Source organism: Hibiscus syriacus, unplaced genomic scaffold (assembly GCF_006381635.1).
Source record: "Hibiscus syriacus cultivar Baekdansim isolate YM2019G1 unplaced genomic scaffold, ASM638163v2 tig00112488_pilon, whole genome shotgun sequence".
In the NCBI taxonomy this organism is placed as follows: domain Eukaryota; kingdom Viridiplantae; phylum Streptophyta; class Magnoliopsida; order Malvales; family Malvaceae; genus Hibiscus; species Hibiscus syriacus.
In genome coordinates this window covers 948,130-1,083,080 of record NW_024063342.1, presented here as the reverse complement: position 1 = coordinate 1,083,080, position 134,951 = coordinate 948,130, and the positions used below count along the sequence as shown (strand labels likewise).

General features: G+C 34.8%; 1 protein-coding gene and 4 pseudogenes across 1 annotated transcript; 2 read left to right on the top strand and 3 right to left on the bottom strand.

The window, feature by feature from the left end:
- Window positions 1–42,626: 42,626 nt before the first annotated feature.
- LOC120180071 lies at window positions 42,627–49,355 on the bottom strand (annotated as a pseudogene).
- A 7,947-nt stretch (window positions 49,356–57,302) lies between these two features.
- On the bottom strand, window positions 57,303–99,627 carry LOC120180070 (annotated as a pseudogene).
- An 11,897-nt stretch (window positions 99,628–111,524) lies between these two features.
- Window positions 111,525–113,927, top strand: LOC120180068 (cytokinin dehydrogenase 3-like). Its single transcript, XM_039185490.1, has 5 exons — window positions 111,525–112,128; window positions 112,703–112,830; window positions 112,914–113,192; window positions 113,287–113,555; window positions 113,630–113,927. Exons 1-5 carry the CDS (start codon window positions 111,525–111,527, stop codon window positions 113,925–113,927), a joined length of 1,578 nt encoding a protein of 525 aa, XP_039041421.1.
- A 1,885-nt stretch (window positions 113,928–115,812) lies between these two features.
- On the top strand, window positions 115,813–119,269 carry LOC120180067 (annotated as a pseudogene).
- Window positions 119,270–120,085: 816 nt separating this feature from the next.
- Window positions 120,086–121,956, bottom strand: LOC120180056 (annotated as a pseudogene).
- Between the last annotated feature and the right edge of the window lie 12,995 nt (window positions 121,957–134,951).

The window sequence follows — 134,951 nt, the reverse complement described above, 5'->3', positions numbered from 1 at the left end:
CAAACAAATTTTTATTAATTTTAATTAAATTAAGGATAGATTAAGGCTTTTTCTAACTTATAGAGTCAAATTATGAAAATAAAAGAACCTAGAGGCATAAACCTAAAAATGTAGGCTATAATATTAACCTTATTTGATTTTAAACCAATTATTGAATCAAATAACCGAGATGGTCCCTTGAGCATTTATGCAAGGGCCGAATCGAATTACCCCTAAATTTAAACAATTAGATTGAAATCTATCTAAAAGTGGAGGCTCTATTTAACCTATTTAATTATGTCAAAATTAAAATACTAATCGAAGTTCGGGTACTAAAAGGTCAAGATCTAAAAGTATCGATTTCTAAAAGATTTAAAAGTTTAAGACTTAAGTTGATCATTTCTAAAGTTGAGGACTAATTTAGAACCTAATTTATTATCTAAATTATTAAACTTAAAGTTTTAAAAATATTAATTATTAATAAATTAAAAAGTTGAGCAATCGATTTGAGTAATCGGGTATTTTATGCGAAATCTCGACTTGAATTGCTCCCTAATTAAACTAGTATGAAACCCTAATTTCTAAGCATGATTCAAATGTTAATCTAATTTAAAAATTAAATCTAAACCATGAAACAAAGAAATTAATAAACCAATTAAAAAAACTAACAAATAAAAAAAGAGTACAAACATAGAATAAACATAAAATAAGGACTTAATTGCATAAATATTAAATAAAAATAACTAAAATGAAAGAAAATAAAAGTTAGTAGCTAAATCAAAAATAAACAACGGCTAAATTAAAATTTAAAGGCTAATTCAAAATAAAATAAAAATAGATTTAGGGATTAAAATATAAAACATGCTAGAAATTAAAGGGACTAAAAGACAATTAAACCATTTATTTAAGCCTAAAAAATCTGTTAAAATAAAAAGGGAAAATTAAAAAATCAGTCTACAAATTTTAAAAAAAATTAAAAGGTCACTACACATTACCAAAGTTTAAAAACACGCTAAAAGTAGGGGAAAGAGGAAATTATACCAAAAATTTCAAAGCACAAACAGAAAATGGAAAATCACAAAAATGATCCCTGTTAGTGCCCTTTTTTTAAAAAACACGAGTAAGTTAGGTGGACCGAAGTGTAATTTCCCCTAATTTTCTTTATAAATACAATTTTTCTTTTTCTTTTTTTTACAAATTTTCATTTTGCATTTTTTTTGAAAAAAATAAGAGAGAGGCTCTCCCCTCTCTCTAGAATCCGACCATCACCAGCCACCGTCTCCGGTTACCGTTGGTCACCAAAATTCACGGGAAGGCTCGTCTCGGGCTCCTTGTCATGGATCTAGGCTCTATTTCGTACGAAACAACTTCAATCGCCGTAAAAATGGCCGAGACCGTTCGACTTTCTGGGCTTCGGTCACTCCGACGACGACCTAAGGTGAGTTCTGATCTACACTCTTTATATTTTTTTATTTATTTGCTGTAAAAAAATACGGTTTCCTATTGTGGTTGATGTTCAAAAAAAATTATTTATTATTTGATATATATATATTAGCGTTTTGAGAAACTAAAAGCCTCGATTTGATTCGAAAAAAACTTGTTTATTGGGATTTAAAACCAAGAACAGACGCACGAAAGGGGAAAAATAAATAAAGATAGGGGATGCTATTCGAATAACAGAAAATAAAGGATAAAAACCTTGTTTATTACTTTGAGTTGAATAAGTTACACTGTTTTTTTAGAATATGAGAGAGAGCCTTTACATATTTGCATGGGTTTTTTTATACCCATTTTTACATAAAATCAAATTATGGAATTTGGTTTCTTGTATTAGTTTTTGCAGTGGAGTGTTGGAGAGGTTTTACTGAGACTGGTGCAGAGCGGGGATGTCTTTTGGTTGGGGCAACAAATTGTGGATGCTGATTGGGGGTGATGGGCGGTTGGTTAGACAGATCCAGGTCAGGATTGGTTTGGACCCAGTTTGGGTCTCTCTATTTTGGGTTTGGGTTTGAGGCGTGTTGGAAAATAGTGCTTACAGCTGCCTCTCTTTGCTCATTGTTATGAAACAGGAATGAAGCAGAGATAAAATAGTGTTATTTTCTATATTGGTCTCTTCTTGTCAAGTTGCGAACTCTTCGTTGGGAATGTCAATTCATCTCTTTCTGTGAAATTGTCAAGTCTTTGCTGCAAATGATGTCATCTTGCTTCGTTCTTTTTCTTGAGTCTCCATCTTCAATTCTTCAAGCTATAGGTTTTTCTCATCATGTTCTTTTCACTGGAAATGTTGATCCCTCGAGTGATGCGTTGCTGATTCGAAGAGTTGTGTGAATTGAGCAAAAGAAATGTTATCCTCTCTGGTGGGGCATTGCTGATTCGAAGTGTTGTGAATAGAACAATAGGAAATGTTAACCCCTCTGGTGGGGTGTTGTTTGTTTTAAGAAGAACAATCTCAAGTGAGATAAATCTTCCGTTTCGAGTGAAATTATCTCAAGCGAGATAAAATCTTGTTTCGAGTGAAACTATCTCAAGTAAGATAAAATCTTCTGTTTCGAGTGAAACTATCTCAAGCGAGATAAAATCTTCTATTTCGAGTGAAACTATCTAAACTGAGATAAAATCTTCTGTTTCGAGTGAAAATATCTCCAGCGGGATGTTGATCCATCAATTGAGCAGTGCTAATTCGAAGTGTTGTGAATCTAGCAATAGGTCGAACAAGTTCTTCTCATTATGAACTTCTCCTCCCTCTGTCGGATGAGTTCTTCTCATTATGAACTCTTCATTGGAAATTTCAATCTCTCAAGTGAGGCGTCATTGATTCGAAATGTCATGAATCAGTGATAGTTGAACAAGCTCTTCTCATTATGAACTTCTTCTCCCTCTGTCGGATGAGTTCTTCTCATTATGAACTCTCCATTGGAAATTTCAATCCCTCAAGCGAGGCGTCACCAATTCAAAATGCCGTGAATCGAGTGATAGGTTGAACTAACTCTTCTCATTATGATCTTCTTCTCCCTCTGTCGGATGAGTTATTCTCATTATGAACTCTCCACTTGAAAATATTAATCCATCAAGCGAGGAGTAGTTGGTTCTAAGAAAAACATTCTCAAGTGGGATAAATAATCTGTTTTGAGTGAAACTATCTCAAGTGAGATGTTGATCCCTTAGAGGTGTCGCTGATTCAAAATGTCATTAATCGAGCAAAGGAAATGTTGAAAACATCATGCCCGAAGGTCTTATGGATGGCCCGAAGGACTTATCATCTTGCTCGAAAAACTTATAGATGACCCGAAGGATTTAAGCATCATGCTCAAAAGACTTACTGATGGCCCAAAGGACTTACTCATCAAGAAACCCTTGAAAATCAAGCTTAGTTTCTTAAAATCTTTCATTTTCAGTTATCATCAAGAAACCCCTAAAAATTAGGCTTAGCTTCTTAAAAAAATTCTTTGGAAATAATCATCAAGAAACCCTTGAAAATCAAGCTTAGTTTCTAAAAACTCATTTGAAAACATCAAGAAACCCTTAAAAATTAGGATTAGTTTCTTTTAAAAATTCATTAAAAATCATCATCAAGAAACCCCCTAAAAATCAGGCTTAGTTTCTTTAAAAAGTCTTTTGAAAATATCATATTGTTTGGGTAACGTGCCCCCATATCAATATAATGATTCTTCTTGGATTGGGCTCCTCAATTCTTGAGGTTATTCCACTCAGAATATAATTCCCTTCATTCAAGGCTTGCATTCTGTCTTTTCCTTCTCTTTTATTCTTGAAAAATCTGTAAAAATGTAGTTGAATGCAACTATCCTGAATGTCCTCATGAGAAGAGAAACGATCTTTGGAAAAGACTGGATTTCAAGAGAAATTTTAATGGTACCCTCGTGAGAGGGAAAAAATAAAGTTTTCATTGCATAAGATGATGGATGTTTGATGCAAAGATGAAAATTCATGTATGTGCAATACATGTTTTTTCTTGATTAATAGCAGTGAAAAGGTGCTCATCCCATCTTGGTTCTCTTCTTGATCTGTTCGTTTTCATTCTCCTCTCACACCAAGGTGTACCATCGCATTTCTTTGCAAACATTTGTTTTCCTTGCTCTCTAACATTCAAATTCTTTGCCCCAACTTCTGATTCTGAGCCTCTAGGTTTGAGGGACCTCTGTCAATTTCTAGGCTAAACTCTCTAGAGAGATTGTCCTATTTGAAAATATTTTATTTCTTTTTATTTTCAAAATATGGAAAGTTTGTTTAAGAAAATTGTCCTTCTTTTAAGCTCACAATTGAAGGAAATCACAGATTATGAGTTCACTAAATATCAAAAGAATCAATAACTCTTTTAATCTTTCAAAGTTATACCTCTTTGACAAGTGTCAAAATTGATGGGTTGGTTTCAGGTTAGCTCCTTAAAGTTTCTAAGGTTTCATTCATTGAAATGTTATTTCTTTTTCGGTCCTTATGAACCTTACGACATGACGCTCTTCTTTGGCTTGGCATTTTAATCAGATGTGGACAAAATGACGTAACTAACATAATTAATCACTAGACTTTCTAGAACACTTATGTTTCGGTTCTCTGAAATCTTTCATTTGTTCAAGCTTCATAGACTTCCCTTATAAGAGGTAGTGTAGGGACATCAGTCTAAAATATAAAATTTCGGAGTGCTTGTGTGAAGTCGACTATACATGTATTCCTAAACTCCCTTAGTCCATTTTCATCAAAACTCATTATTAGATCAACTTGATTTAATTTGTCATTGTATGGGTAGATGAATTCAACTTTATTGTATATATATTATAATCGCCTTCATTGGGCTAGCTGAAGGGTTCGTCTCATCACAAGATCTTTGAGTTGACAATTACAGTGGAGCAAACACCGAACTGCCGATTACCTGAGTAATGTCATGGTTTGAATGCAATCTATTCATAAATCCAGGGCTTTTGAGTTGCCTCTATAACCAATTGTTTTAGCAGAATAGCTCAGCTTTATAGTATAATCTATAATAATAACTTATTAACCTCTTGAGTATTCAGATTCATAATTTCTTAAGCTCATCGAGAATAACCTGTTATAGTCTAGGTGTCTTTTATAGTAAAAAAATCCCACATTTAGAGCTCAGTTCCCAAACAACTGACCTAAATTAAATTTGTCTATTCCACTATTTGATTAGGATCATCACTGAATGTCTTCAATAGAAGTATAGTATAGGTAGTTTTTCAATGTCATACACAAGAGATGCCCCATGTTATCCGCTCCTATTCATACCTGAATGCCAAGCTTTTTGATCATTTTCTCATGAGAGAAGAAGGCTATAGTGGTCCCTGTAAGAGAAAGGTATAGGGTTTGAATGTATCATCTGTGGTAAGGTCAAGGGTCCTTGTTTTATCAGTTTTCAATCTTGTCATTTTGTCAAATATCTATAACTCTAATTTTTAAAAGAGAATCCAGTGAATACTTAAAGAATTTCGAGTATGAAAATTACTCATTGCTCATAACCTCATAAGGTATCATTTTATTTAAAATGTTCGATTGTCAAGTGACTTACAAACTTTTTAATGAAAATAGAAAGAAAATAAATTCAAACAAGACAATATGCGAGTGCATCAAAAGTCCGTAGTAACTGCAATGATTTTTCTCGGTTTGCATCAGAATACCCCATCATTCATCGAATGTCCATGCCCTTGAATCGATTAAATTCTGAACCTTGCGCTTCAATGCCCCACCATTCTCAATGAGGTGCCTTGATATTTAGATGGTGATAGCATCATGTCCATAGCTCTCAATCCTTTTTTTGGTACGAATGGAGTGACTTCATCTTACCTCAAAACTTTTATCACAAGATTCTCTGCGAGTTACTCTTGGGATCCATAATTAATGCACGTTGAGATGCAATGTATATCATGTAATATAGAATGTATATATGCTACTGCAAGGATGAAAAGTTGAACATAAAAATGCAAAGATACAAAAATGGGAGTGCAAAATGCGATATGCAAATACAACAATGAATTGATCCCAAAAATAACTATTCTTTGGATAATTCTTGAAAAACTGACAATGTCTCGGTACACTGGGAAGTGAAAATCTGGTTCATATGTAAGTTGTCCAGCTCCTGTGAGCATCTGGGTAATGCATTCAAAGCTTCTACTTCGTCTCCTACTTTCAGAAATCTTTCAAGCTGGTTCGTGATCTTCAACTGTCGGCTTCAACAACGAATCTTCTTAAGTCCGCCTTGTTATCTTAGCCGGTAGATGTTTGGCTTGTCTCCTTAGTAGGTAGACTCTCTCTTGGCGCTTCTCAATCTATGTAGAGCATCTTCAAAATTATACCAATCCCAGTGAAAGGCATTGTTGTGGCATTGTTTTTCAAGAACCTTCTAAACGATCATTTTTTTCAGGGATCAATACTTTTGAAGGATATGTCATGTTCATGCAAAAATGCAATAAGACCAGACAAAAGGAAATCAATGTTAGTAGAAACAAGAAAAAAAGAATCAAGTTAGTTGAAATGATTTGTCCAAGAAATGTAATCTTAGCAAAAATAATTAAATACGACTCAAAGTTGAGACTGAAAAACATAGGGAGAAAATTAATAATCCTAACCGCATGTGTTCTAGTTCTACTATGTTATCCACATGGCTCTAGAGGGGTAGGTTTACTAAATTCTCTACATGAGGTTGGGTTCTAGCAATGATTCCCAAGCCATCTTTACAACATGCTAAGGTTAACTCTGATTCTGGCCCATCACAGACTTACGAATCGGATTCTACTTAGGGGGATCACACCGCTAAAAGCGTATCTAGGAATTGATATTCAGATAGGTAACTTAGGATGCTTTCTAGAGATACTTTATCAGACATACACAAGGAAACCCAATGTTCCTCGTGAGGTGTAATGTTTCTCCCTACTTAGGTAAATCGGGTTGGAGCTCGGTTTAGAGCTATGATATGCAATAATCCTAAATATTCATAGAAGTGTAAGTATTAATCAGATAGAATATTTTTCTTTGGAAATAACATAATGAACTATAAATTAAAACAAGATTAAACTCGTAATTTCCCAAAATCCTAAATATAGGGTAACCAACTCGTGGCTTAACTCTTAATTCGTTTAAAAACAAAAGTCCCCAGCGGAGTCGCCAAGCTGTCGACACCGTTTTTCGACTGGGCGGGAAAAGACCGATACCGACTCGGGGTTTTTCTCTTTTGAAATATTTTTTCAAAATGTGAGGAGTCGTCACCAATCATTTAAGGTGCGATTGGGACACCGTGAAAACTGAGTGATTTTAGTAAAACATTTTATTTTTATAAAAATACCAAGTTTCAAGGTCTGCGAAAATCCAAAAATCAGGTTCGAGAGTCAGTTACGCGTGGGGAACGATTAGCACCCCCCACAAGTTCCCAAATATTGGTACCTAGTTGATTACCCTATATTTAAGATCAAAAATTTTGAGTTCGAACTTTATTTAATTTAAAAATCATTACATATGCAAAGTTGAAAAGTATATTCGTTTATTAAAGCTGATAACATTCGCCCCCTAGCATAGATGCGGGAGATCAACTATTGTCCCTAATAACCGGATATTGCCTCGATTTTAAAAATCATGATGCGGTATTTGAAAAGGATATTGACCTATTTCGGGAACCACTAGTAGTCGCCCCTTGAGCATACTTGCAGAAGATATACCGTTAATTCCCGAAAAAGTGAACGTTGCCTTAGATTTTAAAATAAAATGCAATCAAACAATTTTTTATTAATCTTAAATAAATTAAGGATAGATTAAGACTTTTTCTAACTTATAGAGTCAAATTATGAAAATTAAAGAACCTAGAGGCATAAACTTAAAAATGTAGGCTCTAATATTAACCTTATTTGATTTTAAACCAATTATTGAATCGAATAACCGAGATGGTCCCTTGAGTATTTACGCGAGGGCCAACTCGAATTACCCCTAAATTTAAAGAATTAGATTAAAATCTATCTAAAAGTGTAGGCTCTATTTAACCTATTTAATTATGTCAAAATTAAAATACTAATCGAACTTCGGGGACTAAAAGGTCAAGATCTAAAAGTATCGATTTCTAAAAGATTTAAAAGCTTAAAACCTAAATTGATAATTTCTAAAGTTGAGGACTAATTTAAAACCTAATTTATTATCTAAATTATTAAACTTAAAGTTTTAGAAAATATTAATTATTAATAAATTAAAAAGTTGAGCAATCAATTTGAGTAATCGGGTATTTTATGCGAAAACTCGACTCAAATTGCTCCTTAATTAAACTAGTGTAAAACCCTAATTTCTAAGCTTGATTCGAATATTAATCTAATTTAAAAAATTAAATCTAAGAAATTCAACCATGAAACAAAACAATTAATAAACCAAAATTTTAAAAAAAAACTAACAAATAATAAAAAATAATAAAAAGTTAAAACATATAATAAAAATAAACATAAAATATGGACCTAATTGCGTAAATATAAAATAACAATGACTAAAATGCAAGAAAATAAAAGTAGGTAGCTAAATCAGAAAAAAACAGTGGCTAAATTAAAATTTAAAGGCTAATTTGAAATAAAATAAAAAATAGATTTAGGGATTAAAATGTAAAACACGCTGGAAATTAAAGGGACTAAAAGGTAATTAAACATTTATTTAAGCCTAAAAATCTGTTAAAATAAAAAGGGAAAAATTACAAAATCGGTCTGCAAAATTTGAAGAAAAAAATTAAAAGGTCACTACACATAACCAAAGTGTAAAACATGCTAAAAGTAGGGGACTTAAAGGAAATTAGACCAAAAATTTCAAAGGACAAACAAAAAATGGAAAATCATGATAACAGTACCTGCTAGTGACATTTTTCTTAAAACACAGGCAATTTCGGGACCGAAGTGCGATTTCCCCTTTCTTTATAAATACAATTTTCTTTTCCTTTTTTTTTTATAAATTTTCATTTTGTGTTTTTTTTAAAAAAATAAGAGAGAGGCTATCCCCTCTCTCTAGAATCCGGCCGCCGCCACCTTCGGTGGCCGTTGGTCACCAAAATTCAGGGGGAGGCTCGTTTCGGGCTCATCGTCACGGATATGGGCTCGGTTTCGCATCTAAATAAACTCCACCGTAAAAAACGGCCGAGACCGTTCTGCTTTTCAGGCTCCAGTAACTCCTCCGACGACCCAAGGTGAGTTCCGATCTACACTCTTTATATTTTTTTGTTTATTTGCTGTAAAAAATGGTTTCCTATTGTGGTTGATGTTAAAAAAATTATTTATTATTCAATATATATATATATATATATATATATTAGTGTTTTGAGAAACTAAAAGCCTCAATTTTATTCGAAGGAAAAAAAACTTTTTATTGGGATTTAAAACTAAGAACAGATGCACGAAAGGGAAAAAATAAATAAAGATAGAGGATTTTATTCGAATACCAGAAAATAAAGGATAGAAACCTTGTTTATTGCTTTGAGTGAAATCAGTTACACTGGTTCGTTTTTAGAATCCGAGAGAGAGCCTTTACAGATTTGCATGGGTTTTTTTATACCCATTTTTATATAAAACCAAATGATTGAATTTGGTTGCTTGTATTGGTTTCTGCAGTGGAGTGTTAGAGCAGTTTTGTTGAGACTAGTGCAGAGCAGGAGTGGCTTCTGGTTGGGGCAACAAATGGTTTTTGCTGAATGGGGGTGATGGGCGGCTGGTTAGACAGATCCGAGTAGGGTTTGGTTTGGACCCGATTCGGGTCTGTCTCGATTTTAGGTTTGGGCTTGAGGCGTGTTGGAAAATGGTGCTTATAAATAGTCTTAGATATTGCAGTATAAAATTGGAAAATCCCAATAAAATTATACAGGTAAAATCAATGATATATACTAAACAATATATAAATAATTTGTTATTTAAATAAAAGAATTATTAGAAAAAGTATTATTAGAACAAACTGATATTCCACACTCTAGTCCAACATTTATGGTAAGAAACTTTATTGAGATTAAAAGAGGAAAAGTAAGAATGGTCATTAATTATAAAAGATTAAATCAAAATATTATATTTGATGACTATTTTATTCCAGGAAAGGATGTATTAATTAATCAAGCTAAACAAGATATATATTTTAGTAAATTTGATTGTAAGTCAGGATTTTGGCAAATAATGCTAACTAACGAGTCAAAACTATTGACAACTTTGAGTGCACCCAATGGACATTATAAATGGAATGTAATGCCTTTTGAATTATGTAATGCACCACATGTATTCCAAAGATGGATGGATTCAATTTTTAATAAGTTTAAATTTTTTGTCTAGTTTATATAGATGATATTATAGTATTTTCAGAAACACTGGATATACATAGAAAACATTTAAATGTTATTTCACAAGAATTCATAAATCATGGAATAATATTTAGTCATAAGAAAATAGAAATAGAAAAAACAGAAATAGAATTTTTAGGATTAAAATTATCTTCAGATGATCTTAAACTACAAGATCATATTATAATTAAAATAAAAGAAATCTCTAAAAATATTGAAGATAAAAAACAACTTCAACAATTTTTAGGAGTAATTAATTATGGAAGAAACTTCTTTCCAAATTTATCTAAAAAATAGGTATGTTATACAATAAATTAAAAAAATGATGTACCCTTTTCCTGAACTAAACAAGACATGGAAATAATTAGAAAATTAAAATCTGAAATAAAAGATGTTCCAAAAGTTTATCTACTTAAATAAGATGATAAATTAATATTAGAAACAGATGCCTTAGAAAAACATTGAGGATGTGTTTTAAAAGCCAAAACAATGAATGGCCAAGAATTAATATATGGATATGGATTAGGTAAATTTAAATTGAATTAAATTAATTATGCTATTTTTGAAAAAGAATTGTTAGCCATAAAAATGGTATTAAAAAATTTCTTATTTATTTAGCACTAGAGAAATTTATAATAAAAACTAATAATCAAACAATTAAACAATTTCTCACCAATAAAAACTAGAGACAATACCTAGAAGAATTAGATGATATAATTAATTATGCACATTTAATTTAAAGTTTTATATATTAAAGGCACTACCAATGCTATTGTTGGTTTTCTTAGTAGGCCTCATGGATAGAGGTAAAAAGCCTCTAAAAATAGTAGGAGAATAGACAATTGTTCAGAAAAACCCAACAAAGGGATTCCGAGACAACAAAACCATAACAAATGGACAATTGTTCGGAAAAACAGTATGAGAATGGACAATTGTTAGTGTGCGTGCGTGTGTGTGGTTTAACCAATCATAATTTATAAAAATCGAACTAATCAACTTGAATTGTTAATATTAATTTTATTAAATCCAAAAAATAACTTTGATTATTTAACCAATTAATTAAATTAATTGAGTTATAAGTTTTTTTTAATTAAACGAAGATGATTATAAAGTAGTTTTGTTTTAAATACTCTTAATCATTTGACAATGATCGCTCAAGCACTCTGCTACAGGCATTGTTGCTCGAACCCGTGAGCTCTAAGAACAATAACGATTCCTTTAACCGCTGGGGTAAATTGGTTAGTGCATTGAAAACGACTGTTATAACCCAAGAGAATCGTAGAAGAACGAGAATAAAAGAAAATAGAAATAGAGATTGAGAGAAGAGAAGATTTAGAGAAAGAAGAGAGAATTCAAAGAAGAGAGCTTTCATTCAATATTCAGATAAGTTTTCTAAATTCAGTACAAGGTTTTATTTGTTAACATTGTACTATTGGCTAGCTATATTTTTTACAACTGGATGTACTAAATAACTGATTGTGACAGCTTCCTATGCAAGTGGCAACTGAGGGGGGTAGGGGTGTTTAAATCCGAGTACTCGGGTCTTCGGGTACCCGAAGTTCCAGGTACTCGAGTCTTCGCGTAGTTGATTAGCCGACACGTGTCCCAACTCAGATGTTGTTATCAGGACTCAAATTTTGTAGGTGCCCGTAATTCGGATAATCGGGTACCCGATTTTTTTAGAAAAAATAACCTCAGACGAGACGAGACGAGACGGACGGCGGCGGCGGCGGTGCGCGAGAGCCCCCTTGTTCTCTATCACTCAACAAGGAAGTGGGAAAGCCAAGCCTTAAATACCATTCCCAATAGTGTTTCCAATACTATGTGGGATTGAGCATTACCAACACTTGTTTCCAATACAATGTGATTATTCAGGAAACAATTAACAATCATGCACCTTAAAACAACTGCATCAACAACCAATTGCATTAGTGTTATACGATTAAATATGTCATAATTAAAAGTCAATCTACAATCAATCGCGATTATTGCAATTTTAAGCAAAACATTCAAAAATAATATCACTATTTAAGGCTCAATCCCACATAGTATTGGGAACAAGTGTTGGTAATGCTCAATCCCACATAGTATTGGAAACACTATTGGGAATGGTATTTAAGGCTTGGCTTTCCCACTTCCTTGTTGAGTGATAGAGAACAAGGGGGACTCTCGCGCGCCGCCGCCGTCTCGTCTAGTCTCGGGTCGTGGTCGTGGTCGTGGTAATACGTGTCTTCGACACGTCCGCGCGAATACTATATTTTTAGAGAAAATTCTTAAGAAACAAATGCAATACCACCAGTCGTTGCGATTTTGGACTATCGTAACGAATTTGGAATAAATCGCAACGCGAACTTCGACTATCGCAACGAACTTGGAATAAATCGCAACGCGAACTTCGACTATCGCAACGAATTTGGAATAAATCGAAACGCGAACTTCGACTATCGCAACGAACTTGGAATAAATCGCAACGCGAACTTGGACTATCGCAACGAATTTGGAATAAATCGCAACGCGAACTTCGACTATCGCAATGAATTTGGAAAATCGCAACGCGAACTTCGACTATCTCAACGCGAACTTGGACTATCGCAATGCGAATATGTAAATCGCAATGCGATAGTCGAAGTTCGCGTTGCGAATCTGGAAACTGATTTGCGATACCGGAGATCGCGTTGCGAATTATCGATCGCATTGCGATTTAGTTGGTCATTTTGGCAAATCCAAAAAAAGTTGGTTAAAATCGTATATTATAAGACATTTTTGGTCACTGAGGTTATTTTCTCTTTTTTTTAATCATTTTTAAAGTATTAATTTTAAAAAAAATATACAACTTATATTATTAAACAAAATATTATAGTGATTATTAAGCATACATATAGGTGGTTTTTTATTTATTTAATTTTATTAGTTTAATTTAATATATAAAATTATTAATAATTAAATATGTAATATACAAGTAGACAGGGACAGTGCTGGTTTTGTTTATATACGATTTGAGGATGCACAAGGTGCTATCAATACTCAACGGAACCTATATGGGAGATGGTTTGCTAGAAAAATGATCACCGTAACACATTCATGGTGCCATAAACTTACGAAGCAAAGTTTCTAGAAAGTAAAAAATAGTTGAATGATGCTTGCTTAAACTGTGGCTGCTTTTCCTATGTTTGATATACCCACTTATAGAAGGTAGGAGCGTCTTTTTGTTACAACCGGGAATAGTTGTGATAACAATGGAATACTTGTAAGGTCTTTTTGTGTTTAATATAAAGGTTATCATGTCATGTTTTCTAACAAAACAAATATAACAGGGTACTCGGGTAATCGGGTATCCAAAAAAGTGTAATTTTGTGACCAGGGCCTAACTCAGGAAATGTCAGAGTACCCAGTTCGATCGGGTAATTTTTTTTAGATAATTACTCGATTTTTTAGTTCAAGTCGTCAGGTCAACGAGCTGGGTCAACCGTGTCAGGTATTTTTTTAATATCCCTAGAGGTGGGTTCCATATGTCCTGGTTTCACTAAATTATCATTTGGGCCAGTTTCTCTTGTTCATATATCCTCTACATGCTTCTCTGTTGAGTTAATCGATTGATGGAAATGGCCAAGAGGGGGGTGAATTGGCAATTAAAATTTTGGTGGAAGCTTTTGCAGAAAATTGAAAATATTTGCACAACGAATTAGAGTGGTTCGACTTTCTCAACTAAAGTCTACGTCCACTACCTTAGCTATCCACACTAAGGATTTTCCAACAAATTCACTAATTTGTTCTTTCTTTTGAGGACAAAGAGTAACCTTACAACTGTCTCAAGAATTCTCAAATTCTTGAGCACACTCTTTTTCAAAGAGAAATACACAAATTTGCAAACTTACAAGGAAAACCTCACAATGTAAGATGTTTGCACAATTCTAGAACAAGAAAAGAACACTAAAAAATAATTACAAATGAGCACAAATGGTGTTCTTGAAAGTAAAATGAATATTAAAAGGAAAATTGGCTTGATTTGCACAAACTTGGTGTTTGATGCTTTCTCTCTTGTTTGTCTATTATTTCTTATTGATTAAAGGCTTCAGAACTTGTTTAAATACACCTTGAATCACTTCTAAACGTTGAGGATCATTAATGAAGTTATTGGAGCCGTTTAAGTGTGAAAATAATTAATACAACAGCTTGGAGCTTGGGGGGAATCGGTACCCCTCATGGGGAATCGGTTCCCTAAGTGTAAAATTTAAATATTCGACCGTTGAACAGTGGGGGGAATCGATACCCCCTGGGGGGAATCGGTTCCCTCCGAGCATACTGAAATTTCTCAGAGCAAAACCATTCAGGGGGAATCGGTACCCCCTAGGGGGGAATCGGTTCCCTCTAGACATTCTGGAATTTTTGGCTTTGAAACGGTTCGAAATACTTTGTAAAATTATTTTGAAATAATTTTAAGATTAAAACTTAATTTTACACTTGAGTAAGGATTAAAAATGACTTTTGAAAGATTTGGAGTAATATTTTGATATTCGAATAATTATATCGAATATACTTAGAAATTCTTTTTGGAAAATCTTAAAATTCATTTATCTTAATTTGTTATGTCGAAATATCAAAATGTTTTCAACAATCTCCCCCTTTTTGATATAACAAAACATTTTAGTAATTTTAAGATTTTGAAATCAAGTTTTAAAATTACTCCCCTTACTCTAACACTTCTCCCCTTTAAAAACACTTTAATATTTCTCCCCCTTTTTGTTAAATCAAAAAGACCTTTAAAAGATTTTAAACAAGTTTTTGAAAAACAATTAGCCAATTGATAACTTAAATATAGCGTAAGCTGCTAAGATCATAATCAAGAGAAAGATTAGCCATTAGTTCCATAATTCAATATTCATAAACAATGTGAAATGGCAAAAAACAATGGTCATAATGCAACTAATATGTAAATGATACAAAAATAAACATTAAGCTCAAAATGAAAGAGAAAATCAAACCAAATATATAAGCATGTAAGTTCAAATATCCAATTATCCAACAAATTCAAACACCCAAAATAAAACAATCCATGAACATCAAAATGTTTCACAATTAAAAGTTTTGAGTTCGGGACGATAAACCCATTGACCCATTGACCCTAAGACCGAGTTTGATAAACAAATTACTAAGGAAACAACCATAAACCAAGGTTTCTATATTCGTGGAAGGAACAATGTTTATGGAAACTCACTAAAGATGATCTGTGGAAGATTAATCTTCTTTTTATGTTGAATACAATATATCCACCATATATCTATGTTCCTAAGGGAGGAGTACCTACCTCCGGATGGTCTAAACCACTAAGAGATCAAATAATGAAAGAATCTATCACGATGAGTTCTTAGGGTACTCTCATTATCCTTAGACTTATAGGGTGAATCCACAGTATCTTTTTCATTAAACCTGAGTTATCTAGTCCAAAATGGGTAGTGATTGTGCCAGAGTCAATAAAAATGAATTGTCCTAAAAGATAGGATCGAATTCCTATAGTTTCAAATCGGCGCTCGTTTGGGACACATACCACATTGGAATAGAAAAATGTGGACTAATTGATGATAAACCAAAGGTTTGAGTTAAATGAGTTTATAAAACTTATAGGATTTAAGAGTAGGAAGATATTGGAAGTCCATATCTTCTATATCTTGGATCGAAGGGATACGCTCTTCCCAGATTTTGTATGACTCAAAACAAGTATGGTACATATGGTATAGATCTTGTCCACAACCAGGTACGTTGAAACAAGAGTTCATAATGATCATATTTGGGTTATTTGGATTGGGTGGAGGAATAAGAGGTCGATTTTGACTTGAGCTACTAGACAATGTCCTATGTCATTTAGGATTTGACATGGTTTAAGAATCAGAATATAATATGTAACCTGCAAATTTAAACACATGTATGCAATATAATCAAACCCAAAACTCAAATGAGTCCTCAATATTTCAAGGTTCTCTAAACTGAATCCTAAAGGGCAATGTTTTGAAAAACTATTTGGAAAATAATGTTTGAAAATCATCATACGTATAGTTTTTATGAAAACATAATTGAATCAAAAGCATCAATTAAAACAACAATTTTCGATTTTTTTTTATTTCAAAAAAAAAGTTTTGAAAAATTGAGTGTTTTTTACGAAATTGGTTGTAAAATCATCATATAACCAATGACCGATGTAATGTTAATCTTAGAACTAATCAAAACTAGTCCTAAGTTCAAAAATCAATGAAATAGAGGATTTTGAAATATTACCTTGTAAATTTGGATTTTATGAGAATGTGATGTTGTTTGCAAGGATTAGAAGTTGAAGAAAGATCTAATTTCGACTTGTATTTGATGATTTTGGCAAAAATGGAGATTTAGAGAGAAAGAGAGGATGAACGATGTTTAAGAAAGAAGAGAGGGTTTGAGCAAATATTGGGTTCTGCCCGTGTTAAAACCAGAACCCCATGGGGGTATCGATTCCCCTACAGGGGGAATCAGTTCCCTTATGGGGTATCGATTCCCTCTGCCAAATATTTAAAAAATCTGTATTTTAAACATCCAATAATGCTAAAATAATTAATCCTAGTGATATTGGCAACTCATATTTCAAAAATTAACTATGTTCAAACAATCAAATTTATCATTAAAACTACATTTGAACATAAAGTTAATTTTTCATCAAGAATCATAAACTCCCCCTAACTAATAGCAATGAATGTAATCAGAAATTACTATTATAAGCATTTTTCATTTAGTCTTAAAAGTGCTAAAATTATTTTAAACACTAAGTGAATATAGGTCAGTTAAACCTAATTCTCTCTTAAGTGTCCAAAAATGTTCCTTGTCCAAAGGTTTTGTAAAGATATCCGCTAATTGATGCAAAGTATCAACAAATTATAGAACTACATCTTCCTTAGTGACATGGTCTCTAATGAAGTGATGTCTTATTTCAATGTGCTTAGTTCTAGAGTGTTGAATGGGATTTTTAGTGAGACAAATAACACTAGTATTGTCACACTTGATAGGAATGGTACCTATTTCAATTCCATAATCAAAAAGTTGTTGTTTCATCCATAAAACTTGTGCACAACAACTACCAGCTGAAATGTATTCAGCTTCAGTGGTATATAATGCAACACAATTTTGTTTATTTGAAAACCAAGAAATCAACATATTTCCAAGGAATTGGCAAGTACCGGAGGTGCTTTTCCTATCTAATTTGCATCCTCCATAATCCGCATCAGAAAAGGCATGCAAGCTAAAGCTAGAGTCTCTAGGATACCAAAATCCTAAACTATGAGTGTCCTTAAGGTATCTAAAGATTCTCTTAACATCTAGTAAATGTGATTCCTTAGGACATGATTGAAATCTAGCACATAATCAAACACTAAACATAATGTCTGGTCTACTTGCAGTTAGATAGAGCAAAGAACCAATCATTGACCTATATAATTTAACATCCACACATTTACCTCCTTCATCCAAGTTAAGCTTTGTAGAAGAGCTCATTGGAGTGTCATGAGGTTTCCCATTTTCCAGTCCAAACTTCTTGAGCATATCTTTGACGTACTTAGCTTGATTGATGAATATACCATCTTTTCTTTGCTTGATTTGGAGTCCCAAGAAAAAGAGAGCTCCCCCATCATGCTCATTTTGAATTCGCTTTGCATTAGCTTAGAAAATTCTTGGCAAAGAACATCATTAGTAGAACCAAATATTATATCATCAACATAAATTTGAATTACTAATAAATCTTTACCTTTATGCTTCAAGAACAATGTAGTGTCAACCTTTCCTTTTGAAAAACCTTTTTCAATTAAAAAATTTGACAATCTTTCATACCAAGCTCTAGGAGCTTGTTTTAAACCATAAAGTGTTTTTGTCAATTTAAGAACATGATCCAAAAATTTTGAATCTTCAAAACCTGGAGGTTGTTCCACATACACTTCTTCTTTTATAAAACCATTTAAAAATGCACTTATAACATCCATTTGATATAGTTTAAATTCATGAAAAAGGAAAATACTAATAACATTCTAATTGCTTCCATCCTAACTACGGGAGCGTATGTTTCATCATAGTCTATGCCCTCTTCTTGAGTATACCCTTGAGCAACAAGTATATCCTTGTTTCTCACTATATTACCACTCTCATCAAGCTTATTCCTAAATACCCATCTAGTACCTACAGTAGATTTATTACTAGGCCTTTCAACTAATGTCCATACTTTACTTCTCTCAAATTGATTTAATTCTTCTTGCATAGCCATAATCCAATGTTCATCATTTAATGCTTCTTTAATATTCTTAGGCTCTATGCATGAAATAAATGTAACATAATTACAAATATTTCTAAGAGAAGATCGAATTGTTACCCCTTTTGATGGATCACCTATAATCTCACCATCCTTGAAATAGTTGTACTCTCTTGGATAAGATACTTCCCTTTCTTTAATGGTTGGATTCTCAAGAGGATCATGAGTTTCCTCATCTTTTGATTCTTCCTTTGATGATGATTCTCCAACGTCATGTCTAACGTCATTTGTATTTATAATACCTACATCATCATTCAAACAAGAATCTTTCCTCGGAAGGAGATTATCATCGAAAACAACATGTATAGACTCTTCTACAACCAAAGTTCTTTTATTAAATACTCGATAAGCTTTAGAATTTAAGGAATAACCCAAAAAAATTCCTTCATCACTTTTAGCATCAAATTTACCAAGGTTTTCTTTACGGTTGTTTGAAACAAAACATTTACATCCAAAAGAATGAAAATAGCTAATGTTAGGCTTTTTATTTTTGAAAATTTCATATGGAGTTTTCTTTAAAATTGGCCTAATCATTACTCGATTTACAACATAACAAGCGGTATTTGTGACTTTCGCCCAAAAATATTTTGGCAAATTATTTTCACAAAGCATGGTTCTAGCCATTTATTCTAAAGTTTGAATTTTCCTCTCAACAACTCCATTTTGTTGAGGGGTTATAGGTGCTGAAAAATTATGGCTAATACCATTAGAATTACAAAACTCATTGAATCCAAGATTTTCAAATTCAGTGCCATGATCACTTTTAACACTAGTGATAGAGTAACCTTTTTCGTTTTGGATTACTTTTGAAAATGTGATGAAATTTTCTAATGATTCATCTTTAGTACTTAAGAATAGAACCCAAGTATATCTAGAATAGTCATCTACCAAGACAAATGCATATTGTTTTCCACCCAAGCTAGTAGTCCTAGTTGGCCCAAAAAGATCTATATGGATCAATTGTAATACTCTACTAGTTGACACATCATTAATGGATTTAAAAGAAACTGCTTTTGTTTTCCTTTAGCACAAGCATCACAGATTTTATCATTATCAAATTTTATTTTAGGCAGTCCTCGAACCAATTCTCCTTGAACTAACCGTTGCAAAACACTCATACTAGCATGTCCTAGTCTCCTATGCCATAACCAACTATCATGTTCATCCTTAGCAACTAGGCATAAATTAGTCATTTCTATAGAGTCTAAATGCATCATGTATATATCCCTATTTTATGACCAACAAGCATAATCGAAAATAGATGCAATGTCAATCAATTTTGCAATCATTTAAAATAAAACATTGTATCTTTTATCAAATTTATTTTTTCAAAAGATTATGCTTTTAACCCATTCACATATAAAACATTATGCAATGTTGATCATAGAGATTAAGAGCACATGCATAAAGTTTTTGAAAATGTTATGCATTAAAACTTTATAATATTTAAAGAAACATCTATGCATAAACATTAAGAAAAATTTCAGGTCAAAATTTTGCAAAACCAAAGTTCTTGAAAAATCGATATCAATTGTTAAAGAGATATCAATTACATTTTAAAAACAATTTTGACCAAAAAATAATATGATGAACTAGAGTTTATAAAACATTACCAAAAATTACCATGTTCATCATACAATATATTTTTTTAACATACATGAGATAAAACATAATTCAACATTTTAAAACCTCATGCATGCATAAACTAAATGAGCAACCAAATAATAAAAACATTAAGTTTAGAGATTACCCATTCCCTTTTTATGTGTGGCTAGAGCATCTTGAATATCATCATCTTTATCACCATTGCTCTCACACACCTACAAGAGACATTTAAGTAGATTTTGGTATCCAAATTGCTTTGGATCCTTGAACATTAGTTTCAATTCCTCTTGTTCCTTTTGGAACCCACACTTGTCTAATTTTAAATCGTTTTCCTTTCTTTAAAGGACAAGTTTGTTCCTTATGACCATGATAATGACAATGTGAACATATTGTCATTATTGAACTAGATGAATTATTTAGAATGATCTCTTTTTCTCTTGTTAAACATTCAAGTTTATCTTTCAAATTGAAATTTTCTTTTTCAATACTTTCAAATTTCATTTTTGAGAGTTCTAAATCCTTCTTCAAGATTTCATTTTGATTTTCAAAATCCATTTTCATTTCTAGAAGAAGTTTATTTAATTTGAAAATTTCTTTTTCAAAGTTTTCAGATTTTATTTTTGAAAGCTCTAACTCTTTTCTCAACATTTCATTTTGATTTTCCAAGTCTGTTTTAGCTTTCAAAAGAAGATCATTTTTAACAATAAATTTAGAAATTAATTTATTGTATTTGGAGTTCATGGTCTCAAACTCCGAAAATAATTTATCATAAGCATCTTGTAACTCATTAAAAGATTTTGAATTTGATATATTTGAGTTAGAAGATACCTTTGGCTCTGTGAGAGCTAATAGAGACATCACTTTTATTGGTTCTTCTTCTTCCTTGTCTCTATAGATCTCCTCACGCTTGTCCCACATTTCCTTGGCACTTGAACAAGAAGAAACTCCTTTATATACATTAGGATCAATTGCACAACACAACATGTGCATAACCTTTGAGTTTTGTTGAGCTTCCTTCCATTCTTGAACACTCCACTTCTTCCTTCTTAGTAGGAGAGGAATATCATTTCTTGATTATCATCCAAGCTTCCATACCAAATGCTTTGATGAATATCATCATACACCTCTTCCAATGACGATAATTTGTTCCATTGAAGTGTGGAGGCACGTCAATAGGTCTGGATTATTCCATGGAGAATGAACAGGAAGTAGACGCCATCTTTATCGATTTAACTCTTCCCGGATCGACTCAAGAGGTTATTAAACCTTCAAATGAGTGAGGCTCTGATGCCAATTGTTGAGTTAATCGATTGATGGAAATGGCCAAGAGGGGGTGAATTGGTAATTAATATTTTGGTGGAAGCTTTTGCAGAAAATTGAAAATATTTGCACAACGATTTAGAGTGGTTCGACTTTCTCAACCAAAGTCTACGTCCACTACCTTAGCTATCCACACTAAGGATTTTCCAACAAATTCACTAATTTGTTCTTTCTTTTGAGGACAAAGAGTAACCTTACAACTCCCTCAAGAATTATACTCCAAATTCTTGAGCACACTCTTTTTCAAAGAGAAATACACAAATTTGCAAACTTACAAGGAAAACCTCATAAGGTAAGATGTTTGCACAATTCTAGAACAAGAAAAGAACACTAAAAAATAATTACAAATGAGCACAAATGGTGTTCTTGAAAGAAAAATGAATATTGAAAGGAAAATTGGATTGATTTGCACAAACTTGGTGTTTGATGCTTTCTCTCTTATTTCTCTATTATTTCTTATTGATCAAAGGCTTCAGAACTTGTTTAAATACACCTTGAATCACTTTTGAACGTTGGGGATCATTAATTAAGTTATTGGAGCCGTTTAAGTATGAAAACAATTAATACAACAGCTTGGAGCGTGGGGGGAACCCGTACCCCTCATGGGGAATCGGTTCCCTAAGTGTAAAATTCAAATATTCGACCGTTGAACAGTGGGGGGAATCGATACCCCCTGGGGGGAATCGGTTCCCTCCGAGCATACTAAAATTTCTCGGAGCAAAACCATTCAGGGGGGAATCGGTACCCCCTTGGGGGGGAATCGGTTCCCTCTGGACATTCTGAAATTTTTGGCTTTGAAACGGTTCGAAATACTTTGTAAAATTATTTTGAAATAATTTTAAGATTAAAACTTAATTTTACACTTGTGTAAGAATTAAAAATGACTTTTGAAAGATTTGGAGTAATATTTTGATATTCGAATAATTATATCGAATATACTTAGAAAATCTTTTTAGAAAATCTTAAAATTCATTTATCTTAATTTGTTATATCGAAATATCAAAATGTTTTCAACATTCTCACGTGACCCCAATCCTCTAATACACTCTTTGACCCCCAATTCTAAAATTGAAATCCTTAACCATATTTTTTCATTCTCAAAAATCCCCAACTCTTCTTTAATCTCACCTAATTCCCTCGCCTCGAGTTTAAACTCTTCTCTTCTTTTCTCTCTCTCATGCATGACATTACCCCCTCCACAAGTAGATCATTGTCCCAAGGATCAAAATTAGGAAACCGATCTCTGAGAACTGTACAATTTTCCCAAGTATTATGATTGAAGTTAAATTTTTACCATTTCACGATTAGTTGAGGAACTGTGCTGATGCACTTCTTAACTGTAACACCCTAAACTCGATTGGGCCTAAAGTGCCACATTGAGTTACCGAGGTAACCCCTGATTTTTAAACCATTTAATTTCTTTTCATACATGTTGAATGGTATCATAAATAAAAAGATAAACAACTATTATAAAAATAATTTACAAAATCGGAACTCCATGAAACATTATTTAAAATCAAAATAATACGTCTCTGAGTTTAACAAACTGGATACACAAGTAAGGTTCTATGAATACATATGCCAACTAAGCTACGGTACAATACTCTGAAGGATATACTAGGAATCCTACTATGAGGGTGCTTAACGAACTATCCATGCTACAATCCTGCCAACGAAAAACATACGAAGGCTGAGCTTCGAAGCCCAACAATATAATCGCTAATCTATAGCAGCATAAGAATTCATAAACCCAAGCATGCTGAAGACATGGTACTAAGCAGTAGGTACATGTATGATCTAGATTAAGTACTACCTACTTAAGGATTAGTTATTCTATCTCTGAAGTAGGGGTTTCTAACCCTAATGTATGAATCTACTACGTATTATCTATATGCAATATTGGCTCTACTGTGCATTATCTGAATACATTATTGATTCTGCTGTGCATTATCTGAATGCAATACTGACTTTGTTGTGACTCATACACTAGCTAAGGTATGCATCATGGTGTGGCTGAGGGGCTGCACCTCGGAGCTCACGTACCCATCTATCCTACCAGATGCTAATATATGATACACAACAACAAACATAAAGTTGTTGCATGCATCATGGTGCATCAAAAACGTACACTCGCCAACTTACTCTGTTGAGTCTTGGGGCATCTGCACCCAGCTGGAAAAAGAAGTGCCTTGGCACTGACTGTTACTTGTACATATTGACAACAAGATAATAATCCTACTGCTAAAGTAACTCGGGTGTCCTGACTGTTTACCGAGTGTCACACAAATGCTAGTTTTATGACATCATAAATGTAGTAGTTTTTAGCTATTATTGCTATTGTTTCTAATTGTCACTGTTACTATTTTTAGATGTTCTGACTTATTACTAATCTTATTTACTATTCACCATAGATGTTAACTCGCTCGTTCTCTAATCTAGAATGTTATGTGAGGACTTCCTAGTATGTTATTTCCAATAATCTGTATTGTTCTGGTTATACACTACTCAAGGATATTTTAGTCATTGTCTAACTCTAGGAAGTCTCTACGCGTTTCGAGACTTCACGGTGATTACTGTTTTTATTACTTACTAGCTAGAGTTCTGGTTAGCCCGATATCTAACTCGGGTTCAGTTTTGGGTAGCGTTGATCTATTCGCAAATCCTACACTTTCCCTCAATTCATCCTCGAATTAAAGGAATAATTGTGTATCCAACACTCTTGATCTTTCTAGCGGTATACGACACTACTTTCTCATAATCTGATCATTTAGTCGTACCTCTCGTCTGTACACCCTGTGCACTGATCCCCTATCCATGAATATCTGTTACGTGCTTACTGAATATACTTGGACACATTATGCCTACTATCAATACATTGATTGTAACTCGCTCCTATAAGTGTCTCTGGGCCCCTTTGGCCATATATGTCCCTCTCGGACTAAGCTTTATCTTTACAGACCATCCAAATCTCTTATGAACCTTAATCGGGTAAAAATTGATCATTGAAAGAGGTTAGTATCGATACTCTAGGGTCAAGTATCAATACCCTAGGGTCAAGTATCGATACCCCTATGAGTACCGGTACCAAAAATGTATTTTGTTGCGAAAATAAGGCCTTAGTATCGATACTGTTACCCTGAGTATCGGTACTACAAGGAAAATATCGATACTCACCCTGGCAGTATCGACAACCCCTATAAAACCCTAATTTTAGCCCTAATTTAACTAGTATTGATACTGTTCATCCAAGTATCGATACTTAAACCATTAAACTGATATTTCAGGCTCAAGAAAACACCCAAAATAATCCTAAATAACTTGGGTTGGTTTCTAATCTTGTTATAAAGTTTTAGTAAATTGTTTAGGGTCTTATGGTGTCTTAAAAACATATTTTTAACACCTAAAATGTGGCTTAATCATGAAATCAAATATAAACCCTAAATATGCTCCAATATCCAAATCCTAGAAATTTCTTGAAATTTATGGAAACTTAATACTCCAAATGATTAAAAATACACTACTTTGCTGCTTGAATCCCGAAATTGAGCCCCTTTAGCTAGATATCACTATTCTTCATTGAGTGGATGAAAACCCTAGTTTTTCTCTTGTAAACATGGAACCCAAAGCTTGATCTATTACTATGATGTTATTGAGGGGATTAAGTGATGTAAGGTACTCCTACCTTGTTGATTGATTGTGGATCTAGGAAGGAAGCAAAATAACCTATATAAGTGATTGACTCAAATAGATGGTTTGGTGGTAGATGTAAAGGTGAATTGGTAGGCTATTTATGATATGAGAAATGGTAGTGGAAGTATGTTGTTATGACTATGGTTTGGTTGATGAAACAATGGAAGGTTGTGAGGGTAGTATCTTAAAGAAGACTCAAAGAAGAACCAATGTTAAAGAACAAAGACCCAGACTTTATATTGTTTCTTTAAGGGGTGGTAACAAGGACTTGGACCCACTAACTATATGGAGATAGGAACCACAAGTATCAAAGGAAAGGGAATTGACGCCACAAGTAATAAATTACTTGATAAGTTGATAAAAGTCACAAGGACTTAAGCAAAGAGAATAATATCACTTTAATTTATAAGAAAGGTGTGTACAAATGAAATAGAACTAGCCTATTTATAGTTTTTGAAGGGACTTGGCCGAATAGGTACATGGTGTTTTGGCCAGCCCTTGTGTCTTCATATAATGACATAATTTAATTCATAAATAACATGAATAAATAGGTGCTGGTTAGGTTAGAATAGAGGGGCATGTCTCATGGCCGAATAGAACTTGAAGCCCTTTAAGTTGGTGCCAAATTGGAGAGGAAATGATGCTTGGCCGAATGGTTAGGTGATCATTCATCTTAGAGCCCAAATGGAGTCACACGCCTATCACATGGCTTGGCTGGTCACAAGGAATGCACATGGCTCTCTAGGATGCTTGTGGTGCAACCTTATGCATAGGATAAACACCAAGCATAGGCAGTAACCTTGGGCGTGAGTTGAGCTTCCTCCAAGCTTACATGTGCTTTTCTAGCTAACAATGTAAAGGCTAGTGGTGAATGAACTCCTTAGTCATGACCTTCCAAGCTTTATAGCAACACATTATGCTACATTCAGCTACACTTGATGTCACCTTGAGCAACCGATCTTCAAATAGTCCAACTAGTTGAGATTTGCTGACCTTGAGCTCCTCCAACTGAGTTGAGCTTTCCTTAGTGTTCCATGAGCTGCCATGATATTTGTGAGCTGATTGTGAGCTACATATGACTTCTAAACACTCCACCAAACTGTCCCAACGTGTGCCATGCTCCAATGTAGCTGCATGTGCAAAGAAAACAAGGTAATTCAATGGTATTGAGCTTGTATGAGCTAATTACCTTGCTACCGTGCATGATTATGGTCTTGTGAGCTATGAATGCATGACATGAGCTAAGTATATCATAATATACTATATGTGAGCTAATGTATAAGGTTTAGGAGCTAAAATGAATGCATATGAGCTAGTCATATGAATGATAAGTATGTTGCCACTTCATAAAAGTAATGGAACATGAATGTAAGACTATTCTAACATGCTTAACATATTTAAATAACAACGTGGATTTATTGTAAAGATGTATACATGCTAATTTATTCTTTATCTATTAAAACATTATACAACTTAACATTGGATGGTGTCAAGTTGTCAAATGAATCGAAAGCTTCAAGACACTTAGTTAAGAGTACTTCCCTGAATTGTTTGGCCCTTGATCTAGTAATGGGACCTTGAGGCATGACTTCTGGATCCAAAGTGGGTATGATCACATCATCCCCCTTTTTTAAGTGATTTGTCCCCAAATCTTTTCCATCTTCAAAGGATGATAAGTCTGAGATGTTGAATAAAGCACTTACGCCACCAAACTCACTGTGCAACTCTAGTTTATATGCATTGTCATTGATCTTTTCCAAAATTTGAAATGGGCCATCTCCTCGGGGTAATAGTTTGGACTTTCTTTGATTTGGGAACCTTTCTTTTCTAAAGTGTACCCAAACCCAATCACCTACTTCAAAAGTTATCTTCTTCCTTCATTTGTTTGCTTGCTATTCATATTATCTATTTCTTCTTTCAATATTGTCCTTGACTTGTTGATGAAGTCTTTTAACAATTTCTGCCATGTTCTTTCCATCTTTATTCACTATTTGATCACAAGGTAAAGGAAGTAAGTCCAAAGGAGTTAAAGGGTTAAAACCATACACTACCTCAAATGGAGAATATTTGGTTGCTGAATGAATCGTTTGATTTTAACCAAACTCCACATGTGGTAGGTATTCTTCCCAAGTTCTTATGTTCTTCTGGATGATGGATCTAAGTAATGTTGACAAAACTCTATTGACCACTTTAGTTTGTCCATCCATTTGAGGATGTCATGTAGTAGAAAAGAGTAGTTTTGTTCTAATTTTTCTCCATAAAGTCCTCCAAAAGTGGCTTAAGAATTTGACATCTCTATTGACACATTGGTTCGAGGAAGTCCATGTAACCTTACCACCTCTCTAAAGAATAAATTGGCAACATGGATAGCATCATCTGTCTTATTGCATGGTATAAAGTGAGTCATCTTTGAGAATCGATCGACCACCACATATATTGAAACCTTTCCACTCTAGGTATTTGGTAATCCCAAAACAAAGTCCATAGAGATATTTACCCACACTATGGTTGGTATTGGCAAAGGCATATACAATCCATGGGGCATGACTCTTGACTTTGCTTTTCTACATATTAAGCACCTTTCAATATATCTTTCTATCTTTGGCCAAAAGAGGTGTTCTTTCAAGATGCTAAGTGTCTTTTCAACGCCAAAGTGTCTCATAAGTCCCCCTTCATGTGCTTCTTTGGTTAATACTTCTCTCATGGAACCTTGTGGGATACAAAGTCTCCCTTCCTTGAAAATATATCCATTATGCTGATAGTATTTTTCATGAGCACTTATTTCACATAACTTATACCTTTCTCCAAAGTCCAAATCAGTAGCATAATGTTCTTTAATGAATGAAAAACCAAGGAGTTTGGAATCCAAAGTGTTAAGTAAAACATACATGCGTGAAAGAACATCTGCCACAATATTATCTTTTCTTTTCTTATAGTGGATAAAATAGGGAAAAGACTCAAGGAATTTGACCCATTTGGCATGTCTCTTGTTGAGTTTGTGTTGTCCTTTGCTATACTTTAACGACTCATGGTCAGTGTGTATAACAAATTCCATTGGCAATAAGTAGTGCTGCCAAGTCTCCAATGCTCGAATGAGTGCACACATTTCTTTGTCATATATTGGATAGTTCAAGGTTGCACTATTTAGTTTTTCACTAAAGTAAGCGATTGGCTTTCCTTCTTGACTCAAAACAGCACCAATTCCAATTCTCACATTCAACTTCAAATGTCTTTTCAAAGTTTGGCAAGGCTAATAGTAGAGCCTTTGTCAAACAATCCTTGAGTTCATTAAATGCTACATCTTGTTCTTTACCCCAAGAGAAGTTTGAATTCTTCTTAATAATCCATGTTAAGGGGGTGACAATAGAACTAAAGTTTGGTACAAACCTCTTGTAAAAACTGGATAATCCATGGAAACTCCGAACTTGACTGAAATTGATAGGTTTTAGCCATTCTTGAATTACCTTAATCTTCTCTGGGTCCACCGCTAGTCCATGTGAACTTACAATGAAGCCTAAGAAGGTAACTTGGTCAGTACAAAAAGAACACTTATTGAGATTAGCGTATAAGTGCTCTTCTATCAAAGTGCTAAGAATATATCTTAAATGTTCAACATGTTCGCTCAAGGACTTACTGTATATCAAGATATCATCAAAATAAACAACATAAAACTTACCAATGTAAGGCCGAAGGACATGGTTCATCAGACGTATAAAGGTACTAGGGGCATTAGTTAAGCCAAAATGCATCACTAACCACTCATACAAACCTTGTTTAGTCTTAAAAAAGGTTTTCCACTCATCACATTCCTTCATTCTAATTTGATAGTAACCACTTTTTAAGTCAATTTTAGAGAAGATGCTAGCTCCACTAAGTTCATCAAGCACATCATCCAATCGAGGTATAGGGTGCCTATATTTGATAGTGATCTGGTTTACAGCCCTACAATCCACACACATTCTCCAACTTCCATCTTTCTTTGGTACCAACAAAACCGGTACAGCACAAGGACTTAAACTCTCCCGAATGTATCATTTGTCTAGTAGTTCTTTGACTTGCCTTTGTAATTCCTTTTTTTATTCGAGAATGCTTCTGTATGCTGTTCTATTAGGAATGGTGGCTCCGGGAATAAAATCAATTTGATGTTCAATTCCTCTAATTGGTGGTAATCCATCTGGAATTTCTTCAGGGAACATGTCTTCAAATTCCTGCAAAAGATTAGAGATAGAAGAAGGCAAACCTTCCGGAGGGTTAGTAAGTAGAAAACTTTCCTTATACATAAGTATAAGTATAGCCTTCTTGGTCGATAAATGTTTCCGAACATCTCCTCTACTAGCATATATGTTCATCTTCTGAGTGTGAATTTCTTTGGCCTTCTTTTCCTTCTCCCATTCTTATATACGTGACATAAAGGTCACTTGACATTCATGGACTTGACTTAGAAGCAGAGGCGCCAATATGATTTTCTTTCCCTGATGTTGGAAGGAATATTTATTGAAAAATCCATCATGAGTAGGCTTCTTGTCAAATTGCCAAAGACGTCCTAATATAATGTGGCTTGCACTCATGGGCACCATGTCACAAAGAACTTCATCATTGTATCTTCCAATTGAGAAAGGGACAATAACTTGTTTGGTGACCTTGGTTTCCCCCACATCATTGAGCCACTGAAATTTGTAGGGATGAGGATATTTAGATGTCTTTAGGCCCAACTTTTCCACCATGTGAGTACTTGCTACATTTGTACAACTTCCTCCATCAATGATCACCAGACAAACCTTATCTCCCACGTGACATTTTGTATGGAAAATATTCTCTCTTTGTTCATCTTCTTGACTTTGGATGTTCAAAGTCCTTTTGACTACAAAGATGTTGGATGGAAAAGACATGTTAGCAAATAAGGAAAAAAGGAAATGTGTATAAGACCTTACTAATAATACTCTCACAAAGCCTCACGAGTTCACTCAAAGAAAACTTGATTATCACTCAATCCATTCGTATTTGCACTCTAGGACTTCAAGGCTTTTACTAGTCCCCTTCTAGTCTCACACACTGAAGCCTCTTTCCTCTCAATCTCTTTATCTCAAGTTCTAAATGAATTTACTCAAAACTATATCAAGTAAAGTTTATTTGTTGTGCGTCCACTGCAAAAAGGTTAGTAGGAATGGAAAGCAAATAATATTGAAAAGGGTGACTTAGAAATAGAAAGAATGAAATAAAGGGGTACTTACACAAAGTCACTTCATAACCTTCTATCACCACAATCAATTTAAAGGCTTACTTGAATAGCTTGGTGATGAGAATTGTTGTTGTGTGCTTTTAACTTTCTTTTCTTTTTCTTCCTTTTAAGTGCTTACAAATTTCTTCTTTTGATTTTTGATTTCTTTCACTTGCACTTTTTTTTGTATTTTGTTTTTGTTGTTGTTGCACGTTGCTTCTTCCACCAAAGCTCTGAATACCGCTTGATGTAAGGTACTCCTACCTTGTTGATTGATTGTGGGTCTAGAAAGAAAGCAAAATAACCTACATAAGTGAATGGCTCAAATAGATGGTTTAGTGGTAGATGTAAAGGTGAATTGGTAGGATATTTATGATATGAGAAATGGTAGCGGAAGTATGTTGTTATGGCTATGGTTTGGTTGATGAAACAATGGAAGGTTGTGAGGGTAGTATCTTAAAGAATACTCAAAGAAGAACCAATGTTAAAGAACAAAGACCCAGACTTTATATTGCTTCTTTAAGGGGTGGTAACAAGGACTTGGACCCACTATCTATGTGGAGATATGAACCAAAAGTATCAAAGGAAAGGGGATTGACGCCACAAGTAATAAATTATTTGATAAGTCGATAAAAGTCACAAGGACTTAAGCAAAGAGAATAATCTCACTTTAATTTATAAGAAGTGTGTGTACAAATGAAATAGGACTAGCCTATTTATAGATTTTGAAGGGACTTGGCCGAATAGGTACATAGTATTTCGGCCAACCCTTGTATCTTCCTCTAATGACATAAGTTAATTCATAAATAACATGAATAAATAGGTGCTGGTTCAGTTGGAATGGAGGGGCATGTCTCATGGCCGAATAGCACTTGAAGCCTTTCAAGTTGGCATCAAATTGGAGAGGAAATTATGCTTGGCCGAATGGATAGGTGACCATTCATCTTGGCGCCTATATGGTGTCACACACCTATAACATGGCTTGGCTGTTCAAAAGGCATGCACATGGCTCTCTAGGATGCTTGTGGTGCAACCTTATGCATAGGATGAAGACCAAGCATGGGCATCAACCTTGGGCGTGAGTTGAGTTTCCTTTAAGCTTACATGTGCTTAGCTAGCTAACAATGTAAAGGCTGGTGGTGAATGAGCTCCTTAGTCATGACCTTCCAAGCTTTATAGCAACACATTCTGCTACATTCAGCTACACTTGATGTCACCTTGAGCAACCAATCTTTAAATAGTCCAACTAGCTGAGATTAGCTGGCCTTAAGCTCCTCCAGCTGAGTTGAGCTTTCCTTAGTGTTCCATGAGCTGCCATGATATTTGGGAGCTGATTGTGAGCTGCATATGACTTCCAAACACTCCACCAAGCTATCCCAACGTGTGCCATGCTCCAATGTACCTACATGTGCAAAGAAAAAAGGTAATTCAATGGTATTGAGCTTGTATGAGCTAATTACCTTGCTGTCGTGCATGATTATGGTCTTGTGAGCTATAAATGCATGACATGAGCTAAGTATATCATCATATACTATATGTGAGCTAATGTATAAGGTCTAAGAGCTCAAATGAATGCATATGAGCTAGTCATATGAATGATAAGTATGTTGCCACTTCATAAATGTAATGGAACATGAATGTAAGACTATTCTAACATGCTTAACATATTTAAATAACAATGTGCATCTATTGTAAAGATGTATACATGCTAAGTTATTCTTTAGCTATTAAAACATTACACAATGTAACATTGGATGGTGTCAAGTTGTCAAATAAATCGAAAGCTTCAAGACACTTAGTTAAGAGTACTTCCCTGAATTGTTTGGCCCTTGATCTAGTAATGGGACCTTGAGGCATGACTTCTGGATCCAAAGTGGGCGTGATCACACCATTAAGAATGAATTTGAAGCATGAAAATGAGTTCAAAATCTCACATCTTTTAAAAATGGGTTAATTACTCTACTAGTCCTTCCTCATCTTTTTACTCTGTAAAAAATCTCCTTCTCTTGGCTAGTTGGTCCCAACACCAACCAAATTAAGCCCAACGACTTGAATTATAAATTTTACGGGGTCCACTTACCTCTCGGGTATACCCGAAACTACTAGCCTAGAATTTGAGATATTACATTGACGACCCATTTATCCAAAAGCATCTAAGGAAACACCTTCTGTCGAAAAGATTTTTGGATTTTCGAATAAATCAACATTTTTAACTATCTTTAATTAATTTTTAATTAAAAGGTAATGTGTTTAAAAAAATCTTGTCTTGAATAATTTGAGATTCCCTTTAAAAAGTAAATTAAAAAACAAACGGTTCGAGGAGTCGCCACCAGTCTTTCATTAGGGTGTGATTGGACAACCAAAAACATATTTGTGGGGAAGGATTAGCACTCCCACAGCGCCCTAAATTGGTACATAGTCGATTAATAAATTGTCTTTGCAATGAAATTTACGAGTTTGAATTTAATTTAATTTAAGATCCTTTTATATAATGCTCTTTGAATTTTAGAATGGAACATAATAAAATTTAATTATTTCTTATCGAGAAGAATCGACCTCTCATACCTTGAGGCAGTTAATTCCTACTACAATCGAAATAAATAAATATTACGATTCCATTGTAACGTTCGAATGCATGACAAAAATAAAACAAATCAAATTAAAAATTACCAATCCTTTTAGAAAGAATAAGAATATTTGATTATTTAAAGACGTCGAGATCGGACCTTTTATAAGTTCTAACGATCTTTTCTCGAAGAATTTAAATAAACGAACATTTCCTTTTCTTTCGTTCCCAAATTTTAGGTGAAGTCAAATTTTAGGGATTCACTTGACGGGATAAACTTTCATTTTAAACTTATCAGAAGTGACTTTCTTATAAGCTAAGACATTCACTTCTCAATGACCTTAAATGAAAGGATATTACACTTATTCGAATTATTTGAATCGAGTGAAGATATACTTATGAGTATATAATGCGTATTAATTAAAAGATGTCATGTACCTAAATTTATATGTATAAATGAAAACAACCATATATATAATTTGTAACCATGTTAAAAAAAGGACTAATAATACTCAAATTTGGCTAAGGAAATATACGTATACATAATCTTTTAAAGCAACATGTAACAATTACACTTAATAGTAATTCGTATAATAATTAAAGAAAATACTTATTATATTTGTTTAATAAGAAATATAAAAAAATCAAAATAAGGGTTAAAACATAATATAAGTATATACACGCACGTAAAATGATAACTTAGGTATACAATATATTTAATACACACGCACATATATATATACACACCAAATAAACTACATTATATATAATACATTACATGTACGCACACACATGTGTCATAAAATACTACAATGCAAACAAAAAATCAAGGGAGACCTAACAGAAATCAAATGGACTTAACAGACATGAGAATAGTTTAAAAGTCAACAATATCAATGGCTAAACAATAAACAAGGAAAAACTTATGGCATCAAAAATAAATAAGCTCAAACAACATATGTACTATAAATGTAATTAATCTACAAATATTAAATAGGACTAAGATGAAAAAATTAAAAATAAAACATCAAATGTAAAAGTAAAATTCTGGAAATAAATATGCATATATTAAAAGGACAACATTCAACCAACAAAAGGAAATAATAGTGTCCAAAATTAAAATGAAACAAAACAGAGCACCAGATTCAATTAATAATAAAAAAAAATGAGGAAATGGGTATTCATTTGTAAAAATAAGGTGGAAGTTTGAGGACCTAAGAAGAATTTTTCCTAAAATTCTAATATAAACCTAAACTAAAACTAAACATCTATCTTCTCTCAAACTCGTATTCCCCCACGTAGTCGCTCGCTCCAAATCTAGAAAGCCCATCGCAGACGCCGGCCACCGATTTGGTGGGCACTCCAAGCTCCGACCGACGCTAAATCCTAACCAAAACAATCTAAATGATGACCTCGATGAACCCCAGTGCCGCTGCCTTTTTTTGCTTAACCAAAAACCCAAAACTCGAAACCTTCACAAGCGGGCCGTAAATCAACGACCAGACGTACTCCGACGACGCCGATGGAGCCCAAAACGACTGATGGGGTTCTAAACTTTCTCTTCTCCCTTGAACGAGGCTTACACGATCGGTCCCCACTCTCTATGTAACACCCCCAACCTGTACCCGACCCGGATACAAATCCGAGGTGTTCATTGACTTTTCAAAAGTTTGATTCCTTGAAAAACGTTTAAAATTTAAACTTTTACTTTGAATTAAGTGGTGAAACCCTCATATATAGTTAATATCTAACATTCATAATTCACAAAGAAAATAAATACTTAATATATTTTCATAAACTTAAAATAGTATGGTTACAAAACTGATTAGAGCTTACGATTTGAAACTTTATGATATCTGCCAACAAAATTTTAAAATAAAAAAAAATAAACACCTATAATTCAAATCGCTATGATCTGATCTTGTTCAAGTGTATGTTGTCCTTCCCTAGCTTTACTCTTCTGATCTCTTCGAACCTACATGTGAAACACTCACACGCTAAGTCGTTGACTTAGTGAGGCAATAATGTGCATAATAAAACATTTAAAAACACTTGCATACAGAAAACAATACACAATTCATGAAACAATGTATACTATTACACATTGCTCAATTTATATCAATTCGTTTTATTAGCCCAACGCATATCACTGAGAACTCAAGGTATGTGAGTACATTGAGGTTGTGCACTATAATTGCAGTCGAAACTGCTGCGTAGAATTTGCACTGAAGTGCCACGTAGAATATGCACTGAAGTGCCACATAGATTTGTCCTAAAGGATCGCGTAGAATTGTCCTAAATGACCACATAGAATTATCCCAAGGGACTGCGTAGAACCCTCGACTCTTGGCATGCCAACTATACCTCTAATTCTCATACATATACTTTAGGCTTTAACCATATAATTATTTTTCATTACATTATTCCAAGTATCTTTTATCCATATAGAACACATTCACATAGAGCAGTTTCATGTAGAACACATTCACATATAACAATTTCACATACTAATAAAATCAAAGCAGTACTTTATAAATACAATTTATATAAAACATCATAAAAATATTGCATAAAAATAAATAAAATTATTTTCGATCGAAAACCTTTGAGGTTGGCTTATCGCAAGCTGTCCTCATATCTAATATAAAATAAATAAATTGCATTCACCTTTGCCTCATGTAAGTCATAAATGAAATCTTTTTAACTTTATTTCAGTCTCTTAACTATGTCGATTCACTCAGTACACTTTCGATCCAAATCTACACATCAACATGTCCAATATCAATACTGAATTTCCATTAACGGATAACCAATTAGCACTTACATAAACGAAATGAAAACTCCTAATTTAAATTTCAGATTGAATAGTATCGGTACTCTACACACAGTACTGATACTTCTCTTCTATGGTACCGACACCTACTTTAGTATCGATACCATTTTGGCATTCTGGAATTTCATTTTCAATTACAGTATCGATACCTTACTCTTGGTATCGATACCTCCACATCAGTATCGATACTACTTCAATCAGTATCGATATTGTTCATCCGATTCATACTACTTCAATCAGTATCGATATTGTTCTTCCAGTACCAATACCCTTACCCAAAATTCACTTATTTTAATTCGAACTTTACCCAAAAATTCACTTAAATCTCTTACCATTAACTCTATTCATGCCTTCAAACTCATTATCTCTTATCCCAACTAACTTATATCCATGAATCCCCTTTTAACATCCAAATATCTCCATAGAACACTTAAAACTGAAAACCATATCCAACCTTCAAACATGTTTCCAATCCTTTCTAACACTTCAAACTTCTTATTTAAACCTTTGACAAGTCAAATATGCCTTTAGAATCAAATTACTAACCAAATTTAATCCATTCACTTAAAATCCATTTTACTAATTCATCTTTAATTCCTCAATACCTTAGCTTCTAATCATTTTTAAGCTTTACTTAAGCTTCTATATCACTCAAATCTTCAAAACCAACCCAAAAATTAAAGAAACAACCAACTTGAAAAGTAACTCACCTTAGAAATGGAAGTTCACGGTGCAAAGGAAGACGAATATGAAGATGACAAACTTCTAGGCTTTTCTTTCTTCTTTCCCCTATTTCCATGTTAAAATTCCTTTAAAATGAATTTTAAATTCATTTCTTGCTAAAACACCATAATGCCCTTCCATTCTTCTATATTTGATAATAAGTCCTATACAAAAATTTCCAAAATCAGTCTTTGAACTTTTCAATATATCAAAATTGGACCACTAAATTATAAATCCTTACATTTTAGTCATTGACCTGATGTTTGGGGTATTACACTCTACTCCGGCGAAACTGACAACAACACTTTCGGCGAGTAAGGTAAACCGACTAAAACTCTTTTTCTACTTTGCTTGGGTTTGAAAATCCCAAAGAAAACAAAATGGGTACTCATAAGAACATGGTAAAATATACCTTAAATGTGCATTACTTTTCTCTCAAAGATAGAAAAAATGAACCTTTTAGTTTGTATTGTTGCATGGTCCTTTGTTCAAATAATTGTTTACATCGGTCAAAAGAAAAATGGAGAACTCCCCCTATTTTACATAGTTTTTTTAGAGAGAAAAGGAAAATCGGGAAGAAGCCCTCTGGTCTCAAATTTTTCTGTTTGTTTTCCTTTTTTTCTAATTGCTCTCCCATAAAAAATGGCTCATTTCTTCTGTATTTTCTTCGTAGGTTTTATAGCCAGAACTCCTCATCATTTCTTTCTTTGATTTGTTCTATATTACAAAAAAATGAAGGCAATGACTCTGCCTTGCAGAAGGATTTCCTTGTCTCTGGAAGACTACTCTTATCAGGTCATTTTGGGACCACTGTTAGGGACACAAGTGAATGTGAGGTATGAGTGAGGGACCTTGGTATTGCGGACGTGGTCGATAAGACCATTAGATGGAGGCACATATGGCTCGATTGGGACCGAATTCAACGTGGCAGTGATGTCTCAGGCAAAATTAGGGTATTACAACTACCCCTCTTTACTTATTGTTGTGAAACAATAACAAAGCAAAGACAGAAGATAACCTAATTTTGTTTTGTTCAGTTGTAAGGAATTCGAAAGGTTAGTCTACTATATTGTAACTTCAGGGTAGGTCAGACTTAATCTGCTCCACTCTTTCGGTTAATCAGATCTAAAAATTTTGATTCACTTCGCTGCTCTTCAAGGAAGGTTGAACCAAACGTGATTTGCTTCACTGCTCTTCAGGAAGACCAAATATGAAAGAGGGCAGGTCTACTCTACTACTCTTTAGGGGAGATCAGACTCGTAAATTTTGATCCACTTCGTTGCTCTTCAGGGAAGATTGAATCGAACTTGATTTGCTTTACTGCTCTTCAGGAAGACCAAATCTGAAAGAAATAAATCTTTTCCACTACTCTTTGGGGAAAACCATATCTCTTAAAGAAATTTGATTCACTCTGCTACTCTTTGGGAGGAACTGAACCGGGATCGATTTGTTTCTCTTATCTTTCATAAAGATCAAACCTGAAAATCAAACATTACCAATCATTAGTGTATGTTTGAAAATATGAAAACATTATACCCTAAGGTTTAGAATTTGAAAGAATCTTTGAAAATCAATTTCTCTTGTGAGAATTTGTCTCGCAGCCACCAGATATGGGAATCTGCCTTGACTCGAGTGTCATTTGAACCTCTGGATCTGAACATTTTCTTGTTTCTTTTGGGAAACCTGTAGATACTTAATTACATCTTTCATCATACATTTATGAATGTCATGATCATGTTTATGCCTAAAATGTGTGTGATGATGCAATTTTAGTGTATTTTTTTTCCGAATGGGAGCCCTATTTCGATGTTCATCTTGTGACTCATTCCACAATCTACAGATATTAGTCCTTTCAATTGATTAATCAACTCCTCTTTGTTCAAAATCTTCTCTATTTACTTGCCCCAATCTTCCATGTGCTGGCGAACCAATTTTGGAAATAGTCACTAGGTATAAAACTTTGGAAATCGCTTTCTTACTTTTCAAAGATTTCATTTTTTGAAAATACTAAATGAGAAACTTTGAAAATCGCTTTCTCATTTTTTTAAAATCATGTGAAAGCATCCTACCCAAAGGTCTTATAGATGGACCGAAGGACTTATCATCTTGCTTGAAAGACTGACAAATGACCCAAAGGATTTAATCATCATGCTCGAAGGACTTACTGATGGCTCAAAGGACTTACTGATAGCCCGAAGGACTTACCAATTTTGGAAATAACTTACTAGGTAAGAAACTTTGGAAATCACTTTCTTACTTTTTCAAACATTTAATTTTTTGAAAATATTAAATGAGATTCCATGTATTTGAGGTTTGAATTCTACCTTTCACTTGTCATGATTTTGACTAGAAGATCTGTAAAAACCATTCGTTTAAATGTAAAACGCAAATGCAATTAAATGTATCAATGTAATACATTTTCTTTTATGCAAATGATGTTCTCATGAATGCATAAATGTTGATTCAACCTTCATTTGACTCTAAAATGGTGAACTAGGTCTTCTTCCACTTGATCACCCTTCTCTAGGGTTTACTCATATATTAGCGTAACAACTTATAATTTCAAGTTTGTATTTTTTGAAGAGCTATTTGATAATCTTATGTCTTTGTGTCTTCTTTTCCTCTTATCTGCATTAATTTCTCAGAAGAAATGTTTCTTGAATCCTTGCTGCGGTCAATAATATGACCTTGAGACCTCTTTCTGTCCTTGACTCAATTACACTATCACATTTATTTTTCTTGAACTCACCGTTAATTGATGCACAACTAGTTTGCCTTACAAGGTAAGCTCTGCTCAAATTAATGGTATGCCCTTGACACTACAAGTTGTGAGACTTATTCTCAATATCTTCTCAGTCTGAATTTTATTATCTCAATGTGATATGGGTTTTTGGCCATGCCCCAAAGTGGTTATTCTCATAGCTCATCCTTATTGGGTGCTAAAATTTCATCCTTGACTGGCCTTACTCTTGTATTTTTGCTGCGAGTTGGGATGTGTACCCCTTTTAAAAAAGGCGATCATCTGCTTCTCGATGGGGTTACTGATATCATCACAAGGAAGTGCTACAAGTTATATCCTCTAGCCCTTCTGATCTCTCGGACTATTTACTTTCAAGATTGTGGAATGCTTCATTATTCTGGCATCGCTTATTCTTTTTCTCCAATAGAGGAAGAATGAGTCTCACCTGCTTCAAGAACCTTTTGTATTTGAGACTCTTCTGTTTGAAAATGTTTTTCTCATTCTTTTATTTTAGAAATCAAAGAACGAAATAATTTTGTAAAATATTACCCCTTAATCCAGGCTCACAATTGAAGCAAATCATAAACATGAGCTCACAGAATATCAGAAGAATCAACAACTCTTTTATTATTTTCAAAGTTATAGCTCTTTGACAAGTGTTAAAATTGATGGGCTGGCTTTAGGTTGGCTTCCTATTTTCTAAGGTTTCAGTCATCAAAGATGTCATTTCTTTCTCGGTCCTTGTGAATATTATAACATGCCCCTCTTTCTTGGCTTGGTATTTTACTCAGATGTGGACAAAATTGCGCATTATTATACTTTCTAGAACACTTCTATTTCAGTTCTCTGAAATCTTCCATTTGTTCAAGCTCTATAGACTTCCTGAACAGTGGTAGTGTAGAGACATCAGTCTAAATATAAAATCTTGAGTGCTTGTGGGAGGTCAACTATAACATGTGTTCCTCAACTCCCTTAGTCCATTTTACTGAAACTCATTATTAGATAAATTTGATTTAATTTGCCATTGTTTGGCTAGCTGAATTCAGCTTTATTGTATATATACATATTATAATTGCCTTTATAGGGCTAGCTGAAGGGTTCATCTCATCACAAAGTCTTTGACTTGACAATTGCAGTGGAGCAAAAACCGAACTACCGAGTACCCGAGCAATGTCATGGTTTGAATGTAATATATTTATAAAGCCAGGGCTTTTGAGTTTCCTCTATAACCAATTGCTTTAGTGGAATAACTCAGCTTTATTGTATAATCTATAATAATACTAATTTATTAACCTTTGGAGTATTCAGATTTAGAATTTCTTAAGCTCATCAAGAAGAACCTGTTATAGTCTATGTGTCTTTGATGGTCATAAAAATCATATTTAGAGTTCATATCCCAAACAACTGACCCATACTAAATTCATTCACTCTATCATTCTATTTGTGAATATTAAGATCATCATTGAACGTCCTCAACAGAAGTATGGTCTAGTCAGTTTTGTAATGTTATACACAAGAGATGCCTCATGTTCTCCATTCCTATGCATACTTGAATACCAAACCTCTTGATCATTTCCTCATGAGAGGACAAGGCTATATTGGTCCCTACAAGAGAATGGTATGGTGTTCAAGTATATCTTTTGGGGTAAGGTTCAGGGTCCTTATTTTATATGGGTTTAGTCTTGTCACTTTGTCAAAGATCCATAATTTTAATCATTTAAAGAGTTTTTAATTCAGTTGATATTCAAAGAACTGCAAGATTGCAAATCTGACTCAATGCTCACCATCTTTAAAGTAGCACAAGTTCATTTAAATACCCTTACAAGAAAGTTGAGAAAGGACGAAAAATAAATTCAAACAAGATGCTGCAAATGGAATAAAGCTTCATGATGGATGAAATTATTTCTTCCTAATTAGTATGCCCCATAACTCATCAGACATGTGGGTGCTCGACTGGATCTTCAGGGTTGTTACAATCTAATGCCCTACTTGTTCATAAAAAACCATGCCCCTAAATGATCAGATTCTGTAACTTACTCTTCGTCGCCCTATAATTCTTAGTGACATGCCCCAAATTTCATATCTAGCTCTCAAATCTTCTCTAGGTACAAACAAGGTGGCTTCAATTTACCTTCAATATTTCTGTCACAAGATTCTTTGCGGGTTACTACCAGGATCCGTGATTAATGCACGTTAAGATGTAATGTATATTATGTAATATATGACGTATAGATGTGAATGTAAAGATGCAATATGTGAATGAGAAAATACAGAAATTGTAATACAAAATGTGTGATGCAAATGCATATATGTAAAATGTGTCATTCCAAAGTGACCATCTTAAAACAACTTTCATTGAGCACAAAGGTTTCGGTACATCAAACAAACTTTACATATAAGGGATAAATTTCACTAACTTCTCTATCTCTCTCAAAATCCAAGTTAACTTCCACTCATGCTCGGGTGTTGAGTTGTCAATCTGCTTCAATTCTCTTGCAAAGCCAATTAAATCAATCAACGTGTGAACCACATTACTTGCTTGGGTAATAGCTTCTTTCATGATGTTATCTTTTTCCTCTATCTTATGTGTCAATTCTCAGAGCTTTAGACAATGTTGTTCGTTCTTCCTTGTAAGAAAGATTTTATGGTTATGAAGCTCTCATAAAATATCTCAACAATCATCTACAATCTTCATCAATGTCTTGTTCTTGGCTCTAGTGGATTCTAGCTTAGCATCATTCTGACGCTTGTGGTGTTGATATAAAGCTTCTATATTGGCAATGGACATATTCAACATCTGATTTTCGGCTTGATATCTTCCCAAATCATTAACAGTTGTATTGCGCCTTTTTTCTGCAATATGTAAATCATAAGAGAACTTCTTAGCTCGACCTTCATCCACCTTACAATTCTTTCTCCATTGTTCAACGTCGTTTTTCAGTTTAGTGACCCCTGTTATCCACTTCTCTGAGGTATTTCCTATACCATCAATTTTAAAAGCTTGACTGATCCTTTGAAAACCATCACATATGACTTCCATCTCTCTATTCATTTTATCATTTTTCAATCCTCAAATAATGAACCTGAGCTTCATACTTTAGCAAACAATATTTCTCTTGGATGCCCCTATTGATACACTTACCTTTGAACACTTTTGGCTCGAACTTAACAGGACAATCCGTTACCAAACTAGGTCGACCTTTCAATTCGAACCCCAATACTCCATGATCCAAAAGATGTTGTCCTTGAGCTCCAGCATGATATTCATAAAAAACATTGACGTCATATCAATTTGGATATGGAGGTTGCCAAGGTTTCACATAATGCGGGGTCACCTATCGGGCTTCTAATAACTTATCATACAACTCCTTATATGATATAGTAACATAATCAAAATGAGAGTCATCTCTCGACTTGGATTGAATTGGAGTTTTCAGGTTTACTTCCCCTGATGTTGGAAGTATACTCTCAAATGCCCACGAGTTCTGACTGCATTGCTTATTTTCATCTTTCTGAATTTCTATAGTTGTAACCATTTCCTTGGGGTCTCTAGACAACTTGTTGATATGAATAGTGATTGTGCGTGATTCTTCAGATTGGCTAGGATTAACTTGTTTTAAAGTAGTCCTTTGTGTATTTGATATCATAGGATTATTTTCCTCGAGCTCTTTCTTCTCTTTTGTAGAAGTCTCTTTTTCCTTTGGCAAAAATAGTTATTCTATCCAATATCTTGGATATTTGCTCTCTCATCTCTCTTATCTCCTTTTTCTATTCGTCGGACATACGATCTTTGGGTGCATATCTCTCCACTTTTCTCAGAGCTTCCTCAAGATGCCATTCCCTAGCTGTGTTATAGTCTACTTGATCATGAAACCCTTTTTCCATCATGAAAACCTTTTACTCTGATGACCACTCACAAATCAACACCTTTTGATTATGTCATGATTATGCGATGCAAGCAAATAGAAAAACAACATAAAAACAAGTTAGTACAAATAAAATTACAAAATGAAAAGAATTATTATAAAAGCAATAATAGAAAAATAAATAAATTAATAAGAAAATGCAAAAAAATAATGCAAATGCACGAGGTGTTAATTACAAAAGCGACCACCATAGAACAACCTTCATTTAGACAACAAGGTTCCATTACACCAGGTAGTCAAAATAAAATTGTGATTCTTCATTTCTTAATTTCCTTGAGTCGTACTCTTCATGAAATCTAACATTTCACCCTAAGTTTTCGGTGCGTTTTATCACATTTGATGACACCTAATGTCCTTAAATTATTTATGGTTGAATCTTGAGATCTCTATTTTTTACTTTTAGTGCGAAGTGGTCTTCATGTCTTCGTGAAAGGTCTTCTCGTCATTGGTATGATTGTATCTATCTCTTGAGGAAACATCTTGGCCTTGGTGCCTTTAAAGGAAGTCTTCAATCAGTTTCAAATTATTTATGGTTGAATCTTGAGATCTCCATTTTTTACTTCTAGTACGAAGTGGTCTTCATGTCTTTGTGAAACGTCTTCTCGTCATTGGTATGATTGTATCTATCTCTTGAGAAATCATCTTGGCCTTGGCGCCTTTAAAGGAAGTCTTCAATCAGGTTCAAATTTATTCATTCATCGGATGTATTTCTTCATGGATCATTAGAACATCTTTAGATCTTCTAATTTTGACTATATGGCTAAGAATTTCTTGTCTCATTATGAACAATCTTCTTATTTAGTCAATCACTTGCGAATGAACACCTTTGGATGACATGAAAATGCAAATGCAATAAAATCAAAATAAAATAGACACATAACAAAAATGGGTTAGTACACATAAGATAAACAACAAGATAGTAAGTACTATAAGCATCAAATAAAACCTACCCTCACATGTTGACCACCCATACATGGTATGATAAATCCTATCCAAACATGCTTTCTACCCACATGCTTTGTTATTCACAAAAAATCCTAATTGCATGATATCTAATTCGCATGCTTGTTTGAAAAATAAACCTAACTGTATGATTTCTAGTTCTCATACATTTATTCGAAAAACAAAATTAAACTAGAAAAATTAAAAGACTCAAAAGAGCTTTTTCTTGTGTACTCTCCTCACGGGACTCTTATGGTTTGTGTTAGGCTCTACCTAGGTTCGGGTTCTAGTTTACTATATCTTAAGTTTGGCTCTAAAGTAAAAGGTTCTCGAGTTGTCCTTGTCGGTGCCCCTTGGGCTGCCAGACCCTCAATCCTGGCCCATCACAAGCTTTTGGATCGAGTTCAATTCGAGGGAACACACCTCCTTATGTCCATACGGAGGTGAAAACCACAAGGCGTGAGCTCCAGGAATGATCCACTATCTCATACAGAGGTGAAAACCACACGAGGGAGTAGTTTCTCACTCCTACTTAAAAAGGACGGAGCAGGGTTTTAGCTTATGTTATGCAAATGCCACTGTGCAGTGTGTGAGGAAAAAACGAAACCAATACGCAATCATATAACACACAAACTCATTTCTTAAATCCAAAAACACACAATTAATCTGAAAACATTAGCAAACGAGTCAGTACAACTATTGTGTGGTTAATCAAATTGCAAACAACAATTTATTTAAAACCAAATAAGGGATCATAAACTAAATTAGAACGAACTTGTAATTTTCATTTGCAAAGACAATTGATTGATTGACTATCGGCCTAATTATCTAAAAAAAAGTCCCCAGCAGAGTCGCCAAGCTGTCGAAACGATTTTTGGATTTTCAAATAAATCAACAATTTTAATTATCTTTAATTAATTTTTAATTAAAAAGTAATGTGATTTAAAAAAATCTCGTCTCAAATAAATTGAGAATCCCTTTAAAAAGTAAATTAAAAAACAAACGTTTTGAGGAGTCGCTACCAATATTTGATTAGGGTGTGACTGGACACCCAAAAACATATTTGTTATTTTAACAAAAATATTAATTTTAATTAAAACAACAAAGTTACTGTCTGTAAACCAGAAAATTGAGTTCGAGAGTCGGTTACGTGTGGGGAAGGATTAACACCCCCACAACGCCCCAAATTGGTACCTAGTCGATTAATAAATTGTATTTGCAATGAAATTTACGAGTTTGAATTTAATTTAATTTAATTTAATTTAATTTAAGATCCCTTTAAATAATGCTCTTTGAATTTTAGAATAGAACATAATAATATTTAATTATTTCATATAGAGAAGAATCGACCTCTCATACATTGAGGCAGTTAATTCCTACTCCAATCGAAATAAATAAATATTATGATTCCATTGTAACGTTCGAATGCATGAAAAAAAATAAAACGAATCAAATTAAAAATTATCAATCCTTTTAGAAAGAATAAGAATATTTGATTATTTAAAGACGTCGAGATCAGACCTTTTATAAGTTCTAACGATCTTTTCTCAAAGAATTTAAATAAACGAACGTTTCTTTTTCTTTCGTTCCCAAATTTTAGGTGAAGTCAAATTTTAGGGTTTCACTTGACGGGATACACTTTCATTTTAAACTTATCGGAAGTGACTTTCTTATAAGTTAAGACAGTCACTTCTCAATGACCGTAAAATGAAAGAGTATTACCCTTAGTCGAATTATTTGAATCGAGTGAAGATATGCTTATGAGTATATTATGCGTATGAATTAAAAGATGTCATGTACCTAAATTTATATGTACAAATGAATACAATCATATATATATATATATAATTTGTAACAATGTTAAAAAAGGACTAATAATACTCAAATTTGGCTAAGGAAATATACGTATACATAATCTTTTAAAGCAACATGTAACAATTACACTTAATATTAATTCGTATAATAATTAAAGAAAAATACTTATTATATTTGTTTAATAAGAAATAAAAAATCAAAATAAGGGTTAAAACATACTTAATATAAGTATATACACGCATGTAAAATGATGACTTAGTTATACAATATATTTAATACACGCGCGCACACACACATATATACCAAATAACTACATTATATATAATACATTACACGTACGCACACACATGTGTTATAAAATACTACAATGCAAACAAAAAATCATGGGGGACCTAGATGCAAATAACAGAAATCAAATGGACTTAACAGACATGAGGATAGATTAAAAGTCAACAATTTCAATGGCTAAACAATAAACAAGGAAAAACTTATGGCATCAAAAAATCAAGAAGATCAAACAACACATGCACTATAAATGCAATTAATCCACAAATATTAAATAGGACTAAGATAAAAAAATTAAAAATAAAACATCAAATGTAAAAGTAAAATTCTGGAAATAAATATGCATTTATGGAAAGGACAACATTCAACAAACAAAAGGAAATAATAGTGTCCAAAATTAAAATGAAACAAAACAGAGCACCATATTCAATTAATAATAAAAATAAATAAGGAAATGGGTATTCATTTGTAAAAATAACGTGGAAGTTTGAGAACCTAAGAACATTTTTTCCTAAAATTCTAATATAAACCTAAACTAAAACTAAACATCTATCTTCTCTCAAACTCGTATTTCCCCCCACGCAGCCGCTCACTCCAAATCTAGAGAGCCCATCGTCGACGTCGGCCACCGATTTGGTGGCCACTCCAAGTTCTGACCGACGCTAAAACCCAACCAAAACAACCTAGACGACGACCTCAATGAACCCCAGTGCCGCCTCCTTTTTTGCTTAACCCGAAACCCGAAACCTTCACAAGCAGGCCGTAAATCGGCGACCAGACGTGCTCCGACCGGCGTCCACATTGATCGATGGAGCCCAAAACGACTAACGGGGTTCTAAACTTTCTACTCTCCCTTGACCGAGACTTACAAGACTGGTCCCCACTCTCTACTCCGGCGAAACTGATGACAACGCTTCCGGCGAGTAATTAAAACCGACTAAAACTCTTTTTCTACTTTGCTTAGGTTTGAAAATCCCAAAGAAAACAAAATGGGTACTCATAAGAACATGGTAAAATATACCTTAAATGTGCACTACTTTTCTTTCAAATATAGGAAAAGATGAACCTATTAGTTTGTATTGCTGCCTGGTTCTTTGTTCGAATATTTGTTTACATCGGTCAGAAGAAAAATGGAGAACTCCCCTATTTTACATATCTTTTTTTTAGAGAGAAAAGGAAAATTGAGAATAAGCCCTCTGGTTTCCTTTTTTTTCTTTTTGTTTTCCTTTTTTTTCTTTCTGGTTGCTCTCCCCTTAAAAATGGCTCATTTCTTCTGTATTTTCTTTGATCATATCTTTTTTTATTATACCTTAAAAATGGCTCATTTCTTTTTATTTTACTATAAACTTATCTTTTTTTCTTTTTGTTTTCCTTTTATCAGCATGTTGATTCATTATGTTTTGTGTCTGTTGTAGTTGCACTTTAGTAATCTTCCTCACTTGCTCTTTGTCTTGTAACATATCTTGAACATTTTGCACTATAAATTCTGAACACCACATCATAGTAGGTGGTTTATCGGAATTCACCTCAGACAATACCTCATCATTGTTATGTGTAACTTTACTCTCCTCGACGTCTCCTAACCTCTTAACTCTCCATTTCAAAGTAACCAATTGTCCAACTCTAAGACAATCAGAAGGAAGAGGTATAAACCTAACACCCAGGCACAGAATGAGGATTTACCGCTGCAATATTAGAGCACTCTGTAAGGTTAACTTCTGAAAAGTACCCTCGTTACCAATTGATTTTGGAACTGAAGGTGAGTGTGCCCCACTGTTCATATTTCCATAATTTCCACCTCTAATGTTTAACAGACTTTCAAGTTGCAGTTTATTTTCATCTTCAGTGGTTCCCTTCCCCAAGCATAGATGGAATAGAAGTCTTGCTGAAGAAAGGTGGAAACTGATCTTTCATCTCTTTGTCCAATATGAACAAACCCATCTTGAAGACCAAGCCAAGCCTCACTAACATTTAATGTGGCATTCACTTGTGAGAGTAGTGTTACCTGCAAAAGCAAGGTACTATCATTGCATTGATCAGCAATATGTGTGCTCACATGGACAAAATTGGTGAAATGCAATGCTATGTTCTTGTCATATATTTGGTTATTTGATGTTCCAGACGCAAGTTTTAGAGCTCTTGTCCACATTTTGTCTGCAATATTTTGTTTCTGTAGGCCCCTTAAAGATGACCCCATAGCAAGCTTATCATCAATAGCGTAAATAGGAATTTCAAGAATTGATGTCACGTCTCTAGTGCAATAAAAAAAATTCTATTTCATCATTGAAGAAACTCAATTGCTCAAAGTCTTGATTATCATCCTTCCTAGTATCGACAGAGTTTGTTATATTAGTGGAACTGTGAGGAACACTTTCGTATGTTTACATTTCAATGGAAAACGATTCTTCAATCTTAAGACCTGCAGATGAATCAACTAAAGGTTGTGGTTCAAAAACCTTCAAGAGAGGGCTGACCGCTTTCTCATAGCTCTTGAAATCATAACTATTTATGGATTCTACCTCGAAGAATTTATGAGATCTAAAATTCAAGTATCCAATGTGTCCAGGAAGAACCCCTAATATATAAGAGGTAAGTTTCTGTGGTGCTAAAGGATAGGTGATCATGTTCCTACCAGGCTTCAGTATAGTGGCAGTAGAGATTCTTGGCTTACCACCTTCATCATGATCCCCATCAAATAACTCCAAAGGAGGCCCTGAATTTCTAGAATATGTAATTAAAGATGATACCTCAAGCAAAAATGGATGTTTCATAACAACTTTTGTTTGAAAAGCATGAGGTTCTTTATGGGAGAATAAACATTTACCTTGCTTAAAGTATACTGCAATAGTTTCACCATCAAGGACAACTCCCAAGTCTTTTCCACCAAGAACAATGATAATTAACAGTAGCAAACTTCATGTCAAAATTTTCAGTGCTTGAGTAAGTACGAGATGTCGAATTTGCTTGTGCTATTCTTGATAGTGCTGGCTTTGAGGATACATGTATCAATGATCCATTAAAAAAACCCTTGTTTACTGTCAAACATCTCGTATGGTCTTCCAGTAGAATAGAAAGGTCTTCGTTGATTTGTCTCATGTATAAGGGCAGCAAATTCAAGTGGTAAGGATTTCCTCTCGATTCCCAAGAGCTTGTCATTGAAATTTCCTTGCAGTATCAGTTGGTCACTAACTTTTTGGCCAATTATTGGATAGATTTGCTCTTGCTCACCATTTTTACCAGTCAAAATCTATAAGATCCTCACTATATACCTCTGATTTATTTTCATTCTAGACTGCAACATATTCAATCGACTTTCGTGCTTTTTCCACCATTTTAGGAGGTTTGATGTCATCAATTGCTTGCTGCACCAGTGTTGTTAATTCTTTTATATGCTTTTGGAGTGCAGAAAGATCAGCAGATTCATTCATCATTTGGTATTTCTTTGACATACCAATTTGTTATGATCCAAGAGAATCGTAAAAGAACGAGAATCGAAGAAAATAGAGATTGAGATTGAGATTGAGAGAAGAGAAGATTTAGAGGAGGAGAGAATTCAGAAAAGAGAGTTTTTATTCAATATTCAGAAAAGTTTTCTAAATTTAGTACAAGGTTTTATTTGTAACATTGTACTATTGGCTAGCTATATTTTTGACAGTTGGATGTACTGAATAACTAATTGTGACAACTTCCTATGCAAGAGGCAGCTGAGGTGGGTTTCTCATGTCCTGGTTTCACTAAATTATCCTTTGGGCCAGCTTCTCTTGTCCATATATCCTCTGTATGCTTCTCATGTGACCCTAGTCCTTCAATACACTCATTGACTCCCAATTTTAAAATTGAAATCCCCAACCCCATTATATAATTCTCAGACAGCCCTAACTCCTCTTTCATCTCACCTAATTCCCTCACCCTGAGTCTAAAATCTTCTCCCGTTTTCTCTCTCGTGCATGACAACAACCAAAAAAAAAAAATAGTTTCAAGAGTTTATTAATATATCTATTATATATTATAAGTTTGAACTTAATGATTTAAATTATTAATATATCTATTATATATTATAAATAATCAAAATATAATATAGGCTAAATTTAAATGCTTTCTCCTAGCCACATTATTAAAACCACCAAAAAATAAGTTCAAGAGTTCATGTGAACCCCAAAAAAAAAATCACGACCAAATTGATCGAAGTTGTCGTATATTGTATTATATTATATTTAAGTTTTTTTAAGGGTAAATTATCTGTTTAGTATTTAAACTATCAATTTTAGTCTGTTTTAGTGTCAAAACTTTTAATTTTTTTCAAAACCATACCTAAAATTCATTTTTTGTTTCATTTTAGTACACATCCGTTAAAAACTTTAGCTTTTATTTCATTTTGGTACCCCGTTCAAAATTTAACGTTTAAGTTTTGAAAATTAAAAATTTGGATACTAAAATGGACCAAAACTTATAGTTTAGATACTAAATGCGTTAAGTTTTTAACAATGGGTACTAAAACGAAATAAAAACGTTAGATATGATTTTGAAAAAATTAAAAATTATGTACTAAAACGGACCAACATTGATAATTTAGGTACTAAACTCGTAGTTTATCCTTATTTTAATTGTCATTTTAGTTAAATGACAAGGTTTACTTTAAATTTATCGAGTTTAATTGTAAATAAATATTATGTGAAAAAAATTAATCTAGATTATCCAGATCTACAGATTAAGCTGAATTACACTGTGATGAAGAGAGAATAGGGAAGGAGAGGTAGTACTCTCTTCATGATTTCATTGATAAACCGTTGTATCTCCAAAGGAGACCGATCAGTTATATACAAGAGAGTTTACTGAAGGAAGTCAATGATGGTCTAACAACCTAACCATCTTAGCACAGATCCTTTGTGGTGCAGCATATTCTGCACTCACACTATAATACACTAATATTCCCCTGCCAAAGTAAAATTTCTTTGAAAAAAAAAACCAAAACCAACACAAACAAAACACAACTTGGAACCTGCAAAAGAAACAAGACGAGAAAGACAAACACCAGCCAGAAAACACAAAGCAAACCAGTAAAAAAAACAGCAGTTTCAACCTGCGTGAGTACCGGTAGTACCCCACGAAGAGTAGCAGCAGCTTCACGATCAAGATCAGTACCCTTCCGAGCAAGATGTAGCAGCAAGACAGACAATTTAAGACGATGATGATGAAAGGATGATGCCGACAAGGGCTTGGTGAAGACATCTGCCACCTGTTCATAAGCCGGTATTTCATTAACACGTAACTTTGCAGCAGCAACCAGTTCATGAACGAAAAACAAGTCAAGTTAAACATGCTTAAACTTCGAATGCAACACCGAATTTGCGACACCGCAACAGCACTGGTGTTTTCACACCACAAAATAGGCACACCATCTGAAGTTATGCACAACTCGCGCAATAACGACTGAAGCCAAATAATTTCAGATGTAGTACATGCAACACTACGATACTCAGCTTCAGCAGTGGAACGAGCAACAATTTGTTGTTTACGAGAACACCACGAGACTGGATTACCACCAAAGAAAATACAATAACCTATCGTTGACGAACGTCTGTCATCGAAATCATTTCCCCAGTTAACATCAGCAAACCTTGTGATAGTCAGACAACGATGAGGAGTAAAATGCAAATCATAATCAACCGTGCCCTGTAAATAGAAAAAAATACGCTTGACAGCCATCAAATGCGTATCACAAGGTGTCTGCATAAACTGGCACGCCTTGTTGACAGCAAAAGCTATATCAGGCCTCGTAATCACAATATACCGACAATACTCCGAAACTCTGTAACATTTTCAATTGGAGTACCATCGGTTACTGACAACTTGCAGCTCAAAATAATTAGGCGTAGGAAGACTATTAACATTATCAAATCCATACTTACGCAACAAATCAAGAATATACTTCCGTTGACTTATAAGTAAACCACCAGCAGAATCATGGTGAACATCAATCCCCAAGAAATAATGAAGAACACCAAGATCTTTAAGAGCAAACACATCATTCAGACTTGTAACTACACACAGTATCTCATCTGCATCACTACCCGTGACAATGATGTCATCAACATACACCAAAAGATAAACCAAAGACACACTCGTACACTCGTCTTTCGCACAAAGAGTGATGCATCAGACTTACAAACACGAAACCCTAGCAAAACTAGATAACTCTTGAGTTTCTCAAACCATGCTCGCAGTGCTTGCTTGAGTATATAGATCACCTTATTTAATTTGCAGATTAGAAGATGACCATCTGAATCAAATTGTTCATATCCCGGAGGTTGAGCCATATAAACCTCTTCAAGCAACTCACCATGTAAAAAGGCATTATTGACATCAACTTGTCTTAAACCCCAACCTTGATTAACAGCCAACGAAAGAATGGTCCTAACTGTGACTGGCTTGACAACCGGACTAAACACTTATTCAAAATCCACACCAGGTTCCTGTAAGTAAACTTTGGCAACCAACCTAGCTTTATAGCGCTCCACAGTGCCATCAGGATTCTTTTTTTACTTTAAAAATCCATTTACAATTCATAGCCCGCCTATCATTGGATAGAGGAACTAAATCCCACGTTTTATTCCTTAAGAGAGCAGCAATCTCAGCATCCACAGCAGCTTTCCAGTCAGAGTGTCTTAATGCATCACGAATAATCTTTGGTTCCTCAACAGATTGAACAAAAATCGCCTTTGGCTTCCTAATGCCGTTCTTACTACGAGTTACCATAGGATGTAGATTTGTGGTGGGCATATCACTCTGAGACATAACGCCATCAGTATTCAAGTCATTATAATGTAAATCACTGCCAATCAGAGCATCAACATTCACCGCAGTTGGCTCGGAATGGGGTATAAAATCTTCAACAACCAAATCCAACTGACAAGGTGTCTTAACCGGGAAGGCTCATAACCGAAGCCTCACCAGCAGTCAAACAGTCCAGAGGAGCAGCACGTACAGACTCTTCCCTCACTCACGCGTACAAGATAAGGGTGCAGTCTCACACAACACTGCTGAATCACTCACAGGAGCAACACAGGACGGTAAATCAGTCGAAACTCTTGGAGAAGCATTAGTACAATTCTGCCAACAAGAACTCACCGAAGACAATTGATCAAAAAGCAATGACAAACCAGAATCCGAAGAAGAAATCTTATTCTAATTAGAACTCGGAGAAACGGATGAAAAATAAAGCTCATCAAACACAACATACCTTGAAACAAAATTCTTCCCATTCTCAGCCATACAACGATAGCCCCTATGAGAAGGACTGTACCCAGAAAAACGCACTTAGTGGACCTAAAATCCAATTTATGGCTGTTAAATGGCCTCAAGAGCGGATAACAAGCGCACCAAAAAACGAGCATAAAGGAATGCATTGGCACCTGTTTATACAATAACTCATAGGGAGACTTACCACATAAAACATCCGTAGGCAACCTATTTAAAAGAAACACTGCAGTTATGAAGGCATAGCTCCAAAACTTCAAAGGTAAGCCCGCATGAGCAAGTAAAGTCAACCCCACTTCAACGATATGATGATGTTTCCATTCTGCTTTACCATTCTGTTTCGAAGTATGCGGACACGTAACGCGATGTTGCACACCATGAGTTACTAGCCAATTAACCAGCGGTTGATATTCAGTGCCTCCATCAGTTTGTAAGGCCTTGTTCTTGCAGCCAAAGTGAACTTTAACCAATTTATAAAAATTGAAAAAACACTGCGCAACATCAAACTCTCGCTTTATGAGATACAACCACATATGTCGACTGCACACATCAATAAATGAAACATAATACAAAAAACCATCAAAATTATCCGGTGCTGGTCCCCAAAGATCTGAAACAACAAGATCAAACGGTCTCTCATACTCATTAACAGTCTTTGGAAAAGGAAGCTTATGAGCTTTCCCTTGCAAACACGCTGAACATACATTGTTCAATTTATGCATACTAGTACCTATATTGCATATACTAAGCAAAATTTTAACCACATCACTAGACAGATGGCCAAGCCGATTATGCCACAACTTAAAAACTATCGAGGACTGAGGAGACCAAAGCACTGCAGCAAACAACGCAGGAGAGGACGAATGCAAATCGGCAGCCGGAGGTAGTAAACGATATAACCCTTCAGGAGTGAGATTCTCCTTGAGCATCACACTCTGAGTCTGATAATCATTTACAAAACAACCATCAGTATGAAACTCAACAATAACATCATTATCCCTAACTAATTGCGAGACATATAATAAATCCTTCCTTATTACGGGAACATGTAAAAGATTGTGAAGAGCCAAAGGTCTACCACGTGTAATTAAAGAACCTTGACCAACTCCAGAGATGTTCGCACCATCACCAGTTCCCATAATTAACTTAGAATTACCTGTATAAGACGTACTCGCTGTAAGATGAGACGAGTCATGCATGACATGATGAGTGGAGCCTGTATCCGGGTACCATGCCGCATCAGTGACATTCAGCCAAGAAGAACCACAGGAAGCAAACGAAACTCTTTCAGGAGATGGAACAACAGGCCCTAAAGGAACAAAGCTGCTGCCAAAATTATTTGAACCAGGGTTTTGAGAACTCGCAATACCCCAATGAAAGTCAACAGGCACATACATCTGCTGATGAGAAGGAACAGCAGTAGAAACCATCGGATTAAACACCTTCTGATGTATTGAAACAATAACAGAATAGACACCATGGGGAGGAGGTGCACAAAAAAACATAGGTGTGTTATACGGTGCAGACGTACGACCAACTGTATGAGAGTAAACTTGAACCGGTCTTTCAGTCGACACATAACCAGCTCCATTCACATTCACATTCACATTCGAGGTATAAGCACGAGTATACGCACCATTACCACGACCTTCAGTGTTTGAATTAGCAGAACCATAATAGCTTTGATCAAACCTATGGTAACATTTCTGGACAGTATGTCCAAAACGCCGACACAATTGACACTGAAAACGATTGTAACCGTACCTGCCACCACGTCCTCTGACACGAAAAGTACCACCCCGACAACCACCACCAGTTTCTTGGTGATGCCATGACTCTCCAGAGTGCACCTCCTTAAATCATTAGAACGATCTTCACTGTGAATGTGTAGTTAAATTGGCATGAATTGGAAGACTCTCTTGAACAAAAACCTTCTGCCTAACCTCACATTCTAACAACATATCCATTAGACCCTCAAGTGACACCAATTCTCTAGAAGCAATTGCAATCACAGACTCAAACTCCATCGTCAGTCCAGCGAGAGCTACACTGACCTGCTCATGTTCAGGAATGGGGCTGCCCGAGGAGCTAAGCATATCGCAGATGACTTTAATTTTGGCTAGATACTCATTTATAGTCAAACCGCACTTCTTTTGAGTATGTAAACTATGCCTAAGAGCCGAAACCTTGGCATTTGTAGACGCCGCAAACATCCACGTAACAGTGACCCAAATTGCCTTCGTAGTGTGACAGCTGGTAAAGTGAACAAGCACTTCAGCGCTCACTGTAGACAGTAACCAGGATGCAAGCAATTTATCCTATCTGTTATACATCACAAATTCTTGATTCGGAACCGAGGCACCCGAATCAGATTGAACAAACTGAGCAGGAGCATGCTCATCCTCAGAGAGAAAACGCAAAAGTCCATAACCATCGACAATCAACATAATTTGATGTTTCCAGAGAATAAAGGTAGAATCAGTGAGCTTCACAACATCAATCTTAGGAATATGTTGAATAACCATACTACAAGTGTTTGTGGAAGCAGTACCAATCGAACCAGGCAGAGTATCAAGCGTCATTTCACAAGCAGAAACGAGTGAGACAAAAAACTCAGACAGGTTGTGTGCACCAAACAACAAGAACCACAAGTACCAAAAAAAACCACCTCACGCAAACAAGAACCCAATCATTGCAGGCGCCACAACAAATCAAAGTAAAACAGATGAGACAGACACAATCAAACAATATCTCAAATACTACCCAAACAGCCTGCTAGTCTACCCTTCAACCAATGAGTAATCATGAGTAAACATCCAAACGATTAAAACAGATAAGTCTCATGAATATTAGATATTGCGATTCGAAGCAACGAAAGGATTACACCAGAAACCACACATATCAAACAAACATGATACCAGAGAAAAGCAACCAAAAGTACCGCAGACAATCAACACAAACCGAAGAACACCACAAACAGTGCAGCGGAGAGTAAGATGACCGGGTCTGTGGCGAAAGATACCATATCAAGATCTACAGATTAAGCCGAGTTACACTGTGATGAAGAGAGAATGGGGAATGAGAGGTAGTACTCTCTTCATGATTTCATTGATAAACCGTAATATCTCCAAAGGAGACCGGTCAGTTGTATACAAGAGAGTTTGCTAGAGGAAGTCAACGATGGTCTAACAACCTAACCATCTTAATCACATCAGCTAAAATAGATTTTATTTTGATCTAAATCTTATTATGTATAACTCATGTATAAATATATTTCGATTATCAATCTCATCATACTTGAAATTAATTATTCAGATATATAATATTTATACTTGCAATCTAAAGTCAAGGAGATAGAGAAATAACATTAATTCACTAGTTATATGATCCTGCAATCTAGGTCATGGACACAAAGAAGTAATCAAATACAAGGTTAAGTTTTTCCACCGCATAGAGAAAACCGGGATTTAGACCTAAACAAAAATGTAAGCACATTACCTTAAACTAAAAGAAGGCCGGATTAGTCACCGGGCTCGCTCCGGTGGATATCTCTAAGATCGATCTATCGAGTGACTACAATGTAAAGAGAATATTGCTCTCTCTAGAGAATCAAAGTTCAAGCAACTATATTTGTAAAGTATTATCAATAAGTTAAGAATTATCTCTAACGAATACTACATTACAAATCATCTCATGCTATTCAAAATAATAATAATAATATCCTCCTCTTCTGCAGGTTACATGCCCAAACATGGAGCATCCTTCCACAAGCAGATTAGGAACTTCCTAGTCATCAGATCCTCCTTGGTTCAGATCAAATACTTGAAACCTTTTTTTTTAATTTTCTGCCAGCTTGGTCTCCTCTTCTTTACTGATACTACACTTCCTCCAATCTGCCATATCAGCCATGTTCAATAGGCCAGCCACAACCTGAACAAAGAAAAGTTTCACACTCATCATTCATTATTTCATTGCTAAATATCATCTCTTAAGCATCATATATAGATATTAAAGTTACTGACTTCAGAGTTACTACCCTTCACACTTGTATGAAGAAGTCTCGAGTAACTTAAAATATCCATAATAGTTTATTCTGCCAAAAAAGTGAATGGTTGTATTCCTCAGCATTACCCTAAAACTCCTTTCTGGAAAACAATTTTAAGCATATAATGCGAGTTTGAAGATAATACCACACAACCTTGATTCCTAAATGAATGTCGATTAAAGCATGAATACCAGTTCCATTGACAAGAACAACCCCCCGTATAACAAAAATGTTTTTTCTTTTTTTCCCAAATAACAATAGAAATTTTCTACGGGGAATCAATAAGGAGTCTTGCTCTAAAGGATTAAGAAGAGGTTTTCTTAAGCACAAGAAGATGAGGATTGCTCCAACTTGGTCTGGTAATGCTTGCTCGGAGGGGGATGTGTCCATTACTTTCTATGATCGAGTTTATGAAAGGGTAGATAGAGGTCTGGTCAGGGAACCTTTAGAGCAAAACAGTGTTACTTCTGAGTCCCCACACATATATGTGGAAGCAAGATTGGAACTTGCTGCTATGAGAGAAGTTTGTGATATGTTGGGGATCTCTTTCAAATGGGGAAATCAAGTTTTGGAATAGGAGGTCTTGAAGATGAGCTGAAAGGGCCTCTTAGGAGCTCTTGAGTGATGGTTTCAGGATGGTAGGGGTTTGCTGATATTGTTAATTATGTCACAAATCAAATTGATTTCCTGGAATGTTAGGGGGCTTGGAAGAAAGGAAAAAATAAGAGCAGTTGCAAGAGTAGCATCAAAAGTCAAACCGATAATTATGTTTCTTTAGGAATCTAAATTGAATAAATGTCAAAATGGACTACTGAGGAAGTTGGGGGATAATTTTATGAAAGGTATTAGCTTTCAGCCAGCTACAGGTTCAGCAGGGGGTTTAATTTGTCTCTAGAATGAAAATCTGTTTGAAGTCAGCAGGGAAATTAAGCATAATAGATTCATTGCTTTATCAGGAAAGTTTAAGATGGTTAACTTCGAGTGTGTTGTTATTAATGTGTACGGTCCATCGGTTGAGGCTGATAAAGAGGAGTTTTTTAGAGAGTTGACGTGTTTTGTACAAAATCTTGACTTACATGTATGCCTAGGGAGGATTTCAACACTTATCTAGATCCCGAGGAGAAAATTGGAGTGGCTCAGAATTGGCATTCATTGGACATATTTTCCAACTTTGCTGGAAATTTAAATCTTATGGATCTACCTTTAGTTGGAGGGAGATTTACATGGTGCAATAATAGAGAAGCTTCCACGTGGATTAGATTAGATCTTTTTCTATTAAGTGGTATATTTTTTCAGGTATTTCCAAAAGTTATTCAGAAATTGTTGTCGAAATCCTTATCTGATCATAACCTGATAGTACTTGAAGAGGAATCCAATAACTGGGGTCCAAAACCTTTTCTGTTTTTTAACTACTTACTTGAGGATGATGGATTTGCTGGGGTGGTTCAGAATGCTGTGTATGATTTAAAGATGGAGAATGCCCGTAGGGGTATGCTGAGTATTCTTCAAGGAACTAAGAAAGCGATTAAAAAGTGGCCAAATAGTAATAATTTGGGGATGTCCGAACAGATTTCAGATCTGGAAAACAAGATAAATGATTTGGAATTGAGGTGTCAAGGTGGGGGGATTTTTGCACAAGATTGGGGTCAACTATTGACTTGGAGGAATGAATTGTGGGGTTTGCATAGGAAGGAGGAGAGTATCTGGTTTCAAAAATCAAAAATAAAATGGATGAAGGATGTGGATAGAAATACCAGATTTTATCATCTATGTGCTCTTAATAGGAGTAGAGTGAATGCCATATCGTCTTTGAAAGTAGTTGGGGAAGATGTTGCTGATCCGAGTAAGATTAGATCAATTATCTCTAATTTTTTTAAAGTCAATTACAATGGGAAAACATCTTTGGAGGTGGATGAATGTAATCTGAATTTCACTAAATTGATAGAGGAACAAAAGGTTGGTTTAGAGGCTGACTTTTCTGAACAGGAGGTATGGGAAGCAGTCTTCTATTCGGACAGTGCTAAGGCACCATGTCCGGATGGGTTTACTATGGGTTTCTTTAAAAAATTCTGGACTATATTGAAGGATCATATTATGAAATTTGTTCAAGATTTTCATAGAGGGAAAAAGTGGGAGCATGGAGTGAACCATTCCTTTATTACTCTAATCCCTACGATAGTGAATCCAGAGAGAATTGAAGATTTTCATAGAGGGAAAAGGCTTGTCTCTGTTATTAATGGCTTGGTAAGCCCTTCACAATTCATATTTATTCCGGGTAGACAACTGCTAGATTGTGCTCTTTAAGCGAATGAAGGCATTGACTATTGGAGAAAATTAGGGAGAAAAGGAGTTGTATTCAAAGCTGATTTTTGTAGGGCTTATGATTCGGTGAGTGGCCTATCTTATTCAGAATATTCAAGGTTATGGGTTTTGGGGAAAATGGATCTCATGGATTGAGAATTGCGTTTCTTCTGCATCTATTTTGGTGTTAGTTAATGGTTCTCCTACTGAGGAGTTTCACATTAGTAAAGGGTTGAGGCAAGGGTGCAGTCTATCCCCTCTCCTGTTCAATTTAGTGGGGGAATTGTTAAATCTTATGTTGACTAAGGCTACCGATATATGACTATTTCAAGGGTTCAGCATTGGTATGGTTGGGAATTCATTTCATTTGACACATTTGCAGTTTGCAGATGATTTAATCCTTTTTTGTAGAGATTCTCCAATGCAGATTTTGAATATTAGGAGAGTATTGAGGGTTTTCGGTGTTATGTCTGGGTTGCATTTAAATCTGACTAAGAGTTCATTATTTGGGGTTAATATAGAAGTTGAAATGATTAAAGATTAGGCTATGAAAGCGAGTTGTGGAGTGGGATCGTTTCTAATGTCTTATCTTGGTTTAGCGATTGGCACTAGGAAAAATTCAGAGAGGATGTGGGATCCTGTTTTTCAGAATTTTAATAAGAAATTAGCAGGTTAGAAAGCTAAATCGTTGTCGTTGGCGGGTAGACTGGTTCTGGTTAAATATGTGTTATCATCCTTGACGATCTTTTTTCTCTCTATTTTCAAGATTCCTCTCAAAGTGACTCAGAAGTTGAACTCTTTGATGGCTAACTTCCTTTAGGGTGAAGATCATGATAAGAAACGGATTCACTGGGTTAATTAGAAATCGGTTTGTCAACCTTTCGATGAGGGTGGTTTGGGAATCCTTGACTTAAGGTTGATAAATAGAGTCTTACTTGGGAAATGGGTGTGGAAATATGCTAATGAGAAAAATATTTTATGGAAATAGTTAATCTGCTACAAAAACAACGTTAGTACCCTGTCTTTTTCAATTTTAAATGCGGCTTCACCTTCAGATTCTTGGATTTGGAGAGGTATCCTTAGAAACTATGCGAAGAATGATCAGATTGGTGACTGTTTAAGAGACAATTCTAAGATCTAAGTGGGAAATGGTCGGTCTATTACTTTTTGGACTGAGGTTTGGATTACGAATTTGCCTTTAAAAAATCAGTTCCCCAGAATTTTTGCGTTGTCAATGAATAAATGGGGGAAGATATCTGAGTTTGGTGGGTATGAAGATAATGTTTGGGTTTGGAACATACAACTTAGAAGAAACTTGTGTGATTGGGAATTGGACCAGTGGATCGCTTTAATGTCGTTAATTAACAAGGTTTCATTGTCATGTTCTGTAGAGGATTTTCTGGGATGGTCAGGAAAGGGGGATGGCATGTTCTCGGTCAGATCTTGCAGACAGTCGTTATATGGCAGATCTGAAGGGAGTTTTGAATGGAAGAAGTGGGTTTGGGATGGTTTGGGCCTGCCGAGGGTTCAAACCTTTTTATGGCAGATTTGTCATAAGAAGTTAGCAGGTAGAGTGGAATTGAAGAAAAGGGGGATTCCTTTAACGGATGTTCTTTGTCCTTTATGTCATTCCCTTGATGAATCTATAGCTCACTTGTTCTTATCGTGCTCTGTTGCTTTGGAATTGTGGTGTAAATTTCTAAGGTTATAGGATATCTCTACTATTCTGCCTCATGATCCTTCTTCTATTCTTTCCTCGTGGTTGAATCTTAAATATAATTCTATTATTTGGAGGTTCATTCTGGCTTTCATTTTCTGGTCAATTTGGAAGGCAAGGAATCTGGTGGTTTTTGATAATGGAGAGTGTGACAGTACTGTTTTGTTCTTTATCACTAGATTTAGATTAGCGAAATGGTTCTTAGTTAAACATCCTTCGGTTTCAGATTCAGACAGATCTCCTAGTAGGGGATCCTACGCGGGCTGATCAATTCCACATAAGTACTAGTACTAAGAAGGTTATTGGTTGGTCTCCTCCACCATCGGATATGTTCAAACTCAATGTTGATGGGGAAGTGACTGGAGATGGGATGCAAGGTGGTATTGGTGGTATTTTGAGTGACTCTTTCAGCAGCTCTTTAGCTTCTTTCTATTATGCAGTAGGGTATGGTCTTCCTATTTTGACTGAACTGAAAGCTATTAAAGAAGGATTGTTTTTTTTCTACTCTTCTGTTTGGGCTAAGAAGGGAAGACTTATTATTGAGAGTGATTGCAAATATGCAGTGGAGTGGATTTTAAAGTTTCAACATGCCCCTACTTTTTTCACTGATTTGGTAGAGGAAATTGGAGGTATTGTTTCTGCTAAGGGCGTCGTTCTTATATGGATTCCTAGGAGTTGTAATGTGGAGGCTGACAGGTTAGCTAAACAGGGTATTGGTTGAGTATTGCAGGCTTATTGATGGACGGCTTTGTGTGTTTCCGTTGGGTTTTGTAATGGCTAAATCCTTGTAATAGTTTTGGTTGTGGTAAACAAGACTCATCCTATGATCTAGGGTTCTGCTTTGTCGATTTAGATTAAGTGTATGTATTTGTTTTCGGTGTGTTTTGGTTATGGGTGTTGTAGGTTTCTTTGTGTTAGATGGGGGTGTTGTCCTGGTTGTTTCTTATGTATTTTATATTGTTGAATAAATACCTAAGGCACTCTTTTCCTCCTTCCTATGATTAAGGAGCTTTACTCAAGCTCCATTAATCACGAAGGGGATTTTTAAAAAGGCCTTCAATTCTTATAAAAAAATAGAAATTTCTCTTAACCACCTTTTTTTATTTAAAAATGTGTTACGATTGACATATTTTATAAGAAGCTATGTCAGTCATTTGTGAAAATCCAAGAAATAAATAAACTAGTCATCAACATCTCAACAGGCGGGAACTTACGGAATAGGGAAAGAATTCAAAGCATCTTGTTCAACAATAAAATACAGAATTCTTTTACTTAGGTTTCAGTCTAGTAAGCGCTAAGCAGGTGTCGTGCCCAGGTACAAAAAGGCAGCAGCAACATCACGTTCAGCAGAGAAATTAAGAATCTTACCTCACGTCCAAATTGGACAGGAAACTTCTCATTCTCTTCAACCAAATGTTATTGGATTGAACCTTTAGGGAGTTCCACATAGAAGCAGCTAACATTCTTATCAAATTGTGTCCTCAACCATTTTCTGCCCTCGGAATTATTGTTGATTGCGTGAGAAACGTGGGCAGAAAGATTCAGAGGTGTTTGTTATAGAACCAATAAAGATGAAGATTTTGAAGGCGATGTAATCAACGCCTTCTGTAATGTGTTTGTTATGTCTTTCAGCTGTCCAAGCTTATTTTTTTTATCAACATATATATATGCACCAAACTTGCTCAAATGTAAAAATATAACTTGCATTTTTTGGTGACAAATTCAAAACCCAACTTTTCAGCTGCCAAAGTAAAAATGTCGGAAGATGGAACAAGAACAACCAACACAAAAGGATTGGAATATACAATTAGATGCAAAGATAACTACATCACTGTCAAGAAATGGCAATATTAGGGAAGCAATCATAGAGAGAAACCATGAAAACTAACTTTTTATGTATAATTATAAGTCACACTTTTTTTAGAAGAAAATAAGTCACTCTTGAATGACTGAAAAAATGATGAATGCAATTGCTTATTTATTTTGGGAGCCGTAACAATACATAATGAGCAAATGTTCTAAAGATGAGAAACTTTGTAAGGGGTACCTCAATGACGATGTTCATAAGAGAAATCTCTTTTACCTGAAGATTGGCATGGGTGCCAGGTTTTGATATCCACTCAAAGAACACTGCTTTTTTTCCCTGGTTTTTATAATACATTTTGAGACTGTTCTAGAGTTTGCCAAGTTCAAGTTCACAATCTTCTGGTAGAGAAAGAGTATTTGGCACAAATGGAATCATCAGTACATGATCAGGGACAAGTGGGCCTTTCGCTAGTACACAGTAAAAATTCTCTCCTATGCTCGTTACAAGATGTGACTCAACATTCGGCTTGATAAACAAAACCAGCACTCTGTTGATCTGTACTCGAGTGAAAAAAAAAGAAAGAAGTTTGAAGTATCAATGTGTTGGCTAATCAATTTTTCTTCTAAAAATATGACTAAATAAACAATAATGTGCAGGGGTCTAGCTACATGTTAAATTATTCGGGGAAAAATGAAGGCAATAAAAAACTAACCTATTAGCATTATTATTGCTAGATTGTCACGAATGAAAGAGAAGAACAGGAATGGGAGATTAGAATTGAAGCGAGAGAATTGGGGGAAATGGATGAGGAATAAGGATTGAGAGAAAAGGGATAAGGGAATTAGGGATTTCAATTCCTAATGAGAAGGCTGGAGGAAATTACATTGAGTTGGAGAAGAAGATGAGTTGGGCAGAGGAGATGGGCTCAGACGAGGATCCAATCAATAGCCCAAAAGAGGAAAATATCTAGCTTATATACAAGTAGTTTGTTAGAGAGTTAGTTATACATTTGTCCCTTTCTTATTTGTTATAGTACATTGTAATCAAATAAAAACCGTGTACTAGGGAATAAGAATTAACCTGATGAATGAATGAGAATCCTTTTTCTGTAATCTCTCTTCTTTTCTTATTCTAAAACCTTTATTTCTTCCATATTTCATTCTCTATTACTCTCGGTTCATAACAAATTGGCATCAGAGCCTAAATTCTTGGCATTAGCAAATTGGGAAAACAGAAAAAGAATCAAGTTATGGTAGAGTCGACTAAACTTACTGCCATTCAACAACAGATTGAAGAGTTATCAAAATGAGTAGAACAAGTCAGTGATGAAACGAAACCTCCAAAGTGGTGGGAGGAGAAAAACAATCGTCTAAACAATCTAGAATTAAAGATGAACACCAATCAAGCCTATATAGAATAAGTCCTATGAATATTAACGGGGAGGAATGATGAGCAAGACATGGAGAGCTCAGAAAAGGAGCAGATTGCTACACCCACTCCAACTAAAATTGAGGAAAAGAAATCGGTGATGGTGACAGTGATTAATGATAAGTCCATATTCTCGTACAACATGGATGAACCAGGTATCCTTAAATCTAAACCCTATGAGTCGCAAATGGATCAATCAAATATGAGTATAAAAAATCAAACAAGGGATAACAATGGGGCCAAAATGGTTCAAGTAGGGGTAGTAGGAAATACTGAATTTATACTTCTTAGGCCTAAAGTATAGCTAAAAAACTTTGATGGAACGAATCCAAGGGGTTGAGTGCAAAAATGTCATAAGTTGGAATTCGTGAAGAACTAAGAGTTTAGTAGCTGCAATGTATTTATAGGGAAAAGCTAAATCATGGTTTGATGGTTATATCATGCAAAAAAATTGTGTACATTGGAATGAGTTCGAAGCAGACTTGTTTCATCGATTTAGTGATATGCAATATGCGGATGTCATAAAAGAATTTAGTAAGTTAATTAAAAAAAGAGCGGTGGAAGAATACCAAGTGAGGTTCGAAGAGCTGAAACCTTTCATTCTAATGCAGAATCCAACCTTGGGGGAGGAAATTTTTGTATCCATTTTCGTTAGTGGACTAAAGGAGGAATTGAAATATAGAGTCAAAGCTCTCAACCCTAAAGAGATAATTGAAGCTTGCAGGCAGGCTAAATTATACAAGATTTCAATAGAGTTTGAAAGCAAACGACAGAAACAGAACTTAAGATTCCCACCCTATCCCACCCAAACCAATTTTAACAAAATTGCTGCAATTCAAACAAACCAGAAAGTTCTGACAAATCCTCCCAACAAGACCAATTTTTTGGAGTATCACAGATTGAATAATTTGTGTTAAAAATGTGGTGAACGATTTCAACCACGTCACCAATGCAAGTTAAGACAATTGAATGCTATGGATAACTTGGATAACCAGAAAGAAACAATCATACCAGAAGAAGTTTAGGGGGATTCAAATGATAAAGATGAGAATCTGGAAATTTCAGTCAATGCTCTCACAAGTAGCATCGGGTATACTACAATTAGAATTCAAGGCTTGGCCAAGGGAAAACCTCTCAATATTTTTATTGATAGTGGCAACACACACAACTTTATCACTCCTAAATGGGCTAAAGTTGGTACTGAGTTAGTTTCAACTCAACCACTAGCCATTACAGTTGCTAATGGTGAAAAATTATTTAGTTCAGCTAAAAGCAATCAGTTATGTTGGATTATGCAAGGCCATCAGTTTTTTCATAATTTCTGGGTACTCAATCTATGAGGCAGTGATATGGTCCTTGGAGTTGATTGGATGCACAAATATAGCCCAATCCTTATGGATTTAATTTCATGACTATTACTTTTGAGAAGAAGGGATAACAATTATCTATTCAGGGTCATCAAACACCATTCCTTATGAAAACAATCTCTAATGACAAAATGCAAAAGATTACTGCTAAGGATCCAGATTTGTTGGGGAAATTTATTTGCTAACTATGGAAACTGATGAGAAGCAGGTACCTAATGAGCTACAACCACTGTTAGTAGAATTTGCAGAGTTTTTAAGGAACCCACAGGATTACCTCCTAAAAGAGTACACGACCTTACAATTACACTTAAATCGGGTACAGCTCTGGTCAATTTTTGGCCTTATAGATTTTCACATCATCAAAAAGCAGAGGTGGAAAGACAAATTTCTAACATGTTAGCAGCTCCTATCATTCAAGCAAGTAAGAGCCCTTTTGCCTCACCTTGCTTACTTGTTAAGAAAAATGATGGTTCTTGGATATTTTGCGTCGATTAAAGGCGACTAAAAAATTAGATAGTAAAAAATAAATTTCCAATATCAGTGGTGGATGACTTATTAGATGAATTACATGGAGCAGCCTATTTTTCTAAATTAGACTTAAGGTATGGCTATTGGCATATTCGAATTCAGCCTACAGACATCTACAAAACTTCCTTTCGCACTCAACATGGACATTTTGAATTTAAGATAATGCCCTTTGGTCTTACAAATGCTCCTGCTACGTTTCAATCTCTTATGAATGATATGTTCACTCCTTATTTGAGAAAGTTTGTTATGGTATTTTTTGATGATATATTAGTATACAACACTACATTGTCTGCAACAAGTGGAATATTTATGTCATATTATTAATGCTCAAGGGGTTTCCACCGATCCATCAAAAATTGTTTCCATGATAAATTGGCCACTTCCTCAAAATTTAAAATCTCTTCGGGGATTCTTGGGGCTAACAGGCTATTATAGAAGGTTCATCAAAGGTTATAGTGCAATTAGTCGTCCACTTACAATGATGTTAAAAAAAGAAGGTTTTAAATGGACTCCTACAGTATTGATAACCTTTAATCAATTGAAGGAAGTATAGTGTAAGGGTCCAGTTTTGGCTCTTTCTGGGCTCTTTCTGATTTCACTAAAGAGTTCTATTTAGAAACTGATGCGAGCTCATAGGGTATAGGGGTTGTTTTATCCCAAGGAGGTCATCCTTTGGCCTACCTTAGCAAAGCTTTAAGCCCTAAAAATATGGACCTTTCTATCTATGAGAAGGAATATCTGACCATTTTTTTGGAAGTTTCGAAATGGCGACATTATCTTGAGTGTGATCTATTTATCATTAAAATAGACTACGAACCTTTGATGTATTTTTTAGAACCGAAACTCACAACAACAATTCAGAAGAATGGATTGACCAAATTGTTGGGTTTGGACTACATAATTCAATACAAGAAAGAGCATACTAATGTTGTGGCAGATGATTTGTCAAGACAATTTCTACAGATGGGTGAGTGTAAACAGATGAATGACATGATTATTATCCCAACTTGGGTTAAGGACATTGAACAAAGTTATGAAAATGATACTGGTGCTAAAGAATATATTCGAGCAGTAACTATTAACACTGCTAGTGTTCCAAATTGGAAGTATTCAAAAGGTGTTTTACGTTACATGGGTAGAGTTTATGTGGGAGAGTTAGGTACTTAACGATTGAAGATCCTACAAATTTTACATGACTATCATCATGGAGGGCATTCGGATATTCAAGCTACATACCAGCGGGTGAAAGCTTATTTTTATTAGCCTAAACTTAAAAAGATGGTCTCTAATTATATATGTTGGAAATCCTAGAATTAAGGGACTGAATCTTTTTCCTTATTTTTAGGAGTTAACTTAGTGTAAATATGTCTCTAATTGTAGTTCCTAATTTTTAGGGATTCTTTTCTATTTTTGCACTAATTCTTACTTTAAAAGATGTAATCTGCTGTTAGAGAAATATTAGAATCATTTTTCTCAAATATGTTCATGGTATCAGAGCTGTAGGGATATTTCTGATCCATTCTACTTCTTTATTTTTCTCCCGTGTCTTGTTTTTCTATCATGACAAACACTGAAAATATTTCTGATTCTGAGACTTCACAAGTAACTCAGAATGTCAACCAAGCACTATCTCATAGTGATGTTAATTCCCCCTCATAATCACTAATCATCGATTAGATGGGAAGAATTTTTTACAGTGGTCCCAATCGGTACTCATGGTGATTCAAGGTCGTGGGAAACTAGGATATATCAGTGGAGAAATTCCATGTCCTCACCTTACTGATCTTACATATGCTACGTGGGAAATCAATAATTCTATTGTCATGGCCTGGCTGATCAACTATATGGAGAGTCACATAAGTCGAATCTACCTCTTGTTCAAGACTGCAAAAGAAATGTGGGATGCAGTCAAGGAGAACTATTATGATGTAGGAAATGCTTCTCAAGTTTTTGAAATCAAGCTAAAATTAAAAGATATTCAGCAAGGAACTCTTGAAGTTACACAGTACTACAACAACTTAAAGTCTTATGGCAGGAACTCGATATGTACTATGAAGTGGACTGGGGTGAAGGCTTGGAGCACACCAAGTTCATGTCACATCTCAATAAAGAACGGCTCTATGAGTTCCTAGCAGGGCTGAACCGAGACTTGGATGAAGTTTGTGGTCGTATTCTGGGTAGGACCCCTCTTCCAACCATTAAAGAAGCATTTGCAGAGGTTCGGAGAGAAGAAAATCATCGCCGACTAATGATGGGAGATTCCAAGGAACAAAAACCTTTGACCAATTATGGTTATAGTCCTACTGAATCATCTGCCCTGGTCTCAAGGGGCCCTCAATCTCAAAAAAAATCGAGCAAGGAATGATTCAAAACTAAGTCGCTCAGGAGATCGACTGTGGTGTAGCTATTGTAACCGTACCGACCACACAAAGGAAAAATGTTTCAAGCTCCACGGTTATCCCGATACAACAAAAATTCAGAAGGAAAACAATGCTCTTTTATCCTTGGGTAGCTCATCCACTACGACCCCTATACCTACTGAAGCCGTTCAGGATGTTCGCTTAACAAAGTCCCAACTTGCAACTCTTTACAAGTTACTCGGTACACCAATAAGCCATGATTCCGTGGATATTCAAGGTATTTCTTTTAATATTACTTCTAAATCTAGTAACCATCCATCCTGGATTCTAGATTTGGGAGCATCAGATCACATGACAGGTAATTTATCATTATTCCATACGTATGCCCTGCCACAACCAATCTCGAATTCATAGCTGATGGTTCATACTCATCTATTGCTATAATTGGGGCTATTCGACTCACTAAGGACTTCTCACTCGAGAAAGTTCTTCATGCCCCAAATTTATCTTGTAATTTACTGTCAGTAAGTAAACTTACTGAAGACAAGGCTGTTTGTGCTGAATTTTATGTTGATGGTTGTATTATATAGGAACATAAATCGGGGAGGATGATTGGCACTGCTAAGGTTGATGATGGACTCTATATTTGGGATGACTACAAGGATAAGAATAAAAAAGGAGTATTTGCTCTCTCTGCTTCAAACGAGGACACTATCATGATGTGGCATCGTAGGTTATGACATCCAAATTTCCTGTATTTGAAGCATTTGCTCCCTATGTTATTTCGAAATAAAAAAATCAATTCCATGAAATGTGAAATCTGTCAATTGTCAAAACATACCCGTGTTCCTTATCCTTTAAAGCCTTATATACAATCCAAACCTTTCTCTTTGATTCATAGTGACCTATGGGGACCAAGTCATTTTAAAAACGTCACGGGGGCTAGATGGTTCATAACATTTATTGATGACCATACTAGAGTATGTTGGGTTTACCTTCTAAAAGAAAAAACAGAAACACCAAAGGTTTTCCAGAATTTCCACTCCATGATCCGAACCCAATTTGACTCAAACATACACACGCTCCGCACTGATAATGGAAGGGGGTATTTTAATTCTGTTTAAGCACTTATCTCTCTGAACAAGGCATTATTCATCAAAGCTCTTGTCCAGACACACCTCAACAAAACGGGATCTCAGAAAGAAAAATAGACATATACTAGCTATTGCTCGAGCCTTAATGTTTACCATGAAAGTTCCAAAATACCTATGGGGGGAGGTTGTCCTTACTACATGTTATTTAATAAATCGTATGCCCTCTAGAGTTCTTAATCTCCAAACTCCTTTACATGTCCTACAAAAAAACTTTCCCCTATTTCGTGTTCCTATCCTATCGGCCAAGATATTTGGTTGTAAAGTCTTTGTACATAATCACCAACCTAATCAATCCAAACTTGATCCCCAGAACACCTATGCGTCTTTGTTGGCTACTCATCAACACAAAAAGGATACAAATGTTACTTACCCACCTTATGTCACATTTGTTTCTCGTGATATCACATTTTTTGAAACCGACCCGTATTTTTCTACCACTCATCTTTAGGGGGAGATTCTTAGTGAATATGAGACTCTTCATACTCTTCTATTATACCCCCTGAGCCTATCCTTAACACCACTATCACACAAAATTCCAAGGGTGACCCTGTCCTCATAACACCAGATTTGAGTGTTCCACTGGAGAGAAATGAATTTTCCAGCAATGAAATCCACATTGGAAGTAAGCTTCAACAACCTAATCCTTCTGAGAAACCCCATCTATGGCCTCCAGAAATCATTGTTTATTCTCGAAAACATTTTCCTCCTACAAACGACACAGCAACAATGCCAAATTCATCCAACTCCGAGGACTATCCTGTTTCAGATTAGTCTCCTGGTTCGTCGGATATGGATCTTCTTATCGCTATTCGTAAAGGTACAAGAGCTTGTACTCAGCATCCAATCTCTCGGTTTGTATCCTATGGAAATTTATCTAAAGATTACAAAACTTTTGTAACTAATATTGATAGTGTAAAGACTCCAAGAAATGTGAAAGAGGCTTTGGAATCAACCGAATGGAGACATGCAGTTTTTGAAGAAATGAATGCTCTCAAAAATAATGGGACATGGGAAGTTACAGATCTTCCAGAAGGGAAGAAAACCGTGGGTTGTAAATGGATTTTCACCACAAAAATCAAGCCTAATGGGAGTATTGATCGGTATAAGGCTCGGCTTGTGGCAAGAGGCTTTACTCAAACCTATGGTCTCGACTATGATGAGACGTTTGCCCCCATTGTAAAGCTGAATACTGTTGGAGTGCTACTTTCCTTAGCTGTCAACCTTGGTTGGCCCTTAACACAACTTGATGTAAAAAAATTCATTCCACAACGGAGACTTGAGCGAGGAAGTAAACATGGACTTTCCACCAGGCTTTGAAGACGAAAAAGGGCGAGTATGTAGATTAAAGAAGTCACTATACGGACTAAAATAATCCTCAAGAGCTTGGTTCAGCCGGTTTGCCAAGGCTATGACCAGCATGAATTACACCCAGGGGCAAGCAGATCATACACTATTTTACAAACACTCAGAAAATGGGAAATACTCTATTATTATCGCCTATGTTGATGATATTATTCTAACAGGGGATGATTCGAGTGAACTGTTGAAACTAAAAGACTTCCTCAACACAGAATTTGAGCTTAAAGATCCGGGGAATCTCAAATACTTCCTTGGCATGAAAGTAGCACGGACTCGGACAATCATTTCTATTTCCCAACGAAAGTATGTTCTTGATTTATTGGCTGAAACTGGCATGCTAGGTTGTAAACCTGCCGAGACCCCAATGGAGTTCAATTCTAAGTTAGGCAATGATGATGATGGGGAAGAAGTAGACAGGGTGAGATACCAGCGACTCGTGGGAAAACTAATTTATCTATCTCACACCCGACCTGATATTGCATTCGGTGTGAGTGTCATCAGTCAGTATATGCATGATCCAAAGGAAAAATATTTGGAGGCGGTTTACAGGATGCTAAGGTATTTGAAAGGAACACCGGGTAAAGGTCTTCATTTCAAGAAAAACACCAGTCGTGACATAGAACTTTACACTGATGTTGATTGGGCAAGATCAGTGAGTGACAGACGATCTACAAGTGGTTATTGTAGCTATTTGTGGGGTAATCTTGTGACATGGAGAAGTAAAAAACAGTCCGTTGTAGCTCGTAGCAGTGCAGAGGCAGAATATCAAGCTTTATCTCATGGTATATGGGAAGGAATTTGGTTACAAAGATTAATGAAGGAACTTAAAGTATCCTACGTTAAACCTATGAAGGTATATTGTGATAATCAAGCTGCCGTCAGTATAGCACATAACCTAGTTCATCACGATCGTACTAAACATGTGGAGATATATCGTCATTTCATCAGAGATAAGGTAAATTCAGGAGAAGTTTGTATCACCTATCTTCCTACTAAGCAACAAGTTGCATACTTGCTAACTAAAAGTCTGAGTAAGAATGTGTTTGAAGATTTTATTAGCAAGCTGGGATTGATAAATATCTACACACCAGCTTGAGGGGGAGTGTTGGAAATCCTAGAATTAAGGGACTGAATCTTCTTTCTTATTTTTAGGAGTTAACTTAGTGTATATATGTCTCTAATTGTAGTTCTAATTTTTAGGGATTCTTTCCTACTTTTTGCACTAATTCTTACTTTAAAAGATGTAATCTATTGTTAGAGAAATATCAGAATCATTTTTCTCAAATCTGTTCAATGTATAACAATGTAAAGTCTGCCAACGCACAGAGCATGTGGCTAAACCTAGGCTGCTACAACCAATTCCAATTCTTCAACAAGCATGAGAGGTGATAACTATTGATTTTATTAGAGGTTTACTTATTTCTTTGCATAAGAATTGCATTTTGGTGATAGTGGATAAACTGACTAAATATACTTATTTTTAGCACTTTCTCATCCCTATATCGTGATGGAAGTGGATAAATTATATTTAGATAAGGTATATAAGCTTCATGGTCAGCCTAAGATGGCCATTTCATATCGAGACAAGACCTTCACTAGTCTTTTCTGGAAAGAACTAATGAAGCAATTGGGAACCATCACACTCTTTAGCACAGCTTACCAACCTGAGACGGATGGTCAAACTGATCGAGTGAATCAGTGCCTTGAACAGTACTTAAGAGGTTTGTGTTTTCTAAAACCTACATAATGGGCAAGATGGTTACCTCATGTTGAATGGTGGTACAATACAAACTATCACACAACACTTAAAATTTCCCCTTTTGAAGCACTATACGGATATAAACCTCCTACAATGTTATGGTGTTCTGAATCTAATGTAAACAGTGTTCAGACATTACTACAAGATAGAGAGCAGCTTAGACAAATTGTTCAAGATCAGTTACAGCAAGCACAAAATCTTATGAAACAGCAAGCTGACAATAATCGCAGTGGAAAGACATTTAATGTGGGAGAAGAGGTGTACCTGAAACTACAACCATATCGGTAAACTTCCCTAGAAATCAGAAAAAACTTGAAGTTAGCTGCCCGTTTTTATGGTCCTTGCAAGATTCTGGAAAAGATTGGGGAGGTTGCTTATAAATTAGACTTACTAGAAACTGCTCATATCCATATTGTTTTCCATGTCAGCCTCTTGAAACGAAAACTGGGAAAGAAGATAGTACATTCATTAGAACCTCCTCAAGTAATAGATGATGGCCAACTGAAAGTCTTTCCTAAGAAGATTTTAAGCAAACGAAATGAAAATGAGATAATCATGTTGTTACTCAGTTATTGGTTCGATGGACGGATTTGAGTTCTGAAAACGATATATGGGAAGATTATACAGTCTTGCGCATCCAGTTTCCTGAATTCGATTATTGGGGACAAAGATCTGCTGATGGAGGGGGTATTGTTACGAATGAAAGAGAAGAACATGAAGAGGAGATTAGAATTGAAGTGAGATAATTGCGGGAAATGGATGAGGAATTAGGGATTGAGAGAAAAGAAATAAGGGAATTAGGGATTTCAATTTCTAATGAGAAGGCTGGAGGAAATCACCTGGAGCTGGAGCAAAAGATGAGTTGGGCGACTCAGACGGGGATCCAATCAACAACCCAAATGAGGAAAATATCTAGCTTATCTGCAAGGAGTTTTTAGAGAGTTAGTTATACACATGTCCCTTTTTTATTTGCTATAGTACATTGTAATCAAATAAAAACCGTGTACTAGGTAAGAAGAATTAACCTGATGAATGAATGAGAATCCTTTTTCTGTAATCTCTCTTCTTTTCTTCTTCTAAAACCTTTATTTCTTTGATATTTCCTTTTCTATTACTCTCGGTTCATAACATAGATCCAGGTCTTTTCTGAGAATAACTCTCACCGTCATCCTGTAAACTTTGCTTAAAATCGTAATCAAGACCTTTTTCACACTTTCCTTTGATAATAAAATCAAGACAAACGCCTCCCAAAAATTGTTCCCTCGCATCAACATCATGTGGAAGTTGCACTTTTCTCCCCTTGGACTAGTTCCAGATGATATAAATTTAAAACAAACTTTATTAGCATCACCATTCCCATGCTTTTGTCGTTTGTTCGACACAACGTATCCAGGTTTTAAAATAGTGGGAAGAAAATGCAATAACGTACACTATTTCGCGGTACCGTCGTCGTCCGAAACCTAAATTCGGGAAAATAACGGTGGGCAGCAGATTCATGCCAAAATCAATCGATCGCGTCTGCAATCAACGGGTAATGGTGAATAACGTCGATAACGGGACGCTATTACCGTTATCTACCGTTAATAATGGTGGCCGACGATCGGGAGGCTTGGAGCCTCCATGGTGAGCGTTGTTCGTGAGATAGAGAGTGAGAGAAATAGAAGAGATGAAGTACACAGACAGGGGTATTGTTTTAGGTTATATTAATTTATTTTTGGATTAATTTCATTTAAGTCTCCATCTTTAGCCGCATATTTGTACTTTTGTCATTGAGTTTGGACTATTATGAATTTTATTCTGGATCATAGGGTCTGATCATGATAATTTATCTTATTGTTTTGATGAAGTGTTTATTAAGAATTTTTAGGATTAATCCTTCTTAGGTCCCTAACATTTATGCGTCTTTTTATGAAATAGTCACCCCTTCCCATTTTTTAATTATTTTGAATATGATGCTCTAGTTTTATTAGTTTTATTTTAATCACTCATTTATATTTTTTATTTCGAAATTAGTTGTGATATTTTTATTTTCTTTTATTTTGGTCACTATTTTTATTTATAATTTACTCACTGTTATTATTTTATTTTGATCTCTATGCTTTACTTTATTATATTTTAGTCATTTTAATTATATATTTTAATATTCTGAACTATTTTATTTTAGGCCTTATATTCTGATATTTTAAAATAAATAAATACTCTAATTAGAAAAGCTTAAAAATCAAATAATCTACATTGTTTACGTTTTTGTTTTGTTTTCTTTGTTAAGCTATATTACATATAAGTCAATTTCGTTTAGAAAACATTTTAAAATTCATTAAAATGATTCATTATAATTATAATTAATTTTATTATGTTTTAAGATAAGTTGTGCAAAATTTAAAAAAATTCAAGACCGCGACACTCGCAATGAACGCGATGACATATGTTATGTCTGCAACCGAGATAAACGCGACGCGACCAAAAACGTAACCGCGAACGCTATTTAAAACCTCGTATCTACAGTATGTGTGAATCAAGTTCATTAACACCAGCTCTCTTTGTGGCTTCTTTAGGTTGAACCTCTTGGTCAACTATTGTATACGGAGATAAGGTAGTATTTGGTGGCTTTGCACTGATCTCAGCAGCTGACATGGCTGATGATGGAGTTGGAGAAAGTGCATGAAGAAATTTCCGAGGAGAAGATGCAAGAATCAACAGTCACGGAAAGCTTAACAGCTGAATCTCGCAGTTGTAGTGCTTGGAACAATTAACACTTTAGATAATCCTCACAAATAAGATATTATTTCAACCCAAAATCATGATATAGAGAAAATTGTTTGATTATGCAGAAATTCTTCAAAACGAAAAATATAATGGTTCTGAATCTTCTTCTCCAGTTTCTCTCTTATCTGGTATTTTCCTAGCAGGGATGTATGAGCTCTCTAAAAACGAAGAAAGTGCAAAGCAGAGCACGGGAAATACTCAAGTAGACAAGAACAACAACATTTTCAAGGAGATCCAGTAAAGGTGTACTATCGATTTAAAATTCGTCAATTTAGATATTAAAATTATCACAATGCAGGTCAATGACAAATTAATAGAGCTTTAAAGGTAAAAGTCTTGCTGAATACAACAAATATTCAGTATACACAGAACAGAAAAAAGAAAGAGTTGAAATAAGAAAGTCAAACCCGTTTCTCTTTATTCCCACAGAAGCAAGACCTAAGAACCGAGTTACATGTACGGCATCAAAGTTGGAATAAGGTTCACGACCATAAAATATACTCTAGGTCCGTTTGGTTCAAGGAATATTGTATTACTCGTTTGGTTGTTCGGTAATCCCGTAGATTTTTTGGGGTATATTACTGGGAATGTGATTACCCTTCCCTTAGGTATTGTTGGATTACCGGCGTTTTGAACTAAAATGTCCTTAAATTTTTTTTCTTCAAAAATATCATTCTTCTATCGTTGAATAATAAAAATTCTACAAATGCTAAATTACAAATTTATCCTTAAACTATTTTAGATTTACAAAAAAAATCTATTATTAAAAATTTTATATGAAGTTCAGGGGTTAAAATAAAATTTTACCCTTTCATTAAATCTATTTATCTTTTCAATTTTGTAAAAAAAATATATAAATTTTATGAATTTAATTTTTTTAAAGAAAATATATAAATTAATTATAGTAATATTATAGTAAAATTCAACTTGTTAAAAAAACAAATATATAATAAGGACAATTTGGTCAAATATACATTCCAATAATCTTTTATTCCTTTAACCAAATACGGTAATCTTTCATTCCTGCTACACCAACCAAACACAAAATATAACATTCCCAGTAATCCTATTCTCTAGTAATCTTTCATTTCCACCGGTAATCGGTAATCTTACATTCCGTGAACTAAACGCACCCGTAATACCAGGGATGGACCTAGGCGGGGTCGCCCCTAAAATTATAAAATTACCATATATTTTAGATTTTTTTTATGTATTTTCTATTGAAAATCTGTTTTCACCCCTTGAAATTTTATGAGATCAAATTTGCCCCCTCTAATATAAAATCCTACGTCCATCATTGCTTAGTACCTGCAATGTGATAGCTAACCGGGAGAACAAAAATTAGCAAAAGAAAAGAAATCAATTTTAAGAATAGGGGTGTAATGTCAGTACTCTCGCATCTAAGGATTAATGTACCTTGATCATTTGCTTTTTAACATTATGTTGGGTTAAGTAATAGTAACTTGAAGACTATGTATAATAAGAATCATCATTAATACTAATTTGAACAAGAACCAGAAAATAAACATTCATGGTCATGAAAACATCATAAATCAGACAAGAAACATTAAAACAGTCGATTTTGACAATTGGATGCTCCAAATATTGCAAAACCTTCAATCATCACTTACCGTGGTTTGATCTCCGTGACTAATTGGGCGACAGTAGAGTCACTGCCAGAAGAATCCGAGATTCCTGCAGGAATATCTGGTGGAGTAGCTCTATTTGTGACGCCCCTTGGCCATTCATTAGTAAAAACTAATTAAGGAATTCAAGATGAACAACCTAAAAAGGAATACAGTTTGAAAATTGAGAAGTTTTCATGCCTAGCAAAGCAAAGGATATCTCAGATAGAAATCAACTATTCCAGGTTCCTCAGCAAACGCTCGCAACGTGTCAATGTCATCTTGACCATATGTTCCAAACTGTTGGCCATTAGACGAATGCCTACCAGATAAGTAAGCCACAGACAAACCTAAATATTAATCACAATTCTCAACAAAATCACATATGACATAAAATTTTCACATGAACTTTCTATCCTTATTTTGTCTATTTTCTCGGGAACCAAACCAAAACTACTTCAAAGAAGTTCTTTTTTTGGGTAAACTATGCCAATAGTCACTAATGTTTGGGTAAGTATTCGTTTTCACCGTTGATGTTTGAAAAGTTACAAATCGGTCACTAACGTCATCATTTGTTACAAAATGGTCACCAACGTTATCGTTTGTTACAAAATGGTTACTCGACTTTAACAACTATTAACTAATCGTTACAGCAGTAACGGAATGCTGACGTGGCACGTTAAACCAGCTTACTCAACATGTTTGACCAACCGTGTTTGACTCTTCTTCTTCTTCAAAACATTTTTACTACTTACCATTAGTTGTGCTTTTTAAGCATTATAATATGGTGATAAGCACTGCCAAATTTGACAGAACATGAATGGTATGATAGAAAATAAAACAAAGATTGTTGAAAACACTTTGATATTTTGATATACCAAACAAAATTGTTAATTAGTTTTTACAAATTTTAAGATTATATTCGATTCAATCATTTGAACATATATAATTATTCTTTAAAGTTAAAACGTCAATTTTTACTCCCCACTCTACTGAAAATTTGAGTCCTATACTGGAAATTTTTTTGAAATAATTTATACTAAGAGTTTTGAACTTTAATCGAGTCAAAAATGATTTTAAGCAAAGTAATACCTATACTACTATAATAGTACCGATACTGTTAAGGAAGTATCAATACATATATCGATACCGAAACCCAAAATAATGAAGTAGTACCAATACTGCTGAGGCAGTACCGATTCTGTCAAAACTGAATGCTAAAATGGTACAGATACCATATATGGTATCGATACTACTTAGAGTAGTGGTATCGATACTCTGAGTTATGGTACCGATACTGCTCCTTTAGTTTTGAGTCAATGAAATTCCAGTATACTGAAATGGTACAGATACTATAAACAGTATCGATACTACTGAATATAGTAGTACAGATACTCTTGTGACAGTATCGATACTAATGTTTCCCAATGGTCGAATTTTTGTATTTAATGCAGGGAGTATCGATACTGATAGGCGTAGTACCGATACAACAAGAATCTGAGCAGCATTTAACGCGGGAAACTACCCCCAACGGCTCTATTCACTCCCACAACAACTCAAACAGTTGGACTTGATTGAGGGAGTATATAAACAAGATCCCAAGCCATTTGTGAAGATAAGAGACAAAAGAGAAAGCCATAAACATCAAGTTTTGAGCAAAATCAAGTCAACGTTCTTCAATATTATTTTTGCTTTCAAAGAACACTTCTTGTAGTTATTTGTATTAATTTCTCAAGTGTTCTTATTTGTTATTGAATTGTGCAAACACATTCTTTGTGAGGTTTTTATAAGTTTTCAATTTGTAATTTTTTTCTTTGAGAGAGTGTCTTAAGAATTTGGGGTATAATTTTTTAGGGAGTTGTAAGGTTACACCTTATCCTCAAAGGTAGATACAAATGAGTGAATTTGTGAAAATCCTTAGTGTGGATAGCTAAGGTAGTGGAGGTAGACTTTAATTTATAAAGTTGAACCACTCTAAATTCTTGTGTTCATTTGTTTATATTTTTCTTCTTAAGCTTCCACCAAATTTTTAATTGTCAATTCACCTCCTCTTAGCTATTTCATCATTTCGATTGACTCAACAATTGGCATCATAGCTACATTCATTGGAAGGTTTAAGCACCTCTTGAGAAGATCCTAAAGGAGTTCAATCATCATCCAAGTCATCCATGGCATCTACATCAAATTTCGAAATTGTTCATAACTCTCAACCCATCAACAAGCCTCTATACTTTAATGGAGCTAACTATGCCTATTGGAAGAATATGATGAAACTCTTTATTCAAGCAAGTGATTTGGAAGCAAAGAGCATCATGATGAAAGGTCACTCTACTCCAACTAGAGATATGGAGATATGGAGTGAAGAAGAAAAGATATTGTTACAACTCAACGCAAAGGCAATGCACATTCTATTTTGTGCACTTAGTCCCGATGAATATGGGAGAGTATCATCTTGTTCCAATTCCAAGGAGATATGGGACAAACTTGAAGTTACTCATGAAGGAACAAATGAGGTAAGAGAAACTAAAATTAGTCTTCTCAATCATAACTACGAAAACTTCAATATGAGACCAAATGAAGACATAAAATACATGGCTGATCGATTTTCAGTTATTATCAATGGTCTCAAAGGCTTTGGAGAAGATATTCCAAACGAGAAGCTAGTTAGAAAGATGATCTATAGCCTTCCCAAGTCATGGCAATCCAAGAAGACCGTCATAGTTGAAGAAAATAATCTAAAGACTCTCACCTTGGATGAGCTCATTAGATTCTTGCTTACCCATGAAATGATGATAAAGGAAGAAGAAGATCAAGAAAAGATATATGAAGAAAAGAACGAAATGGAAAAGAAGAAAAAGATTGGTGTTGCTCTCAAATCCACCAAGATTAGAGTGACTCAAATGATGAAGATGATGATGAAAAAATGACAATGTTTGCTAAAAAAATTTAAAATATTCATGAAGTCAAACAAAGGAAAAAGATTTCAAAGAAAATAATGCTTCAAGAATGAATCCAATGAGAAGGACCATAATTTGCTAAGAGTGTAAAAAGTTGGGGCATGTTAAATTTGACTGGCCACAATTAAAGAAGGGATCCTCCAAGAAGAAGCACAAGGCACATGTTGCTACATGGAGTGATGATGAGTCATCCAACGAAGAGGGGGAAAAGTGACTAACTTGTGTCTCATGGCCATCGAGGGAGAATCTAAGGTAACCTCTAACTCATCTACATTAAATGAATATTCCTTTGAAAAGTTGCAAGAGGCTTATGATGAGTTGGCCTCGGAATTTGAGGTCATGATTTCAAAACATAAGAAAAATATTTCAAAATTAAAAAATGAAAATGATCTCTTATCCAAGACAAATAATGAATTTGAAAGTAAGGTCAAGGATATGCAAGTCAAACTGGAGGAGTTTAAAAGAAAAATCATGACTTGCACAACTTACTTTCAAAGGTTCATGATGATCATAAAAAAAAACTTGATGATCTTAAAGCTTCTTTTAACAAAGTTGGAACAAATCGTTTTGAAAGAAGACAAAATTCTAAATCCAACTATGTTAGAAATAACTTTAGACCATACAATCATAGAGGTCCCCAAAGAACCTCAAATGGGAAAATTGTTAGAAGTATATAGATCCCTAAATGACTCATTACTACTAAAGACAAGGATATCCTAGAAAAATGGATAACTAAGAGGACTAGATTATTAGGAACTAATGTCTATGGACCCAAAAGAATTTGGGTACCAAAAATCAAGACTTAATCTATGTTTGTAGGTAGAGGATCATTGCTACAAGGCACTAAACAAAAGCACAACCTCATGGTACCTTGATAGTGGATGCTCAAGACATATTACCGGTGATAAGATTCGGTTCTTGGGGCTTAATGCTAAAAGTGGAGGAGTAGTGACCTTTGGTGACAACTCAAAAGGTCACATTGAAGGAATAGATTCCATTGGTAACAACTCTTCCATTCTTACTGAAAATGTTTTATATGTAAATGGGTTAAAGCATAGTCTTCTTAGTATTAGTCAATTGTGTGACAAGGGATACAATGTCTTATTTGAGTCTAATGGTTGCAAAATTGTTGACATTGCATCTAATATGATTATGCTTGTTGGTCATAGAATAAGAAATATTTACATGATACATCTAGATAATATTGATATTTCTAATGTATGTTTAGTTGCTAAAGATGAGCATGATTGTTGGTTGTGGCATAGAAAACTTGAACATGCTAGCATGAGTGTTTTACAAAAACTTGTTCAAAGCAATCTTGTAAGAGGCTTACCAAAGTTAAAATTTAATCTTGATAAAATTTGTGATGAATGTGCTAAAGGCAAACACAAAAGAACTTCCTTTCAATCTATTAATGATTTATCATATAGTAGAATGTTACAATTGATCCATATAGATCTTTTTATGCCTATGAGAACTACTAGCTTGGGTGGAAAACAATATGCATTTGTATTGGTTGATGGCTACTCTAGGTTTACTTGGGTTCTTTTCTTAAGTACAAAAGATGAAGCTTTAGAAAATTTCATCACTTTCTCTAAAATAATCCAAAATGAAAAGAGTTACTCTGTTTCTAGTGTTAGGAGTGACCATGGAACCGAATTTGAAAATTTTGGGTTTGGTGATTTTTGTAATTCAAATGGAATTAGCCATAATTTTTTAGCCCCTAGAACCCCTCAACAAAAGGGAGTTGTTGAGAGGAAAAATAGAACTTTAGAAGAAATGGTTAGGACCATGCTTTGTAAAAACAATTTGTCAAAATATTTTTGGGCGGAAGCCATAAATACCGCTTGTTATGTAATTAATAGAGTAATGATTAGGCATGTTTTAAATAAAACTCCATATGAACTTTTCAAAAATAAAAAGCCTAACATTAGTTATTTTCATCCTTCTGGATGCAAGTGTTTTGTTTTAAATAGTGGAAAAGATAATCTTGACAAATTTGATGCTAAAAGTGATGAATGGGTTTTTCTTGGTTACTCTTTAAATTCTAAATCTTATCGAGTTTTTAATAAAAGAACTTTAGTGGTAGAAGAGTCAATACATGTTGTTTTTGATGATAATCCCCTTCTGAGGAAGGATTCTTGTATGATGATGTAGGTATCTTAAATCCAAATGAAGTTGGTGAATCATCATTGAAATAAGTAAAGAATGAGGAAACTTAAGATGTTTTCAAAAATCTAACTCTAGAGGAAAGGGAAGACACATACCCAAGGGAGTACAGCTATGTCAAGGATGGTGAGTTTTGGGTGATCTATCACCACTAAATATTCTCTTAAAAAATAGTAATTATGTCGCATTTATCTCGTGCATAGAGTCTAAGAATATCAAAGAAGCATTAAATGATGAACATTGGATTATGGCTATGCAAGATGAGTTAAATCAATTTAAGAGAAGTCAAGTACGAACGTTAGTTGAAATGCCTAATAATAAGTCTATTATAGGTACTAAATGGGTATTTAGGAATAAATTAGATGAAAGTGGTAATATAGTGAGAAACAAGGCTAGACTTGTTGCTCAAGGGTACACTCAAGAAAAGGAAATAGATTTTGATGAAACTTATGCTTCCGTAGCTATGATGAAGACTATTAGAATGTTCTAGCATTTGCATGTTATCATGGATTTACATTATTTCAAATGGATGTTAAAAGTGCATTTTTAAATGGTTTTATAAAATATTAAGTATATGTGAAACAACCTCCAGATTTTGATAATTCAAAATTTCCAAATCATGTTTTCAAATTGACAAAAGTTTTGTATGGTTTAAAACAAGCTCATAGAGCTTGGTATGAAAGATTATCAAATTTTCTTATTGAAAAAGGTTTTTCAAAAGGGAAGTTTGAAACTACCTTGTTTATAAAATGTAAAGGTAAAGATTTATTAGTAGTTTAAATTTATGTTGATGATATAATTTTTGGTTTTACTAATGATGTTCTTTGCCAAGAATTTGCTAAGTTAATGCAAGGTGAATTTGAGATGAGCATAATCGGGGAGCTTTTGTTTTTCTTAGGGCTCCAAATAAAACAAAGAAAAGATGACATCTTCATAAATCAAGCAAAATAAATCAAAGATATACTCAAGAAGTTTGGATTGGGAAATGTGAAACCCCAAGCTACTCCTATGAGCTCATCTACAAAGCTTGACAAAGATGAAGAATGTAAGTGTATAGATGTTAAACTTTGTAGGTCAATGATTGGATCTTTTCTTTATCTTACTGCAAGTAGACCGAACATTATGTTTAGTGTTTGCTTATGTGCTAGATTTCAATCATGCCCTAAGGAGTCTTACTTACAATCCATTAAGAGAATCTTTAGATACCTTAAGGACACTCCTAGCATAGGACTTTGGTATCCTAGAGACCCTAACTTTAGCTTGCATACCTTCTCATATGTGAATTATGGGGGTTGCAAATTAGATAGGAAAAGAACCTCCGGTACATGTCAATTCATAGGAAATATATTTATTTCTTGGTTTTCAAAGAAACAAAATAGTGTTGCACTATCTACCACCAAAGAGGAATATATTTCTGCTGGTAGTTGTTATGCACAAGTTTTATGGATTTAACAATAACTTTTAGACTATAGAATTGATGTGGGTATCATTCCTATCAAGTGTGACAATACTAGTGCTATATGTCTCACTAAAACTCTCATCCAACATTCTAGAACTAAGCACATTGAAATTATACATCATTTCATTAGAGATCAAGTCTCAAAAGAAGATATAGTTCTAGACTATGTAGATACTTTGCTCCAAGTAGCTGATATTTTTACAAAACCCTTAAAGAAATATTTTGGACACTTAGAACAGAATTAGGTCTAACCAACCTACCTTGATTTTGTGTTTAGCATAAATTATGCACTTTTATGTTTAAAGAAAAATGCATGCAAAATGACCTCTTTAATGCCTTCTATGTTATTAGTTAAGGGGACTTTATGATTTTTCATGAAAATTAACAATATGTTCAAATTATGCTTAAGTGTATATTTGTTTGCTTGAACATACTTGATTTTCCCAATTAGAGTTGTCTATACCACTATTTATGCTTTGAAATTTGCATCCAATGTGTTTTTGTTGCAATTTTTGAACCATTTTGTGCACTTAGTATCAGTACTGTTCATCCAGTACCAATAATGTTCTTGTTTAGTATCGATATTGTTCTTGTTTAGTATCGATATTGTTCATTCAGTATCGATACTATTATTGTAGCCTCGATGGGGTATCTGTTGAAAACTTTTTGATATTTCGATATAACAAATTAAGATAAATGAATTTTAAGATTTTCCAAAAAGATTTTCTAAGTATATTCGATATAATTATTCGAATATCAAAATATTACTCCAAATCTTTCAAAAGTCATTTTTAATCCTTACTCAAGTGTAAAATTAAGTTTTTAATCTTAAAATTATTTCAAAATAATTTTACAAAGTATTTCGAACCGTTTCAAAGCCAAAAATTACAGTTTGTCCAGAGGGAACCGATTCCCCCCCAAGAGACCCTGAATGGTTTTGCTCTGAGAAATTCCAGTATGCTCGGAGGGAACCGATTCCTCCCAGGGGGTATCGATTCCCCCACTGTTTAACGATCGAATATTTGAATTTTACACTTAGGGAACCGATTCCCCATGAGGGGGTACCGATTCCCCCCACGCTCCAAGCAGAAATATTAATTGTTTTCATACTTAAACGGCTCTAATAACTTCAATAATGATCCCCAACATTCATAAGTGATTCAAGGTGTATTTAAACAAGCTTAGAAGCCATTGATCAATAACAAGAAACATCAAGCAACTAGAATCAAGATAGAATCAAAGAGAAAGCATCAAACCTCAAGTTTGAGCATTTCAAGCCTATTTTTCATTCAATAATCAATTTGCTTTCAAGAACACTTATTGTGCTCAATTGTATTCATTCTTGAGTGTTCTTTTCTTTGTTCTAGAATTGTGCAAATAATCTACCTTGTGAGGATTTCCTTGTAAGTTTACAAATTTGTATTGTTCTCTTTGGGATAGAGTGTTCTCAAGAATTTGGGATATAATTCTTGAGGGTTTGTAAGGTTACTCTTTGTCCTCAAAAGAAAGATAAATTAGTGAATTTTTGGAAATCCTTAGTGTGGATAGCTAAGGTAGTGGACGTAGAATTTGGTTGAGAAAGTCGAATCACTCTAAATTGTTGTGCAATTACTTTTAATTTTCTGCAAAAGCTTCCACCAAAATTTTTATTGCCAATTCACCCCCCCTCTTGGCAGATTCCATCGATCAATTAACTCAACAATTGGTATCAAAGCCTAACTCATTTTAAGGTTTAATCACCTCTTGAGTCAATTCGGGAAGAGTTACATCGATAATCAAAGTCATCAATGGCCTCCACTTCAAATTTTGACTCTGGTCTCGATTCGATGCCCGTCAACAAGCCTCCTTTCCTCAATGGAGCTAACTATGCCTATTGGAAAAATAGGATGATGTACTTCATTCAAGCAAGTGACATGGGAGCATGAAATGTCGTAGAAGAAGGATACATCAAGCCTCTCACTCATCTAAGATTGTGGAGTAAAGGAGAGACAAGAATGTTCCAGCTCAACTCCAAAGCCATCCATATCATATTTTGTGCTCTTGGACCAGATGAATATGGAAGAGTTTCATCTTGTACAATCGCCAAATAAATATGGGACAAACTTCAAGTCACTCATGAAGGTACCGATGAGGTAAAGAAATCTAAAATTAGTATTCTAACGCATAGCTATGAAAATTTCAGGATGAAACCAAATTAAGATATCAAAGCTATGACGGATAGATTTTCAACGATTGTCAATGGTCTCAAATCATATAGAGAGATCATTTCAAATGAAAAGCTTGTGAGGAAGTTAGTCTACTCCCTTCCAAAATCGTGGCAATCAAAGAAGACGACAATCATTGAGCCTAAGGATCTAACGTCCTTAACTCTTGAATAACTAATCGGTTCTCTTCTCACTCATGAAATGATGCTTGAAGATGAAGTGGATCTCGATAAGATTGACGAGACACCAAAGGAGAAGGAGAAGAAGAAAAACATTAGAGTTGCTCTCAAATCCATAAAAGATGAGAATGATTCAAATGACTATGATGATGACGAGGAAATGGCATTATTTGTCAAACGATTCAGAAAGTTGATGATGCCCAACCGAGGAAGAAAATTCAAACGTCATGAAGGCTTCAAAACTGAATCGAAGGAGAAAGACCCGATCATTTGCTATGAATGCAAAAAGTCGGGGCATGTCAAATATAATTGACCACAATTGAAGAAAAAGGTTCAATCCAAAAGGAAGCACAAGGCTCATGTAGCTACATGGAGCGATGAAGAAGGTTCCGATGAAGAGGAACAAGAAGTTGCAAACTTGTGCTTGATGGCTATCGGGGGAGATTCTAAGGTAACCTCTAACTCATTCGATTTGGATGAATTATCTTATGATGAGTTATTAGAGGATTATAATGGGTTGGCTTCGGATTATAAGACTCTATTTTCAAAATACAAAAATGATATTTCAAAATTGAAAAACGAAAATAGTCTTATATCCAAGACCAACAATGAGCTTGAAAGTAAGATCAAAGAATTGCAAATCAAAATTAATGATTTTGAAAAGAAAAATACTGATTTGCATAACTTACTTTCAAAAGTTCATGATTATCATCAAAAGAAGATTGATGATCTTAAAACTTCTTTTAATAAGGTTGGAACAAAAAGTTTTGAAAAATGTGAGAATTCAAAATCCAACTTTGTTAAGAAAAGTTTTAGAAGCTACAATCATAGAAGTCCTCAACGAACCTTGAATGGAAAAATTATTAGGAGTATATGGGTTCCTAAAGAATTCATTACTACTAAAGATAAGGATGTCCTTCATAAATAGATACTAAAGGGGACAAGGATTTTAGAAACTAATGAATATGGACCCAAAAGAATTTGGGTACCAAAAATTAGAAATTAATCTATGATTGTAGGAAAATGAGCATTAATACAAGGCACGGGAAACAAATCCAAATTCATGGTACCTTGATAATGGATGCTCAAGACACATGACCGGAGACAAAAGCCGGTTCATAGAGCTTAACGCCAAAAATGGAGGAGAAGTGACTTTTGGTGATAATTCAAGAGGTCACATTGAAGGTATTGGTACTATAGGTAATACCTCTTCCATACAAATTAAAAATGTGTTATATGTGAATGGATTAAAGCATAATCTATTGAGTATTAGTTAATTATGCAATAAGGGATTTAATGTCATGTTTGAAATTAAAAAGTCATTGACATTGCATCTAATCGGGTTATGCTTGTTGGTCATAGAATAGGAAACATATACATGGTGCATTTAGATTCTATTAATATGACTAATTTGTGCCTAGTTGCTAAGGATGAGCATGATAGTTGGTTATGACATAGGAGACTATGACATGCTAGCATGAGTGTTTTGCAACGGTTAGTTCAAGGAGAATTGGTGCGAGGGCTGCCTAAAGTAAAATTTGATAATGATAAAATCTGTGATGCTTGTGCTAAAGGAAAACAAAAGAGAGTTTCTTTTAAATCCATTAATGATGTGTCAACTAGTAGGGTATTACAATTGATCCATATAGATCTTTTTGGGCCAACTAGGACTACTAGCTTGGGTGGAAAACAATATGCATTTGTCTTGGTAGATGACTATTCTAGATATACTTGGGTTCTATTCCTAAGTACTAAAGATGAAGGATTAGAAAATTTCATCACATTTTCAAAAGTAATCCAAAACGAAAAAGGTTACTCTATCACTAGTGTTTGAAGTGATCATGGCACTGAATCTGAAAATCTTGGATGTAATGAGTTTTGTAATTCTAATGGTATTAATCATAATTTTTCAGCACCTAGAACCCCTAAACAAAATGGAGTTGTTGAGAGGAAAAATTGAACTTTAGAATAAATGGCTAGAACCATGCTTTGTAAAAATAATTTGCCAAAATATTTTTGGGCGAAAGCCACAAATACCGCTTGTTATGTTGTAAATCGAGTAATGATTAGGCCAATTTTAAAGAAAACTCCATATGAAATTTTCAAAAATAAAAAGCCTAATATTAGCTATTTTCATCCTTTTGGATGTAAATGTTTTGTTTTAAACAACGGTAAAGAAAAACTTGGCAAATTTGATGCTAAAAGTGATGAAAGAATTTTTCTGGGTTATTCCTTAAATTCTAAAGCTTATTGAGTATTTAATAAAAGAACTTTAGTTGTAGAAGAGTCTATACATGTTTTTTTCTATGATAATCTCCTTTCGAGGAAGGATTCTTGTGTTAATGATGATGTAGGTATTATAAATACAAATGATGTTAGACATAACGTTGGAGAATCATCATCAAAGGAAGAAACGAAAGATGAGGAAACTCATGATCCTCTCGAGAATCCAACCATTGAAGAAAGTGAAGTATCTTATCCAAGAGAGTACAACTATGTCAAGGATGGTGAGATTATAGGTGATCCATCCAAAGGGGTAACAACTCGATCTTCTCTTAGAAATATTCATAATTATGTTGCATTTATTTCATGCATAGAGCCTAAGAACATTAAAGAAGCATTAAATAATGAACATTGGATTATGACTATGCAAGAAGAGTTAAATCAATTTGAGAGAAGTAAAGTATGGACATTAGTTGAAAGGCCTAGTAATAAATCTATTGTAGGTACTAGATGGGTATTTAGGAATAAGCTTGATGATAGTGGTAATATAGTGAGAAACAAGGCTAGACTTTTGCTCAAGGGTATACTTAAGAAGAGGGCATAGACTATGATGAAACATACGCTCCCGTAGCTAAAATGAAAGCAATTAGAATGTTATTAGCATTTGCATGTTTTCATGAATTTAAATTATATCAAATGGATGTTAAAAGTGCATTTTTAAATGGTTTTATAAAAGAAGAAGTGTATGTGGAACAACCTCCAGGTTTTGAAGATTCAAAATTTCCGAATCATGTTCTTAAATTGACAAAAACACTTTATGGTTTAAAACAAGCTCCTAGAGCTTGGTATGAAAGATTATCAAACTTTTTAATTGAAAAAGGTTTTTCAAAAGGGAAGGTTGACACTACATTGTTTTTAAAGCATAAAGGTAAAGATTTATTAGTAGTTCAAATTTATTTTGATGATATAATATTTGGTTCTACTAATGATGTTATTTGCCAAGAATTTTCTAAGCTAATGCAAAGCGAATTCGAAATGAGCATGGTGGGGGAGCTCTCATTTTTCTTGGGATTCCAAATCAAGCAAAGAAAAGATGGCATCTTTATCAATCAAGCTAAGTACGTCAAAGATATGCTCAAGAAATTTGGACTGGAAAATGGCAAGCCTCATGACACTCCAATGAGCTCTTCAACAAAGCTTGACTTAGATGAAGGAGGTAAATCTGTATATGTTAAATTATATAGGTCAATGATTGGATCTTTACTTTATCTAACTGCAAGTAGACCGGACATTTTGTTTAGTGTCTGCTTATGTGCTAGATTTCAATCATGCCCTAAGGAATCACATTTACTAGCTGTTAAGAGAATCTTTAGATACCTTAAGGACACTCTTAGTTTAGGACTTTGGTATCCTAGAGACTCTAGCTTTAGCTTGCATTCTTTTTCTGATGTGGATTATGGAGGATGAAAATTAGATAGGAAAAGCACCTCCAGTACTTTCCAATTCCTTGGAAATATGTTGATTTCTTGGTTTTCAAAGAAACAAAATTGTGTTGCATTATCTGCCACTGAAGTGGAATACATTTCAGCCGGTAGTTATTGTGCACAAGTTTTATGGATGAAACAATAACTTTTTGATTATGGAATTGAAGTAGGTACTATTCCTATTAAGTGTGACAATACTAGTGCTATTTGTCTCACTAAAAATCCCATCCAACACTCTAGAACTAAGCACATTGAAATTAGACATGACTTCATTAGAGACCATGTCGCTAAGGAAAATGTAGTTCTAGAATTTGTTGATACTTTGCACCAATTAGCGGATATTTTTACAAAACCCTTAGATAAGGAAAGATTTTGGACACTTAAGAGAGAATTAGGTTTAACTGACCTATCTTCACTTAGTGTTTAAAAATAATTTTTAGTACTTTTAAGAATATATGAAAAATGCTTAAAATAATATTTTTGATTGCATTCTTGTTATTAGTTAGGGGGAGTTTATGATTATTAGTGAAAATTAATTGTTTGTTCAAATGATGTTTAATGACAAATTTGATTGTTTGAACATAGTTAATTTTCGAAATATGAGTTGCCAATACCACTATGATTAATTAATTTAGCACTATTGGATGTTTAAAATACAGATTTTTTAAATATTTGGCAGAGGGAATCGATACCCCTATAAGGGAACCGATTCCCCCTTTGAATGGGAACTGATTCCCTCCTTGAGGGAATCAATACCCCCCACGGATTCTGTATATATCACAACCAGAAAACCCATTCTCTCAAAACCTATCTTCTTTCTTAAACGTCGTTCATCCTCTCTTTCTCTCTAAATCTCCATTTTTGCCAAAATCATCAAATACAAGTCGGAATTAGATCGTTCTTCAACTTCTAATCCTTGCAAACAACATCACATTCTCATAAAATCCAAATTTTCAAGGTAATATTTCAAAATCCTCTATTTCATTGATTTTTGAACTTAGGACTAGTTTTGATTAGTTCTAATATGAACATTATATCGGGCATTGGTTATATGATGATTTTACAACCAATTTCGTCAAAACACTCAGTTTTTCAAAACTATCTTTAAAATTTGAAATTAAAAAAATCAAAAATTGTTGTTTTAATTGATGTTTTTGATTAATTATGTTTTCATAAAAACTATACGTATTATGATTTTCAAACATTATTTTCCAAATAGTTTTTCAAAACATTGCCCTTTAGGATTCGGTTTAGAGAACCTTGAAATATTGAGGACTTATTTGATTTTTGGGTTTGATTATATTGCATACATGTGTTTAAATTTGCAGGTTACATATTCTATTCTGATTCTTAAACCATGTCAAATCCTAAATGACCTAGGACATTGTCAAGTAGCTCAAGTCAAAATCGAGCTCTTATTCCTCCACCCAATCCAAATAACCCAAATATGACCATTATGAACTCTTGTTTCAACGTACCTAGTTGTGGACAAGATCTATACCATATGTACCATACTTGTTTTGAGTCATATAAAATCTGGGAAGAGTGTATCCCTTCGATCCAAGCTATAGAAGATATGGACTTCCAATATCTTCATACTCTTAAATCCTAGAAGTTTGATAAGCTCTTTAAACTTAAACCTTTGGTTTATCATCAATTAGTCCGCATTTTTCTATTCCAATGTGGTATGTGTCCAAAACGAGCTCCGATCTGAAACTATAGGAATTCGATCCTATCTTTTAGGACAATTCATTTTTATTGACTCTGGCACAATCGCTACCCATTTTGGACTAGATAACTCAGGTTTAATGAAAAAGAGATTGTGGATTCAACCTATAAGTCTAAGAATAGTGAGAGTACCCTAAGAACTCATCGTGATAGATTCCTACATTATTTGATCTCTTGGTGGTTTAGACTATCCGGAGGTAGGTACTCTTCCCTTAGGAACATAGATATATGGTGGATATATTGTATCCAACATAAAAAGAAGATTAATCTGCCACAGATCATCTTTAGTGAGTTTCCATAAACATTGTTCCTTCTAAGAATATAGAAACCTTGGTTTATGGTTGTCTCCTTAGTAATTTTTTTATCAAACTCGGTCTTTAGGTCAATGGGTTTTATCGTCCCGAACTCAGAACTTTTAATTGTGAAACATTTTGATGTTCATGGATTGTTTTATTTTGGGTGTTTGAATTTGTTGGATAATTGGATATTTGAACTTACATGCTTATATATTTGGTTTGATTTTCACTTTCATTTTGAGCTTAATGTTTATTTTTGCATCATTTACATATTAGTTGCATTATGACCAATTTTTGTCATTTCATATTGTTTATGAATATTGGATTATGGAACTAATGGCTAATCTTTCTCTTGATTATGATCTTAGCAGCTTACGCTGTATTTAGTTATCAATTGGCTAATTGTTTTTCAAAAACTTGTTTAAAATATTTTAAAGGTCTTTTTGATTTAACAAAAAGGGGGAGAAATGTTTGTGTTTTTAAAGGGGAGAAGTGTTAGAGTAAGGGGGAGTAATTTCAAAACTTGATTTCAAAATCTTAAAATTACTAAAATGTTTTGTTATATAAAATTACTATATATTTTAGATTTTTTTATGTATTTTTATTGAAAATTTATTTTAGTTTTATAAAATTTTAAAAGTTTAAGTTCATCCCAACATAAAATCTTACATCCGTTTCTGTCCTTGAATGAGTTTGTTCATGTTCACATCTTAAAACCAACCACCAAATTAGTGGCGGATCTAAAAATATTTTTCAGGGTGAGCATATATGTATTATTAACAAAAAAATCGTATGGAACAGACACAAATAAAATTTCAGGGTGGGCACTTTTCAGTAAAATGAACAACTAATATAAAGAAATTTGAATTCAGGGTGGGCACCTTCAGTAAAATAAATAATTAGTATAAAAAAATTCAGATTTCAAGGTAGGCACGTACCCACCCTGAGATGTACATGCATTCGACAGTGCACCAAATTGATTTCATTTACACTATCTATCTAGATTTTTAAAACATCCAATCTAAAATACTTATCAATATCATATTTAAGATATCAATATTGTGTTACTTTCACATAATATCAAATATCGAAGTTTTTAGGGATAACGATATCTAAGGTAGGAATTGATATCTAAAGTTGGGTTATCGAATCTGCACAATCTATATTTATTTAGAGTAAACTACGCATTTAGTACATAAACTATTAATTTTGGTTTGTTTTAATACTTAAACTTTAAAAAAATTCAAAATCATACTTAACGTTTAGTTTTTGTTTAATTTTAGTACCCCGCCATAAAGACTTAATGTGTTTAGTACCTAAACTATCAATTTTTGTTCGTTTTAGTATCTAAACTTTCCTTTTTTTCAAAATTTAATGTTAAATTTTGAACGGGTATTAAAATGAAATAAAAATTAAATTTTAGATATAATTTAAAAAAAAACTAAAAGTTTAGGTACTAAATATTTATTAATTGGAGAGATGGTGAGACAGAACTAAAGATAGACTAGCTAGGCCCCAAATTTAAAAAACTAGACCTTAAATTTTAAAAAATTCAGATTAAACTTTAAATTTTTTTAATGTTTCTTAATTAAATCTCCTCCCATCAATTTTAAAAATTCTCAAGAAGTCTATTAAAATTTTAAAAAATTTAACTATACCCTAATTTTTTAAAAAAATTATAAATTAAACCCTTTAAAATTTTTAAGTTTTTAATTTAAACATCCAATTTTTTTTAAAATTTTAAATTGAACCCATCAAACTCTATCACCACCAAATTTCGCTTGTTGTGCTGTGTTGTTAGACAAGTTTCGTGAACTAAGATTTGCTGGCTGGTATCCTAACATTATCCTGCGGATCAGACAAGACCTGTTTCTTTGTATAAACTTTGGTGCCAAAATGACTGAAGTGTCAGAGATTGCATCCATGTCGTATCAGAGTATCAGAACCCAGATTTTCCTTGTTGAAATCCAAGGGGCTAGTAACTCAAGGGTAATTACTGAAACAGCTCGAATGGTAAAGGCAAAATGTAGACCACCAGTAATCCATGGAGTTTTATCATGTTACGTTAGATTTCCTAGTTCTCTGCAGATTCCATGTTTTTTTTTCAGATTTCAGTACAGGAAAAGGATTTTGAAATCCCCCCCCCCTTTTTTTTGTTTGATATCTTGATGATCCTTGGGATAGTTTCACGCCAGGATTCTCTACATAACAGTAGGAACAATGACTTGGCCATGGCAGCAAGATCCAATACCCGATTCTGGGGGCAAACAAATTGACCACACCATGAAACTTATGAAGGTCTAATTCTGTGTTTGGTCCCTCTACTATGAGCGAGTTTAAGATTTAGTCTTCATACCTTTTTTTATGAATACTTGAACCTTGGCCAAGATGCCAACTCAGAAATTCAGTCCCTCTATTTTAATAATGTAATCAGTCGGTTAAATTTTGTTCATGGTCAACGTCTAAGGATAAAAATTATGGTGATATTTGATTGTTCATCTCTTTTGATTTAGGTAGAGAACTGTTAAATATAGTGATGGTGAATTTTAAATATGATAAATGTTTGAGAGCATAAATAGAGAGCAGCATCTGGTGGGAAACGACCTCCGTCCCCTATGAAGGAAGAAGACTCTTTATGCTGGAGGAGAAGAGTCAAGAAGTTACATCTTCACCCCTAAAATCCTAATTCATACTTAGGGTGGCTACCGATGAAAAAGTTTCAATGAGTCCTATTGATATATTAGTATTACTCGTACATTATTATCGGCTATATCATACATCAGTACCCTAACTCATCATGATTTAATCAAACTGCGTTAAACTGAAATATACCGATATGATATAAATTTGAGTAAAGTAGAAAGACCAAAAGTATAATAATATGAAGTTGAGCATGAGGTGTTCTTTCCTTTGATTTCTTCCATGCACATGGATAGCTTTAATTGTGATTAAGACCTGATACAGCTCAAAGGTGAGTTCCAGAATAAGTTGCAAAATCTGGGACCGAATCGTACCTTCTCTAGATTAGGGTTTTAGTTTCATTGGTAGAGTACTCCAAGAATTAACAGAAATCCCTCTCCTATATCTATGACCTATATGATCCTGATATGGACGAAACATCGTTGTCGTTATAATATTAAGAAAACAAGTGGTTGAAGTTATATTTTAATACGTGAATACATGATGTTTATACACTTAATGATATAATTAAAAGAAAATTTTGACATTTCTAACGTAGATCGTAAAACCGAAGCGAAGATGACAGTATATATAGATCAACAGGGGAAGCTAGGTTAGAAATTAAACCCTAAAAAGAGAAAACCCTAACTTCCAAAGCCAACCCCCCCCCCCACTGTTATCATTCAGAGAAAGCTTGTTTTAGCCATCATTATCATACCTTCTTCTTCTCCGTGATTTTTCTGTCTCCTTTCATGTTTACTGATGAAGGATCAACAGTGTACGAATCAAAACGAAAACATTCACGCATCGAAATTAAGACACGACATAGGGCTCTTGCCCCTCCCAAAATTTTTGGTTTAATAACATTTTAGGTCCTTATCAGTTTGAATTTAAGTAAAATTAACCTTTTGCCCTCCAAATTTTTAGATTAAATACTTAATAAGCTATTATTTTGAAATTAAGTACCTTGCCACTGCCAATATTTGATCATGGCTCCATTTCTGATATATACGAGTTGCTTTGACGTAATACAGCAATCACTGTTTCGGCGGTGCAAAGTGTGGTTTGGACCACGTGAGGTCTTTTAGGCTGGCTTTGATCCCTATGAAGATTTTGAGTATCTTCACAAAAGGTCACGTTAAGTGTCAACTTCAAAGTTCAACCCCCCCCCCTCTCGATCGAGTTCGGTCCCTCCCCAATGTTTTTTCTGCGCGGGGACTTTTAGGGTTTGGAAATTAAAAGCATGCACAGACGCCCATGTGGTTCATGAGCCGTGCTTCATGTTGGTCTTTGTCACCTAGACTCTTGAAAACAAGTAACAACCCACATTGATTTTCACTATGTGGTGTATTTATCATGAAGAAGCATATTGACATTTGAAACTCATTGCCAGTGTTTTCCACAACTATATATATATATATATTCAAAGGAAGATTCGCTTATTAAATAAAAAAAAATCAGAGAGTTTTATTCTGATTTCAAAGTAGAAAATCAATATAAATTGATGATTAAGATTATCTTATTCTTTCCTTTTATAAAATCTATTCATTTTTAACTTTTAATAATTAACTTATAATGTCTACTCGCACAATAATATCAAATCAGCGTAAAACTAAAAATTGACAAGTTTTTACCACTAAACTTCTTGTATAATTATATTATAACGGACATTAAAATATCTTCCCTTTACCAACTACTAGTTGGTTTAATTGGATAAAATATTAGGTCCTTTAAGCAAATACAAGGAGGACAAGCTATGAAATTATGAACGAAGAAAACTTGATCAAGATCATCCTACAATAAATCTTTTTAAGATCTGATTTGAATCGATTGAATACTAAGTTTGGTAACACAAACGTAACTACACGATGTATGGGAGCAATCTTGATTTTAAATACATTATTTTGAGACCCTGTAAGTTTTGAAGCTAGTTAAATAAGTTTTACCTCAATTTTCTAAATACTTATCCTTAATTTTGAAATTAAAAACAATAATCTTCATCCTTTTATTTTGTTAAAATGTTTTTTAAGTCCAATTAATTTCAAATTTATTATATTTGCTTATTTGTGGATTAATTATTATTCCAAAATTTCAAGCACATGCTTCACTGTCTTGTTCTGTTAGGTATAAAAACCTAACTCCACTGTGGGGATGCCATGCTTGACTGTTTCCATGATTATTGCATTTAGATTGTCATTTTGTTTTTATTAGCAAAGGCATTTGATATTTTACACATTTGCATGTTGTATATGAATGTTAAATTTAAGACATCACATTCTTAAGGCATGGCTTAGGTTTTAGTCCCCTCTACTATATTGAAATTTAAGATTTAATTCTTTTAACTTGACATAATTTGGTTCCTAATATTTTTTTTTTTGAAAAGTGGTACTTTGTATAAATCAATAAATTACAAAGTACATTACCCAAGGACCTCATTAAAAAACCTCCTTAAACCTATTTGGAGGAAAAAGAATGAAACTTGGGTAGTACAAACAGAACAAAACACAATCAAACATACATCAAATACAAACATAAAAACTACAGACCCCTTAATGTTCACCTGTAGCCACAAAAAACAATACCCTTTCCCATACACTCTTGACAGACCAGCATACAAAGTAGGAGCAAGACAACCCGAACAAATAGCATTATAGTTAAACAGACCATAATCCCAATATGCAAATACTACACTTGCTTAACATATGACAATCGAGAAAATCAGACCACGCGACTACATAAGCATAACCTATTCACTAAAGATTTCGGGCTCCTAAAAAAATCTTGTACATAAGGTAATAACGACGGCCAAAGAAAGCCCGCCCATACCCCCACCTGAATTAAAACTTTGGTATAAATTTGATCCACTGAGAACACACTACCATGGAATCTAGATTTGTTTCTGCATCGCCAGATGACCCAAATCAATAAAAAAAAACCAAGTTGCCATAGAAATTAAAGTTTTTTCCAAACTCTTTGCGAGAACCAAACTTCTAGTAGCTGTTTAACATTAATAGGGATCACTAAATTCACTTTCCACACTCTACACCAACGTTGCCATACTCTCCAAACGACCTCATATGAACATAAAACATGATTAATCGATTCCAACTCTTGATTACAGAAAAGACAACTCATCTGATCGAGATTCTTAACCCCTCTTTTTTCCAGTTCTACCATGATTGGAATTCTTTTATGCATAACTTTCCACACAAATGCTGAAACTTTGGGGGGGAGCCTATTTGAACCAAACCAGTCTCCATATATGGTCTTTCACCATACTACCACATGTCATCTTTAAGCAATACGCTTTAGGAGAATACTTCCCATCGACTGTCTACTCTTTGAATATCGATCACGGCATTGTTCAGGATCTAGATGAAGTTCAACCAAACTGATTTTTCCCATTCGAACAGTGGCCTCCTCAGCTCGATCCTCCACAACCATGCTCCATTTTCCCATGATCCAAACTCACTTATCTTGCCAAGCTTTCTTACCGCGATTGCAAAGATTCTCGGAAACGCCGCTTTTAACGAAACATGCTCAGTCCAGTAAACAGTCCAAAAGTCAATTTTTTTTCCATCCCCCATGACACATTTGAGCTCCGAATTAAGATCCACCGAATAAGAACTACTCGGGTTCGCTATACTACGCCAGATCCAATGTGACTTTCTCTGATTAACTGCCCTCGGAATAATGGAAACAGTATCATATTTATACTTAGCACCAATAATTTTCCTCCATAAGCTATCCACTTCATCACTAAATCTCCAAATCCACTTATTTAGCAAGGCACGATTCCTAGTTTTAACATCAAAAAAACCTAATCCACCATGTGATTTCGGGCCACAAATGTTTTTCCATTTAACCCAGTGAATGCTCCTAACCGATTGGGACTTCCATAAAAAATTAGCTATACACTTATTGATCTGCTCGACAACTGAGGTAGGGATGGGAAATATTGGCATGTAATACACCGGGAGGTTGACCAAGACTGATTTAATCAAAGTGACTCTACCTGCAAAGGATAAAAATTTACTATTCCAGCTTTGCAATCTGCTTCTGATTTTTTCCAAAACTGGTTGCCATAGATTCTTCAAATTTTTCTTCTGACCAAGTGGCATACCCAAATGCACCGATGGAAGATCATCCACACCACAATAGATCGAATCAGCCCACCTCTTCACAACACTCTTCTCCAAATTAATCCCGAACAACTTAGTCTTTTTCATATTTAATTTCAACCTAGCCGTAACTTCAAAGATTTTGAGAACTCGATTAAAGTTTAAAATCGACGACTCATTAGCTTCGGAGAAGATGAGAAGATCATCCGCGAATTAAATGTGAGACAAACCAACACCACCATCCCCTATATTAACCCATTCACAAAGACCAATATCAATTGACCTCTTGAACATAGCACTAAGAGCCTCCCCCATAATATTAAATAGAAACGGCGATAACGGACAACCTTGTCTAAGCCCCTTCTTGATTGAGAAATAATTGGACGGGGCACCCATTAATTAACACTGAAATCAAAGGAGTCGAAATGCATATATTAACCCAACTCCTCCATCTCCTACCAAAACCCATTTTCTTAAGGATCAAATCCAAAAACCCCCAATCAATACTATCAAACGCTTTACTAAAATCCGCCTTAATCAAAACAGCTCATTTTTTACTCTTTATAATCTCGTCAATCACCTCATTTGCAATTAAAATGCAGTCCGACATTTGCTTACCTGTCATAAAAGCGAATTGATTCTCCCCGATGACCTCAGAGGCGCAAGAGCCCAACCTCTTGGCTAAAACTCTAGATAATATCTTATACAAACTACCCACCAACGAAATCGGTCTAAAATCCTCCGGATACAAAGCCTCCACCTTCTTAGGAATGAGGTGAATAAAGGATTTATTAAACGATAAATCTTGAACTCTACCCCAATAAAATTTCTAGATAATCTTATACAAACTACCCACCAACGAAATCGGTCTAAAATCCTCGGATACAAGCCTCCACCTTCTTAGGAATGAGGTGAATAAGGATTTATTAAACGATAATCTTGAACTCTACCCCAATAAAAATTATGCATGAAAGTCATGACTTCCCCTTTAATAGACCCCCAAAACTTCTTAAAAAATCCAAATTGAAACCATCCAGCCCCAGGGCTCTTGACCCATCAGCCCCCTTAATAGAAAGCCACACCTCCTCCTCCGAGAATGGACGCTCGATAAAACGGCTAGAAACGTAATTCAACCTCTTCAGATTAAGTCCAAATCTTTTAAGTGGGACAGTTAACACTTCCTTGTATCCAGAGATAAAGTACTTAACAAAAGCATTCTGAATTCCAACCTGACTTTTTACCACCGTATTCGAGATCTTGAGCTTAGATATCAAATTAATTCTACCTTGAGCATCAGCCGAGAGATGAAAAAATCTGGTATTTTTATCCCCATGTCTAAACCATTTCAATCTCGATTTTTACAGCCACTCACGTTCTTCTTTCCTCACCGCAGCCCACAGCCTTGCCTTCAAAGAATATAACTCATTCTGCAATGCAGTGCTATTACCATCAGCAATGACTCTATTCTCTAAAATATCAATATGCTTGTTAATCTCTCCCACCGAAAAAGGGACCTTCTGATTTGCTGTACTTTCCCGAACCTTCGTCGCATCCTTTACTAATAAAATTTGATTCATACCATTACCACTATTTCTTTCACATAATTCCTTAATTATTCCAACAAGATCCGAATCTTCCGCCCAATGATTAAACCATTTAAACGGACGATTGAACTTTTTGGCCTTCTTTTCCTTTAAGATAATAGGTCTATGATCGGATAAACTTCTAGGTAAGGTGGTTTGTGTAAGAAGAGGGAACAAACTAACAATTTCAGCAGAGACCAAGAACCTGTCTAGCCTTGTTGAAATTGATATACAACTCTTGGAATTATCAAGAATATGCAGAAGCGTATCTATTATCCAATGTTAAGCAGTACATTTATACATGAGTTCATAGACTTAACAGCCTTCTAACTGCTCCTAACCACTCCAACAGACTCAACAAACTGCTAACAACCTACTCATTAATTGTGCACACACACTCCAAACTACACTGAACACACGCAAACTAACAGCAACATATGTGAACTCACGAAAGCATGAGTTCATGCTTCAACATTCTCCCCGTCCTTCTCGGTTGTTCTCGTTTCAGCTACCTGAACTTTTTGACTAAACAGAACATGTGCAGACTTAGCCAAAGGTTTGGTCATTCCATCAGCCACTTGATGCTCTGCTGGTACGTAACTAACACGAACAGCTCCACATTCTACCTTTTCGCGCACAAAGTGTATGTCCAATTCTATATGCTTCGACCGTGCATGAAACACCGGATTAGCACTCATGGCAACCGCACTCGTATTGTCACTCCACGACCGGTATCGCATCAACTTCTTCCCCCAACTCAGTCAACAAGGACTTCACCCAAATCACCTCAGCAACTGTATCAGCAATACTACGGTATTCAGCTTCTGTTGTTGAACGAGCAACAGCCTTTTGTCTCTTTGCACTCCACGAGATCAAATTACAACCAAGGAACACACATGATCCTGACACCGATCTACGATCATCAACATTACTGGCCCAGTCAGCATCTGCAAACGCAGTCATACTGCAAACTTCAGCTGCAGAAGAACGTCTAAACACTAAGCCACATTCAATCGTTCCACTCAAGTAACGCAATATCCGCTTAACCGCAAGCCAATGACCATCACAAGGTCGATGCATGTACTGAGCTACCCGATTAACACTAAAGGCGATATCTGGTCTTGTATGACTCAAGTACAACAAGGAACCGACTATGCTTCGATACATCCATGCATCCGAAAGCGGCTTCCCGGCATCACTAGTCAACTTCGGTGAAACCACCATCGGTGTAGGTGTTTAACAGTAAGCATAGCAGTCTGTTCTAGTAACTCTTTAATAAACTTGCGTGGCTCAACACCAACTTCTCAGAGGTCCTATGCACTTCAACACCAGAAAGTATCCGAGTTCTCCCAGATCTTTCAACGAGAACTTCGCACCAAGTAGATTAACCACCTCATTAATAGCATCATTAGACTCACCTGTGATGATAATGTCATCGACATATACCAGCACTATTATACGAACATCACCCACTCGGCGGATAAACAAAGACGCATCAGCCTTCGTACCACAGAACCCGAGCTCCAGCAGGTAATTGCGCAGCTTGGCATACCACATGCGTGGTGCTTGTCGCAATCCATAAAAAGCCTTCCTCAGCCTACAAATAAGCCGAGTTCCATCACTAGCCACTCGTTCAAAACCCGGTGGTTGGACCATGTACACCTCTTCTCCAAGCTCACCGTTAAGGAATGCATTGTTAACATCCACCTGCCTTAAACTCCAACCTCAAGTCACAGCAAGAGACAACACAGCATTTACAGTAGTAGTCTTCACCACCGGACTAAACGTGTCACCGAAGTCATGGACAGGTACTTGTGAGTAACCCCTCGCCACAAGACGTGCTTTATGCTTCAACACATATCCATCTGCATTAAACTTAATCTTGAATAGCCATTTACAGCCAACTGCTGCTCGCCCTTTTGGTAATGGTTCTAACGTCCAAGTGCCATTCCTCACCAACGCATCATATTCAGCCAATACTGCTTCCTTCCATTGTGGATCTTGAAGCGCTTGCTTTATCGAGCTTGGCTCTCCAACATTGCCCTGAGTTTGTGCAACAAAAACTCTTGGTTTAAAAATCCCTCGCTTACTGCGTGTAACCATTGGATGCTCATTGTACACCGAAGGACAGACTGAGGTAGCCTCAACACGGTCTGTCTCAGCAACAGTCTCAACACGGCCTGTCTCAACAACCAACACACCACCAACCTCATTGATCTGACTTTGCTCCAACCCCACCGAGCTATTGTCTTGACTTCCACCAACACTTCCATTCTCAGTATGTCGACTCACCCTACTGCTCGATGCTCCAACTTCAGCAACTGTTGGCACACCGTTAGTACACACTGGGGTATATCGACTCTCTTGAACAACTGGTTGTGTGGAATTACCACAAACACGTTGAGCACCAGGAATTACAACCAACGAAGCTCTACTACACGGTTTTCCCACAGCAGTCTCATTCTTCTCACTTCCAGACTTAGCGAATGGAAACTCATGCTCATCAAAAACGACATGCCGAGACACATACACCCGTCCATCCGATGCTAAGCATTGATATCCTCGATGATTGATGTTGTACCCCAAAAACACGCACGATTGACCTGTACGCAAGCTTGTACGGTTGAAACACCCGTAAATGAGGGAAACATCTACAGCTGAACACCCTCAAATGATCATACGTAGGGGGCTTCCCAAACAGTCTCTCAAACGGAGTACGGCCTTGAAGTACCTTAGTTGGCAACCTATTAATTAAGTGAGCTGCTGTTACGACTGCAAAGGACCAGTATTTCAACGGTAATGAAGCTCGAGCTAATAAGGTCAAAGCCATCTCAAACAAATGCCTATGCTTCCTCTCAACAACCCCATTCTGTTGAGACGTATGAGGACATGTCACTCGGTGTTGAATACCACACTGTGCAAGAACAACAGATAGCGACCGGTACTCACCTCCCCAATCCGTTTGCACAGCCTTAACCTCCTGTCCAAACTGAGTTCGAACCAACTTCTGAAACAGCTGAAATGCACTAACAGCCTGCCCTTTGCTCTTCAGCAAATACACCCAAGTATGCCTCGAAAAGGCATCTACAAACGAGACGTAGTATCTAAAGCCATTCGACTCAATGTGACCTAGACCCCATAAATCAGAAAATACTAGTTGAAACGGTTGTTCATACTGAGTTTCAGAAGCATAAACGGCAGCCTATGGCTTTTGCCCATATGACACGAAATACATACTGGAAGAACCTCTTTATTAAAACCACTAGGCAAACTGATATTACATTGTTTACACACTTGCAACAAGACTTTATAAGACGGATGACCTAAACGATCATGCCACAGTACATAGCTGTTATTAGAATTAAAAGCTATATTTGCTTCAGCAATTCGGCCTTGAGTAGACATAACACCATCGAACTCATACAAGCCACCGTCTCTCTCCTCGCAGTAATTCAGCACCGGTCCTTTCATCCCGAACCACACAATGCTGAGCATGAAACTCTAAGAACACTCCATTATCCCTAGCAAGCTTGGAAACCGATACCAATTTCTTAGTAATTGAAGGCACATGCAACACATCGCTCAATATTAAAGCACGAGATGCAGTACTAACATTAGCTTTACCAATTCTAGTTATAGATAAACCACTACCATTGCCTACAGTCAGCTTACCCAGCTCCAGTATAATCCGAGCCATCTATCACTTCTGTAGCGTCAGGCGTGATATGGTGAGTTGCCCCCGAATCTACAAACCACGAGCGTGGAGAAGAATTCGTGGTAGCCATGTTTGCAAGAGGCTTGAACCGTTCTTGATCATCCAACCCGGTTGTACCTCCATTTGTATTATTTACACAGGAACACTTGTTAGAATTATATTGACAAACATTAGCCGTGGGCACTCGTTCCTTAAATGAGTTCCTTGAATCAGAATTCCTCAAATCAGACTCATCTACACCCAAGAAATACTTATCGAACCTGTACCAACACCTATTCACGAGGTGACCATTCTTGCCACACAGCTGGCACTGTAGCTTGACACGTCCTCGACCACGACCAGCTTGACCACTATATGTGGACTGCCTCTCCGATGTAATCTGATCTTGTCTGGTAAACCGATTGGTTCTATCATCTACAGATGCTTTTACTTGAGCAATATTAGCCGCAGCTGTTATGTTGTCAAACTTACTGAAGTTCTTCTGCTGAGTCTCAGCGTCGATTAGAACAGATACAACTCCTTCCAGATTCAAGGCGTCACGGCTGGCTGACAAGACAGTAACCACCGGCCTATATTCAGCCGATAACCCATTCAATATAGTCGCAATGTGCTCTAGATCAGACACTGGACTACCACATGATGCTAGAGCATCACATATTTCCTTAACTTGAGAGATATAGTCGCGCATTCCTAAATATCCTTGATGAACAGCTTTCAGCTGGTAATGCAAATTCATTACTGGCGTTGTATACTTACAGGCGAAGACCTTATTGACAGTCTTCCAAACCTGCGCCGCTGTCTCAGCCCCTACTAAGTGCGGTAGCAAGGTTGGACTAATCGTAGATAACAACCACGACGCCAAAGCACTGTCTTGGGCTACAAAGACTTCATGATCTTCGTTTTCAACAACCGTGCCATCGTCAAGCACAACCGTCGCTGGTGGAGAAACAGCCGCCCCAGAAAGCACCTTCTCAAGTCGATGACTCCTAACCGTCAACAACACCTGTTGTTTCCAAAGCAAGAAATTCCGTTCATCGAGCACCACACTCAACCGTTTGTTAGTAAAACCTCTGGAAGCAGTTACCAAATGTTCAGCACTGCTTACAGCACCGCCGGAAATAGGAGAGGCCGAAAGCACCATAGCTCCAACGTTGGCTCAACAGGACCCTGACACAACTCCTTCTACGCCACCAGAACACTAGCATCTGATACCATATTGAAATTGATATACAACTCTTGGAATTATCAAGAATATGCAGAAGCGTATCTATTATCCAATGTTAAGCAGTACATTTATACATGAGTTCATAGACTTAATAGCCTTCTAACTGCTCCTAACCACTCCAACAGACTCAACAAACTGCTAACAACCTACTCATTAATTGTGCACACACACTCCAAACTACACTGAACACACGTAAACTAACAGCAACATATGTGAACTCACGAAAGCATGAGTTCATGCTTCAACAAGATCCGAATCTTCCGCCCAATGATTAAACCATTTAAACGGACGATTGAACTTTTTGGCCTTCTTTTCCTTTAAGATAATATTCATAGACTTAACAGCCTTCTAACTGCTCCTAACCACTCCAACAGACTCAACAAACTGCTAACAACCTACTCATAATTGTGCACACACTCCAAACTACACTGAACACACGCAAACTAACAGCAACATATGTGAACTCACGAAAGCATGAGTTCATGCTTCAACATTCTCCCCGTCCTTCTCGGTTGTTCTCGTTTCAGCTACCTGAACTTTTTGACTAAACAGAACATGTGCAGACTTAGCCAAAGGTTTGGTCATTCCATCAGCCACTTGATGCTCTGCTGGTACGTAACTAACACGAACAGCTCCACATTCTACCTTTTCGCGCACAAAGTGTATGTCCAATTCTATATGCTTCGACCGTGCATGAAACACCGGATTAGCACTCATGGCAACCGCACTCGTATTGTCACTCCAACAAGATAATAGGTCTATGATCGGATAAACTTCTAGGTAAGGTGGTTTGTGTAAGAAGAGGGAACAAACTAACAATTTTAGCAGAGACCAAGAACTTGTCTAGCCTACTTGTTGCCACATTCATACCACCCCTGAACCAAGTAAACTGACTACCCACGTTTGGAATTTCAACAAGATCCCAAGTAGAGATAAAATCCTCAAACATATTCATACCTCCTAGATGATAACAAACCCCTACTCTTTCATCATCTGATCGGACAACATTAAAATCGCCACCCATATAAACCGAGGAATTCAAGTCAGTAATCACCGCATTCAAAATCTCAAAAAAATCTTTCCTCTCCCCTGGCACGTTCGGACCATAAACATTAACCAAACCTATATCCAAGTTGGACCTAACTAAACTACCCTTTATAGCTAAAATTCTCCTGAGCACAACTTGATCTCTCATATCAAACATATTCGAGTCCCTCAACAAAATTAGACCACCAGAAGCGCCTTCAGCAGGCGAACACAACATATTCCTAGCATTCTTATCTATCAATCTTCTTTCTAAGAGACCACTAATCACAAATTTTTTTATTACAAGACTCTTCCATATAAATGAGAACACACACCAAGAAGGATACACCAGATAACAAAAAGGATTCAAGACTTATCCCTCCTCTCGATAGCTTCCAACCTAATAATCGCAGCTTCTCTCGAACCTGAGAATTCCACTCCCAGTGCCTCACCAACTGTCATCGTCAAGTCCGCTTAATTTTCTATGCACCAATTCTCTCCCCGAGGGACCCTATTCTTATCACCCTTAACTTTCGACCGAGATGAACTCTTCCGCTCTTCTTGCAATCCATTTTTTAATAATTTCTTCCTTCGATTTGAAACATCCGACTTTGGAATTCGGGACATATTCGGAGAGGAAAAACCCTCTGCTAGGTTCTGAGAATTAGAAAGACCCGTCTTACCCACTGTAGAAACAACCATCCGAGCTTCATCCACAAGATTTAAGGATAAAACTTCCTTAATTAGCACGTCCTGAAGCCTAGAACCATGAGAAATGGATTGGTTTTCCCAACTTTGTGATAGATCTCTATTAATTTCCAAGAGCCCAAAGCTCTCATCTACAGGCTGAAAAACATGCCCAATATTGGCCATGATAGGAATGTCGTGCAATCTCACTTCTGAATCCCCAATATTTACAGCTAGATCCACAGATTAACCTCAACAGCTCCCACTTGGCTCGATTCTCTAACCAACACACCATCATCCTTATCAACTCTCTGACTAGCAGATTCAACATGTTCCATCAGCTGCCAACTTTTCGCTAACTCAGCCTCTGCAACGTTCTCTTCTACGAAAGCCTGATCAACCGCCTCATGTTCCAAAGCTGGAAACCACTTGGTTCCCCCCGCCATTGACCCATCTATAAAAGTACGAAAGCCCTCATGGGACTCAGTACGGATGCTGATTTTGAAAATCCTTCCATTTAATATGATGGATACTTTCTCTGGAATAGAGGACTCAGAATGAACTTCCAACAGAAGCTTTGCAATATCAAATCTCTCCTTGTTTCTGGTTTCATCATCTACCTTAAGAACTTTCCCCCATGAACTACCTAAATCCTTAAACAATTTTACACTCAAGATCGACACAGGCACATCCTTTAATAGCACCCATACTTTAAAACTGACTTTATTCTCGAACCCTTCCAGTAATTCTAGGTCATCAAACCAATGGCAAATCCAATCTTCTCGGCGCAACCAACACGACTGACGATCTCTTCCACTTTTGAATTGAATGATAACCAGTAATTCATGCCAAGGACTTACTTTCACCTCAAACCCTTCAGCTCTAAACGTTGTTTGGACAATATCAACATTGTAGTTATTCTTAATTTTCCCAACCATACTATAGCCTACCCACAATAAATCTTGTTTAGGAATGATAATATTTGCACTCTCTCCAGCAACCTTAGAATAACCATTCAACATTTTCCCATCTGCTACACTAACATGAATCACCCCCTGAGAAGAACCTACTCTCCCAGGCTGTTTAATCACTTCTGATCCATAACTATCTCCAACAGGCAACTTCTTCCCTCCCAACACTTCTTTGAATGATCTTACGTCTCTAATGGCTGGTTTCCAAACTTTCTTGACAAAATTAACTAGACCCCCTCTCTGATAATAACTATCAGCCACTTTGTCATGGAAAACCCTAATCTTGAAGCCATCCAAAATCCTCCCATCAGCTTTAAGCACTGTAATATTTGCTTCCGATTTCTTACTGTATCTAACAAACGCAAAGGTGGAACTCGCATCTAACCTTTTCCTGTTGTTATAAGCAATGAAAACATCTTGAACATCACCATACTCCCGGAACGCATCCTTAAGAGTTTGGACCTGAATCCTTTTACTAACATTGCTAACAAAGATCGAAAAAAGGTTTGGCTCCCTTCTGGACTTCCAAGTACTTCCCATTGGAACCAGCCTTTTTTTTTTACTTATATATTGATCTTTCAATTTGGTTCCTAATATGATTTATTGAATTCATACGTATACCGATCCAGAGAGGAAAACAAAAATAAATTTATGGCATCACTTTACATGATAACAATTTATGGTTATTAAATTAAACCTAATAACACTATAAGAATAAAAGGACTAAGTTATGTCAAATCAAAATAAAATGGTTAAATCTCGATTAACAATGTAATCTATGGATTAAAATTAGAATTAGACCGATGCGTAATAATAAAATATTGATAGAATTCATATTTGAATGTTGACTATTCGGGTCTGATTTTGGCTTGGTCGTGTAGTGGTATGATCTTTAGGTCAAAGATTACCCTTTGAATCCATGCATGCTTTTGTTAATTACCGATTCTTCAATTCCAGCCGAATCTAGAACCTAATTATTTAATTATTTTTCCCATTTCTTGCACGCATTAAATACTTTATTTACATATATGCATATTGTTAGTCCGGTTTTTATATTAATTAATATGGATAGGATGTTATAGAGCTATATTATGGAGCTTTGTTGGGTAATAATTTAATTTGAATTTGATGAATTTTTTAGGGTTGTCCATCGAGAAGACTGACAACTGTAACACGACAGTTGTAACTATTTATGACTTGCAAAAAACCTTGAGCCGAGTCACAAAGCATCCTAGCAAAAACGACCACTCCCCCGCGAACAAAACCCCCTAAGCACGATGCATGTCTCCAACACAGAAAAACAGCCCGAGTTTCTGGGTTAAGAACTCCCCCACAGCACGCCTCTTCCTCTTAGGCAGCCCCACCTACGTAGAAACTCAAAAGACCAACAACCACTAAACAATTCAATGGAAACTCCCACCAAATGATGACAATCAAATCCACAACATCTTGCTTGCTATACTCCAAATAAGATCACACAATTTGCACATAACAAAAGACCTTTAAAAATATGTTTTGTTTCATAAACAAATTTCTTGCTAACCGCGTCAAAAACTCGTCTGGGTCTGGTTGGATTTGAGTTTTTATCATAAAATTTAAGTCGAATTTTAGGTTGTTTTGCAGAAAATCCAAACCATCCCAATTTCCTTCATTCATAAATTAAAGATTAAATCCCTTGATGTTGCTCAAGAGATCTAAAGCCTCGTATCATTAGATCAACTAATTATTGATTTTAATTTTTTTTTTTTCTTTTATTTGCATAAAAATCCACCAAATATTTTTAAGGCACATGATTTTCTTTAAAAAAATTTATTAATCTATAGTGAATGTAAAGTAATATATATTTAAAGATTTTCAATCATTTAACATTAAACGTTCATAAATATAATAAAATATATAGTTCCAAAATACATACATAAATATAATCAATAGACATCATTATTTCTTTCCAAAATATAGAAGAACACCAATTCAAGAGATAAATGTAACTAATATAGCAGGGTTAATTATTTATTTTAAAAGTTTGGAAGAACATTAATTCAATATATATTTGTAATTAATATAACATGATATAGGGTTACTAAATTATTTATTTCCAAAATATGATATTTCAATGGATATTCAATATATAAACGTAATTAATATAGCAGGGTTAGTTATTTATTTCAAAAGTGAAGGAAAGTGCCCCTTTGATCCATAAATTTATTCCCGAAACAAATAAATCAAATCTAAAACGAATTGTTTTGATGATTACTAAACTTTGACCAAGCATGCTTTGCAATTTGCATCCTAAAGCCGGAAAGAGGTTGACCAATATGTACCACACGATCATGATCGGAGGGTTGAAAATATATGATTTGGGCCCCATGCCCCCATTAAACAGCCTAGCCACCACAGAGAATGAATAGGGGAAAAACATGTGGTGGCGCCTATATGATATATGTTTTAGTACTTAAATTTTAATTTTTTTTAAACTTAATGTTAAATTTCGAACGGAATAGTAAAATGAAACAAAAACTAAAGTTATCAATGGTTGAGTATTAAAATGAAACAAAAATTAAACGTCAGGTATAGTTTTAAAAAAAATGAAAGTTAAATACTAAAGACTAAAAGTGATAGTTTATGTATTAAATGTATAATTTACCCTTAACATTAATGTATTATTAGCTGGATTATTTATTGAATTTGTTAGATTTTTTTAATTTAATCTTTGGCTTTAGTTCACTGGGATAGAGAAAAAGGTTTTTTTTTGTCAGAATTAAATTATATTAACAATGTTATATATTGGATTTTTAAATAGACATATATGAGGACTGGATTCCTTGAACTAAATAAGAGAGATTAAATTTCCAAAAACCGAAGCGTATACGGGGACTGAGTCAAGAATTAAACCATAAATTTAACTTGTTTATAGCCACCAGAGATATAACTCCGATTTCATCTTTACCAACCTTCATCGTTTCCATGCAGCAGTTTCCCCCTTCTATATAAACACACACCCTCTCTCTCCTTTCAACAGAAAAATAGATTCTCTGCCGATCTTTGTTATTTTTTTTTCACTGCTTTTGATTCACCAAAGAGCAAAAATGGTTGCTGCTTTTCCATCATATTTCACAGTCATAATGCTTCTAAGCCGTTTGATGGCTTTCATAGGAATACCAAAGAACGATGATGTTCTTTCATCGAATCTCGAAGACCTTGATATTGGATCAAAACTCTCCCGTGGTCCGTCCGCCATTGCATCCTCCTCTCAAGATTTTGGACTCATTGTGAAATCCGTTCCCCAGGCGGTTCTCTTCCCTTCCTCGCCGCAAGACATCGCTTCTCTCCTCAAATCCAACTACAATAGTTCGGCTCCCTTCACCGTAGCCGCCAGAGGGAATTCCCACTCCGTCCGCGGCCAAGCCATGGCGAAGAACGGCGTCGTCGTTGACATGACGTGGTTGAACAAGAATCCAAACAAAATCGGAATCCGTATTTCCAACGACGGGAAGTACGCGGACGTCGGCGGCCAACAGCTTTGGATCGATGTGTTGAACGTGACGCTGAGGAGTGGATTGTCGCCTGTTTCTTGGACCGATTATTTGTATCTAACCGTTGGCGGAACGCTGTCCAATGCTGGAATCAGTGGGCAAACGTTTCGTTATGGTCCTCAGATCAGCAACGTTTATGAAATGGACGTTATAACAGGTAATCAAAATTCGAAATACATAATCTGGGGTGATTAGAAGATAGTATCTATTTATAATTTTTCTTAGACGTTAACAATGCACACACAATGCAAATTCAGCTTCTCAAACTCTGAATCTTTAGGTATAACAATACTCCCCTTAATCACTTACATGCTTGATAAGTTTTAATAGGTTTGATTCTTTAACTACACATGTCAGAGATTTTCTAAGTACATTTAATCAAACCCTATTTCAGAGAGTCAAAAGCTTTTTCTTTCTTTAATTTACTTTTAGCCATGGAGAGTATGTCTAAGTTTAAATTCTAGATTAAGGGTGAGTATCATTTGATCATATCTAAGTCCTCTAATACTATTTTGGTGTCACATACACTGAAAGTGAAAAAAATATTTCATAGGTAGGTTGTATTCATATTATATATGTTTTAGTATTTAGATTTAGGGTTTATAGTTCGGGATGATTTAAATATGTTAGATTTTTTTGGGATAATTATGTATTCGTGTTGTTTTGCTTGCTTATATGCAATCATTTAGAGGGTTAATTTACGAACGAGGTTAATTGTCTTTTAAATTCAGGGAAAGGTGATTTTGTGACTTGCTCTCCAAACAACAACTCCGATCTCTTTTTTGCTGTTCTTGGAGGTTTAGGCCAGTTCGGAATAATAACAAGAGCAAGAATCCCACTTGAAACAGCACCAAAACGGGTAAATACGCATACAAGCAAGCATGCATGTCATTGTGTTCATCCATACCATGACTTCATCCTCATTTGTTTTTGGTGAAACAGGTTAAGTGGATACGGATGTTTTACAGTGATTTCACAGCTTTTAGTAGAGACCAAGAGCTCTTGATCTCCAAAAACGAAAGGGCAGACAAGAACGCACTGAATTATGTAGAAGGCTCGCTTCTGTTGAATCAAGGCTCTTTAGAAAACTTCAGATCCACCTTTTTCCCACCCCAAGATCAACCCAAAATAATCGCCTTGATAACCAAATACGGCATCGTTTACAGTCTCGAAATCGTCAAGTATTATTACGATGATCAAACCAATGCCACTGTGGACAAGGTAAAACCACATTCATCTTCCTTACATAAAAGATTACATAGAATGATGTAATGATAACCAATCTGTCTATGTTTTTGTTTTTGTTTTTCCATAGGATCTGCAGCAGCAGCTTCAAGGCTTGACGTACCTGCCTGGATTTCTGTTCGAAAAAGGTGTCTCATACGTAGAGTTCTTGAATAGGGTACGAAGTGAAGAGCTGAAGCTGAGATCAAAAGGATTATGGGACGTTCCACATCCATGGTTGAATCTTTTTATACCCAAATCTCGGATGACAGACTTCAACCATGGTGTTTTTAAAGGCATTGTCCTTCAAAGAAAGATTACCATTGGCCCTCTCCTTGTTTACCCCATGAACAGAAATAAGTAAGTGTTTCAAACCAAAATTTGAGTATACACATTCGTCTCTCGGGTGCTTATATATATGCTCTGAATTTCAGGTGGGATGATAGGATGTCAGCTTCTATACCAGATGAAGAAATTTTCTATACAGTAGGGTTTTTGCTTGCAAGTGGGTTCGATAATTGGCAAGCTTTTGATGATCAAAACAAGGCAGTTTTGCGATTTTGTGAAAAGGCTGGTATTGAGGTTAAGCAGTATCTTCCTCATTATACAACTAAAGAAGATTGGATTACTCATTTTGGCTCGAAATGGAATGCTTTTCAGCAGAGAAAACAGCAGTTTGATCCAAAATTTTTGTTATCTCCTGGACAAAGTATTTTCAATAGCAATAGCTAGGTGCTAACTTTAATTTTTTTTTCTATAATTTTTGGAACATAAAATTAATAATACTAAAATGTTAGATATTGATGACTCATAACCTTAAAACAGTAATTATAACAATTAATTTGCATTTTGCAGATTTCATAGAACTCAAACAGATAGTAAGCCAGCCAGTCTCACAAGTTAGAGTCGTTATAATCCACTGGGCAGGAGTTTCCACAGGCGTGTTACTCCTAGGGCATATAGCATGATTATTGGACTCGCTTGATTTGTAAATTATGTAAAGTAAGGAACATAATTTTGTACAAATCCCCATACAGTCATTTTCATTTTATGACGGTTTTTAATCTTGATTCAATCTTATAAATGTTTTTTAATTTTAAAAATTTGAGCTTAGATTAAATTGGATATTATAAAGGGTGAGATTGGATTGAGACGTGTCATGTTTAAGATAGAAAGTATTTGGGTCAAATCAGATGTATCTCAAAATTTTAGTCCAAATTTAGGTCTGATTTAATTTACTCCATTCATGAAATCATGACTCAAATCCTTTACTTAACTTTCAAAAAAAAAAAAACTAATAACTCGTATGATTAGCCTAATTTTTTGTTGGTTACAATTTTTCTCTTTTCAAAATACGGAAGAACATTAGTTCAAGAGATTTTAGTAAGTAATATAGCATGATTTAGGGTTAATCATTTCTTTTCAAAATATTGAAAAACATTAATTCTGGAGGTTTTTGTAATTAATTTTTTTGATTAATCTGATATAACTAAAAGGTAGTATATGTTTAAAAATAACTCTTAGTCATTTGATATTGAATACTCAATCTCATAGCACTTTTGGTGCTCGAACTTGGAATAGCAAGGAATAATAACAATTCATTTATCACCGAGTTCACTTTATTCGTGCATTTATTGATTCTTTTTCAAAATATAGTATTATTTAGGATTACCTAATAATTTCTTTTCAAATATGGAAAACAATAATTCAAGATATTTTTTAATTAATATAACATGATTTAGACATTTAGTGATAAAAGAAAAGATAAGAGTTGAATTTGGGTTATAAAATTTATTTGGTATGTTATTAAACATTAATGTATTATTATCTGGATTATATATTGAATTTGTTCCCAAAAACCTTTCCAATAAATTTAGGTTTCACATCCTCTACTCTTTCGATTTTCAAATTTAATCTCGATTTAAGTTTAAATTTAATAGAATTGCATCAACACTGTTATAAAATGTACTTTTTTATAAGTAGGGAGTTTCACATCCTCTACTCTTTCGATTTTCAAATTTAATCTCGATTTAAGTTTAAATTTAATAGAATTGCATCAACACTGTTATAAAATGTACTTTTTTATAAGTAGGGAGTACTACCGTAGGTCTCGTTAAAAACTCCTCTAAACCTACTTGAGAGAAAAGAGTATCCGTGTTAACATATACAATAAATAACCACGAGATAAACTCGACAAAACAACCAAGCTTAACATTAAGACCTCAAAAGCATATAAAATAGCAAAGACCAGCATTTATCCTTACCACCTGGGTCATCCCTTTGATTAACATGTACATGTGCATTCCTAATATCATCCCTTGAATTAAAAGAAGAGATTAAATGTACTTTGATTTTTAGATAAACAAATATAATGAGGACTGCATTCCTTCAATTAAAAGAAGAGGTTAAATTGCAAAAAACCAAAGCGTACGGGGACTGAATCCAAAATTAAGCCATAAATCTAACTTGTTTATCTTCACCAACCATCGTTTTCATGCAACACTTCCCCCCCCCCCCCCCAAATATATACACACACAAACTCCTTTCGGCAGAAATATAGATTTTCTGCCTTTCCTTGTCATTTTTTTACTTGTTTTTGATTCATCGAAAAGCAAAAATGGCTGCCGCTGCCCCATCATATCTCACAGTCATTATGCTTCTAAGCCTTTTGGTGGCTTCAGGGCCGGCCCTGGGCCAGGGCAGGAGGGGCACCCGCCCAGGGCCCATAAAATGTTTTTTTTTTCAGTATAATATTTTTTTTATTTTTTCTGATAATAAATTAAAAGTTTGTAAAATATAATAGAGTAATCTATGCATTTAGTATTTATACTATCAGTTTTGATCCGTTTTAGTACCTAATTCTTTTTTAAAAAATTCAAAATCATATCTAATCTTTAGTTTTAATTTTATTTTAGTAGCCGTCGTTAAAAATTTAACGCGTTTATTACATAACTATCAGTTTTGGTTTGTTTTAGTACCTAAAATTTCAAAAAATAAAAATAAAACTAATGTTAAATTTTGAATGGATACTAAAATGAAATAAAAAAACTAAAGTTTTTAACAGCGGATACTAAAATGAAACAAAAACTAAACTTTACGTATGATTTTGAAAAAAATTAAAAGTTTAGGTATTAAAACATATCAAAACTGGTAATTTAGGTACTAAATAATTTTACTACCAATAAATAATGGGCCCCTTGAATTATTAAGGTGTCAACTATCTTTATTGATTTTTATATTAACGTTAATAAACTATTCTTTCATAAAATTCTAATTTAATATTTCTTTCTCAAAATTAAAAAAAAATCAATTGAACTCTTTAATTTTAGTATTTCCAAATTCCCACTATCAATCCACCAAACCTCTTTCCCGAATTTTCATATCAATGAAAAAATTTATTAACATTATTTTTTTTTCAAAACTTAATGAGAGGAAAAATTTAAGTATAATTAGTATGATTTTTTTCTCTTTCATGTTTCACGATTCATCTTGAAATTATTATTCTCATTTTTTTTAATTTATAATATTTGTATCACACGTAAAGTCACAATTGTTTGTTATCAAATATGGTGCTTGAATAATATTGAAGATTGTTCTTAAATTTTTAGATAGATCATGTTTTCAAATTCTTTCTTTTAATTTTATATATTTTCAAATTCTAGAAAAGATCATTCTTTCATTTTCAAATGTTATGTTATGTATTTATAAAAATATATTAGAAATCATTGATGTTGACACTATCATCAATGGTTTTGATATAAAATATTCAAATGTAATATTTTTTATAAGTATTTATATTCTTAAATATATTTTTTGACATCTTTTATATTGTAATAAATTATTATTTTTTTAATTTTAAAAAATCTAACAAAATATTTATATTAGGTATTTCTTAATTTTTTTTATTTTAGGGGTCTATTTCTTTTAAATTTTGTCTCGAGCCTAAAAATAGTGAGGACCGGCCCTGGGTGGCTTGCGTAGGAATATCAAAGAGCAATGATGATTTTTCATCGATTCTTCAATCCCTTGATGTTGCACCAGAACTCTCCCATGATCCGGCCGCCATTGCATCCGCCTCTCAAGATTTTGGTCTCATCGTGAAATCCGTTCCCCAGGCGGTGCTCTTCCCTTCCTGCATCGCTTCTCTCATCCAATCCAACTACAATAGCGCGGCTACCTTCACCATAGCAGCCAGAGGGATTTCCCACTCCGAACGTGGCCAAGCGATGGCGAAAAACGGGGTAGTCGTCAACATGACGTCGATGAACACGAATCCGAACCGAAGCGGAGTTGTTATCTCCCCTGACGGGAAGTACGTGGACCTCGGTTTTGGACGTGACACTGAAGAGTGGATTGGCGCCTGTTTCTTGGACCGATTATTTGTATCTAACCGTTGGCGGAACGCTGTCCAATGCTGGAATCAGCGGGCAAACGTTTCGTTATGGTCCTCAGATCAGCAACGTTTTTGAAATGGACGTTATAACAGGTAAATCAAAAATCTTTCACGTATCTCTCGTCTTCACTCACACAATATTATAGTCGCTTTAATATGTTTGATAATTATCACATCCACATGTGGATTGTGTGGATGTTACATGTCTTATTTTTGTTTGAGGGTTATATATTTTAGTGCTTGAGATTTAGGGTTTAAGGTGACTCAAATATACTAGATTTTTTTTTTGCGTAGTTATATGCATGTGTTGCTTTGCTTGCATGCATGCAATCATTTAGAGGGTTAGCTTACGAACGAGGTATTTTTTGTCTCTTAAATTCAGGGAAAGGTGATTTTGTGACTTGCTCTCCAAACAACAACTCCGATCACTTTTTTGCTGTTCTTGGAGGTTTAGGCCAGTTTGGAATAATAACAAAAGCAAGAATCCCACTTGAACCAGCACTAAAGCGGGTAAATACGCATGTCATTGTGTTCATCCATGACTTCGTTCTCATTTGTTTTTGGTGAAATGGGCAGGTTAAGTGGATACGGATGTTGTACACTGATTTCTCAGCTTTTAGTAAAGACCAAGAGCTTTTGATCTCCAAAAACGAAAGGGAAGACCCAACAGCACTGAATTATGTACAAGGCTCCCTTCTGATGAATCAAGGTTCTTTAGATGGCTTTTTCTCACCCCCAAGATCAACCCAAAATAATCACCTTCATATCCGAATTCGGCATTATTTACAGTCTCGAAATCGTCAAGCATTACGATGATCAAACCAATGCCACGGTGGACAAGGTGAAAAACCACATTCATCTTTCTTACATTCATCTGTGGGTGTAATAATAATAATCAATCTGTCTGTCGATGTCTTCTTCATAGGATCTGCAGCAGCTTCTTAAAGGCTTGAGTTACTACCCTGGATTTCTGTTCGAAAAAGATGTCGAATACGTAGAGTTCTTGAATAGGGTACACAACGAAGAGCTGTATCTTAGGTCAAAAGGATTATGGGTCGTTCCACGTCCATGGTTGAATTTTTTATACCGAAATCTCGGATGGCAGACTTCAACGATGGGGTTTTTAAGGCCATTGTCCTTCCAGGAAATCTCACCACCGGACCTATCCTTGTTTACCCCATGAACAGAAATAAGTTTTTAAAACCAATATCTGATTTTTTTTTCTCGGAAAATATGACTTTGTTCATCTAAACATAAAAGCATTTAATCCGAATTGCGATCCTCATTAAAAGCCTCTCTAATCCCGATCAGAGGAAAAGAGTACGACTTCAACAATACATTGTAGCCGTGTATTCAACAATATATATGTGCTTTGAATTTCAGGTGGAATGATAGGATGTCGGCTTCTATACCGGAAGAAGAAATTTTCTACACAGTAGGGTTTTTGGTTGCAAGTGGATTCGATAATTGGCAAGCTTTTGATGATCAAAACGCAAGAGTTTTTCGGTTTTGTGAAAAGGCTGGAATTGAGTTTAAGTAGTATCTTCCTCATTATACAACCATAGACGATTGGATTCGTCATTTTGTCCAAAAATGTGATACTTTTCAACAGAGGAAAGAGCAGTTTGATCCCAAATTTTTGTCATCTCCTGGACAAAGTATCTTCAATAGCAAAAACTAGATGCTAATATCATGTGATTTTCGGAAAATAAAAGTAATAATACTAAAATGTTTACATAACTATATTTATATGTTTATTCATACATGGATTATGTTGTGCATGTTTTGAGTTTGATTATACAAAATTTGGATTACAAGCATCAGATAATAACAATAATTAATTTACATTTTGCAGATTCATAAAACTGTAAACAGGTAGTAAAGCCAGTCACACAAGCTAGATTCATAAAAATTACGGTAAATTGTGCATTTAGTAACTAAACTATCAGTTTTAACTTGTTTTAGTATTTAAACTTTCAATTTTTTCAAAACCATACCTAACATTTAGTTTTTTGAAACAAAAACTAGACGTTAAGTATGATTTTGAAAAAATTAAAAGTTTAAGTAATAAAACAGGCCAAAACTGATAATTTAGGAACTAAATATGTAGTTTACTGTAAAATTTATTAGTATAAGAAGATGGGCCCCAAAAAATCAAAACTGGTATTCAAAGATGACTGTATGTTTGTATGTTATTCTGATAGTAAATATGTTTGTATTTTTACCAGGAAGACTGGGAGGAGGAATATATAGAATCATACAACAGTGACAACAATGACGATCACGAGCCTATTCCAGATAGACCATTTTAGTAGCTGCTCGACCTTATCGGAGCATGGAGTACCAGCTACTGCAGATAAACGCAAATGCTTTAACATTCCAGCCACGTAGGCAGGGAAAGATCATATATAGCAATGGAGATCATTAGAAGTTTCATTCCAATTGTATGATATAATTGTCTCTTCGAGGGGATTGAAAAGAAAATAACAGTATTTAGTTGTATGAAAACTACCTACTTTGGAGCAACCTCGTCCGTCTTTATAAAGTTTACAACAGCTGTTGCCAACTCGGTTTGATGCGTGGTGTACCCATGATTGGCCCCTTCTATAATGTGTACCTGGTGATTAGGTATAATCTTGGCAAACTCCAATGCATGTTCAAGAGGAATTATCTCATCTGCAGATCCATGGACCGTCAAGACCCTGCATGTAACAGTGGTGAATAATTGCAGAAATAACAAATAATAGTATTAACATTCATTTGACAACGACATCCAAAGCAAGGTCAATGAATTAGAGAAGAAACAACGATTTCAAGAAAACAATTAAGTCTTACCGACATAATTTATCAATCTCAAGGCAAGCTTCCCGCGTGTCCGTTTCCAAGCGATCCATCAAAGTTTCCTCAGTCACACGATATTCAACACCTCCTACATATATAAATGTAATTAAACTTGAAACGTTCCCAATCAAGCATATATACAAGATGAAACCGAGAGTAAATGTTACATTAGAGCATCTCTAATGCACAATTTCTCTTTCTGAATTCAACTACCAAAGCTAGTAGACCACTGAATCAGTTGTTTTTATCACTGATTATGTAGGCACAATTATATTTGTATACGTTTAAGTAACACTTGAACCAAACCAAACCGAACGGAAAATCCGATGAAAAGGACTAGTGATTTGCTTAACAAACAACAAATAAAACCTCGATGGACGGACACATGTGAAGAAAACTAACCCGTATCATTCTTAACATCAATATATTCCTCCTTAATTATTTCCATAAAGTCTTCTCCCAAGCGTTCCGCAATGCCTCTCTTCAAGTCGTAGCGGCCAGAAACATTTATAACTGTACGACTATCTTGGTACTTCGAAGCATAAAGAAGCACCACATTTCCCCCTGCATTACATTAGCTTGGCTATATATTCTGTGCATTAATGATCAAAACAGTACAAGGAAGAGATACTGCTAAGATCAAATCAATCTTCATAAACTTGATTTCTTCTATAAAGCTTACAAATTCTTCAGTTTAGTGCAAGACCATTATCTATCTTAACTAGTTCATAAAATATCAAGTAGGGAACACAAGGGATACTCACCTTTGCTATGCCCAAGAACTGCACTTACCACACGATTCCCCCCCCCCCCCGGGAAAAGTGTTGAATTACAGCATGTAAATCATCAGCTTCGCGGTAATAGTTACCTTACTGAAACGAACCTTCACTTTCTCTGAAAAAAAGTATTACCAAACAGGTGAAATTACAACTATGAAACAAAGTGAACAGAAACCACAACTCCAAAAATCAACTTATAAACTAAGATCATATAACTAAAAAAATCCCTATGGATTTTAACTTTGTTACTCCCACTCCCACACTTAGTTATGGAGATATATATATATATATATATAGATCAATATCCCAAATCGATTCTCGCACCGGAGTATTATTAATTAACTCACCCGTTTCCAGCAAAATCAAAACGAAATACACTGATTCCTTCTTTCTCTAAAGCAGCAGCAAGGTTCGCCATAGTATTGTAATCCTGAAGTATTATTAACCCAAGTGAGTCTTTTCATAAATTATTACTATTCCACCATAAACAGACATTTCCGGTGAATACATTCGCTACTGGAAAACAAAGTAAAAGAGATGAAATGATTCAAGTTTAGGAAAACCGATTACCAACCTTTCGGGATCTAAAACCATGACATAAGACCACAATCTCCTTAGACTTAGCTTCATGCAATAATCCCACCAGTTTTTCTCCATGCTTGTTTGGAATTATCATTTTCCGCTGCTCAATCACTAGAATTTCAAACATGGGTCAATTTTTTCCCCAAAATTCTTTACATTACGGAAGAAAATGTAATCATAATACTATTAAGGGTAAAGTATAGTAATGGTCACTGAACATTTCAGAAGCTTGCATTTAGGTCCCCTAATATTTAAAACTTGTAATACAGTCCCCCAACATTTATTCCGTTTGCAATATGGTCCCCCAACTTAAACCACAGTTAGAAAATTAGGATAAATTATATAAATGGTCATTGAACTTTTCAGTCACTTGAATTTAGGTCCCCCAACTTTTAAAACTTGCAAAACAATCATCAATTTCATTCTAAACCCCAATTTCCAAAGTAATTCAATTTTATTCTAAACCCTAAATTCCAAAATACTTAAATTAAATTCAATTATGTCAAAGTTATTATTATTTAATTTCATCTTATTTCATGTGATACGTATTTTTTATATAAATATAATAGTATAATTCTTATCTGTTGAAGAAATTTTTTAATTAAAAAAAGTAGTTAGGATATAAAAAGGTTGAAATAATTCGAATTTTAAATTTATAAAATTATTTTGACGGTATAAATAAAAGTGTAAACTACTCGGTTGACAACTTAACTATCTAGCCCTTTTTTACTTTTGTCATCGATCTTTTAAATTTATCAATCATACCACATAATTTACTGTTTCAACTAAGCCACTAGTCGTTACCAATTGATAAAAATGATGATGTGCATTAAAAGGAATTGACATTATATACATCAATCTTTATTATTTATATAATCAATTTGGTCCTAAATAAATAAATTTAAAAATTAATCATTTAATTAGGATCGACATGTGTTAGCACATGATCATGACACGTGTCATTGGTGACACGTGTTACCACCTAATTATTTATATATGCTATCAATTTGGTCCTAAATTAATAAATTTAATAAATTAATCATTTAACCAGGATCTGACATGTGTAACACATCATGATTGTGTTATTGGTGACACATGTCACCTCCTAATTAGAAGAAAATTAAGTTACAAAGAAGTAAAATTTGGGTCTTGGGCAAACTCAACCTGAGTCACGCAATGAAAGATAGGTGGACCACTAAGCTAACACCATCGTTTGTGTTAAGAGATATACAATAATACATATACTAATAGTATACCAATGCCAGAAAAAAAAGAATATAATGTAAAATGGAAATAATGAGATTTGAACTTCGGCAAAAAATTTGAAAGCAATAAAGATGGGAAAATATTATATTTTTTACAATAAAAAAATATTATTTGATAAATTGTTTGATAGATTTAATATATTTTTAAATATTAGTTGATACAATATTTTAAAAGAATAAATTTAGATTTATATATTTTTAAACTAAATTTAATAATTATATTTTTCATATTTAATTCATGATTATATATATATCTTAAGTTGAGTATTTCTAATATATTAATAATTTTAATTTAAAAATAAAATATTAAAAATAAAATGATTCATACATTAAATATGAATATATTTTATTTTCATAAGCATATACATATATAAAATATTTTTATTTTGATTTAGCATATATACCTTAAATTGAAGTATTTTAGAATTTAATTGAAGTATTTAGAATAGGGTTTAAATAAAATTGAATTACTTTGGAATTGGGGTTTAGAATGAAATTGATGACTGTTTTGCAAGTTTTAAAAGTTGGGGGACCGAAATTCAAGTGACTGAAAAGTTCAATGACCGTTTATATAATTTATCCTAATTTTCTAACTGTGGTTTAAATTGGGGGACCATATTGCAAACGGAATAAATGTTGGGGGACTGTATTGCAAGTTTTAAATGTTGGGGGATCTAAATACAAGTTTCAGAAATATTCAGTGACCATTACTATACTTTACCCTACTATTAATTTGGGACCAGGTTTTTGGGCAGAATTATCGTGAGCCATTCCCAAGGTTGTGGAATTTGGTTTGGAGATACGTCGATTGGCGGATGATTTGGATCGGTTTCGGACATGTCGGGAAGGAGGCTTAGGGTAAGTAATATTACCTCAAGAAATATATTATAACACATTACTGAAAATGTTGCATTGTTATGTTTAATTTATTTAGCATAAATATAAAATTATAGTATTTGATTAAAAGAATAAAAGATTATTAGAATGTATATTTGATCAAATTATTCTTATTATATTTAAATGAAAATATTTGTATAAAATATCATAAAAAATATATAATTTTACTATTTTTAATTTATATATTTTCTTTAAAAATTTTAAATTCATAAAATTTATATAAATTTTTACAAAATTTAAAAGATAAAATAAGTTTAATGAAATTGTTAAATTTTATTTCAATCATTGAACTTTATATAAAATTCTAATTATGAACTTTTTTTGTAAATCTAAAATAGTTTAAAGAAAAAATTACAATTTAACCTTCGTAGAATTTTTTATTCAATGACAAAAGAATGATATTTTTGAAAAAAAAATGTTTTAAGGGCATTTTAGTCCAAAATGTCGGGAAATGACAAATAACTAAGGGTGTGTTTGGTTGGGGGAATGTGAGATTCCCATGAGAATGAAATCCACATTCCCCCGTTTGGTTGGCCGGGAATGTCATTCCCGGTAATCTTATATTACTAATAGTGGATTTTTTTGGGTATATTACAGGGAATGTCATTACCTCCCTTTCCTTAGGTATTGTTGGATTACTGGTGTTTTGGACTAAAATGTCCTTAAAAATTTTCTTTCAAAAATATCCTTATTCTGTCATTGAATAATAAAAATTCTACGAAAATTAAATTACAAATTTATCCTTAAACTATTTTAGATTTACAAAAAAAAAGTCTATAATTAAAATTTTATATAAAGTTCAGAGGTTAAAATAAAATTTTACCCTTTCATTAAACCTTTTTATATTTTAAATTTTGTAAAAAATTATATAAATTTTATGAATTTCAATTTTTTTAAAGAAAATATATAAATATTTTTTAACTTATTAAAAAAACAAATATATAATAAAGACAATTTTGTCAAATATACATTCCAATAATCTTTTATTCCTTTAACCAGACACGATAATCTTACATTCCTGCTAAACCAACCAAACACAAAATACAACATTTCCATTAATACTATTCCCTGGTAATCTTTTATTCCTACTGGTAGTCTTACATTCCATGAACGAAACACACCCTAAGGGATCGGAGGGAATCACATTCCCGATAATAAGCCCCAAAAATGTCACATTTGGGAATGACTTATTTCCGGGGGTTGTGAATCTTTGCAATCCAAAAGAGGGAATCACATTCCAAATTTTTTTTACCCTCAGTAATCTCACAATTCCCTATCCAAACGCACCCTTACAGTCTTGCTGGCCTCTTTCTTCTACTAGGCTTAACTGAAAAAGAGGAAAACAACATGCCTTGAAATTTCTTTAGTAAAATTGGAAAAAATATTGATTAAATAATTGAGCTTGAACTAATAATATTATATTCACGTTCATTTTTTTATTTTTTTGAAAGTGTCCATATTCGGTTTGTGTTTGTTTAAATTTTTAGTATCATGTTCGTGTCCGTTTATTTATTTTTGAAAGTGTTCACATTTATTTATTTATTGTTCACGAACATGTTCGCTTAATATTCGTGAACATGTTCATTAATATGTTCACGAACAAGTTCATTTATGTAACATCCTGAAATTTGGGTCAGTGACTAAAATGAAAATGTTTGAAATTTGGGGATCAATTAAGGAAAAATTGAAAAGTTTAAGGATTTAAATAGGAATATTTCCATAGTGGATTAAAGGGTAAATATGAAAAGATTACAAGGGTAATAAGGTAAATTAGCTTGGAGGATATTTTATATCCCTTATTTAGGGAGATAACACGTGGGTTGGAGAGTTGTCTGGAACTCTTCTTTTTTCTTCTTTCTTTCTTCTTCCTGTGTGTTTATGCTCAAGCCTCAAAGATACCAATCGAAAGCAAGTCCAGATCAGTCGATAAGTATTGGGCATCAAAGAAAATATAAGAGAATGTTATTGACTAGTGAGGCCAAGTGAGTGCATACTATTGGAATATATGTATTTCTACATGGGAATTAGACTTGTGATAAGTTTGTTCCCGATATTTTGAATATACGATAGTATGAGTGGAAACATGATTAGGATTGTGTACTAAGTTAATGTGACATGCTTGCATTATATGTTATGTGATGTGCATTTATGTGTTATATGATAATGATCTATGAAACAATATAAGAATATTATCTGAGTTACTCAATAATAAGTCTTAAGATTGCATGCATATGTAATATAAGTTATAAGAGGAGAAAACATGTATATATATGTATATGAGAAGATATAAGAACAAGAAACAAGTCAAGTGATAAATGAATATGAAATTGTACGAAACGTGACATAAACTACGCGATTAAATGAGAAACGATATGAGCACATATATATGTGATTATGAATGACAGGAATATGAGAAAAGGTATATGTGACATGTGAATTATATGGAAGTGAAATACGTGACTATGTGATCATATGAAATGTGATAAGAAACTATGTACCTATGCGATAAGAATATGTGAAATGATATAAAGATAATGCCCATGTTATGTGTTATGAGATCTAGAGATATAGTTGGCATGCCAAGAGTCGAGGGATTATCAGTGGTCCTTCGGGACATAGTGGTCCTTCGGGACATAGTGGTCCTACGGGACAAATTCTACGAGCCCCTAGTGGGAATTTTACGAGTTGTGGTGACAGCATAGTGCACAACCTCTATGTACTCACGTATCTTTAGCTCTCAGAAATGTACATGGGCTAAACAAAGATATAACAATAAATATATTACATGTGAAGAATATGCTTTTGTGATATATGATAATATGTGTATTACAGGAGTCATATGATGATATATGTAATGTTTGGTTACACGAGTCATATGTTGGTTAAAAATGTTAGGTACAAGAGGATATGATTAACACATACAAATGATAATTATATTGATAGTGAAATAAAGTAAATGATGGAAATGATGAATGATGTGTATATGTGTACAATTGATTATATGTGATGTTTTATTGTCTTGTGTGATAGTATGATATGATATGTACATGCATGGTTAAGTAGCTAGAGTTACTTTTATACATTAATGCCTCACTAAGTCATTGACTTAGCGTGTGAATGTTTCACACGTAGGTTTGTAAAGCTAGAAGAGAAGTAAAGAGGAGCAAGACAGGTCAACATCTTCCTTACGAATGACATATCAAAAACATATTAAATATATGTGTTTTATTTTATAGAATTTAGTTGGCATATATGTAACATCCCAAATTATGGGTTAGTGACCAAATTGTAAAGTTTCAGAATTTGATGACTAAAGTAGAAGAATGAAGTAGTTCAATGATTATTGGATATATATGATGAAGGTTATTTAGTAATTATTAAAGGAAATAAAGGGTAAAATGGTCATTTGATCATTTAAGGAATAATTAAAAATGGAATTATATACACGTGGAAAGGGAGAGAATTCTCCAGAGTTCTCTTCTCATTTCTTCTTCTTCTTCACGTGGAAGCCAAGAGCAAAGGTAAGTTTGATTTAGCTTTTGATTTCTTGAAAGTTTTAAGTTGAATTTGAGTCTTTGAGGGTTATATAAGCTTAAGGAAAGCTTATATAAGTTTAAAACACCAAAGAGATAGAATTAGAAAGGAATTTCTATTAAGGGTTTATAAATGAACTTTTGTTATAGAAAGGTTTTTGAAGTTCTAAAGTTGGATTTGACTTGCCATCAGCTTAATTAAGAAGTATTAAGTGTTAGAATTGGATTTGAAACATGTGGAAAATAGGGTATGATTCTTGAAATTCCTAAACAGGAGAGGATATTAAGGTTAAAGATGAGATAAATGAATATTAATGAGTTTAATTATGTGTATGAAAGTTAGGAATATGAAAGGGGTTGAAATATGAAGGATTTAATCCAAAAAGAAGGATTTTTCGGGTTCAAAAAGAGGTTCTGGGCAGAGTGCATCGATGCATATTCATAGTGCACCGATGCATCAATGTTAAAACCCAGAAATTGTTTGAAGGTGTATCGATGCATTGGTAGTGCATCGATGCACTCTTTTAAAATAAATACTCGAATGCAATTTGTGCATCGATGCATAAGTAGTGCATCGATGCATCACATTAATAAGGAAACATCGAATGCAATTAGTATATTGATGCATAAGTCATGCATCGATGCATCCCAGTAATAATACAACATCGAATACATTTTATGCACCGATGCATCAGTAGTGCATCGATGCATACCTTCATTAAAAGATGAAATTGACTTTTCTCTTGGTCTAAAGAGTGAACCATTAGAGTATATTAGTTATAATACTAATATAGATCTATGTATGATGATGTAGATATAGAACGTGATCTCGTTCCGGATCAATTGAAGGATTATAATCGAATCAAAGCAAAGCTAAGGTGAGTGCACATTCTCTAGTATATGAGGTTCAAGGGAAAATAAGACTTGTGATAAGTCTATTTCCAATAGTGAAAAACATGAATTCATAGAAGTATGTATTTGTTATGATTTATATGTGTGCATGGGTATATGTGTTATTGATATGAATATGGTAAGTAAAAGGGATTAATGGTGATGATAAGAATAATAATAAGGATAATGAAGTGATAGGTATATGTGAATATAGGTATTGATATGTTTTGTATGTATTGTAAGATGATATGTTTATGTGATAACATGATAAGATGACAATGAGTTACAGGTCATATGAACACATGAGAAATGTTATGAGCGATATGAAAGAGAAAATATATGTGATACAAGAGGGTGAATCCTATGTGACATATGAATATGAATTCATATGAAAAGTGACATGAATTACATGAAAGAAACTATGTGATTACATGTATATGTGAATGAAACCATGAGCTTATATGAATATATGATATGGTTACATGAATATGTAAAAGGATATAAAAGATAATGCCCATGTTATGTGTCATGAGAGCTAGGGGTACAGTTGGCATACCAAGAGTCGAGGGTCTATGTGGTCCTTCGGGACATATATGTATTCTTTGGAACATGTGTGAAGTCTGGTGAGACACATACTATGTATTCTTTGGAACATGTGTGAAGTCTGGTGAGACACATACTTGATCCTTGGCATATGTAAATGATTCTTAAGGAATGATATGTGGTCCTTCGGGACATATATGTATTCTTTGGAACATGTGTGAAGTCTGGTGAGACACATACTTGATCCCTAGTATATGTATATGATTCTTAAGGAATGATATGTGGTCCTTATGGACATTATTATATGGCACTACGGTACAATTCTACGCGGCACTCCGGTGCAATTCTACGTGGCACTTCGGTGCAATTATATGAGATGTTGATGTGAGGCTAACCAGGCTTCTTCAATGATGGAGAAGTTGGCAACCTTGTTGTTTCCCGATCTAGGAGAGACACCAAATGCTACACCTTGGATTGAAAGTAATATGCACAAAAAGAAGAAGAATTGATTAAGTAATATGATAATTAAGAAATGAAAAGTAAGGATTTGAAATGGATAGAATAGTTATCAAAGATGGGCTGCGGAAGTGTTGAATAAATCTCCTTCAAGTGATGTTGACTTCGGCCTCCAATGGTGGTGATGAAGTATGCCTTGTTGATGAATGAAGGATAATTTAATGGTGATGAAATGGTAATGGAATATGGTAATGATATAGGCGTGATAATGGTGATGGACTATGGTGATGATATAGGCGTGATAATGGTGATGGACAGATTGTATCTTATAAAACTAAGAAGGAACCAATGCTATAAAGGAGCAAAGACCCATTTCTTATAAGTTCTATAAGGGATGGTATGAAAGGACTTTGACCCTCTAGTTATAAGAACTAGGAACCAGAAGTATCAAGGGATAGGAATGACGCCACAAGCTTTAGAAAGGCTTGCTTAATCGATATAGTTCTAAAAAGAACTTGAAGAGAGAATAATCTCACAAAAGGATTTTAATTATCAAAGGGTTAAGTTTACAAATGAATGCCAAAGCCTATTTATAGTTTTGTAAAGGCTTGGCCGAATAAATAGATGCCTTTTCGGCAAAGTACATGTCTTAAAACGAAAATAAATGATGCTTGGATGAGGGGAGATGTCTTTGGCCGAATGGTTCCCATAACTCTTCATCTTGGCGCCAATTTGAAGCATGATGATGTTTAGGCCGAATAGAGAGAAGCCTTTTCATCTTGGCGCCTAATTCATTCACATGCAAAGCACATGGGTGGCTGGTCATGTGTCACTCACATGGTTGGTGTTGAATGCTTAAGGCGTGGACTCTTCCATGGTGTGTAGATGAACAGCAACTTAGGCGTGACTTGGCATCAAATGTGTCTAGGTGACTTGGCATCAATGGGGCAGCAACTAATTATGAAAGGTCACATTTGTGTGAAACAACCTTTCATCATTTGAGCTACTTCCCATGAGTTTGAGCTGAAGATGAGCTGGCCATAGATGAATTGCATGAAGATGAGTCATAGGACAGCTCCTTGTGAAAGGTCACTTCTCGGATTGGCAACTCTTCGCGAAAAGGTACGAATTCACAAAATTTGACCTAGACCATATTTGTAGTGCTCTGTGTGGTGAAGATGATGGTGCAACTCTCCAGCTGAAATGAAGTCTCTAGCTAGCTCAAAAGTCCAGCTCAAGTGAGCTATGAGCTCGAGGGTCAGCTGACAACTTTTCACCATTTGTTCTTCATGATCTCCCAAGTCATCCTATGTAAGGTTTCCTAGCTCATTGACTTCAATTCTAGCTTTAAATCAGCTCCTATGATGTGGCCGAACATGTACCTACAAAAGAAAGCATTTATAAGCTAAGTAATATAAGATATAAATATGTGGTTCATAGATTATATTATATGTCAACATAAAACATGTTATATAATCTATAGTTTGGGGATGCATTCTTAAATGATTCAAAATTTTTAATGCATTTAGTTGTAAGAGCTTCCCTGAATAGTTTGGCTCTTGATCGAGTTATTGGTCCTTGTGGCATTACTTCCATATCCTTTGAAGGTAGCGTTGGTGAACTCACATCATTCCCCCCTTCTTTTAAGCGATTTGTCCCCAAATTGTCATCATCCTTGATTGGAGATAGATCTGCTATATTGAAGGTGGCACTTACATTGTATTCTCCGGAAGATCCAACTTGTATGCATTGTCATTAATTTTCTCAATGATTTGGAAAGGACCGTCTCCTCTTTGTAAAAGCTTAGATTTCCTTTTAGTAGGAAACCTTTCTTTTCGCAAATGCAACCATACCCAATCTCCAACTTCCAAATGGAGTGGTTTTCATCCCTTGTTGGCTTGTTGCTCATACTGTTTTGTTCTTCTCTCAATATTGTTCCGAACTTGTTCATGTAATTTCTTGATGAACTCAGCCTTGTTCTTGCCATCCTTGTTAACCATTTGTTCTTGGGGTAGAGGGAGAAGATCTAAAGGAGTTAAGGGATTGAATCCATACACTACCTCAAATGGTGAAGTTTTTGTGGCTGAATGAACTGACCGATTGTAAGCGAATTCAACATGTGGTAAGCAATCTTCCCAAGTCTTGATGTTTTTCTTGATGATGGCTCTCAACAATGTTGATAATACTCTGTTGACTACCTCCGTTTGCCCATCAGTTTGGGGGTGACAGGTGGTTGAAAACAACAATTTAGTTCCAAGTTTGTTCCATAATGTCCTCCAGAAATGGCTAAGGAACTTGACATCTCGATCAGAAACAATTGTTCTTGGTATGCCGTGCAATCTTACAACTTCTTTGAAGAATAGATTAGCCACATGGGTTGCATCGTCGGTTTTATGACATGGTATGAAATGGGCCATTTTGGAGAACCTGTCAACCACCACAAATATAGAATCTCGCCCATTTCTTGTTTTTGGCAAACCCATCACAAAATCCATGGAAATATCAACCCATGGTACTATAGGAATGGGAAGAGGTATGTAAAGTCCATGAGGCATGACCTTCAACTTAGCCTTTTTGCAAACGATGCATCTATCACAAATCCTTTCAACATCCCTTTTCATCTTAGGCCAGTAGATATGTTCTTTCAAGATTGCCAATGTCTTACCAATTCCAAAATGCCCCATGAGTCCTCCTTCATGTGCTTCTCGTACCAATACTTCTCGAAATGAACCTTGTGGAATGCACAGCCTTTCTTCCTTGAATAGATAACCATCATGTCTATAGAATTTCTCCACTGTACCTTTTTCACAAGACTTGTATTTCTCTCCAAAATCATGGTCATTAACATAATAATCTTTAAGGAAAGAAAATCCAAGTAACTTAGAATCCAAAGTGTTAAGAAGAACATACCTTCGTGAAAGGGCATCTGCAACAACATTCTCTTTTCCTTTCTTGTAATGAATGACGTATGGAAAGGATTCAAGAAATTCTACCCACTTGGCATGTCGTTTGTTGAGTTTGTGTTGGCCTTTAATATGCTTCAATGCCTCATGATCAGTATGGATGACAAACTCCTTGGGCCATAGATAGTGTTGCCATGTTTCTAAAGCCCTTATAAGAGAATACATCTCTTTGTCATAAATGGGGTAGTTTAGTGAAGCACCACTTAACTTTTCACTAAAGTATGCAACTGGTCGTCCCTCTTGAGTCAAAACGGCACCTATACCAATTCCAGAAGCATCGCATTCTATTTCAAAAGTTTTATCAAAATTAGGAAGTACCAGAAGTGGTGCTTTAGTCAAACAATCCTTAATGGCCATAAATGCTTCTTCTTGTTCTTTGCCCCATTCAAAGGTGGAATTCTTTTTAATTACCCCAGTTAAGGGAGAGGCAATAGAACTAAAGTTGGGCACAAATCTCCGGTAAAAACTTGCAAGTCCATGGAAACTTCTGACTTGACTTATTGATGTAGGTCTCGGCCAATCTTGAATTGCTTTAATCTTTTCCGGATCTACTTCAAGTCCCTGTGAACTTACAATAAATCCTAAGAAGGCAAGCTTGTTAGTGCAAAAAGAACATTTTTGAAGGTTGGCATAAAGTTTCTTTTTGGAGAGTTTCAAGTACTGACCTTAAATGTTGCACATGGTCATCCAAAGTATGGCTATAAATCAAAATATCATCAAAATAGACCACACAAAACTTACCAATAAAAGCCCGGAGTACATGGTTCATCAACCTCATGAAAGTACTAGGTGCATTGGTTAGTCCAAAGGGCATAACCAACCATTCGTACAATCCTTGCTTTGTTTTGAAAGCGGTCTTCCATTCATCTCCTTCTCGCATCCTAATCTGATGATATCCACTTTTAAGATCAATTTTAGAGAAGATGGTGACACCACTTAGTTCATCCAGCATATCGTCTAGCCTTGGAATTGGGTGTCGGTATTTGATAGTGATCTGATTAACTGCTCTGCAATCTACACACATTCTCCATGAACCATCCTTCTTTGGCACAAGCAAAACGGGAACAGCGCATGGACTTAGGCTTTCTCGAATGTACCCCTTTTCCATTAACTCACCAACCTGTTTTTGAAGTTCCTTTGTTTCCTCCGGATTACTTCTATAGGCTGGTTTGTTTGGGATAGTTGCACCGGGAATGAAATCGATTTGATGTTCAATTCCTCGAAGGGGTGGAAGTCCTCTTGGTATATCTTCTGGAAACATGGCTTTAAATTCCTGTAAAAGAGAAACAATAGAAGAAGGCAAACCTTCTTGGAGATTAGTTAAAAGTAGACTTTCCTTGTACATTAGTACAATGAAAGCCTTATGTGACAACAAGTGTTTCCGAATCTCCTTTCTTCCAGCATAGATGTTCAATGCTTTAGTCGTCTCTTTTTCATTGTTTTTGAATGAATCCATGCTTTTCTTCAAATGAATCTGATCTTCATTCACTTGACTAGGAGATAGTGGCGTCAACGTGAATTTCTTATCATTATGAATGATAGTGTATCTGTTGGTAAACCCATCATGGATTGCTCTTCGGTCAAATTGCCATGGTCTTCCCAAAAGTATATGTCCAGCATCCATTGGTACAACATCACATAGAACTTCATCTTGATATTTACCAATTGAAAATGGAATGACAACTTGCTTTGTGATTCTTACTTCTCCACCGTCATTTAGCCATTGAAGTTTATATGGATTTGGATGCTTAAAAGTCTTCAGGCCAAGTTTTTCCACCATAAGAGTGCTTGCAACGTTCGTACAACTTCCTCCATCGATGATCATGAAACAAACTTTGTTGTTTACATGACAACGAGTATGAAAAATGTTTTCTCTTTGGTCATCTTCTATGATTTGAGTGCTTAAAGCCTTTTTGATGACAAAAACTTGTCTCAAATCTGAATGAAAATCAAACAATTCTTGTGACATGGTTAGTAAAATAAAAGATTAAATTAAAACCTTACCAGCACACTCACAAAAACCTCTCTTGATCACTCCAAAGAAAATTTCAGATTGCACTCCACTCACTCTCGTGTTTGCACTCGGGGATATGATCCTTGGCTTTTTCTGATCCCCCTTCTGATCTCACCCTCTCGTTTGCCTCTTACCGCTCAATTCTCTCTTGTGGGTCCTTTTAAAGAACTAACTCAAGATTGAGCAAGTTTCTTTAGTTTGTGCGACGGTTTAGAAATGGTTAAGGTATAGGATAAAGGATAGGCTAGAAAAAGTTAAGAAAGATGATAAGGTAATGGAATAAGAAAAGATGAAAAAAAAGGAAATGAAATAGTAAATAAGTGAAGATGACTTACAACTCAAGTTGCAACACTTACTATCTTCCTTCACAAGAAACAACAAGGATACCTCCTTCAAGTTTGATGTTGGGCAGATTGTATGGTGCTTCTCTTTGAGTGTACTTTGCAACTTGCTTCACTTTTCTTTTGCTTTTGAATTTCTTCTTTTCTTTTCTTTCTTTTGCACTCCAAATTTGTTGTAGGAGTCTTTTCTTTTCTCTTTTGTTTTCTTCTTTCTTGTTGCTTTTTGTTGTAGCACTTTTAATGTCAATCCACCAAAGC

What these genes read in the sequence shown, in the direction of transcription:
- LOC120180068 (XM_039185490.1), top strand. Translation starts at nt 111,525, where the DNA reads ATGGTTGCTGCTTTTCCATCATATTTCACAGTCATAATGCTTCTAAGC. An exon ending in CCAATGCCACTGTGGACAAG is followed by an intron (nt 113,193 to 113,286) that starts GTAAAACCACAT and finishes GTTTTTCCATAG; the next exon opens with GATCTGCAGCAGCAGCTTCA. An exon ending in TACCCCATGAACAGAAATAA is followed by an intron (nt 113,556 to 113,629) that starts GTAAGTGTTTCA and finishes TCTGAATTTCAG; the next exon opens with GTGGGATGATAGGATGTCAG.